The sequence below is a fragment of the Aythya ferina genome (assembly GCF_964211825.1).
Source record: "Aythya ferina genome assembly, chromosome: 1".
NCBI classification, from domain to species: domain Eukaryota; kingdom Metazoa; phylum Chordata; class Aves; order Anseriformes; family Anatidae; genus Aythya; species Aythya ferina.
In genome coordinates, this window is record NC_140296.1 from 184,312,907 (window position 1) to 184,457,085 (window position 144,179).

Sequence of the window (144,179 nt, forward strand, 5' to 3'; positions counted from 1 at the left end):
CTCACCAGCTTCGTCGCCCTTCTCTGCACCCGCTCAAGCACCTCCATGTCCTTCTTGTAGCGAGGGGCCCAAAACTGAACACAGTACTCGAGGTGCGGCCTCACCAGAGCTGAGTACAGGGGGACGATCACCTCCCTAGCCCTGCTGGTCACACTGTTTCTGATACAAGCCAGGATGCCGTTGGCCTTCTTGGCCACCTGAGCACACTGCTAGCTCATATTCAGCCGACTATCCACCATCACTCCCAGGTCCTTCTCTGCCTGGCAGCTTTCCAACCACTCATCTCCCAGCCTGTAGCTCTGCTTGGGGTTATTGCGCCCCAGGTGCAGGACCCGGCACTTGGCCTTGTTGAACTTCATGCAGTTGACCTCAGCCCATCGGTGCAGCCTATCCAGATCCTCCTGCAGAGCTTTCCTACCCTCAAGCAGATCGACACACGCACCTAACTTGGTGTCATCTGCGAACTTACTGAGGGTGCACTCAATGCCCTCATCCAGATCATCGATGAAGATATTAAAGAGGACCGGCCCCAGCACCGAGCCCTTACATTTTCTTATTAGATAATAGGCTAAGGTCTCAGACTAATGTATTCATATGATCATGTCAATGTAAAAGGTGATCACAGATAGCAGCTACACCAATACACTATTCATGATAGTTTGAGTCAGTGTGCTGAATTTGTATGTACCAAAAGCAGGGACTAACTTGTTGGGAAAGGGTTTGATAATGAAATTGGGCATTCAAATAGTAAATTGTTAGGCTGGAATAACAGTATTATTAATGGGGTACCCTCAGACCCTAAGAGCAAAGATATATTTGCCTTTGAGTGGAAAGACCCTGAAATGGGGCAGAAGCAGCAATACAGATGGACAATTTTACCTCAGTGGTTTACAGGGCCACCAATTTATTTGAGCAAGTTCTAGAACAAATTTTAGAGTAATTCCAACCTCCAAAGGGGGTGTTACTATTACAATATGTGGATGATCTTTTATTGTTAGGACAGGATAAAACAACTGTGAAGGAAGCCACTAACAAGCTATTTGAATTTCTGGGAAAACAGGGCTTGAAATTATTGGAAAATAAATTAAAATTCGTAGACAGAGAAGTCAAATATTTAGGGCATCTAATGTCTGAGGGGGGAATTAAGAATAAATCCAGAGAGGATTCAGGGAACTCTTGAGCTACCCCTACCCAAAGCTAAAAAGAACTTAAAAGTTTTAAGAGAAATTGGTTTTTAAGGAATTAGGAGTCATGTAGTCCACAGGAAAATAGATACTCCCTGATGGGAGAGAAATGCTGAATAAAGTACTAATGAGGCAAATATTAACTGTTTTACATCAAGAGGGTCACTGGGGAATTCAAGCAACGTGTGATGCTGTGCTATGGAAATATGTATGTGTAGGAATATATATACTCATATATATACTCTAGCTGAACAAGTACGCAGGAGTTGTGTAGTATGTCAAAAGGTAAATAGTAAAATTATCATCAGTCAGCCCAAAGGGGCAAAAAAACAGAAATTCAACACTTCCAAAATGTACAGGTAGATTTTTCAGAACTCCTTAGGGTAGGTAGATTTAAATACTTATTAGTCTTAGTCAATCTTTTGTCAGGGTGAGTGGAGTCTTTCCCTTCAGTATCTGCTACTGCAAACATAGTAACTAAAGTAATTCTAGAACAAATAACTCTCAGGAATGGAATTGTTGAAAATATTGACTCTGATCAAAGAAATCACTTTATGCCAGAAATATTGCAAGGGCTAATGTGGACTCTAGAAAGTAAGTGGAAATTTCACACTCCTTGGCATCCTTCCTCTTCTAGAAGGGTGGAGAGGATCAGACAATAAGCAACAATTGACTAAAGTTCTGGAAACTCATCTTCCCCAAACAAAGTGCTTACATTTGGCACTTCTCCAAATTCAAACTGCACCAAGAAAAGATGTGGGAGTTTCACCATATGAAATATTATTTGGATTGCTGTACATGGACAAAGGGAATGAATTACCTCAGTTTGAGACAAAAGATGCTTTTCTTAAGAACTATATACTGAGGCTGTCATCCTCTTTGTCATCTCTCAGGACCCATAGACTGTTAGCTCAAACCCCACCCTTGGAAGTGTTGATCCATCCATTCCGAGAAGGAGATTGGGATCTGATGCAAACATGGAGAGAACTGAAACTACAACCTTAGTAGGACAGACTGTTCCATGTGCTCCTGACTACTGAGACAACAGTAAAAGCATCTGAAAAAAGGTGGACTCATACGTGGGTAAAACCTTCAGTTAACCCTGATACCAGAGAGACTGCATTAACATAGACTTTTAAGGTTAAAACTGTTAAAATTATCTATTGTAAACCTTTAACTTCTCCTTAGAAGAATTCTTAACAAATTAATGAGTAAAAGGGGATTGAATTACACAGAATTGGAGTGTTTCCAGGGAATGCTCTCTGGAAGTGGAAAAAAAAGAAAGGAGGGTATTCAATCCCCACTAGAAGAATCCTTATTTGTTTGTGATTTTTATTGTTTATCTTAATCATTATTTCTTAATTATTAGAGGTGTGTGTATATATACATAGAAATTATGTATTTTAAGTTTATTTTAGTAATACCTATTCTCAATGGATTAGTGATAGGATGGAGGGAAAATCAGCATTTCCAATTAATCCAGAACATCTCTTGAGTTCTATCTCGAAATAATTGTTGGATTTGCACCCAGATGCCTAGAAAGACTGAAGAGGCCTGGTCCCCGATTGCTATTTCCAGCAGCATCTGTGTCTGGATTCTCTAGATTTCTAAAAATGGTGGATCACACACAGTCCCAGGAAGGAATAGATTTTGAAGTTGAGTTCCCTACACATAATCCTGGCTACAACTTACTGTGTTATCAAAGGTGTCTTTTAAACAACATTGATAGAAAACTCAGGGGGCAATAGTACTGACCCTGGGTGTGGAAATATCCATGAAATAGGGAATAATCTATACTGTACTGAATATGGTAGCCACGGGAATGCTAATATACATAATGCACACCAGATACAACATGAGAATCCTGTAACCAGATGGCCTGTCCTGAATGGCAAGGAGTGGTACTGGCTATGTGGCAATAAATCCAGGAAGGTGTTGCCCCTAGGATGGAAGGGAGCTTGCACCCTGGAGGCAATAATTCCAAATGTAACTATTACTGAAGACCCACAAATCCAAAGCCCCCTTGAGACCACACGCAGAATTAAGTGGACTCCACGTAATCCTTTAGTAAAATTCTCTTGCTTTTTAAGAGTTTTACAAGGTGATTTTTACCTTGGTTAAGAGTGAGTGAATTAGAAAAAGTTCTTGTAAATATATTGAAGAACTAGAAAATAAGTTTGGTAAGTTTGCAAAAATAGAACCCTAGAATCAAATAGTGTTAGATTTATTAACAACCTTATAAGGAGGAGTGTGCACTGTAATTAATACTAGTTGCTGTACATATGTAGATCAAATGGGATGAATTTGACTGATCTAAAAAAAAATATTCTGGAAAAACAAAAAAACAAAACACAAGATCCTACATAGAGTAGCTCAAGATGACACTTCCTGGGGATTTAGAAACATTTGTAAGAAACTAATTTTGTGATAACTTGAATAGAATTGGCTCAAACAACTATTTGTTGGTATTGTAATAATAATGATATTGAATATCTGTCATCCCCCATGACATCCAAAGACAAATATTGCCCTTTAACGTTGGAAAAAATCAAAAATGCGGTATGTGAAGAGCTGCAAAAACAACAATAGGAGTAAGAAAAGAAGAGGAGGCAATTGTGAGAAACAAAGTTGTGTTTTTGCAGTAGAGAACTAATTTTCTGTATTCAAAGGTAGTTGTGTAGTCATAACAAGGAGAAATGTTAAGTAGATAAGTGGACAGTAGAAGGTCTCACTGTTCCAAAATAAGGTAGAAGCTTGAGAAAAACAGGATGAGCAGTGTGAGAACAGTAAAACAAAGATCACAAGATCTCAAAACATAAGAAAGGATAAATTAAAGTGCTGAAAAAAAATGAAAAAACTTACATATATTGTATAGAGCAGTGTCGAGTAGCTTGTGAACCTGTAGTACTCAGCCAATGAGGAAACAGAGGAGGTGATCAGGCATTGGGTAATAGGGAATAAAAGGTTATGATTTGTTTACTAAAATGCACTCCTGATTGACAGGATGCCCGCCATTGCAATCACGAATAAAATAGGTTCACAGAAGATCCTGTCTAAAGAAAATTATTTGAGATGTTTCTCACAGCCGCTACCTCCAGTACACTATTCATGATAGTTTGAGTCAGTGTGCTGAATTTGTTGAACAGTAATATTTTTCCTGAATTTGAACAAATTCTGACAGAAGCACAATGTATCATATTCAGAAATCTGGATCCTTATAGGTATTAAGTGCATATGTATAGTTAATTGAACCCATGAATTGCAGTAACACCGAAGACTCAAGTACATATTCACACACATTTAAACAAACAAGCAGGAAGAAAAAAATAAAAAAAAGCCAGGAGAAAGACCTGCAGTGATTTATCTTCAGAAGCGTAAGTGCTGAGGTTAAACAGATTGTTAACATTTGTATACCACCTGCCATCTTAATAGACTTAGCCCAATAATAGGATGCAAGACTTAGTATAAATTGCTGTTGTATCTGATCCCTTAAAACTCAAATTTTTGTGGCACTCGGACATAAGCAATAAAAGCTTGATTCTTCAAGGTAAACAAAATCAATTTGACTCAGAAAAGAAAGAATATGCTTAACGTCTTTCTTGAACTAGGTCCGATGTCTGACTTTGTTAAATCTGAAGGCAACCACCTTTTGATGGAGTTATATGGAGTTATAAGGAGTTTTAAATCAACACATATTTTTTATTATGTATTTTAACACTGCATTTTTTACATTGCATTTTTGCATAAGTATTACAGGGTAATTCTCATGCAAAAAGCTACCTAGTGCAAACTTAAAGCAGTATCTAGTAGCTTAACACAATTTGGAAATGTTTTGAAATTAAAAAGTATGTACATATAGTGTTTTTAAAATTATATTTAACATATGTCATAGCCATGAGTTTTTTCTATTTCTCTCAGAAGTGTAAAGTAATGAACATAAATTAGACTTGTTTTTCTCCACACACATGAGCTTTCCTGTTATAGTTTTAACACAACGGAAAGATCTATTTCATATGGTGTGTATGATGTCCCATTGCTTTGAGCCTGTTTTCTTAGGAAAAGGAATAACACAGTAATGCTTTGGAGTGCTGAATGAAAGCTTCAAAAAATTAATGACGCAACACCCTAGCCAGCTTTCCAGAAGACAAGCTGAGCAGCTCTCCAAAAAGTGCTTCAAGAATATAGTTCTTAAGTGGCAGATGAGCAATATTTGAAATCTTGACTATCTACCTTTAGCAAAACTAAGAACAGAAAACAGATCTCTTGCAGTCAGTGGACTTGGAATGCTGCCCCTTCAGGGAAAACGAGCACAGTGAGCTGGCCTGTAGCAATGCAAGTTTGTTAATTACACTGTTATCCTGACATCCTTTCTTTCACATCCCTCCCTTTCATCTGTTTCATTTATGTGTTGCATCTGATCATAAACACGCACAATCTATGACAAGGATTGTCTCCATATGGCTGTCTGTGAAGGGCATAACACAAAGGATTCACAACTGTGGCTGTGGTCCCTGGCTTGACTGCCTTAAAAAATAATGTGTATTAGATGTTTTCTGTCCATGGTGATCAAATAGCAAATATTTCAGATGCACTTCTAACAAGATAAAATGATTGTTTAGGCTGACGTCTTACTCTTTTAAGTAAATTACAATGAAATATGTACTTATTGTTTAAAGGGGATTTTTATGACCAAGCCTTGATCCCTTACAGCTCGTTGAGTCAGAATTTATTTTTTTATTATTATTCTGTGTGTGATCTTCTCAGCTAAGTCTGAAGTATGAACCTGGTGAATTAAAGTGCTCTTCTATCACTGTGATGCTAGTAAAAACAAAACAAAAACAAACAAACAGCTGTGAATGCCTATTTCAGATATTAGCAATTTCTGCAGATACTGAAAAACAGTATCTGAAACCTGACCACTCATTTCTTTCATCTGTTCTAAACAAATATCTGAATTTACTGATACATCTTGAAGCTAAGCTCACTGGTTCACAAAGCTCTATCTCAAGTGGCTGCAAAAGATAATAACTAAATAAAAAGGACTGGACTGTCCAGGTGTTAGACACTGCCTCAAGAAATATAGGTTTTGACTTTGGATTTTACCTCGGTGGACAGATGGTTAACCAAATGAATGAGCCTATGGCAACACTTAAAATATATGCTGTAGTCTTGTTGGATGATTACGCAGAAGAATTCCATGAAGTCTTACTGGTATCTATGTCTCTTCTTTTCACTTGAACTAATTTTCAGTCATCACCCTTCACTGGTGTATCTATTTTTAAAGTATGTTTCCCTTTGAAAACATCTTTATACTACCTGAACAACAAAGGTAAACAAGAAAAGCTTAAATATCCTGCAGATATTTGACAGAGAGATCCCCAATGCAGAATAAAGGGAAGAGTCGAAGGCTCATGCTAGAGGGTTTGTCATGAAGATCTTACAAGAAAAGCACTTATTACATAATATCTGCAAATAATGATAAAATCCAGGTTAAGATAAAGCTGTGGAGACATTTCTAATGAATTCTTTAGTACATTTATAAATGAAATATTTTATTTCAGTGAATATGTATACCTTTGGGGCTGTGATAGTTTCAGTACCACTAAAAGAAGAAATGTGATAATCATTTGCTCAATTATTTGAAGCCCTTTCCTTCCACTAGCACGTTGCCTAGTAGTAGATGAGTTAGCAGATAATAGTGCCACTGTGCAAAGTACAGCTGGGTAGAAGTGGCAACAGATTGTCTAATTTCTAAGGGCTTGATTTAGCCTTAAAAATATCACTCTGATTCTGCAGTGTACAAGACAGATGGGTTATTTGCACAATTAGGCCTTAAGTGTTAAGTTCTTCTCTTGATTAAAATGTCCAAGTCCTTCATTGCCAACTACCATTTAAGTTGTATGCATCTATTACAGGGAAGAATAAACTTTTAAGTATATAATAATGTGTTTTTCAGCTGATAAAAAAGAACAGGGTAGAAAATTGCACATTTCTGTCCCACGTTATTTCTGCTCTTAATTTGAGAAATCAAGCCCTTTATGGATCATGACCAAATATATTTCTGTTTACTGAAACCTCACTTCTCGTTAAGAGTCTGGCTCTGCTCCATCAGTGAACAGACTAGAATTTTTGAATTAACAGCTTTCTAACATTATTTATTACACTGTCAGTTTTCATGCAGTCCTCTTTAACTAAAATCAGAACATCTGAGCCAGCAATAGCAAGATGTCAGTATCTTATCAGCTTGGGAGCCTGGGCTCTGCCTGTATCAAACCCTTTCTACACTGCCAGAGGTACAGAAGGGAACATATGGATGAAAAAGAAAATTACATCCATCAGCCTTTAATACCCTTGGTCACCTGCATCCCTAAGGATGAGTAAATAGGCTTCACAGTCTGCCTGTGAGCTTGCTCCTATGGCTACAGAGTTTAGACAGCATGCTGTGCTGTGTGCGTGTGCCCAGGTGCTGGCAGTGGGCTGCCAGGCTCCTCGGTGAGGATATACCTCCTCTCCTGCATATACCCTGTCCCCCAACTCTAGTCTGCAATGAAATAAAATGGGATACTGAGTATGCTTCTTGAAAGCAATTCTACTATCTTTGATCCCATCCATTACAGCACCTCGTTCTCTACTGTTGTCTAAAAAAATTAGCTTATTTACACTCAAACAGTGCCAGGTGGCAATTGTTTTCCTCTACTCCCTATGCAAAGATCAGAAATATAATTTTTAAATCAAGATTTTTTTTTTGTTTTTATTTAACTCAGAATAAATTTATTTTACAATCGAATTAATTCCTGGAGCTAAGCACAAATCATAAAGGAAGAGCTTAGGGGGCTATATTGCCACATTACCACCAGGCATTGTGCATATTTGCCAATGCATGTTTTGGAACTGTGCAGAGACTGCTATTGTACACCAAGATTCAATATGCTGCCTTTATTTTGAACTTTTCAAGTGCTCTTCTTTAGATCCTGACCAACAGTTGCATTTTTTTTTTTTCTAATATTTCACCTTGATGAATGGATTTAAGGAAAAACAGAGAAGTACTGGTATGTTCTAAGAGCAATGGTGTTTTGCACCAAGGAAGTGCCACTGCTTTCAGGATCTCAGTAAGAAAGGCACCAACACTCAAAGCTGGATAGATGGTTTATTGATATAAGAACGGAAATTACAGAAATGATTACAGCAATCTGAAGTCCCTCCTGAAACTGGCAAGCCCAGAACTACAGAATCAGACAAGCCCCTCCTTGTGGACCATGGCATGCTGCAGAGATCGTGTCCTTGGCGAGGTTCATCAACTGTTCTTCAGTCTTGCTCACAAGATGCAGCTTGCTCTGTTCTTTTCCATAACGAATAGAATGAAATTACCTAAAAACAGTGTTAAAAATAAACCCAGGGCACAGGATGGGAAGTGCAAAGCAGTCCCTGTGGCTGAGGGGCAGCATTTCTCTCTGGCAAGACAAATGACCCAGGGGAGCCAGACCCAGAAAAGGGGCCCTCAGCCCTCCAACCCTCCTCCTTGTCCACATGAGGGCATCTTCCAGGCTGCTCCCAACACAGCCACCTTTGGCCATCTGTGTGCCACCCTATCAGAGGCTTGCTGAGGTCACAGTGGCCACCATGGCCCCAGGATAAAACAGGCCCCCTGCAGCTGGCCCACCATTCGCTGAGCATCTAGGCCCTGTGACTGCCAGCTTGTGTGGCAGGAAGAAGACTGGGAGAGCAAGGGGAGAGGCAGGCCTCCTTGGTGTGTGAGGACAGTGATGCAGTCCAGTGAAGTATCAAGAAGGAATGCACATGACCAGGAGATGTTGTGGGTGGAGGGATAGCGCCGGTGGCACAAGAGACACCAATGCCTGAGGGACCTCTGCCGCCCAGCCCACAGACAGATACAGGCAGCACCACTGGCACTGCAATGACGTGGGGAACAGGCTGGCCCCTCAAACACCTAGTAATAGGGGGTCTGGGCCTTACCATAGGAGCAACGGTGATGTGGGGCAAAGGCGGGAGCATCAGGCAGAAAGCTGCAGGGAGCAGAGGTGTGCCTATAGCCTGGGACACAGTGCAGGACCCAGTTATGGCCATGAACCAGATGTCAGTGTCGGACCCATGCATGAAAATCAAACCGACAGTGGCATGGGACCAAGGCATGGAACTGGATGACCCCCTGGTTCAGTACCCTGGCCTGAAAATATTCCTTATGGAAGCCATCCCATTTGGGCAGTCCTGGGCAAAGACCAGTAAAGGCATAGTTCCCAAACAGGTGCATATAGTATTTGAAGTACACAAGGCAATGCACGATACGTACATTTATTGGATACCTACTGAGTACATGCAACCTGGTTACTTATGCATTGATTAAGCATACCCTGATTAATACTGTTGTATAGAGCAAGTTGCATGGCATCCATGGTACAGAGGCATACACCAGAGTAATCATGGATCACACTGCTGATAAGCACTCACAGGCTATTCAGGGTGCACCTACATACATGGGAAGGGAGCAAGCATGCATACATGTATCATTAACTCCTTGTACAACAGTCTTCCAACTGCATCACCACAGAGAGGAAAAACTGCATGGAGTAGTTGTTAATGAACATTGGTGGCTTTTCTTATCATCTGATGTGGTCAGAATCCCAAAGCGATCACAGTGTCCAGTTCCTTGCTGATACAGATAGCTAGACTTCAGTTCCTATAAAATAATCAGCTGTCAGCCTTGCTGGATAGACTAAGCTGGAAAATCCGAAGGTTGGTTTGACTGGATTGGGAACCTAAATAAACTGACTGCCAGAAGAAATGCCTAAAGAATGAAACACTCAGGGAAGACAAGTCAATTTTCAATAAGAAAACAGCAATTTCCAGTGCAGTCTCTCTTGTGGGCTCTCTAATCTAAGTAGTTTCATTATGCTTTGTCATGGTGAATTTTTATTTATTATTTGGTTTAAGTTTCAGACCAGAATTCTCTACCAAAGCCGAATTACTGAAAGCAGAATATATCACTGTCACATTTCCCTCTGCTTTAGTTTTCCTTGTGTCAGTTTCAATTGGAATTGATTTCCAATTCTGATTTGCTCTGCTGCATTTGCTCTTGACAGGAGTATTAGGTACAGCTCTATGCTTTCCTGACACATATTAGCCAATGACCTCTATTTAAAATGAGGTTATGAGTAGTTTTGCTGTAGCCACTAAGAAATGAGTTAAGAATTCCCTGCCCTATCACATCAGATCAGCCACCTCTTTACACAGATTGAAAAGTAGGCCAAAGACATTCCCGTTTTTCCAGGTCTTAAAGAACAGATAAATGAGCTTTGAAAACTATTGCTATTTTTACAATGCTTTGGTAAGCTTGCTGTGACAAGGTACACTTTGTGAGGTATCATTGTGTAATTGCCAGAAAAAATAATCTGATTTGAGCGGGCCCCTGCACTTGGAGAAGTACAAGAATGTATCTAGTTAATAAGGGATATGGTATTTTTGCAAGATTTTTTCTCCCATTCATTTTTTAAAAGAAAAACACACTGATCTCTCCTGGGTCAAATAAAAACAATTTCCAGGAACTGGATCCAGAGGCATTGAACAAGTTTGCAAATAAGACAGTGAAATAGTAGTCTAGTTAATCACTTGCATGCAGATTGGAATAATAATCCAAAAATTAATCATTACCAAAATCATAAAGCTCATGGCAGGCAACAGCTCTGCATCAAGGTTTTCAAGTTGCAGTATATATATATATATTTTTAAGTGCATTATTAGATAATTAATGGACACTCCTTGATCTTAACTGTCCTTCAAGGTTTCACACACAACAGCTGACTTTTCCCACACCTTCAAACAAAACTTTTCAAGATTCCTTATTTATTTTTTTCCCAAGCAAGGGCCCAAGCAGCAGCACAATGCTAATAAATGAATGATCCTAGTGGAAAATCATGCTGCAGCCTTCTCCTTTACTTGTTTATCACTAGTTGGTGGGCAACCTTCTGTTGCCCACCTTTGTAAAACACAGCACACAGTGGAAGAGTAATTGAAGCCAAACGCCTTACCTTTAAGACAACTGTAGCTTTATGAGCAGTATGACCTTAAGCACATCACTACACGTATGTGCTAGGGCGCCTGAGCACAGTGAGACCACAGGCAGCATGTCAAGATGATCTTTGACATCTCTTTAAGTTGTGCACTTATGTCAAACTCAATCACTGCAACTCCTCCAACTTTTTATGGGGTTTTGCACCTTTAGCACAGTAAATGTTGACAGAAGTTTCCTTCAAGATGGGGTATCATATTAACGTACAGCTATGCCAGGGTAATAGCACTAGATGCTGCTCCCTGGTGCGCACCCTTTATCCCTCCCTATTAAAAGCAATAACCCCCCCCAACTAACACACATCCTGCCTGCGACTAATCAAGTTTGTCATTTGAAACTTTGATTCAGAGGGGCTCTGAGTTGCTTAAGGGGCCATTTGCAGAGAGAAGGAAGAAATAAAGACTGTACGTATGTCTGTTTAATCAGCAGATTTTATTGTTCATTTCTGCTGCTCTTCTAGCCACAAAACTCAAGCAACATTTCTAACCTGCTGTCGTTCAGAGAATTCATTTCAGTGAAGTAACACCATAATTCAGATTCATAACTCCATAATTCAAGTCTACCTGATAGTCTTCAAGCCAGTCTTCAGAAATGTAGACTGCATTGTGAAGATGTAGCTGGCGCCTCACAAAACTGTATTTTAATCAGTGGTAGTTCAGGTGCTATACACACACAGAAGGTATGGAACAGATTTCTGCTCAAAACTTTGCATTATCTACTATAACAGTTATGAGATAAAATATTCTCCCCCCCCCCCCCCCAAGTGTCTATTTCCATATTAGCCATATATCCCCCTAGTTTACTACGAAAAATGCAAATTAAAGCAACTACCTACTAAATAGAGATTTATTTCTAGACTTTCACTTTGCTGGGTTTATGCAGACAACTGCAGACAGAGCAGTAGTGTTATGGAATTACTATATATTGAAGTTGTATCAGAAAAAAAGGAAAAATACATTATGTCTTTCTGGGATGCAGGAAGTTCTGTATTCCAATCATGTCTTTGCTGTAGATAGGCTCGTTAATTATAACATAATTCTGCCCTACTTTTATAAAGCACTTAAGACCTGGTAATCCTTCATCAGGTGGATGTTTCCACAAACTGCATTTCTTTCTGGAGATTCCATATGTAAGAAATGATGTGAACAGGGTCTGTAGCAATCAGTCTCATAAAGCCTCCTTACCATTGCTTCTTGCCTTTGCTGCTGTCCTGTGAAACTATTTCCTTTTCTTCCCCATTGCTGCTGAATGTTTCCAATCCTTATATTTCCAATTTACTGTTCAGTACACTAGCAACAATGCTTATTTGAAGAAGATTTCAAGCAAGCATTAATTTCAATGCTCCTCCCATTCTACCTTGACCTAAACTTAAACATATTTTAAAAAATACACTTTTATTTAACTACTCTATGCTCCTTGTTGAAATATCACAGTTCATGCTGGCCTCACATATTTTAACATGATAAATCTACTGTAATGTAGATTTATCTACATTACACACTGTGGTTCACTGAAGAGCTAAGCACTCATCTCTACTAAAACAAACTCTCTTCCTTCTGTTGCAAACCTAAGGCTCTTAGCTTCGGCTCCACTGCCTTTGTTTTTTTGTTTTTTTTTTTTTTTTTCAATCCCACTTCCTGCTGCTCTGTAGCCAAAGGATTAGCATTAAGCAAGGCATTTCAAAGTCTTGTCTGTGAATCTCTGTATCCCATAGCAGCAGAAGCTGAGGAGAAAGTTCAATCACCACTGAGCAGCAGGATCAGTTTACCAGAAATGCCTTCTTCTTTCTGTAACGTATGTTGCTATTGTACATCCTTTTTAGTTGGAGTTTCAAAATTAACTAAATTAATTAAATTGAACTGACTGGAAAGACTTCCAACCATAAGCGTTTAAACCACCTTAAAACAAGGACTTCAGAAGTCAAGCATATGGGAATCCCTGAAAAAACTGTTCCACGTGCTTTCTTGCTTTTTTTTTTTTTCTCCTGAAATCTCTCTTTAATTGCAATTTTATCATTTCTACACACTTACCTGTGCAATTGGTGGTGGTGAGGGGTGATGAGTTTATGTTTCCTTAGTGTTTTTTTTTTTTTTTTTTTTTTTAAATTTGCTTCATACTTCCTCCAAAGACATTCTTTGCACTTCCCAGTGGTGATGTATCACATAGTTAAGAAATCGACCATGTGACTTTTACTTCTATTATAAAAGGTTGCTAATAACGGCTAACAGTAGCTGCTCTCTGAAATGCACAGTTTCCAGAAACCTCCCTCTGTTGAGGTCCAGGATACAGCAATCTCAAGATTTTCAACCATCATTCAGCCATTCACAGGTGATGAGAACAAGTAAATCAAAGGTCAGTGTCCCATCTCAATGACTTCCATTGCTCCATATAAAGGCTACCAATGAAACAAAGTATTTTCAACTCCGTGCACGAATTCCTTTTTCTATACAGTATTCCTTTTTCTATACAATGATCTCTAGTATTGTAAAACACAATGTTTCACTACTAATTAAAATTATTTCTACAAATTATATTTGGAAAGAGAATTAAATGTGCATGTTTCCATCAACAAACTATATAAACACTCATTTGATGAATTTTGTTGGAGGAAGGCTATTCATGATTTAAGTTTTCACTGTCTTATGAACTAGGAACGAGAATTTGAATACAAAAGACACAGTATTTGGAAAAATCTTTAATAAACGTTTTAATACAATATTCAACAGCAGAAAAGTGCCACTTTTCTGACAGGCATCTCAGACAACAGGATGTGATGAAAAGACTTATTTACAATAAAATGTACAATATCAATATCTGTTATCAGTTGTTAAGAAAAACCTAAAAATCAAAATATCTTCAAAAGTTTTCATGCACTATATACAAGTAAAAAATATTGTCTTCAATTTAAATCGTAACTTCTGAAATCACTGGGACCCTGCCAGTGTCTAAAGTTTTATAATATCCTTTATAATTATTTTTTCTTCTTATGTGTCTGTTCACAGACTCGGGCAATGTTTGATAAGTCAGTACTGCTCTTTAGTAAACTGCTAGCCCCATTCCAAACTTGAGTTTCTCCCTAGCTTTTAAAGTAAATATGTAATAACCACCCTTTAATATTCGTTCTCCCCATACACTGATCAATAAAGAACACGTTCTCCAGTTTTATGGTACATAAACTCACTATAAACTTTTAGAGTATCAGAAGTATCAGAAAATATGTAGATTAAATTTTAAATTGACAAATTGTATAGTCTAGTAAGCATCCCATAAAAATTAAAAAAGTGTCATCTACTATCAAAATAATAATCTACCTACAAGTATTGCATCTTGCTTCTTAACTCCCTTAAAAAACAACTGTTGTAAATATTAAGTGATTTTTCTCTGATGGGAAGCATTTGATTTGACAGGGATTTCTACATTAATTATCACTGGACAAATATGTCCTGAATTTGTCTTATATACTTCTGAATGCAACATAATACCATCAAGTAATTTTCCTACTGGAGCAGTATTTTCAAGCCATGACATCACTACATTGGTTTGGCTTCTCTAAATTTAGTCATACTATCTGATTATGAAAGACAGAAGCAGATACGGGCAGTGTAATCTGACAGAAAGTTTACCCCACTATGTGAGAGCCTTTGAAAACACAGTCAGGTAATAAACATGATAACATATAAACAATATACACGATACAACAATACAATAAACATGATAACAACTTTGGTCTCCAACAGGGCCAAATAGTAATAATCATTACATGATCATATTTTTACACCATCAAAACGCTTGCAGAAAATAGTTTTGAAGTTTACTGAACAGCTCCTTTTCCATATCTCTGACAATGCTTATTTTAATATATAAATGCAGCATCATTCTGACTGCATTTTCTAAGTAAAATTCACCAGTTTAAAGTAACCTCATCACTGCCTTTTTGAAGGATAGCAGGATACTAGATTGCTTCCATCAGACACTCAATTGCTTACCACCTCCAACTGCACTCAGATCACAAGGCTGTGTGCCAGGAATGTAGTAAATACATCAAATCAAAATTCCCATTATCTTTAACTCAATACAGAAACTAAAACTTAATGCACACAGACTGAATTCCTAAGAAAGGAACATAGGTTTTATTATATAGTCTCCTTTCCCACCCCCCACCCAAAAAAAGAAAAAGATTCTTACTGAATTACTTTCTACTAGTAACGCATTACTATACAACATCTTCAGCAACTGTAGTGTCAAAAATTTGGTAATAAACTTGCTGTTTATTCCCATCTGTGATGTTATAGGACTTGATGAAGCATTCCAGCCATGGCAAGTCATCTACAAATCAAAACCAAATTATGATTTAATATTCATTTCTAACTTTTATAGAAGTAGAACTTGAGCAGGATCTTAACTAGGATCTAAATATGTAAAATATTTAAAAAGAATAAAAATGAATTACTAATTTGAAATTAAAATTCGTAACTAGTATTCCGGTTTGTATGTTAAAATTTCCTGCACCATCTGACATGGTATTCATTGACAATCAGCCTCCCAGACCAGTCCCACCCCCACACCACTTGGTTGTAGTTGTACAACAGTGTAGCATGAAGACCTCCCAATAATAAAAACTCATCTCAGTGATACTAAGACTAATGAAATTGGTCTCAAATGGAATCTTTTACACCAGGGTTAATTTTTAAAAGTAAAGACTCTGGTATGGTTGTCATCGATATCCATGTACTTTGTGGAATATGCTCCTGTGGTTGGAGCTGTGGCTACCTTGGATGTGTGTGGTTTGGGCATAGATAATTTCTGCCATAGCAGAAATACTGTATGTAACTCTCTTTGAATGAATCTGGACTGAAGCTTTTTTGCTTTATTTCCACGGATGTTTCCTGTAGCATGGGATGCTCTAAATCAGTATGTGCATTCAGAAGAAGAATCTCACCTGCAGCATGAGCTACACACTGAATTCCCTTTCAGTTTACCCTAATGTGCTGTGACATTCAGTACAGTTCTGGCATACTTCTGTATGAATACAATCAATATGTTAGTGCCTACCTAAACATAGCTGTATTCACACACCCCTGCATGCCACGTGAAGATTTACTGAACCATTACTTTTCTTTCTCAAAAGGGTCTTCTGGACCCTTTTATATAGAGTTATATAGAAGAAATACATCAAAGCATATTAATTGGAACTCTCCTTACAGACTCCCTGAATTTATTAGTTCTGTGTTTTGCCCATGCATAAGTTCAATTTTAAGACTTTGCATATGTAACAACAGACAAAAAGACCCTTTCCCTTCTCACCCCCCTTTAAAATAACATCAATCTAACCTAGTTTTCTTCCTGGAGGACAAAGTGTATTCATGGTCATCTGCATCTTTTGCTGAAGAAAATTATTACTTAAGATTTCAGAGGCGGGAATTTGGAAGAACTTCTCCTGAAAGAGAACAGAAAGCATAAAGTGTTGGAAGAAGGGTAAGAAACCATTAGCCTGTCCTTTTAAAGAACTTAAATTATCCAGAGAGTTAACAGAAGAAAAATATGATTTTTAACAGGAAGACAACAAACTGTCAGAAAGAACAGTAGCCTGTATTTCAGTATTCCTTAGTATTTAGGGACTACAGCCACCCAACTCTCTCTATATTACTAACTCACCTGCATACATAAGTGTGTACATGCAATTGGCAAGTATTTCTCAAAAATCTCCATTACGAGACAATGTTAAGGTGAGAGAGGACAGTCAGCCCTTTGAAAACAAGGGGGCACTGCAATTTGGTTTCATACTTTCACACTTTAAAGGGAGTTCAAGTGGAATTCTCTTTGAGTTCCACTTTTTGAAAGCTTAAAAACAATGGAGACGGGCTCATGATGCAGGATGCATTTCTGCATGGAAGAATAAAACACAAATGGAGCAAGGAAATGTTAGATAAACCTCTTCTTTTTTTTTTTTTTTTTTTTTTTTTTAAACTATATACAGTAACATCACTGACAAAACTCCCATTTATTCTTTCCAAGCTTGTTACCTAATCTTGTATCTCTCAGGGCTATTCACCTTATAGCTTCCAAAGTGAGTTCAAATTTTTGATGGCAATTGCTCCTTTTAAAAAAAATAAACACAGAATAATCTACCTTTTGTGTATAAGACATTTAACAGAACTGATTGGTAGTTAGCAGGTAATCCTATAGCAAAACTGACACACACAACTACTTTTTCCTCTCACTCCAAGTTCTTCTGACTATTCACCTTTTCAATATTTTCCTTCAATGATTACATAAAGAAAGAAAAGAACTGAGAGCATTCCTATAAAAGTGTGACTGGAAGCTGGTGTAAAGTTGTACTTCAAAGTAGCTCAGTTCCATCTCAGGTGATGCTAAAGGACCAGAGTTTGGGCTTGGTTGCCTTTGAAGTTACCACTAGCAGGAATGGCAGCTGGCACTTCAGAAAGAACTGTTGTTTCTTTTTCCTGCAGCTGAGCTGCAGTACTGAGCAATATCTGATAAGAATCCAGGCTACTCTGAATTAAAGATTTCTGGAATTCTGAATCAAGAGGTGGTTTAAAATCTTTTTCCCCATCTCCCTTTTGCAGTTTAATTTCTTTACACAAAAAGACAACAGGCAGTAGAAGAAGACGACTAGTTCAAATAAGGTTTGCAGTCTCTGACATCCTTTGCTGCTAATACACTGTGGTATTTAAGAAAACACATTTTTCCCCATTATTATTTTTACTTAGTCTTGAAATTAGACAAGGAAAATCATTCTTTTCAAAGTCACATTCAACATTGTTTAGTAAAAAAATATATATAAATATAGTACAATTGATATTTAATAGCATTAATAGTACTATGTATTAAAGTGTATTACTGCAGGGAAAAAAATCCCACAAAATTAAGTCCTAAGTGCCACTATGCTGACTCATTTCCACTTGGGTAGATGTATTACTACAGTAGTTTATTCTGAGATCCTAATATTCCCAGCTATGAATTACTGGATTAAGAAAACACACAGACGAACTTATATAAAGACAAAGTTACAATTTAATACCAAGTTCTCACTTTTTTGATTGCTTTCCCCTTTCAAAATGGTCAATCTACCATCTCAAAATCTATGCCAATACCTAAAATGTGTGTGCATGCATATGTTTTAAAAAAAAGTATAGAATGACACACATTTTTGTTGCACAGAACAATATATTTGAAGGAGCAAACTCACTAAGGCAGATAGCTAGACTAATATCATCTTCTGCCCTGGACTGGAGATGTAAGAAGCAATGACAATCTCTTTTCAGTCAGAAATCATTCACCTTCAGTTCTACAGAAAATTCTTCCTCAAACCATCTTTGTGCATCAAACTGGTAATCTAATAATAAAGCTTATGAATTAGAGTAAAAAGGAGAGCAACAACAAAAAAAAATCCTGAAGAGTAGTTATTGGCAGTTTACTGTCAAAATGTGAGATCATCCGAGGTGGATTATGCAGTAGGCTGTCCTAAATCTGGTGCTTTTGAGGATTTTTCATGTGACATGCTTTATGGAATAACAAATACGTACACTATGTTTACAAGCAAAACAAAGCTGAGGGAACTGCAAGTATACAGGAGGGAAGAATAAAATTATTTTTTCATGAACTGGAAGGGCATTAAGACAGAAACAAACAAAACAACAACAAAAAAACTTTCCACTAGATACTTATATAAAATAATGGATTTCAACAAGTCAAATCAACTTTGCACAAAGTCACTTTGCATCACTTTTTGCACAAAGAATGTAAAATAATTTCTTAAAGCTGAGGTTCTGCTCAGAAATGACGGGATTATACCAAGCATGAATCAGGAAGCAAGAAATTCCATGATCACCATTATAGTTACGGACAGAAGCATTATCTGGCAATGACTTATGCTAGGGTACTGGGTTAGCACTTCAAGGAAAATGTGGGCCAGTTGAAAAGAACCCAGAACAACACTGAGAATGATCAGAGTTTACAAAGAACTCTGATACGGAAAAAAAAGATAAAAACTTTTATACGGTTGTGTTTTATATGTACATAATACTATCATATACGTTTTTTCAGTCTTCAGAAGGAAAACTCATTCAGTGTGTAGTGACAGGAAAAGTATGTGTTCTTCAGTGCCTTTGGTTGCTTCAGAGAAGACGGAAAGATTAATTAGGTTAGCAAAGGTTACCTAAGGTTAGCAGAGCAGTGGAATAAACTGCTTCAGGAATCAAAGACTAATCTGTCTGGCTATAGCTACAGCCTGGGATCAAGGGAAGCAAGGCCTCTTCTACTTCATATGGAAAAACCAACAAACCAGGAATTACTAAATGGACAACTAATATTAGATTCTGCTAGGAGTTAAAAAAAAAAAAAAAAAAAAAAAAAAAAAAAAGCAGTCATGAGATTTTGAACTAACTGACAAGCTACCTGTGTAAATCTTTAAACTCATTCACACAGCTTTCAGGCTCCAGAATATAACACTGCCAAAAAAAGTGAAATTACTCCATGTATAAAAGTCTATGGAAAGATAAAATTACCTACTAGCTTCAGCTTTGACATTATGCTTTGATATTCCATACTCTGATATTTTATTGAAAAATTACTAAAAGTCACATTCTGTGCATCTTCACTGATGCACAGTACCAATTACATTATAACACTTGTAGTGGTCACCATAAAACAATGCAGGTAACTTAGAACAAATACTTCTACATATACGCATTTGCTATTCTAGTAACAAATAAAACTCCAAATGCACAGAATCCATATAGTCTGCCTTTACCAAAGTTTACTTACATAATCAAAAAGGTATGCATTTAGTGCTCCCGTTCCATCAACCAGTGTAAACTTCATAATAAAAACATACTGAAGTGGTTCAATACCTAAAACTGAAGAAAAAAATGGACTTGTTTTATGTAGTGAATACACAAGACCATAACAACTGAAACTGACACTATCCCTCCTTTACTGGTAACTTACTTTGAATACTGTAATTAAAAGCATAAATCAGGCTCTCTGTTCATACTTTGAGAGCACATTGCAGTTTGCCTGGAAACACTTTAACAAGTGAGGCTCTACAAATACAGAGACATTTTAGAATATTCTTACCCCAGTAAAAGAAAAGATAATATTTGCTTAGATCAGGGATCCTATCTTTTGGTAGGGTTCTCCTACTCTTATTCTCTTATGGAAGTTAAAGAGACTTGCTCTTAATTCAGTGGTAAAACAGTATTCCACCTGAAAACATATCTTCTGAAGAAAACACTTTTTTTTTTTTTTTTATATGACATAGTAAAAGCTACCAGGTAAACCCTTACTCAGAAGAATTTTACTGGCAGTTCTGAAAATAATCCATTATAAGTGACTATATTCATTATCTCGCTGGTAACAGCAACCATTATCCTGCAAACATCTTAAACTTACAAAGTTACTGCAAGTCAGCATCAATCTCTTCTGGGTACATAATTGGCTAGCCATTTTATCTGATATACTTGTTGGTTATCATTTAGTCTGAAAATACAGATGATGAAAGAATAATATATATAAAATAATGTAAATGCTGAAAAGCATTTAATTAACAATGCTTTCATTTTGAGGATTACGTGTCAGTCATAGCTGCTGCAACACAGTTAGATATGTATTTACATTTACTTAACAGAATGGTAATTTCATATAACCACTGTATTGCTCAAATACTTTTTTCTTTTATGAAATCTTTATCAAGCTTAGATATTGCTAGACATTCCAACTTAATATATAAGAACATGAATTAATAAGCATGAAAACATGCTTTTATTTTTCCTTCACGTGTTATGAAGTTTTAAGCTCCGTTTTCCCTCCACCATTTTTGGTGTGTTGACTACTTGAAGTAACAGAGGGAAAACACACAGCAAAAACACACAGATTGTGTATTTCCTCTTATCTAGTACTTCTTTCAGACTCTGCAATATGCTTAGCATGATATGGCTTGCTGATGAAAAGATTAACTTCATTAATCATTAAATAAGACTTGCTTTAGTCAGGTCATAAAAACTGCATGTTCAAAAGGAAAAGCATTACTAATTTCTAATACTGCAAGCATGTACACAGCTCAAAAAAGACATCTGAACTGATGCAAACAAAGATTAATTACATCTGTACTATGACAAACTTTACTAGTGACACCTATGGTAGAATAAACTATTCAACGTATAGGATATTTAATTCATACTATGAAAAAAAAAAAAGTAAATATTTAATTTCAGTTTGTAAAAGGTGAATAAATTTTACAGGTTTGTACTCAAAGGTAGCCACGATTTACATGCCATCTGTACAAAACTGCAACCTGCAAACCAAGCTGTTTTGTATACACACTTAAAAATCAGAACACAAAACACTTTTAGGGCAGTATCACATCAGCTGACCTTGTGCTATTTCAGTTGGTTCCCATGATGGTCGTGGTTCTGCTGCCAAGGAACTTAGATTCTTAATAGGCTTTGGAGTTGAACACTGCTTGCACCTAGCATTTAAAACAAGACCAACCAAACACAGAAAGGTTAATACTAGAGGCTTTCTGCACAGAAAATAAATCATTCAAATTTCCTTACTCAATGGGAGCATAAAAGTATTTCTATTGCTGCTTTAAACAACTATTTCACTGGACACGCAGGCTTTAGACTATAGCAAAATCCTTACTGCTGGTTTTGAGTCATCTCTGAGAAGAAATATCACCACTGAGTTATTCAGCAATACAAACAACATCTTATTTTGCAATAGCGAGAATTAATCAGAACTTACAGCATCTTCTAAAAACACAACAGGGTTAGAAGAGAAATTTGGCTTTACCCATGTTTAAATATTAATTGAGCTATTAAAGCTATTAATTCTTTTACTGCTGACATATTTACATATAATTATGAATTTGACTCAGTGTGACATAGTACATAAATGCTGCAAGTGGATGAAAATATTGAAAAATTTCTGAAGTTGTTCTCATTTTCCTCAAGAAGCAAAAGAACAGAACAGCTATTTTTTCCAAATTAAGCTTCTGTGCTAGCATATTACAGTTAGTACATGTTTAATTTGGTTTCTATCTATTTGAGCTATGTGTCAAAAGTCAACAGGCCTAATTCCATCCAAGGGATATGAAGCCAAGCTCAATGAAGTTAATTTTATTTATTTCAGAAAGTTGTGAACAGCCACAATTGGAAAGGTCAAAACAATATACAGTAAATGGCATCTGTATTCATTTTATCAGGCTCTTACAGGAGGGCACTAGGGTTCACATAAAATACGCAGTATTTCTGCATAGATTTTATTTATTTATTACTGCCTACAGGCCTGAAGTAGCGCAACACACTAGAGAGCTCTGCTTGAAGTTATTAGGACTGCCAAGAAGGAGGACTTAGTAGCTTGCATGAGGTAAACTGTATGCTGCTGTGCAGTACTGGGAAAACATACTGCTGCTAGCACTCATTGAACAGGAAAAAAGTATTCCAAGTCACAGCACTGACAGCAGACCTAGATGAGCGTACCACATTCCACAGCTCTGGGAACTGTGGAATTCAGACACCTGTTGAAGATGTTCCTACAGCTACTGGCATCCACAAACAGGCAAGGTATTTTGCAGTGTTGTGGATCTCAATACACAGCAAATGGTGAGAAAAGGTCGCCCAAAATCAAGCTTTCCCAACACTAGGAATTAGAGAGAGAACAAGACTTGGATCGACAGCCTGAATTCATTTTCTGGGGTCTGCGTTATCTATGTGGAAAAAAAAAAAACAGCTTACAATTTTAAAGCAACATATGTTTTGATCTTAGTCTACTGAGTAAGACCAGAAAATGGTATTTGACTGTCCAGAAAATAGGAGATTTGGACTCAAAAGGAAGATTTAGGCATTCTGCAGCCTGAAGAGGCTCATATGCACATTTGTCTATGTAGTTAATGCTATAAACACAGACCAAAGGCAAGACTTAAGCTGGTTTGCCGTGTAATTAAAGGTGTATATTTTATACTGCAAGTAAGCAAGATACCCAACTACAGTTCAGTCAAAAGGATGCTTTTATACATCCTTTGTATCAAAGATTCTTTGGACACATTATTCCTTGATCGCTGTCGTTTGAGTTAATGAAGGAAATGATCTCCGTTTAATATTGAAACTCTTTAAATATTAATAAATACCTTTAACCTACCCATAATATTTTACTTTTCCTTGTAGAAGAAAAGGAGCTGAAAGATCTAATAATTCAAGATCATTCTTTGTAGATCTCACAGGAATAACACATTTAAATCTTCTTGTAAGTTTCCAGATTTCTTTTGATGTTCCACCTATTAAAAACAGAAAAATGTTTTCTTAAACTGTAATCAAGCATAAATTGAACAAGTTGTGTTGCTTAGCTGACTGGATGTTCATTTCAGGACTTCCACTAAAAACTGAAATCCATTATGGGAAAAAAAGGAAAAAAGGTCCATTACCTTCTCACTACCTCAACATCAAACTCAATTAAAGAAAAATCAAAATGGAAATTTATTAAAGCAGATGTCTTAATATCTTCCTTAGAGTTATCATGCTAACCATGAAGCTCTATTTAGTTAAAATCACTTCCCTATAATTTCTACTATGATTTTACTAGCAATTGTCTTAAAAAAAAAAAAAAAAAAGAATAAAGAAAGCGTGAAACTTCATCTTAGTAACTGTTTTTCCAGCTTCTAAGTCGCAAAAATCTATTAATTTTCAATCATCAGTTTATGAAAAAGTACCAATTTAAACACATCACATTTGACAGGAGGCCTGACCAGCACAGAACAGTGACAAACCCTTCCTCTGGCTAGCAATGCCATGCCTGATGCACCCCAGGGTATGGTTGGCCCTTTTGGCTGCCAGGGCATGCTGCTAGCTTACTTGTTGTCAACCAAAAACCCTAGATCAGTATCCGTGGAATCTAAGAAAAGGATCTCTCCAGCCTCTTGTGCCCCAGTCTGTGTCAAGACATTGTCAAGACTCCTCCACCCCAGGTGCAGAATCTAACACTCACTCTTTTTAAACTTCATTTGGTTGGTGACTGCCCAGCCCTCTAGTCTGTCAAGATCTCTCTACAAGGCCTCTCTACACTTGAGGCAGTCAGCAGTTCCTCCTTATTTATCTGGAAATAGTAGTTCAACAAAAATATATTATTTATTTAACTAGTGAACAACACATAATAAAAAGTAAACAATCAAAATAAATATTTTCTACAACTATTGTTTATCACTAGTTATAAGTAAGACCTTTCAAAGATTTCATGACATGCAATTATGGCACTGGGATGTAAAATATTTAATGTATATATTTGTAACTTGTATTGCAGATGTAACTAGAGAAGAAATCAATAAAGGTGTGTATCAATAAAGGTTCACTGGTGATACAAAAACGCACAATAACATGAAACATACTCAGTGAACATCTGATCAAAAAAGTTTAAGGAAAACACACAGATATATTTGAAATAGCTTCTCCAAAGGTCCTCCAAGTCCAGTGATGTAGTTAAAGACGCTCATATGCTGCCTAACTTTCATCAAAGGAATAAATATACTGAAAAAGGAATAAATATACTGAATTCAGGGTAGTTTTAACTATGGCTAAAAGGCCTCTAGACTTTCAATTTTGCTCTAATATGAAGTTGCATCAAGTGAACGTGTTCTGGCTCCTAAGAGACTAGCATAAAACATACAGAATTACCAGGGGTTATGTGAAATCACTGTGATTCATATCATTAGAAATAATGAGAATATGCAAGCAGCAATAATCTATGTGTTAACTAACATTTTACTCTTCAGTTCAACTGATCTGCACCAATGGTTATAGATTTCCCTCACTCCCTATGAAGGCTCACCTAAAAGTTCTGTCCATTATCCAACTATTTCCTCAATTCCAGTGCAATAGGTGCCAAACACAAGGCAAGAAGTTCTTGCTTCAGTATAATGATTGTATGGAAGAATAGAGTCTCATGTTAGACAAGAGAAATTTGTTTGTGTTTAACAAGCAAACAGAAACTTGACCGTGCCTGTCTATTAATTGTCACAATGCATTTGGCCTTGGAGTTTGGTTTATATTTGGAAAAGTATTAGGAAGATTTCTAGGGAGACTTCAAAACCTTAAGCTCCAAAAACTTGTAAGATGAAAGTGAAACTAGCATGTGGCTCGGAAAGGGTTCATGATCAATGTTCTGGGAAAAAAAGGAGCTAAAACACTATGCTCCAACATGAAGCACATATTTCCATATGCACAGATACTTAGTTGCTGGTATTTTAGTATCTGAAAAAGAAGAAGTTATGTTTTAATTATTTTAAAAGAACACATTAGAAATACTTTATTATTTCTTTTTTTCCCCCGCAAAGATACGGTTGGATTACACACACACACAAACCCAGTTTGGAACATGTCAGAGGCATAAGCCTGCTATCAGAACTAGTCAAACATAAAACATAACAGGAAACAGAAGTGGTTTACTATTGACCCCGATGCAAAGGACCACCTGACTCATGTTTACTTATTCACACCAATACTTTGACACAATTAAGGACTTTGTTTTGTACTGAGAATTTATTATTCTTATTCTATCAAAAAATATTCCTTATTTAGATTCTTGCTAAATTACTTTATTTTAACTTTAGTGGATATTTCTCTCCCCGAAGCAAATATGATTTAAAAAAAAGAAACATGCTGCGAGCAGCTCTATTTGTCTGAAACAACACTGACATCCAGAGGCTGACAAAGTTAAATGTAAGCTTGACTCATATGACTTCCAAACCTTTACAATATCAAGACTAAAAATTATTTTTAGAAGGCTCAACCAGACTTCAAATGTGAACCAAAAAACAGTAAGCACAGCTGGAAAAAAGCATAGCCAGATGTTAATTTCAGGAGAACCACCAATAAACTTACTAGTATAGCTTAAGATAGGTAGAAGAAGAACCTGACCAATCTTATGAGCCTTCAAAGATTACATTTTCCTCCATGTCTACAACATTAACAAAGTTCCAGCTGAGTTTTCCTTTTTTAAGGAAATGCCTTTACGATTATTACTATTTACACTGAATGTAAATTGAACATATCTTAACTTTGTTTAATTATTTATATATATATACACCCAGAGTGGACACTGTGCCATAAGAAGTGATATATTTGTATTTTATTTATCTTACCTTCTATCATAAGCAAGGTATCTTCAGGGTATAGAAGCATTTCATCGTGCTTTACAAAATGAATAGTTATTTTCCTTTGTTCCTGGTCTTGTGTAGTCCACGTTACAGATTCATACCAGGACGTACTGTGTAATTCTGGGTTTGAAGGAGTAACTGCACAGTCTTGCAAAATTAAGTCAAAGGCATCTCCATTAGGAACTTCTTGCCTAAAACCATTTCCAAAATTAATATGTGAATGCTAAATCTAGCAGCAAGGAAGACAGAACTCTGAATAAATATTAAGTCATAAGACATAAAGTTTATAAAGGAAAAAAATATATTTTTACATCAGTTTAGACATTAGGAGCTATATAGCAAATTATATTAAGAAAAAACAATTCTATTTTAACAAATGTATGGAGTAATGTAAGTTTACCTATGAGCAAAGCCTAGGCAGCCTAGTGGCTTTGTTCACACATGTAAATCCATGGAAAAACAAATAAGAGATTTTAAGAGATTTCAGTTAGGCCTTAAAAAAGCCACACAATTGCATACTGCTTTAAAGGAATTAAAAGACTTTACAAGCTCATACAAATTCCAGTTTTATGCTCCAGCCTATTTTACTTTATGTATTTTGGAGAAAGAAGAAAAAAAAGTGCAAAAGAAGAATTGCTTCACATATGCATTGTAAAAGCAAAATCTGCAACTCTGCATCACAGATTTTTTTTTTTTTTTTTTTTTTTTTGTATTAGAGCACTGTTCATACATTTCCAGTTGTCACCCACATGGAAATAATGCAAGGAATTCAAATTTTAACAGCATTGCCAACAGGAAAATAGCCAACAGGTGGTACAGAAAGAAAAAAAAAAAAACATTAGGATGTTTTTTCCTAAGCAAGACAGACCTGCCTGGGCAGGGCTTGGGCTATTTCATAAAATATTGGAAGAAAGTTGATAGCAATCTTCAGAGTAGAGTTAAAGAGAATATACCAACAACTCCTGCAGTTTACTTTGATGATTTATCTTTCAAACCCAAGAGCAGCTAGCTTTAACCAGTGAATAGAACTATTCCTGCCTATAAAGCCCAAACTTTGATATCCTTCTGCTATAAAATTGATACACAAAAGTCTTGTTGAACCTGAACTTTCATTTCATGAGCACACTGCTGCTGTTCATGTGAACTCTTTCCATTTGTGTTCCTGGATAACTATTTTAAATGGAAAAGTTAAACTTCTGGCCTCTACAGCCTGTAGATTTCCTGCACAGGCAGGAATGGAACAAATTGGTTTTCAGCAAAATAAAACCTGAGGGTTGTAATCTCTTTAGTGTGGATATACAAATAAAACTATTTCCATTTATATCAATAACAGAGAAAAGCAAATATTACTCCCATCTACAAAAAAGGGCAAGGAGGACATGGGGAACTAAAGGCTGTGCAGCCTCATCTCTGTCCCTGGGAAGAAGATGGAGCAGATAATCCCAGAAACCATTTCCAGGTACATGAAGGGCAAGAAAATCATCATTGGTAGTCAGCAGGGATTCACCAATGGGAAACCATGCTTGACCAACTTTGTAAGTTTCTATGATGAAATGAGCAGTCTGGTAGATGAGGGGAGAGACGCAGACATTGTCCACCTGAACTTTAGTAAGGCTTTTGACAATAGGTCCCATAATATCTTCATAGACAAGCTGTTGATGAGTAGGCTGAATGGGCAGACAGTGAAGTGACTTGGAAACAGCTGGGCCCAGAGGATGGTGATTGTGGTGCAAACAGTGCAAAGTGTAACTGGAGGCCAGTAACTAGCCGAGTACCCCAGGGGTCAATACGGGATCCAGTCCTGTTTAACACCTCCATTAATTATCTGAATGATAAGTGCAGCCCCAGCAAGTTTGCTGATGACTGGAGGGGGTGGAAGATACACCAAAGGGTCATACTGCCGTCCAAGAGAACCTCAACAGGCTAGAGAAATGGTCTGACAGGGAAGTTCACAGGGACCTTGGGGAAGTATAAAGTCTTGCACAGGGGGAAGAATAAACCCATGCACCAGTACATGCTGGGGACTACCCAGCTCAAAAGCAACTCTGCAGAAAAGCATCTGGGGGTCCCGGTGGTCACTAAGCTGAAAATGAGTCAGCAGTGCACCCTCATCACAAAGAGGGCTAATAGCAGCCTAGGCTGCATTAGGCAAAGTATCGCCAGCAGGTCAAGGGAAGTGATCCTTACCGTCTACTCTGTAGTGGTGAGGCCAGAGCTGGAATACCTTGTCCAGTTCTGGGCTCCCCAGTAAATGAGAAAGACTTGTACATAACATAGTCCAACAAAGGACCACAAAAATGATTAAGGGACTGGAGTATCTCTCTTATAAGGAAAGGCTGAGAGAGGCTTTTTTGTTTGTTGTTTATCCTGGAGAAGAGAATGCTCAGGGGAGATCTAATCAATGCATATAAGGGGCAGAGGGGACAAAGCCAGACTCTCTTCAGTGGTGTCCAGCAGCAGGACAAGAAGTAAAGCACTCAAACTGAAACACAATAGGTTCTGTCTGAACATCACAAAACACTTTGGTGGCTGAGTGATGGAACAGGTTGCCCAGAAAGGCTGCAGAGTCTCCCTCCCTTCCCTACAGAGTCTCCTTGGAAATATTGACGAGCCACATGGACATAGTCTAGGTGGTCATGCCTGAGCAGGGAGGTTGGACCAGATGACCTCCAGAAGATCCTTCCAATCTCAATCATTCTGAGAATATTTTGCTATTTAGAGGCAATCTTTCGAAGTCTGAAAAAACAAAAACACACCTCTCACAAGGGCTTTATGTGTGAAGAATTATAAGCATCTTACTGCAGAAAGTTAAAGGTTCAAACTCACATTGAACTTTGTTCAGTCAAGCTCTCTAGTATATGCCAAAAACAGGAAACAGGAAACAACTTCTTTGCCACAACAGAATATATAAGAATCACATTTCCTTCTCTGGCCTTTTAACTTATTAACTCAAGCTGCAGTATTACATTTCACTGATTCCTTTCACCTGACACACAATGTTGAGAACAGAGAAGCTAAATTTCTGGAAAATCACTGCAAGCAGTCTCATCACTGCTGCAGGATGGTAGCAGTAGCAGCAGTAAGAAATACTCTAACTGAAGCCTTGCAAATCTTTCTGGTTGAAAGTCTGCCCTAATTATAAGGCAAAAAGATGGCAGCAATACGTGAAACAGCAGGAGACTCGAACAGGAATGGAGAATCTAACAAGTCAAGAATTTATATAAAAGTCGAGAAAAATTGTGGGATAAGGATAAAGCTCAAAAGGAACAAACAAAATCCTACCAATTCTACAGGCTTATACAGAGTTGGCAAGTATATATAAAAAAGTGGCAGAGAGAGTTGGTAATTATTTCCTTTTTATACTTGGTAATAAAGATCAAGTGCTTCTATGTTTTGAAGATGATGAAGCACTACTTCTTACATTAGCAACCAAGATAATGTTATAACAACATCTGACAATAAATATTGTTAAAGGAGCAAGCATATTACTTTGTACCCAAAAGCACCAGGAAAAGCTAGTATGGGCATTTTCTTGTCTCAGTGACTTTCATTTGTAATAAATTTTGATTATACAAAAAAATCCAAAAGTATAGGAGAATGCTAACAGGCCATCACTTAAAGAAGGCAATAGTTTACACCAGTTTAATATAAAGCTGTTTGCTCAGGACTGATGTGAGGCTAACCTACACACACAAAAAAAAAGCGATACAGGATTCGGATGATCATGAATAGCACTAAAATGCGTGTCACTTTATATTTTAATTGAAAATAGACTGTGTCAAACAAACTTTCCCCCATTTTGGAGAGATTACAGTAGAAATGTCTGTTTTTAGGTGAGATCATTTAATCAAACATTATTGATACAATGAGAAACCACATTACAAGGGAAATAACAACCATAAAATTGGTGAGCAAAGTGACTCGAGTCAGAAAAAAGACAAAAATAGTGAGATGAATGTTATTTCCCTGGTATTTTTGGATCAAGAAAAGATGCCTCCTCTGGAAGATTCACTTCTTATCCAAAGACATAATAATGCTGACCATAATTTAGAGACTATGATTCTATGACTATCACACCCTTTTGCACATCCTATTTTAAATCTGCAAGACAGAACCAAGTACTTAAATACAGTGTCAGTGTAAGAAATGCTCACTGTCAAACGAACATAAAGAAAAATTGTTTTGAAAGTGCAAAAAGGATCCTGTAACTGCAATCCATCTGATGATTTCAAATTTTCTTATTACCAGTAAGCTTCAAATCTTTGCTCAAAATGAAATACATTTAAATTCAGCTCATTTTACACAAAAAGAAGATAAAAATACACTGAAAATTTAGACATCCTAAAACACATGGAACAATTTCTAAATTACTTTTACTGCGTAAAGCACTTACAAAGAATTGCATTTGGAACAATGAAGTTTAACAGATTGATAGAGCTTCTGGGGTTTAAAAGTTCTCAGCTTTGCTCTAATGCGATATTGTTGAGGAGCTCTGCTGTTCCGAATAGTTTTCAGTTCTGTGTTACTCAAATCCTGATGATCTGTCAATACTGCAAAACAACAAAAAAAGGCCACACGTACCTATTAAACAACATATTTGGAATATGCAGAACAGCCACTGCAAGTGTGCATTTTCTCTTAATTCTCTCCTTCTCTTGCCCCTCAAAGTTGCAGCCTCAGTTTTATTAATACAACATGCTACTGCAGCCTTTAAGGTAAGGCTGTGGGACCACGGTGTAGAAACGTAACATTTGGAAATAAGATACCTACATGTTGTATTCCTTTATAAATAAGAACAATTCATAAACTTAGAATCTTATAATAATTCTTACTGTAATATGTAATGGACATTACTTCAACATTTGAGCTGATGTCTCAAAAACAGTTCTTGTTCTTTAGTAGAAATGAATTTTATTTTATCATCAAAATATTCCTTACCTGTAACAGATAATTGCTGACATCTCTGTGATTCAAGATCTGAAATCAGGAAAAATTTCCTAATTATTTTCCTTCCTTTTCTTTTTTACCATGTGGACATACAAAACCAGATAGACAGACAAACACACAACAAAAAGTTGAACACAGGAAAATGGAAATCCTAATAACCTATGAAAACAATATAACAAAAACAAAGAAAAGCAAATGGGAGACAAATATTAGATGTCAAAACCTAGCATATTTGAGCAGAAATTAGTGTATATATTAAATAGCAATGCTCATTAAAATGAACTTTCTGATTTTTCACAGTGTATAACATGAATGATAACTGCTCATACTTTCTGATTTTTCACAGTGTATAACATGAATGATAACTGCTCATATAAACTGTATTTATCCCTCTGCAATCTTTCTGGACAAGAATCCAGACATTATTCTAAAAAAAATGTATGGACTGCCTGGTCCCTCCTCTGAACAGCCTCTACTACACATACACAGTGCAGTAAATCTGTTCAAAATTCTTTCTAAGTATTGTACTGATGGCTAAGTAATGGAGGATTTTAAAAGCCAGAAGCAAAGATGCAGACTGTGTCCAACCAGCTTTAGAGATTAATTTAGTTATTTTTATTCTAAGATAAAAAAAACATTAAAAGAATTAACATAGGATCTGGAGAACATAAGATACTACTTTTCCATGGCACCATACTTTACAACTCTCCCACTAACACAACTTTTCCACACAATGGATTTGGAAAGTCTCCTCAGCAAGCAGCTGTGTAGTGGCATTTCCAGTGTCTGTCTTTAACAAACCTTCCATTAGAGAGAGGGATTTATTATGACACTCAACTTTATGACCTAACATAGTATGAGTATGACCTAACACAATCTGCATTTAATAATTTATTCACTACCTTCTATGAAAATATTTTTCAATGTATGTGAAAAGCTTCTACTATGAGATAGGACAGAGTAAGGTCAATTTTCAGTCTAATAAATCAAAAGAATTCTCTAACACTTTGTATGTGAAAGTAATATCACACATTTAGAGAAGCAATAACTGTAACCTTATCTTGATTACATATATATATTAGAAGAAGGAAATCAGTTTTCAATTATTCTTACCTGCAATACTGTTATAAGTGCTATCTAATTCCAGCGAAGACATGCTATCCATACTCTGACTGTCTGCCAGTTCCACAGATTCTAAGAATCTAAAAATAGATGGCTACATATATTATAATCTAATAGTCTTTCATGTGTATATATATATTGATATAGATAGAGATATATGAATGAGAGACTATATATATGAAATTTACTGTTTATCAATACACAGGTATAATGTTCAGACATAAGTTCTCCAGCAGAGATATAAAACGCAATTGAATCATAAATTGCAGGACTGCATATTAATGACGCAAGTGATACTCTTTTCCAAAGCACTTCTGGAACTTTAAACACAACATAGTGCCAAAAGAAATTCTATATTCCTGATAAAGCAACAGAGACTTAGCTTTTCCTTGTGTATAAACTTGGTTCAGAAAAGTTTTATATTACATGCTTCATTTTAAACATATTTTAAGACTCACTATTTGCAACTAACATATATGTATATGCTTAGCGTACTAAAGCCAGTTGCTTAACCGTGGCTTTTATCTCTAAAAAAATGTCACTATAAAACAGAGTAAGTATGTTAGAGTTACTGATTCATTACAGGACTATAAAATAGAAATCTTAATATTCCAGTTGAAAAAAAAATTACCTTTCATTTACTTATCCTCCCAAATACCTATTCTTCAGGTATATGTGGATTATATTCACATATACCTGAATATAATATTATATATTCAGGAATAATATAATATAATAATATATTAATATTATATATTCAGGAATAGTGCTAAAGGCATATTCTGTTCCCGAGTTTCTGGTTCTTACATCCATTTACAATTCTAAACTGGTACAGTTGGAATGCCGTTTTCCAGAATCATCTAGGAAAAAAAAAGTAGAACTTACGTTTTTAGTTCTTTAACATCTGGGTGACTTTCTGGTAACACTCCTATTCCTCGACCGTAACAGGTGCCACCATGAAGATGGAATTCTACATGTGAAACATCTTCATTTTTATCACTTGCTTGTTTTGTATGAATACTGTAAATTCTCAGAAAACTTCCAATCTTTAAGAAAAGAAAAAAAAAAAAGATTTTGTAACACAAAGTTAGCTATTTACTTGGAAAAATTTAGGCCTCATAAAGCTCGCTTCCTGTTTTTAGAGAATCACAGAATAGCTATAAGCTCGGCAGGGACCTCTGGACATCGTCTCACCAGCCACCCTGCTCAAAGCAAAGCAGATTGCTCAGGGTCTTGTCCAGCTGAGTTTTGAATATTTTCAAAGATGGATACTTCAAAACCTCTTGAAGTGACCGGTGTGTTTTCCTTTAACAGCAAAGGCTACATTCAGAACAAGCATAAGTCTTCTTACAAAATCTGATTCTCAAGCAGTCTTAAGAATACAGATCAAGGGAGCCAATGTATTCCTTTCCCGAGGGCACAGTTTGTCTTCTATATTCTCTATGCAACCCTCAAGAGACTAACGTGCTGCAACTTTGCCATGTATGATCATCCTCAGCAATTCACATCATGTCCAGCATGACATGTTATCTCTTTATGTATACAAATACATCTGCTTACACAGACTTCTCTGTATCTGTAACTGTATCTCACTTATACATTAGGTAACATTTTTTCTATACCAGAACAAAAGGAAATGCATTAGAAATTCAAAGATTTTGAGACATGGATTCCAAAGTCTCACAGATTTCCAGGGAGTACATGGAGTGTGTACTTCCTGTTTTGCTTATTTTGTGTTCTCTGAAGGTTTGGTCAAGTTACACAAACGGACTTACACAAGTCCCTATTCAGAAAGAAGTTAAAGAGTGGTGACCACTGAACATATATTTACAACCTTGTTTTTATTTCTGAATTTCACTCCCTTTATCCCTCTCTATCACCAACTCTGTCCAGAAAACCCCAAACCAGTGTTCTAGAGGTAGATAATCTGGAGACTTCATTATATTGTTAATTTCCCTATGATGTGTCTTAAAAGCCTTTGAATCAAATTTACTAGCACCTAAATAATTTTTTTAAAGTCTAACCTAAGATTCAGTTGATAGATGGTATGCTACATATATTCAATAACCTGGATTTATATTCACCGTAAGTATCTTTTAAATAGCACTATATAAATGATAAATTATTTTAAATGGAATTCCATTAACATTAATATTACAGCAGCCAGTCTGTTAAGACTTATTTCAGCTTTAGCTCTAATTTTAGATATACTAATAGCCAGTGACAGAATAACTTTAAACTGTAGAAACCCAAAAAATCTCTTTCTGTTCCACTTCTGTTGGAAGGGACCTTTTATGGCAGGGGGATTAGATCTAGATCTAATCCCCCTGCCATAAAAGCAAGGACACCTCCCAGTGTACCAGGTTGCTCAAAGCCCCATCTAACCTGGCCTTGAACACCTCCAGGGATGGGGCATCCACAGCTTCTCTGGGCAACCTGTGCCAGTGCCTCACCACCCTCTGAGTGAAGAATTTTCTCCTAATATCTAATCTACATCTCCTATCTTTTAGTTTAAAACCTTTCTCCTTTGTCCTTATTTCTATCTGCCCGTGTAAAGAAAGTGTACGTATTAGACTGGATTGGCCAGGTCTTAAGACTATATGTAGATAAACACCTGGATGCACAAAAGGACACAGAGCAGCATGGAATCCTTCTGGAATCTGTATCAAGGAACAGCCTATGACTATATAATGCTGGTATCAAACTGCTTCTTTAAAAAATAATAATGTATGAAAAAGGCAGCATATTTTCAAATTCAGGCACTTGGGACATAAAGTTGCACTTCAGCCAGCACCTATTTTGCTTCTGCCATAGAGCTCCTACCAGAGTTTTAATTATCTGTATGTTAGGGGGCTGCTCATTTTGTCCATTGAAAGCATCTCACTCATTTTACACAACTTACCATACGTGGTTACTGGCAGTATCTTGTATCATCACTCTATATTTGCACAACCACTGAAATTACTTCTGATGGACTGTCAGTCACTAGCAGGCTAGAAATGAGGTGCTTCTGAAGGCCTCATGTTATCTCCCACTCGACAGACAAAAACAGCTAACATTCAGATTATAAAGCACGCAGCACAACATCAGTTTGCTGCACTTTTTTCATATGTTTCCTCTAAATGCTTCAAAAACATTACACCTGGGTTACATCGGTCTTCCCATCTTTACCTTCTATAAGAGATCATTCACTTTTTAGATCTGGAAGGAGATAACCCCCCTTAAGGAGATCCACTCATCTGCTCTAAATCCATTTAAGAACCTTAAGTCCATAAGCATTCTGCAGCAAATAAAGTACTGGACATAACGTATATATGATACTGGATAATATGTATATATCATAGTATCACCACTTGCATTAACTGAATCCATATCTAACCATAAATTCACAGCAACAAAGTGCTTTCTGGAATATGATTCAGTTATGATAATGAACATCCTTTGCAGCTTTTTTTCCCCCCACCCCCAGAAGAGAAGCATTCCTTACAGCTTTATCAATACAATAACGTACAGTATCTCTGTCTATATTCCAAAATGGAACTTTAGGAAAAATTCCTTGAATTTTTTGGGTCCTCCTTTCCTTTCTATTGCCCATCTCCAACAAAGCATGCAAGAAGGCCCACTGATATCAACAGGCCAACTTGCACATTTAGATGGTGGTTAAGAGGCTAAACTGTAGCATTTTTATTTATGTATTTATTTATTCTCTTTTCAGATGCTAAATTTCAATTAAGTATGTTGAATAAACAAAAATGCAAGGGACAGACATTATAAAACTAAATATAACTATGACAAATGCTTTTGGACAAACAGCCTTTTAAGTTCTTAACTATGTTCTGCCTATCAAATAACCTTATGTCAACCTACTTTTTTTTTTTTCTCAAGAGCAATGAGCAGGAAAAATTCTATTAGAATTTAAGTGTTTTTTTTTTCTTTCAAAAACACTGTGTGAAAAAAATAAGTATTTAATGTTGCTAACATGTGGTAGAGAAGAGCCAAGAAGGCAAGAATGTAAAATGTTGATTTTGCCTTCTAAAATTGTGTGCTGAAATTCATGCAAAAAGTCCAATGCATTACATGTTTTAGTGCAACGCTCAACTTCCCCAAATTTATGATCACTACGAAAACATTGCTTTCTCCATGTGCATTTTCTTAGATCACTTCTGAAAATGTCATTATTTTTATGTATTTTAATATCACTCATAACTGTAATACAGAGATGCATTATAATCAGCATTGCCATATACTGAAAACGTCAGGAAGGTATACATGTCAACATAACAGATCTGACTGTGCAAGACAGACTTGCAATTTCCATAAATTCCTTTGGGAGGCAGCATTGCTTACTCTTTACAATGCTGAACAACTGCTGTGGGTGTTAAGGCTAAATATGCTACTGTATTTCTGTTGTTTACTGAATGCCTGCAGATCAAGTATATACATTATATACTTGACTGAGACAAAATTATAATCTACATTAAAGCAAAAAAAAAACAACATGATTTACAGAGCCATTATTCAAATTTAGTACAAAAGCAACTCTTGACAGAATTTTATTTATGAACTACCTACCTGCCTCATTCAAAGCAAATTTATTTAAAATGAAATTAAAACAATAACAACACATTTCTGGCAACACCTTAAAATACACTAACATCCTAATTGCAGTACAATTCAAATACGCCTATTTTAAAAACAGATAACAAAAACAAAGAAAATTTTAAGATGTCACAGTTTCCTGTAATTAGACAACTTCAAAATAAAACAACAACACTTTTTAGTATAGCAAATTCTTATAATTACTTCAAAACATAGAGGGTTGCATTCATATTTAATACACTGTCAAGGTAGTTAAATATTTATGTTTGGACACAAAGACAAGAGCTTGCCTTTATCTACAGGAATCACTTAACCAAACCAATCTATGCTGACTTTTATGCCTATTTTATGTCTGATGTTCAAAGTGATTTATTTGTGGTTATTTTCATATCAGCATTCAAATTTTACTAAGTAAATTCTGCACAACTTTTTGCAAATGACAAAAAGCATTTACACAGTATTTAGGTATGGTCCCAAGGACCTCGGGCTGCACAAGGAATAAAAAAAAGTGCAACGTAAATCCATTTAACAGGTTGGGGGATTTTTGGAGAGTTTGTTTTTTGTTCTTTTTAATTAATACAAGTGAAGAAAATATACACAGGTCAAAGGAATCCTGCATCTCAGCCTGAAAAGTATGAAACTAGATAATACAGCCAAGCAACTTGAAGTTACAGGTTAGAAACATGACTCAGACAGACACTAGTGCTATCAAAAAAAGACTTGAGATTGTGTACAGCTGAAGAACAGGAAATATTCAAATTTTGCACCTGAAGAAATATAACTATAGTAAACGTTGAGACACTAAAGACTAGGACCTTGAGCATGCTCAGGGTTAACTATTTTGATTATACTAACTAGAAAATACACAGTAAAAAAAACACATTATATTAACCCATGAGGGGAACGCACAGTACCACATACCCACTGAATAACTGTACATGAAGGAAATCTCTGACCAGATGTGGACAGCTGGACTCCTACTGTACACTGATGGACCTGTGATGCTCATTGTGGCATTCAGCATCTAGCAAAATACCCCAGATGAATAAATCCATGTCACAAACCTTTTTATTTATTATGTATTTATTTTTTTGAGTTGTATGGCAAGGTTTGAATGAATCCTGAGAACCTCTGGGAAATCTAGAAGAAAGTCTGAATAACAACAAACTGCAACCTACAGGGAGCAACTGTACTCTGGAGAGCTAGCTGCAGGCTGGGGTTCCTACAAAAACAGGAAAGCCTCATGCACCAAGGGTAGTGACAGAAAGAGGGAAATTCTTCAAAAATGAAGTGAACACCATTGTCTGCTTAGTTGTACTTCTGTTTATGTTTTTATGCCTCAGGAAATAATCTATTTCAGAGATGAGATTTCTGAAAATTCTGTTTTCTGCTAAGGCAGCAAATGCTGAAAAGCCACAGTTTTTACCAGGGGAAGAAGGCCAGCAAATATAGGTTGCAAAAGGTCTACTTACAGTTATCAGCTGCAGCATACCTTTGAAATTACTAAGTTCTCTTCATAGAGATTTGTAAATATTATTTGACTGGTGAAAAGGGATAAAATGCTCGCATCTTCAATATTCTCTGGACAGACAACACAAACAAGGAGCTTTTAACAAATGCCTGCAGCACAGGCTAGGATTTGCTATCAATTGACTGTAATAAGTCACCCAGTTTCTCTACACTGTGTAGTGGTTACTCAGAGCTTCCCTGTGTGACCATTTACCTATGGATAAATAAATAAAAAAAAAAACACAAAAAACACATTTTTAAAATAAGATTTAAGTCTGCCTTTCTTGGTATCAAGGCTGCATAAAGCAGATTGTTCCTACATAAAATATCATTTCAGAGTTGCAACTGTCACTGCAGATAATACATGGCAACGTGGGAGTGTAACCTAACAGCTCCTCAACAATTTACAATAAAAAGGCAATTCCAAGCTCCTTTCAAATGTAGAAGAGATGGCTCAAAACCAGCGTGCTTTTATTGTTTCTGAAACCATAAACTGGCAGATCATTTAGTACACAGTTTGTCCACATTCTCCTGGTGTTTACGCTCAGGAAGGTGCACATGCATACACACTCAATTCCCTCCAGTTTAATACTTCCACATAAATGATTTTTTTTTTTTTAATATTTGCATAACAAGACCCTGTATGAAATAATAAAAATATGCAGATTAATAAGCAGTATTTTAATTAATTCTTAGTGTGATGTGACCTCCACTAGTATTTAAAAATAAACCTTTTATTAAAGCTTCAATTTTATAAGGAGTCCTAAAAATCTAATTATCTTTAGATTTTTCTGTGAAACAAAATTAATTGCACAAAATGCAATGTAAACTCAATAAATCTTTCTGAAGTCTAATTGGTTGGGTATCAGTATTTTTTCTTCAATAACTCTAAGACAATTCACTAAAAAAAGAGAGAGAAAAAAATAAAACTTCTACTGTTTACATGGCTGAAAGTATCACAACTTTGAACATAGCCAGAAGGAGAAAAACACAGCCTGTGATGCTTGGTAGGTCAAGACAGGTTTCTAAACAGTTTCCTTTGACATTAGAACCTCTGCTATGCAACACAGTATCCAACAAATGCACATATGCTTTACAGTAAGTAAGAAAGGGCATACAGGAAGGAAAGAAATGGAAAGAACTGATGAAGACATCCCATGTAGCACATATTCAACAGGAATTCCTGAATATATATGGGATTCATGATTTTTTAAATTAATTTCATCAATTTTAATGAATATTCATCATTTCCCTCCCTTAATTTTCAAAACATTAATGCTTCATTGGAACATCAGCATTTATGCTTATTGATAGATGAGACCAATTAGCAAAAGAAAAATTCTGGAAGATAACCTGTAAGTAATGAAATAATCCTGTAAGTTTTGTTATGAATTCTTACTTGAAGGAAAGTTACTTTGCTTTCTGTCATTTACTTATGACTGGGCACTATGCATTAAATTGATGTCATATCTGCTGATAGCTCCAGACAACAAATGTCTACCATTTGCATTTATTTTCTGGTAAGCACTACCTTAAAAACAATGCTTGGATACAGAAGTAAAGACATAAGATGAAAGATGTAATTTTTGCTAATTTACTGTATTTAGAAGCAAGATGGCAGTATTGCTAAAGATCAAATGTTTAATTACGTTGTTTTCTCTACGCATAATCAACATTACTGACCCACTAAATGAAGATAGCATTGCAAATTGCAGAAGTTTATAGAACAGATAAAATCCTTTATTGACTTCAGAATTACAGGCCTTTAATGGGACTACAAGTTTAACCCCACTTTATATCATTTAAAAAATACTTCTGAAGCACAGAATACATTTTCTGAATGCATTATGTCCACAGGATAATATATGATACTACAATGTCCGTAAAGAACTGCTTAATTGGGAGATTTTTTTTCATGGAAATTTTAGGGTAATGAGGCTATTTTACACACGAAGGAATTTTGCATTCAAATCAAAGGTATGGGAAATACACTGAAAGATAAAGAATAATATTTGAAACTAATTTAGAGCAGAACAGAATTGATACATCCTCTGAAGTGAGTTTAAGCAGAAAATAGGCCACAAAATGACAGCTAGAAACACCAAACTACATTACCTTGAGTGATTTTGCCAGTTGTACGTGGTTGTCATAAGCTAGAATATCCACTGTTAGATTTCGCAGCCGATGAAGAAGAATTTTTTCTCCTTCCAGGTCTCTTGCTTCTACAGGTATCCTCCATGTTGGGTATGGACATTTTGTGCCATCCCATACCTGCAATGAAAGTCAACCATTTCAATATGCTCAAAAGACTTCAGATTGAGCATTTAAAATAATGTTTTACTTTTTTTTTTCCTCTGTTGTCTGAATAAAAAGAGTCTAACAATATGAAATCTTAACTCGCGTGTATGTTCTAAAGTTCTTAAATGACTGAAATTAAATTTATAGGGACTTATTTTTTCCTTTACGAAGTATAAAATAACCTCCACACAGAACACAAATGTTAAAAACCTGGTTTTCGTAAAATTAAAAAAAAAAAGTGTTAGCAAAACCTCAACTGTTTATCCAGCAGATACAACCATTAGAATTTCCTGCATGCATAACTGCCTATATTTAATATTTTAATCATTGCTGGTTTTTTTGAACACTCCAGCTCCAGAATGTGAAACCTCAGTACACAGCACATGCTCCATTAATTACTAATGATTTCCTACATCAGTCTACACTGCTAGTTATGCAGAACAGATCAAAAAAGCATCAGTATTTAACATATACTTAATAACTAGGATTCTAAAAATTGGTGCCCTAAAGCTATGTTTATGACAAACACTTAAGTAGTGAAGTATCAATACAATTATATTTGATCTACCAAAATTATGAAAAAGAAAGATTACCAACAAACAGGTAATGACAGACTTAGCACCTCGCAACCATTATCTTACTACCTAACATTAAACTTTGGGTGCTGGCTCCTTACAATATATTCTGTAAACTATAGTTTACCAAGTTGGGAATTCCTAAAGATACACTCTTTAAGAATACAAAGATACAAAGGCAACAACAGAAATAATGTTCTGAAATATTAGTACAGAAAAAAAAATCTAGAAGCATTTGAGATTGATAGACCAAAATGCATTTTGTAGGAACTCATGCATATTGGTCCAACAGAAGCTAATTTTAAGATAGTTCATGATACCACCTCTTTGGTATCATGAAAAAAGCACTGTGGGGGAGGAGGGGTAAAGTGAATACACCAAAGGTTAATTTTTAAAGGGTTTCTACCCCTTTCTGAATGCTTAACTTCTGTGGATCAAAGGACCCAAAGGAAAAGATCTAAGCAGCAGCAAAGCCATATGTAAACGCACCGAGAATAACTCATGGCTGAAACACTCATCCCAAATCAAGAGATAAAAGGAAAAACTGTTTACAGCAAAAATGACCCAGAACATCAAATTAACATTCTGAAATAAGAGTGTATTCTGAAGGACCCTGATAATGAGGTGGTACATGCTGCTGCAGATTTAAAAGGGAGAAAAAAAAAAAAGCCTATTATTTTCTGATCCTGTACCATGAAATATTTAAAACCACCTTTGAATGAGATGCTACCCGTTGCTTGAATTAGGCAAGCTTTCCTAGAGCTGAGCTATAGAAATACAGATTTAGTGTTTATGAAATTTGGTATTTATATTTTGTATTTATGAAAATAATCACTTTGACAGAATGAAGAACTTTAAGTTTGTCAAATTTCCTATTATTTTTCAACTGGCTTTGACTTATTTGTCCTTCTACACTTAACAGATGGGATCTTACAAAATGATTGAAATAACTTCAATGCGCCTTGTCAAGTCCAAGGTCAACTTATTTAGTTTTAGTCCTTTGCAAGAGGAACTAATGCGGCTGGTGTCAGGGCATTTTTTGGAAGAATTTCTAAGCCTGTAGACTCTCTTGACAAAAAAAGTCCTTAGATAGGTATGTGGTTTTGTCTTTTTAATTACACAAATAAGAACACAGATACATCAGGAGCTTACCAGCTTCACTCTACTTAAATTGTGGATGAAAATATAGTAGCTATGACTTCCTGTTAATTTCTCTGTATCTGCTAATGCCACAGTTATGAACAGCTATCCCTGTGCCTTCATTCTTTCCAACAATAATCAAATGAACTCTGGATAAGAAACAGCACATAGTTCCATTACTAGCCATTAACAGACTAGTATTACAGAATAGTTAGTGATGACCTCTGATCACCATACAAGATGCTGAAATAGGAGACACATAATGAAGCCTGCTGTCCTGATTCATTAAGTTTCTTCAGCAGAATATGCTAATTGTGTGACTTAGCTTAACACAGACAACTGGTAGACAGAAGGAAAGAATAATAGTAAAGCTCTTAAAAAAAATGTATAAATGACAGCAGCATTTCCAGAACGAGGTCTCCATTGGTTTGAAAACAAAATTCTCAGAAAGAGGTAAGCAACTCCTTCCTACCTTTGTAAATTAAGTTATTCAGTCTTCATGCTACGTAAGACTGAGGTGATGTACTATGTCACTTACCAAGTGGAATATTAAAGGTTATGCTATGGGCGATGCACAAAATCACAGGAAGTCATTTTAGTTACGTTTGAAACAATACAACACTACTTACTACTTCGATGATTAAAATCCTCATTACGCTTCACTGTATTACCAACCACTAAAATAAGTGATAGACTTGGAATGATGTTGCAAATTTAAATCAGTTATAAAATCTAAGAACAGAAATTTAATAGTAAATAATATTTAATGATCAATCCACTTGAGCCAGTGGTGTTTTGTTTCTTTGTTTAGTGAATCAACAAAATAACCAGACTTCTGTCTACAAGTTTTATAAAAGGCTTCTCTTACATCATGACCAACATTTGATATATAAGGAAAGGACTCTGTCCTGCTTGAAGGGAAGGGAGCAATAGCATATCAATGTTCATCTACTTCCGTTTTTGTAAGGCATTTTAATGCAGATTTAAGTATTTAACATTTTCATGTGCTAAATAAAAACACACTGACAAGGAATCAGTATGAGAGAAATTGAACTAGTGCTATTGGATTTCATTAAGCTTTTACTGTCCTGTCTAGACAATCCCCAGCTCCCAAGTTATTCTCATTACTATACAAAATTGACAAAATAGACTTTAGAGCTTACAACACACAAAAGAGGGTAAATAAATATTAATAAGTTAAGAAAGCACTTGCCTCTATCCTTGCAAAGGGTCCTTCATTGCTGAATATATACTTATTAATGAATGACAATGAGTTCACAAAGTTCTGAAATTTTACTGAGTGTCATGACAACCATTTCACAAGAGACAGTTAAATGGAAATACTTTTAACAGCTGCAAAACATGTTTTAGGATGACACTTAAGATTTCTTTCTGTGTAGTGATTTCATTGCTCTGCATGAGAAAAAACTTTCCTGCTTTGGTAAAAGAAAAATGCAATGCGCTGTTTCTAAAAATATTGTAGCAACATTTAATGCAGCAGTACCAAGAAATAATGTTATTTTCCATTTTATGACTTTATAACAGGCTGTTCATCACTCACATTTTAACAATCAACTTAAAATACTGAGAAGAAATACAGAGGTGTTTCAGAATAACATCAGGCTGATGCATAGGGAGCTAAACCAGGAAAAATACGGAGATCTAGTTTATATTTAGCTGATGTTAAGGATCACTCCATGGAAGGTACTTTCTGGTTGTGTGGCATTTCAACATTTTGTACTTTCATTAGGCTCTGATCCCCAAAGCGCTTATACATAACTAAAAGAAGTTACCTAGAGCTCTAGAGAATGCTACATACTACATTAATTATATCCTGTAGACCTAGAAAAACAAACAATAATTGCTACTGAATAGAAACAGATTAAAAACTAACAATATTATTAAACTTTAAGAAATCCTGCAATATTTACCTACATGTTTGTGGAAACTACCATACATATTAATGCATCTTAAAACACTCTCTAAAGAAATAAATTTTATGAGCAACTTTAAAAAGAACTGGGATTTCTGTTTTGTTTTTATAGAAATAGAAAAGTAAAGGATCATACATTTTGTTAGCCTCTACATATTTATCCACATAACATTATAACAAATTCAGGAAAATAAATTTACCTTTAGAAGAAAAGAAGATCCATCCACTTTTGCCTTCCCCACCAGCTGGCAAGTGAGATCAAAGAACAGCATTGGTCGAACACCAGACAGTTTTGCTGCTGGTCCAGAGATGGAAAGATTACTGGCTGCCCAAATACGTAATTCTTCTACTGTTTTTTCTTCTTCATCCATGAAAGTGTATGCTTTACTAGAGGTTCGAGGAACTACTGGTGTTCCTACAGTTCCATCAAATGTCAAGGATGCAAATCCTGAACTGGTAATTCCCTGCATCTGTCCATTGTATTCTCTGATCTAGAACAAAACAAAGAAAAAAATGGTCATAATTCACTGCAATATTCTTATGTAATATTCTTATTCACATTTTATCATGTGTATAAAGATTAGTGATCATTTTTGTTCCTGATGCCAGTAAGAAGTTAAAATAAAAACAAAAAAGCAAATGAACACTAACAAGAAAACAGCGTATAAACCAAAAATAAAATCTAACAGTAATAATTCTTTAAGAGACAGACTAATACCTCTACCTGTAAATATAAAGCATTGGTGCAAAGTGTTTTACTCATAAATCTCAAAATCTGTGTGTAAGGAAAACATTAGTATTGCTTTTACAGTCAGGGAAACTGAAGCATGAGAAAAAATAATTTTTAAAGGCCTCATAGCAGAGCAATGGCAGAGCAAAGGTGTTACAGATTCCTGTTTTCTGCCTCTCACAATAGATCCAGTTTCCTGATACTAAAAAATAGGTATATTTTTCCCAGTTCCAGAAGCTTTTTTTTTTTTTTTTTAAACGAAGTAAGCAGAGACCAGTTTTCATCCCTTTAATTACGGGTATAGCTTTCACAATTGCTCTGATGTATACTGCTTTGCACATGGCAGGTCTCTTGTATCCTGTTGATTTAGCTGTGTATCTGCTGCCATATAAAACACAGCATTCAAAGTCTGAAGCATTTCTTTAAGGATCTAGTCCAGTATTATTGTTCCCTGCACTTAAAAAAATATAAATATCTATTAAAAAATCTACGTATCACAGCACTGCATGATTTAGTATCAAGAAATCTCAAACCTTGATTTTCAACCACCTGTTTTAACCCACCCTTTTTTAATTAAAATTAGCTGACCAAAAAAAAAAAGAATAAAAAACAGCAAGTTTTTTTTTTTAAATGTAGCTTTTATGAGACAAACTACTTTGTCTCTACCACGCAATTTTCAAATGTTTGAAAAATCCTACAGATTTAAAAATGCAGAATGTGAAAGGTAACGAAAGTTCTAAATGCTGCCAATGATTTAAGACTAAATTTTATAACACACTGAGATTTAAAAAACATGCAAAGAAAACAAACATTGGGAATCCATAAGGAAAGAAGTTCAAGGTTGATAACAGGAACTCTAATCTCTGCTGCTTTGACCTAAACTCTGTCTAGAGGCATAAATGCATTAAGAATCTCAGGCCTGACCAATGGAGCACATCAATTCATAGCTTCTCCTTAACTGTAACTTTGTAAAGATTAGTCTTTTAACCTTTAGGCTTAAATACTGAAAATACAAGAAAGATCAGGAATTAGGACAGAAGTCAGGACAAATTAGGAAAGCACACGGTTTCATAACCAGTTCCTTTCAAGGAATTACCCAAGATCTGGAAAAAAAAAAAAAGTTCCACTATAACACAAAGACATTATCTGTGGCAAATTCATAGATCTACTTTAGTTGCAGCCACTGGCATTATATTCCATAGCTTCTCAAAATAGGTAATATCCAGAGGGGAAGAAAACTCTCTTTCATCAATTTTACTCATTCATCCGTTATCAAACAATACTTCAAGCATATCATTAAGTATCTTGTCTGACATGTCAAATGTTTCTCAAAGTGTTTTTATTTCCTATTTACCTACTTCATTAATTTATTTAATTTCATCATTAATTCATTTCAGTCATCATAAAAATATCTTGACTTTTTTTCTTTGAAAAATTTCTGCCCTGGACCACTAGCCTATACATTTATGAAGGTTCTCAACCTTCCAGGAAAACAGCTCAAGAAACTACTTTGTCTCCCTTGGCTTCCATACTACTTTACATACACTGTTTTCCCCATTTTCCAAATCTTTTAGCTCATATTTTAAGCATTGCTGGGGCTGTGTTTGCACATATCGTACTTCTGGTATCTCCCAGTGCCTTCATTTAATGGCTTTGATATCAGCTGTAATGTTAAGGAAGTTATAAAACAAGAAAGGAAATAAAATATTTAAGAAGGCAAACGTGAAGTGCCACAATGAGAAAATTACCAATGATTTAAAGCAAAACCAAATGTACTTAGGTATGTGTACATGGCGAAGCCACTGAGTGGCCTCAAAGATAAAGAGCATTCAACAACATTACTTAGTGAACAACAGAAAAAACAAAAAAGTAAATGTCAAATGTGTTAGAAAGTACTTCAAAGCTAGCACATTGTCAGACCCATAGAACAGTTGATTGTCAACAGAAATTCTCTGAACTTGTCCTTTAAAAATTAATCATTGTGAAAGTGAGGAGAAATCACTGGAGTGCAGATGAACAAAATTCATAGACAAAGATTGATTCATTATGGCACCCCAAGTAAATTTCAGATTAAGTTAAGCAGTGATACTGTTAATAAGTTATATTTTCCACACACAATTTTCAAACAAATTTAACTTAGGGAACAGAAATAATCTGAGACTTTTGTATAAAATGACAACCTCCCCCTCACCCCCAGTAGGTACTGTGTCATTTCTAGAGGCCTTTAGAATTTGTTTTATTTTTTCAAAGATGGGATGGAGCAGAAAGATATCACTCAAAAAATTCCATGAGATTGATGGCAGCAATAAATAAAGTTTGCTAAACAAAAGTGTCTTCTGAGACAGTAACAGAGCTGATACAGGTTATAAACATCCCTGTCAAATACATATCTCCTCTCAGCTGCACAATCAGTTTATATGAGATCCTAGTGAAAGTGAGCAACGTCACCTATGCATAATATACCTGCAAGAATTACATTGCTGTGGTGAGCAACTTATTGCCCTCAGTTAAACACATGTTTATACGCACATGCCATTCTGTGATGCAAGCAGGAGCCTGCTGACGTATAAGGAAGATAACTTACACAAGTAAGTGCTGACAAAAGAAAATATGACACCTTCTCAGAGTCAAATCACAAATCTTCAGCAGCAAAAGCTTTATGAAGGTCTAGACAGGACTACAGGTGGCTGTACTAAAAAGACCACAGATACTGTGCAAGTACACTCCAGTCACAGAAACAGAAATTTTGGTTAGAAAGGACCTCAGGAGGTCAAGTCCCACCTTTTTCCCAGGTCAAGACCATTGTCAGCACTGTGTTGAGTCAGGATTTGGCTAATTGAGTCTTGAAAAATTTCAGGTATGGAGATTCCACAGCCTCCCTAGGACACCTAGACCTCCCTAGATCACTCTTTTAGTCAGCAATCATCTGTCAAAACACTCCTTTTGCCATCCTAGGACTTGACAACTCAAGATCTGTAAAGTTTCCTAGCATGGATTATGATATATTTTGACTGTATTGAATGTTAAAAAAAGATCTGTAGGAATTTGGGAAAAAACACCTGCACATGAATTACATTTCAAGTGAAACTCCATACAAAAAAAAAGAAAGACAGGACCTTGGCATATGTACACAAGGAGAACCACAAAGTTACGATTTGTTCTTAATAAATGATGGCTATGAAAAAGGATTTGTTGCTAGACATGGATACAAATTTTACCTTATGCCAGGTACTGAAGGTGCCAAGCCCCAAATGGATGACACACTTCAATTCCCCCCATCCACTCAACACTTTATGTAAAGTTTGAGATCACTGCACTTAAACTCGAAAAATGGTTTAGAATAGCTGGAGCAGAGACTTGATGGAAAAGCAAACAAGAAAAATATATAGCTTCCATTGTGTCACAACAAAAAAGTTATTCCACTTATGTATTTAGCCTATTTATAGAATTATAGAATAACGCAGGTTGGAAAAGACCTCTAAGATCATCTAACACAGCTTTTAACCCAGTACTGAAGTGTACCACTAAACCATGCTACTAACTTTCAAATTTACACCTTTCTTGAAGGCCTCCAGGGATGGTGACTCAACCACTTCCCTGGGAAGCCTACTCCAATGCTGCATAACCCTTTCAGTGAAGAAATTTCTCCCAATTCCCAACCTAAACCTCTCCTGATGTAACTTGAGGCCATTTGCCCTCATCTTATCACTTGGTGCTTGGGAGAAAAGCCCAAGACCTGTTTGAATTCAACTACAGAGTTCACCCAATGAGTACTGCTTCCTGGGTGACCAGTGATGGGTTATAAACAAAGGTTGCTTTCTCCTGTTAAATGTTATTATCTTACCTGTAGTACTAAATCCCAAAAGAATTTTCTTAAAATCTTTTAGGGTATGAAAAGCCTCAACAATTTAATTCCAAAATTGGCTTTCTATTAAATCTATTAAAACTGGGAGTTACTCCCTTGTACTATAGACTTCTTAGACAAAAATCAAAGTCTTATATCTATGATGATCTGTCAGTGTCAGGACTGTTACCACAGAGTACAGGACATCATATGTCCAGCATCACCTACAAGGATATTGATAACTAATCCCATCACTTTGTTCCTGTTCTAAAACTTATGAAATTTTTGAGCTTTATTAGGAATTGCAAAGGGCAAGAAGAGTCTAAAAATTTATCATATGACCTTTGGACATGTTTCTCACTAGCCTACTTCAGACTTGGGAACATCAGAATGACTTCAGTCCTACAATTTTTAAAACTAATCTGTAAACTTAAGCTTAAAGCATGGAAGCATGAAATATTTGCTTTCCATTCTGAGACTCATACAGCGCATAACAATGGGATGGGATGGAGTAGGAAGAACAAGATCACACCCATGGAAGACACACTTCCAAGCTCCAATAAAGTTGCTGATCGAGCATTTGAATGATATATAAATCCCACACTGGAACATGCAAATAGGCATGTACTACAAAACCGAAAAAATAACAATTCCTTAAACTTGTTACTAATTTAATAAACTTATTACTCAAGACTATACTAGACAACTGAACCTGCATCTTAACACCAAATCAGATCCAGACATTAATTTCTTCATAAAAATTTTCAAGTTGTTACTGATTCCATTTATACGAAAAACCGTGTCCTGTCAGAGAGGCACCCAAGTGAATTTTGAGTATTTCCTTAAAGTTTGTAATGGTTTTTTCACATTAAGCGTAGTCATCACAGTCTATAAACAAGTTTGGATAATATGGTGTGTTGATTACATTTTCTCAGATTTTAATAACGTAACTCTAGTACACATGTACCTCCAGTTGTATTGAGAGAGAGGTAGCAATAGAACAGAAACAATTTGAAATAACTCAATAAATAATCTGTATGCTCATTTAAATTAAATCAGCTTGAACATGTTTAAATATAACAACAAGAAAATGAGTTACAAAAACTGCAGGCACCATTCTATGAGAAGTAAGGGAAGTCCTAAGGAAGCAAAATAAATTTTAATGAAGATACATAATTATAATCCTAATATCCTAATTATATAAATATAATTATCTTCTCCTGTTCCAGAGAACTCATGTGCTCAAAATATGATTATCAGAAATTTCTGCAGTAACGAAACACAAATTAAAGAAAACAATTAACAATACTTTGTGTGTTTCATTTACCGTTTCACACGTACACATAATAATTTTTGTGAACAAAAACTGTATACACAAATAATAAATTAAATATTTAAACTAGCTGAAATATTTTCTGTTTTGATAATCACTTTAAAAAACAGCAGGCATTGTGATACTGCTTTAGAAATATTCCTCAGAGAAGGTGGCACAGCATATTTGAGAAAACTCTGGTAAAGCAATAAATTAATGTATTTTGGAAATTTTCCAACATACTTAATATATGATTAGGTAACTTGAAAAAATTTTAGAAAACATGCAAAATTCTAAGACATATAATTGTTGAAGAACTCTATCACTGTCTACAGTTAATACTTCTTGATGTTACTTACTATAGGTAGGACAAATACTTGTTTTTTAATTTAACCTTCAACAAAACTTCAAAGTGAATTGAATGCATTACATAATTTTTGAAAGGAAGCCAAAAGCAAGAATAATACTGATATTTCCGAGAAAATGTTCATTTTTCAGCATTAAAAATAAATTCACAATCGCTTACTAAAAATTTAAATTATTTCCACTCCTCAGAGCAAGAATTTGATACCTGGATGTCAATGTCTCAAGCAATATGTTCTTTAACACATCCATTTTAGCAAAAAGTCTCATTTGTCAAAATTGCTGTATTTGAACAGTATTTCCTCAGAAGGCATTAAGAGTCTGGCAGCAAAATTCTCCCTAAGTTTCACATAGCTTCAGATTTTCCCCTCTATCACTACACTTATCAACCTGGCAGCTATGGCCAGAGCCATCTAGGAACAAGGAGCAAACCGTGCCCCTCTGTCAGTGCTTTCCATATTGTACCAGATAGCAAGAGAAAGAACCAACTTTAATGGGGCAAACGCAATTAAACTAAAGGAAGGAGTGCTTTGAGACATGGAAACCTCTAGCTCAGCGCAGAGGTAAGACTGCTCCTGGAAATAATGGCAGACTGGTTTAAAAAACAGGGCAAATAACAGAGACAGGACAGAACCAGTAGGGGTGATGATACCACATTCTGTTAGCCTATTTTTTTATAGAACATTTTCCTATGCAGTGCATGACTTGATAGGTGCAGTGGTGATGAATTAGTGCTGTGTAATGAAGAAGCTGCCATCCTTAAGAATCCTGCTTCATTTGTTGCAGCAACTGGAGCCTAAGTACAAAACAAGCCAAGGAATTAAAGTAAAGGAAGATAATAGTAGTAATATTATGACAAAAAGTGGAGAATTGAGACTTTGATCCTTGTCATTGCATTATGCTAAGGAAGTCACATAAGCCAAGTTTATAATGAAAGGTCACTTGTTTGGTGTTCATCTTCCAAGCTTTCAACTTGAATCACACAGACTCTGAGTAGTAGAAGCACTGTGCACTGATTGCTGAATTAGATGTCAATGAATACAATATTTCGAAAACGTGAAGTGCTCGACAATGATCTGTATTCTGGAAATAGTCAGCAGAACACATCCCAGACAGCAACTCCATAGGACAACTGAAGCACAGCAAACTGAACAAGATGAACACCTAAACGAGAGTGTGCTTCATTTCAATCTCACTTTTGTCCAATCCACAAACATTAAATTAGAAGTAAAGTATCAATTCACTTCACTCGGAGTGTGGAAATAAATTCTTATTTGAGAATCACTCAGAGGTAATAAGCAATACTAGAGAAAAGTCAAAGAGGAAATGAACACTTCTATCATCATGGCAGGGTTTGTCTAACACAGAGAAGGCAGAACACAAGCCAAAACTGCAAGTCAAGTGAAGATAAATAAAATATTGCAGATTTCGTCAGTTAACAGCTGGATGCCTCTTCCCTCTAACAACTTAAGTATTAGGTATTAAGTCTAAAATATTAAAAGCATCCATAGTGAACCAGAAAAAAAAAAAAAAAAAAGAAAGAAATCCACTTGAGACAATTCCTTCCTTGCCAAAAATTAAAGAGGAACTAGACAATTAGTTCACAGGCTTCAGTTTTATGGAAGATGGCAAAAGAAATCCCCAGACTGTCATCTCTGCAGAGCATTGACTGTGGTTGAAGGCCGGCCCAAATACAGTACTGTAATTCAGTAAGTATTACAATTCACGAGACATCATCGTAAGAGGTCTTAAAAATGCATTTCAAGAAATATTAACAGAAATGTAATTAAAACTGGAGAATTAATCCTGTTACCAAGACACTTTAAAATTTTCATTGTATGGAACAAATACCAAGCAAATAAAATGACTCTAACCACTCTTACCACAATAATCCTAACAGAATATTCTCCTTTAAGTTATTATTAGCTCTGAACCATAGGACCTTGCCAACACCTGCGTTACTATGAAAAGAAGTTATTCATTAGCAGCTGAGAGTGTAGCAGGGAGCAGTCATTTATAAAACGTGTTTGCTATCCATGTCAACTGCTTGGGAGTCTCTCAAAGCATATCTGGGACACGGAAATGAGAATACACACTGTAAGGACTATATATAAATATATATATATATGTATATATTTCTTATATATATGTGTGTGTGTATATATTATATGTATATCTGTCCTCACTGGTAAGCACAGTTCTGACAGGCTATGGCCTCTGGTACCCTCGATTGCTTTTCTTTCAGCAAACTAAGAGAGGGTGATAAGGCTTGAAGACAAATGGAGAAGAGAGTGAATGAGGAATTGCAGACATTGTACTTAGAGGTCTAATTAGAGTTAATTTTTTTTTTTTTTTTTTAATTGAAAACTGTGTTGCACAGTAATCACACATCCAGTTACATTAACCTCTTCCACTTCACTCCCAACACCAGGCACCAAGCTTCTGCACCAGCTTTTTATCTGCTCAGATCAGGTAACAGAACTTGCAAAGTAACTCTTTGTTAGGCTGGTGTAGTCAACCCCCTCCAGAAAAAGACACCTATTTAAACTAAGTGACTGTTGATTAAGATCATTTTAAGTTAGAAAGTAGTCAGACAATCTGTTAGCTTACACATCTGAGGGGATATAGATTGTAGGCAGCTGGAAGTGTTAGGGCTGGAAATCACTTAAACATCTCAGCTACAATGGAAAAGAAATGCAGGGGGAACATTAACTGACCTTGGAACATATCTTTAAATACTAAAACAGTCTTGAACAATGATGAAGTACAAGTTTAGAAGCATTTTAGAATGATCCTCAAAAATTTGCTCCTGAATCAGGTAAACAGTGAAGCTCTCTCTTACATCTGCTTTATCAATAGCTTGTATTAGCAAGTTTACATGAAAGATAAATAGCGGAAGTGAGACACTATTAGCCTTCCATGACAGAGATGCATTCATAACTTCCCTGAAGGTGGAAGTTTTTAACCTATAGTCCCCACATCTCAAAAATAATCCATTATTAACCTACCACACAGGTGCAACTTTTCAATTATTTTAAGCAGCCTCCTTTCTACTTTCTCCTTTTTTCCATATGTATAAATATATATACATATATAAATATATATATATATAAGTGTGTCTTCAGAAGCAAGAAACGTACTGGTGGAGGTAGAAATATGTCTTTGTAATGCTCATCCTATGAGATTCAGAAAGAATTTGAAATTAACTGTAACACTTTTCTGTCTGAAGTCAAAATCAATGAACTTTCAAGACTGGCAACATACCTCAAGTACTGGATAAGCAACACAAGATTCAAAATCTAAATATAGCTTAATTCCACTCTAATTATATACATACATGACTTTAAGGAAGATTAATACTAAGCCAGAAGGGGTTAGCTAGTTTCTCTCTCAATTGTAAGTATTTATAATATACATTAAATAACAAAGTCTCAAAATTGAAGACTGTTTCTGAAACTTAGCAAGGTCTTTCTAATAATCTCAGTGGCACAAATCTCCATCACTGGATAAACCTTGCCACTTTTTAAGTTTATTGCTTTTTTTTTTTTTTCCTTTGGTCTGCTACAGCACATCAAAACTCACATACAGGTACTAGTGATCTTTATCCCTTTCATCACTATTTTGTACAGTCCTAAATTGCCTCTAGAGTGTTTGAATATGTTTTGTTTGTTTGTTGTAAAAAAGATCTTTTTAAGGACATTTACTCCTTTCTGATAGATTTATTTTAAGTACAACAAAAAAGATAATTACGTATGGTTATCTTGTATTTTAGTATGTAACATGATAAAATTTGCTATCTTTGCAAAAAAAACTCTTAATTTTTTTACTACATATGGTCCAGCATTACAAGATTAGCAGTCAGTGTCTCTGTACTGCAGTTCCTCTTTATAGACATAAGAAAAATATCCATCAGAAGCAGTATAAGGGCTATTGACACAGTTTTCTTCAGGGACATTGATACAGTTAAATACTAGGTAAAGCACACAAACAAAGGAGCAGCTGGAAACGGGACACTACATCCCACTCACTTATATTACACTTAACTCCGCAGCTGATCTAAAAACTATTCCATGACAGAAGCTCTGAAGTAATCTCTCAAATAATTCCATAATTTGAAGAGAAGTGAATTGTACATATGTTTATGTCAGTTAAATTCTGTCCATCTCTAAGTACTGGAGCTAAACTAGCTAAACAAATATTCAAACAAAAAGATTATTATTTTGGAGTTGACATAACCACATAGTCACCTCTAGCACATTTATTTTTATTTTTTTAAAGAGGGATACCAGATTAGTGCTTCTTTGTCGCTGCTGTTGTTCTAAAATTTGACAGTTGATTTCCAGTTTTGGTCCCTACCACAACCACAGCTCAGTTTTTACCATTTGACTGTTTCATCCAGTATCTCCATATGTGAATATCAGTATATGAAGAACTAAAATATCCCTGGAGCCCCATAACTACCAAAAAACAAGCACATTAGAAACAAAACAAAACAAAATAGTACCTACCTTTATTCTATGAAATCGAACAATATCTCCGATTTTGTAGATTTTTGGTAGAGAATCCAGATTTCCACTAAAAAGAGTGCACGTTAACTTCACTTGTGATTGGTCCACAAGTGTTACCACTGAGCAATAATCTGTAAAATATAGACGTGTTTGAATGAGTAACAGACATGATGGAAGTTATTAGTACACTCATGTTAAAGTTGGGATGAGCAAACATATGGACAATATTTTTTCTGCTATAATCTGTGTAACTGTTCTGAAGTCAATACAGTTAAAGCCGTGTAACAACTGAAGTGTGGCCCATCTTGCAAATAATTAGCTCAAATATCTGAAAATAAAATGGGTGATTAAGGACAGGAGCCAGGAAGACATAAAGCTTTTTCTCTGTCTTCAAAAAACATGCTATTTTTTCAGATTTCAATTTCTTTATAAAAAGGAGGACGTGTTATGCCTACTTGTCCAATCCTTTCTAAAGATTTTTATACACGTTGTCTTCTGAAGAGGCAATGAGTTCTACAAGTTCTAAGAGCAAATTAAAGTGTAAGTTACTCATCTTTCACTTCATCCAAAATACACAAGCAAGGTATATTCTCCAAGGATACAGTCACACAGTGATTGTTAGGAAGTATAGTAAGAAACTGAAATGTGTCCTTTTAAATGTAAACTTTTGTAACAGAATTTAACTTTTATTAAAGATCTAAAAAATCAAATTCAAAACAAGGTATGACAAAATATATCAGAGCAAAACTGCCCAGAATAGGTCAGAATTTGCAGGTGTCATAAAACAAAACTCCATTTCAGGTTACAGAAGCATGTGTGTTTTGACATTTCACAAATGTAAAATGAAGTGAGAGTGCAATTGATTTTTTCATGGTACAGTAGCTGGTTAATCTTTCTGAGAACTTTTTGAACAACCAATATCAACTCAGGTGTATGTTCAGAACCCCAAACATCTATAAATCTGGTCATAGTTAATCAAGACAACAAAGTGGTTTTTTTTTTGGATACTTATTATACTAGCATTTACTGAAAGTTAACAGTTCAGGGCTAAAACACAACTTTTTAAGCAGATAAATAGAGTAATGACATCATAGCCTATTATTTTTTAACTTGATATCAACTATTTACAACTACACATTTAGGTACACATAATTTTGGCTTGAAGAAAGTTAGCACAGATACTCAAGTAAAAATCACAATTTTTAGGCATTAAATTAACACTACTCAGTCATTTACAAAAACTTCTACATTTTGAACTCTAAATTTTGAGATGAAAGGGGAGTGGAGAAAAGGAAGGGAAAAGGAGATGTGTCTGGAGTGGAATTGAGCCTGGGAAAGGTGTTTATGGAAAGATGTTTTCCATAAACGTTTAAACGCTTGTCTTCTTTCTTCTTCAACACCTGAATTAGTAATTAAATGTTTATGTTCATTGCTAATGAATTAAATTCCCCAAGTGAAGTTTGTTTTGCCCACAACTCTAAAACAGGGGGAAAAAAAGGCAAACAAACAAACTCCCCTTAGCTATAATACTACAAGGCAGTTAGCAATTATGACACCAGAAGTTGCTTGTTCAGGAACTGAACAAAGATGTTGTAACACTAAAAGAAAGTTGATAAAATCTCAATTTTTCATTTTATACAAACACAGAAACATAAATAATTGCTACTAGACAGCTTTGAGAAAGAGAATACTATCACTCTACCAAAACTGACAGATTTGTATCATCTAAAAAGTATAGCAAGGCAAAGTTGTCATACGTAAACTCACAGTGAAAGATTCCCCAAAGCTGAAGATGATGGATGTGTTAGACTAGATTAGAATACATGCTTGTATGTACACTGACTACACCTTTAAAAGAAATACTGCTGTTTCCAGCAAATATATCACTAAATCTTACTACCATTTAAAATTAAAAGCTTAAATTCTCTAATGATTTGAATGGCAGAAGTGTTCAAAAAAAAAAAAAAAAAAGAAACACAGCGAAGGGTTACTAAGAAAATACAAAATATTTTTCCTACAGAAATAGAAAGTGCAATATTTCCAAAAAAAATGTTTCTTCCTCTGAAATATTTTTACACACTTGATAAATTCTAATCTCTTGCATTTCAAAGATGCTAAACATCATTCTTTTTCACACTACCACAGAAGACACAAGGTCAGTTTCATGTATCACCTAATCTGACATTCTGTGCTAGGATAAGCAGATATGAATAAAGTATAGTCAACAGCTGACATGAAACTGCAAGCATATACTACTGCAATCCAAAGAGGGATTGTTTTATTTCTCTGGGTAATAACTGTTCAGATACACAGTGATAGGGGCAAAATAAAGAAGAAAAACACATCATTCACAGATTTACAACTCCGCCAAGACATGGGATAACACATTACAGTGCATTGATATAATCCAACATAGAAATTTGGAGTAACCTAAAACCACATTAAAATCGTTGTTGCTCTTTGCTGCTGTGATTATATAACCTAGTCAGCTTCATACATGTGCAGCTGCCAATTTAAGGGGGAAAAAAATCAACACACTTGTATTTTCTGTGCAATTCGCATACTCAAACACCAATATTCCTCCTACCCAAAGTATTATAAACTATTATACTTCACACCTTCTACAAAGTACAGGCTCTCTACTTCTGCGATTACACAATTCCATTCTTAACTATGACCTCAAAACATCACTTCTACAATAAACCTTATTAAAATAAAGGTCTTCAAAAACAAAGCATAGGACAGATTTTCTTTTAAGGAAATCCTCATCCAGCAAGTCCTTTTTGAAGGTGAAAAAATAAAAAGTCACCTGTCTTTCCTTTTCCAGCAGGAAGGTGAAAATTACTTTCTGCTTTCCAAAGCAGAATTATAGTTCAGTGATTGAATTCACTTTTCTGCACAAATGGTAAGTCAAACTCGAAACAGAACTGCTGAATTTAAATCACGTCCCAGTGTCAGAGGAAACAATATAAGAAATGTCATTCTTTAAACTTTTTTTTTTTCTCTTTACAATATACCTTCTAACGAAGAAAAATCCCTCAGTTACCAAACTACAAAAAAATGTTAATGGAAGTTTACATAGTGGGGACAATTTTCTTTTATTAGACAAATGTACTCTACTGATAATTTCTCTTAACAGGGAAATTATCCATCAGAATCTTTTATTCATAATAATTTGGTTTAAAAGCATGACACTTAAGGAAGATGAAAAGCAAAGAGCATGGCAACATCCTCCAGCCACTCAGGCTGGATCATCCTGTCCAAATGCTGGGGCCCAGCCCAGCCACAGCGACTACTTTCCTCTTTGAGGGTCTGGCCTGTAGCAAAACTGAGCATCTATCCCAGAGGCACACAGACACAGGACACTGACATGACCATCCACGCTTCAACACCACCTCCACACAGGACTCACGTAAAACAGACGTAGACAGCAGAGACCCCTTCCTTCCCTCCAGCTGGTAAAGACAGAAGCTCACTAGTGAAGGTTCACACACAGCACTCTGCAGGTTCACAACCACACGCACATTTGCAGATCCCTGAGTACTGGTACAGACCCTTTTATACCAGCCCTTTTCTACCTACCCACACACCTCTTTATTCCTTCTGCCCTCCTTTTCCTTTTTTTCCCCCATGGCTTTGCAGAGCTCTGAAGTTTCTGCACCCTCCCAGTCCAGGGCTCCTTGGTTCACAATCTTACCAGCTAGAAGGTTCATCCTTCCTGGAAGGATGTAGTTTGTAAGCCCGCCATTTCTGTGACTGGGATGTTTGTTTCCTGTGGTTTTGTCCAAGCTTAGAAATCCTCAATCAGAATATAGTATAAATATAAATAAATATTCCTGTATTCTCACATACTTTCATAAATTAATGTGACTGACCAAACTTCACTACCTCCTTTCCTTATTATCCCTTCCTGCTTTGCAAAAAGGCCCTAGACATGATATCCTTAAAGAAGCAGACACTCCTTATATATACCCTTACAGACACAATAGATGTAAAGTTCAGCACATTTATCTACTATAAAGGGAAGTTTTTACACTTTAAAATGCTTTATCTTGCTTGATTAAACACTTCCCTATCTGGAGATATTTAAAAGCCATCCGGAGATGGTCCTGGGCCATCAGCTTTAGGTAGTCCTGCTTGAGCACAAGTGTTGGACAAGATAAACTCCAGACGTCCCTTTCCACCCCTGCCGTTCTGGGGTTCTCTTAAGCATGAAAAGGAATATTGAACAATTCAGTTAATTTATTTAGTATGATTAAGTGCTAACTGGCTTGGAGTTTCATGATAAAAGCAAAACATTACGGTATTTCTGACTGAAGTCGTTAATGAAAAAAAGCCACAGATACCTAAGATCAGATACATTAACTTTAGATAGGATTAAACATAAATGCTTTCTCTCTACAATTATAAGAATCATTGAAAAGCCAAAATCTCCTCAACTGTAATGACAACTCAGGGTCGCTCTTCAGATTCTAGTTTTCTTTTTAGAAAATGCCTTAGCATTTGCACTCTCCTCTGGACTGCTACATTAGTCGTGAGAATGCTCAGAAAGTCAGCACCTCTGGACAGAGTATACATATCAGAAAAAAATGAAGTTTCACTTGCAGTTTTTTCAATCATCATAAGAAAACCAGAATTGCTGCAAAAGCTTTGCAGATTAATAGCTACTTACATGATAGGAAGGCATTCAGTACTTATTGATTAAATACTCTTATTTTGGTTTTATTTAGGACATCAGCAGTTCACAACAAATATGCTTGTAGAAACAATTTTTAACATAGAAAGCACTGACTAAATTATAAATCCCATATTGGGCAACTGCATGTGCATTCACTATCTTTTAAGTTAAAAAAAGCCACTATCCTGGATCAATAACTTCCTCCCACAAAGAGATAAAAAAAAAAAAAAAAAAAACTGTTGGCAAGGAAGGACTTCAGAGATTGCCTTCTGCTTCTGACATTGCAATACTTAAAGATTTTAGTAGCAAACTACTCTCTTCAAAAGTACACCAATCATTAATACTGTTTTCAAGTATTACTGAGGCCAATCAATACACAAAAGTCTTTTTACTAAAACTAAGTAGCTGAACCAGCTAATTTACCAAATATGTTCAACAAAACACAAGGAGGAAAGTAACACACACCTGGGTTCGTGTAGGTGTGTACAATGTGTACATACACATACAGATATTACAGAAGTCCAAACAAACTCTAAATAATCAAATTGAAGATATTCTAATGCAGCTTGTTATTTCTAACATGGCAATGCACTTAAGAGCTATTCACAAACATTTAGCAACTATGAGATACATCTGGCTAAGCAGATGCTTTAATGACAGCATTTGCAAATTGTAGATCAAAGTAACTACCTTGAGATTTCTTTCTATTAACTATTTTTCAACTGTTTAGTTTTTCACTTCATTTTTACCACTATTTTTTTTTTAACTTTTAATTTCAGATGATGAGAAATAGTGATTATTAAAAAAGAAATGCTTACAAAATGATGTGAACAGAAAGGAAAAGGCTATTACTCTCAACTTGGACTCCAAAAGTGAAATTAATTTATCTTTACAACAGTTTTCATTCTGTTCTGAAAAAAATGTACACATCCTGAAAATATTGATTTGGAAAATAAACAAAACAAACAAAAACAAACACCACAATACTTTAAATAACAAAATTATTGCAGATTTAACTCTGAATCTCCTTCCCCACAAATTGACCATCAGATACCACAACAGTCTCTAATTTGTTTGCAATAACAGCAATCAATATGACGAACATTTAATTACAGTCATATAAAATGACAAGAACAAAAAGCAAAGCTTCAGCCTTAGGCTTTAATACATGTAAAAAGAAATATCTCATATCTAGGGGAATATCTATGTAGTGAATAAAGATCCATATGAATAAAGCACAGTGGCTCCACTACCCATACTTGCAGCCAGGACCAGCTTAAAGCTATATAATTCCATTAACATTGTGTCAAAAATAGAAGGTATTAGTGCAGGACTGTGCCAGATCTAATGCAACTAGAGAATTTTCTGATGAGAGCCATTTCATGCCCTGGCAACTCAGAGTAATCATCAAGCATTCTGCACCCTCTCAAGTAGGCACAACCCTGGACTGTGTAAAAAAGAAAAAAAAAGAAAAAGAAAAAAAAAGAAAAAGAAAAAAAAAGAAAAAGAAAAAAAAAGAAAAAGAAAAAAAAAGAAAAAGAAAAAAAAAGAAAAAGAAAAAAGGAAAAAAAAAGAAATACTTAGCTGAGTAGTGAATATTTTTACACTTAAACTGTTTTAGAGATTTTCATGATAAAGTAGCATATGAATCACAACTACAAAGACAGTAAGAAAAGAAGCTGTTTACAAAAAAAAAAAAAAAAAAAAAAAAGCTGTTCCCTAGTGTAAAAGCTGTTTACACTAGGGAAGAACGTTGAAGACAGAAGTTCATTAAAAATTTGTGTTGATGAATGAAAAAAATTCACCAGCACTCTAAGCTACCTGGCAATGCATATAAAATATCTGCTATTATAACTCACTGAGAACCAAAGTCAATGCCAAGCAGAAGCCCTGAGTTGTTCCTCCTGTTCATGGCACACTGGTAGCTACTGCTATTATTAGACCTACTCCACTCAGTGGTAGTTGTAACTATTGGTGAGATGTGTGCAATGCCATTCCCCTCTCCTCCTAGCTTTTACTGCCCAGTAACACCCATTCCCAGATGGTATGGAATTTAAGTTTCTACACTTTATGAGGATGTGAAAGTATTCCAGAAAGATTATGAAAAATTCATAATTTTATATAGCAGCCTCTCTATATATCAGCTATTTTTTTTCATGGTAGTTCTCTATCTTGGTTTCTGGAAGTTTAGCAACAGCAAAGTATGTTTTATCCCTTGAATCTAACCTATCACTAAATCATATTTAAAAACCCTGTATCAGCGCTTCAAAAACACCCACACCTTCCAGGTGGTCTGATGGAACAATTCCTCAGAGGAATCTTTCTATTGTCAAACAAATCACTAAGCATAGTTAAAGGTTCACTGGAAAAAGACAGTCATGTACTTTCCAGTGATAACTGAACTAAGTTTTCCTCTTGACAAAACAGGCAATGTAATTGCTCTCTGTTCCATAAAGGAAGACTGACGGTCTTGTTTTAATTCTCCCAACTACCAGTAGCTGATGGGATCTCTCTGACAGCAGGGTGGAACGCTTCAACTGTTTTTTACCTTGAATATGGAGTAACTTAAAAGGTGAAGATTTCTCATGGACTACAAGAGGAACCAGCACCTCACGGGCAAGCTGGAACACACTGCTCCTAGACAAAGGACTTCCCCCAACAGCACACATGCTTTTCCCCTTTTGGTTCACGTATACTTGGAAAATCAGTTTGGGTTTTAATGCTTCAAGTATGTTCCTCCTGCCCTGATAATTTGTCTCAAATTGAAGTATACATATAAAACAAATTCAGTAATGTGAGATCCTTTGTGTGGGAAGATAGCAGCCTGAATTCATTATTTGAAGTTATTTTATTTCATTCGCCTTAGAGAGCTATGCTTTCAAAGAACAGCATAATGTCCTACAAAGTCCCTGTAAAACAATATTTCAGCTCTTTTTTTAAGTAAATCTACTGTGCTCATTTTCCAGAGGCACTGCTTTACAATAATTTTGTTCAGCAACCATTAAGAGATACTACAAAAAAAAAAAAAAAAAGCTGGCCTTTCAGTTGGTTTGCTGAGCTGAACAATTACTTTGATGTAGACATTAGAAAAGAAAAATTAGAAGGTTTAAGAGAAGAGGGGAGGGAACCTGCCACAGATGATACCATAAATAAAACATAATTATGAAAAAAATCCAAAATGTACATAACACTTTCTCAAACAGTGCTCATAGCTCACAGCTCAAACAGCTGAATTTAATCAGACTGGGGGGCAAGGAGGAAAGTCTATTTTGTAAGGTTAGGCTGCACCCATCTACCACTCAGCAAATGAGAACTACCCACATATGGGTCATAAATGTGAAAAAGTAACCATTGAATTAAAATGAACATTAAGATGTTTAAACGTAGTTTAGATTGAACAGAGATTCCTGTTTTCTAGATATATAATATAAAAAAATTATACAGATCTGCACTAATACTCCTTAATGTTGTGCAAACCACAATTGAGAGATTAGTCTCCAAATGCTTTCCTCCCCTGCTACTTACCACTCTCTCCCTCCTCCCCCCCCCCCCACTATATTCTTGAAATAGAAAGAGTCATCGGAAGACATGGTAGAATTTTTTTTCTCATAGGCACTACAAGGGATGATTTTAAAATTGATAAAATAGCAAAACATGAAAGCATTTGCTTCTTCCTGTACAAATCAAAATTCAACTTTCATCTGAAAGATTTGCAATGCATTGCTTAATATACTAACTTTAGTGTATCAATGACTATGTATAATATGATAATATTCATTTTTATTCAGTCTCAAGAGGAAAAAATTACATGCAGTATATTTGCTATAAAACAGATGGACCATTTCTTGTTCAGTTCCCAACTTAATGACTACATCTATTTTTAAATGTTAATGTTTAAATTAGATTGTCCTATGTTCTTTGGATTTATTTTTTGTTTGTTTCACAGTTATTTTGGGAAATACTAGTACCTTCTTAACATTTAGTAAGAATGCCGAGTAGAGCTGTTTTCTAGGAGTAAATCTTGTCATCTGCTGTAACAAGCAATGGGAATACATTTCAAAAAATAAATGTATCCGAAGCAAAGCATTGCCCTTATGCAGATACCAGAGCATTGAGACAAATGCTACAAATGTTATTGCTTCTCCTGACATGGTCAATGGAATGTAAAAATGCAGCTCCATTCCCAAATGCTATTCATTAGCTTGTAAACCATGACAATACAGCATATTCTCAAACAAACAAAAACAAAAAACAAAAAAAAAAAAAACTGTGTTACTCTGCATAACTTAATTATGACTGCTGACTGGTTCAGTGGCTGCCTTTAATACAGCCGACACTCTGTAAGATAGCCCGAAGAGCAGCACACACATCTCCTATCCATTCTATGGGCAAGCATTAGGCTTCAGCTACAAGCACACTGAGCGTGCAAATTTCCTGTCAATAGGGTCATTCATACCACTATATGTTTACTTAGAAGAATACTAAATGCACCACATGGAAATAATTAAGCAAGTCCACAATACAGACTATCAGTGTAGATAAGTTGAACATACTGAGAACAGCAGATACACTGGCACAGATCTCCCAGTTATTACTCCCACTGATAAACTGAAAAACAAACCAAACAAAGGCTGCAAATTATTTAGCTCCAAAAAGTGTGGTTGTTAGTTGAACCTCAGCTGGACTTGGACCTGTTTTTTTGTTGTTTTTTTTTTTTTTTTAGGTGTGTGACCATGCTTGCATAGCCTTCAGTAATTACACCTACGTTTCAAGCGACCTAACTGTAAGCAAACCTCATTCTGGAAGCCATGGTACTGCTGGTATAGCATTGTAATCCCAAAAAGGGATTTAGTGCCTTAGCTTGAGTGCTGCTGGCAGTTATTGAGCAAGGAAGATCACACTCTTTGCAAAAGGTTTTGCAGACAGGCCACCAACTCTTGTTTACAATTTTCTGCTTACTTCTTAGATTTCTGTATTTAGGAGCCAAATTCAAGGCTATTGACATGATTCAAGAAATTTTGCATGCAAAATTAAGACAATGAAAATCAACAGTCATGATCATAAACAGCTCTTTTTTGTTCAATTAGAAATATTTAGAAGAAAAAGAATCTTTAAAGTGCATAGTAAAATTTTAATAAGCAGAAAACAATTGGATCCATTCTGAATCAATTAACAAATTCCATTGCTTAATCAAATTCAACAACAGTATCACCTAGCTCTGTATTTACTGAGCACCTAGCAAAATGGTACAATCTACTAGCACAATCAGTTAAGTGTTCACCTCACAAAGAGGAATAATGATTCATTTGTTGCACAGCCTCTACAAGTAACAAATATGGTGTCAACATATTTATAGCATATCATAACTATCAAAATCTAGAGGAAAAATTGTACAGTTACACAACAATCCTTTGGCACAAAAAGAGGTACAAGGCTTTTGTATTTTCAGGTCCTTTTCACTGTTTTGTACTGTTACAATGAGCTTGATTAGTATTTTCTTCATTTGCTATCCGCACCAGTCTGCCTAAACTGACCCTTACCTAATCGTTATTCCATTCCCTCAATGTCAGCTGAGAACCCTGATTAAAGGATCACCAGAATTTGTTGTTCCAGTTCAATTTTAACAGAAAAAACTATTGTATGAGAAAACAGTTCTGTTTGAAGGAAGAGATTTTATATCTTTTGAATGTAGTACATACCTGTTCCTTTGCTTACATATGGAGGCTTGAAGAATTTCACAATACCATACAAATTCACTATAGTTCCATCTTTAAGATGATTCAGAGGAGTATACACATATTTTGGTGCAACAGACTAGAAAGGCATGATAAAATTAAGGGACAGAAGAAAAAACATTATTCAAACATTCACCCAGAATTCTGTCTTCTAACACCATCCAGCCTTAGGTATGTTTTTAACTTGTCTTAATAAATAAAGGCTTTTTTCTACCTTACTCACTTTAGACCTTCTAAATTTTATTTATTCATTCCCAGGCAATGAAGCATACAAGACCTATATTTCCATTTCTTTTGCGATTGCATCTTTCTCACAGTAAACTAGCCAGTCAGTCAGTTCAAGTAAGCTCCAACATATGAAATAAGTGAATAGGTAAATGAAAGTCATTACAATAAAGAACTTTGGAAAACAATTTTTATTGATTGATCTTAACGCATCCATCCAAAGGACATTTTAAAGCATGCACATAAATCTCTTTTTAATTTTTAGTAGCAGTGTCTCTGCACAGAATTACTGATTTGGGGATCTCATCTCTCACAGCAATTGCGTAAGTTTCTATTGTAACAGCCCATTTCTTGGAGGATTACAGAAATTAAGGACTACTTTTTAGTATTTAACTCTCCTCTCATTTTAAGATTACAGAATACAATGATTAGCCTCATTTAAAAAACAAATTCTCCCAAACTGACTGAAAACTGTGTTTTTCATTCATTGTATTGTGGAAAAAAATTCTCAGACAATTAAGACAAAGCCAAGCTGTGTTATCTTCAGCACTAAATCTTTAACCTTATGGTAAAGGACAATTGGATTTCACATACCAAAATTCATGCCTTTAATTTACTACTTTTTGAAGAATTTTAATTTAGATAGGCAAAGACTTGTTCCGAATAGTAATAAAAATAAGTGCTAAAAACACAAAGTGTGATTTTAAAGCAAAGGAAGATACTTAAAAAAAAAAAAAAAAAAAAAAAAGGAAAAAAAAAAGCAGCATACAAACTGCTTTGGAAAGGAAGGTACCTTTCTAACTCGTATTTACTAAGCCAACATGCAGCCTATTTTTAGATCTAGATGGAAACTATACCGCAGACTACTTTATCATATTTGATCTCTTTTTCCAGGCATAATATTTGCAAAATTAATGCTAAACAAATGACTGATGGGACAGTAGTATGGATGCCAAATAAACAGGAAAGAAAAATAATTCTACACATTCTTATCCACATGCAGTTTGTCTTACGTGGGTTAAAAAAATCCCAAATATAAACTCACCACAGATGCAGTTTCTGAAGCAGTAGTTGTGCTTGGCTGAGCATAAATCTGAGGAGAAAAAATGGCAAACTCGCTGATTACAGAAGTGAAGAGAGCACAAATATTTTAACAAGATTTGATATTGCTATAGTAAAGACTTAGAAAACAATACTAAAACTGCTTTTCCTATTGGAATCACTTCTGAAACTAGCAAATTTTGATCCTACAAAAAAAAAATAAATCTGTTCTGATTATACTTAGACAACACCTACTTTAAATAATGCACACAGTTTCTCAAGTAGAAACCATTCTTGCACTCTTTAACCTGTGTGCATCATTGAATTGTATGAATGGCAAGAATGGTTTAAACAGCTCTAAGAAGGACAAATTTCTGCACTCAGAAAGTAGTATTTTACCTCAGAGGCCAGAGATAATTTGGGTCTGGCACCACACTGGATCACTTCAGCATCATATTTTGACAGAGTGCACTTCGCAGACATACTCTGTAATCTCAGTGTTATCTACTGCAAAACATTCTTCTCTACTGCAGGCTGTTCTGCAGAGTATTATCAGGAGGGACACTACTCTCATCAAGGCCTTTCAGAATCTTGGGCAGAAAGGAGAACACTCATCCCCACACATCAGTGAGATAAATACAGATGTTTTTTTCAGCTGCACCACTTTCACAAAATGGGTGGAGTCAGGTATTATAAAATTGTGCACACATGAATGTGTCCTGACTGGTGCCTGATGGACATACTACAATAACCTGCAGTACTTCAAATTCTAATAGTACCTCAAATTCTCTATTGTAAACCAAAATTTTAATGAAGCTATTTATTAAAAAATAAAAAAAAAATGGGCATCCACGTACATAAATGGCTGAACCAGCTTCTTCTGACACCTCCAGGTGGCAACCATGTCTACCATCTTCTCTTGCTGTAGGTGATTTTGCCAACTTAAATCCAGCAACTATACAGGTGTCCTATGGAGACAAGGTGATTAACAGATGTTAAGTGCTGTACATCCTCTTTTAAACGAGGATGTGATATCTAATTTTACTCTAAAGTCTCAAGACTTACAATAATAAGCTTTAAACAAATTCCAAACACTGCCTTTACGTTTCTCTATTAAGTTCTTCTGTTCTTCTACCCATGAAATTCGTATTTCTAACCAACCTCAGCCAGCTGTTTTTTTTGTTTGTTTGTTTGTTTGTTTTTTAATTCTGCTAAAATGTTTGAATTGTTCATGCTACTATTACTGGCAAAAGCTAGAGGGGAAGTCACATTGAGTAAAGCAAGAAAATGGGTACCCTTTAAATATACTGAAGTCTGACTCCTTGTACAAAATTAACTAAACTAAAAAAGTAGTCACATTTCTGACTAATACTGGTAAGGCATTCCTTTCTTGGTTGTTGTTACTGCATTACAGCTACACTTTGAAGAGATTATCCTTAAAAATAATTTCAATTTGGTTGAATTGACAGCTTCCAATTTACTTCTTAAGGGTCAACTAAGCAAGTAAATCACTAGATTTCTGGTAGGAAAAGAGACGCAAACCGCTCTGGTGTCACTCTTGAGTTTCTAGCACAAGCAGTAGTTCCATTTGTTGCTGCTTGGGTATAAAATAACTTAGATACCACTAAGCGAAGAAGAACAAGGAGGATTTAAGCACCTGTAGCAGACCATCTTTAGTAGTAATTACACTCCAAAAAATAAAAGGGAGAAGGAGGATGAAGGAAAACACATTTAGGAAGTAGACGTGCTAAGAAAGGTATTTAAGCAAGCAAAAATACAGTGCTGGGAACTCTTACACAATGTAAAGCTCTTTTAAAGTCAGTTGCTTATGTACCAAAACAGGATGGAAGGGTTGCTGTTATGTGATCCATTCCCATAAATCCTTCCATGCTCGTGCAAACACACCTGAGAACAATCATATTAGACCTGAAACCCTTTTCCTATTTGACCTTCTACCAAAAGCACTTTCAGCAGTTTTTTAATGATTGACTTTTGCGTGTTTATTTGATTATAACAAATAAAAGAGTTTTCTGATTAAAGCTGACAGTTTTTGCCAAATACTGCACTACGATGTCTCTTTTTGCTATTTCAGCAATCTGATAATGCTACTCTGAACAATTTAAGATCCAAAGCATTAATATTTTGTGCAAGAAAAATAAAAGCTGCTGGTTTAAGTGATACTAATATATTTAGTTATTAAAGGATTTGGAAAAAAATGTAAGAAAAATAAGCTTGAACAGAGCTAATTTGCTAATATATAGCAAAACTACATAGGGCATGGTGATTTTTTGGTAGTGTCATAAATGGGAACAGAATGTATATTTTGACTACAAGATAATACACAAGTCACCTAACGGTAAGGTGTACTCATAGCTTAGAATCATAGAATCATTAAGTTTGGAAGAGACTTTCAAGATCACCTGGTCCAACCATCACCCTATTACCAATGTCACCCACTAAACCATGTCCCTAAGCACCAGGTCCAACTAAATGGGTCAAAACAATTAGATGACTTAATATTCTCTGCACCTGAGACATACCACCCTGCAAACATACATTAAAGTTGTTTCATTGTTTTCAGATACAGATAAAAACATAGAATCACAACCTTCAACTCAGCTACTTTGCAGAAAACAGGTGCAGTACATGTCTTTCCCCTCTTTACTGCTGATGCTATTCATGGTGTTCCTTTAACAGTAGAATCAACCTTCAAATAAAAAGCTATGCATTATTCCTGCTTCAGCATTTTATTAGATTACAGGCTGCATCAGATTTGGGAACTTAGGTGCTGAGTCAGGACTGGAGAGCTGACTTTACTTGTCTTGTACTTCTCAGAAGGAACTTTAGAATTACACAGACTCAAGTGTTTACACAGGTTGATAATAGATTATTTTTTTTGTGAATAACAAATTACTGGTGATGGCAACTCTTACATAACATGCAATGCAAAACATGACATTCAATAAATACCTATGAAAGGTCTGTAATTTCAAAGAAGTAGTAAAACAGCACTATCCTCAAAATCTGGTTTTAAAGATAAAAAGAACAGATGTATTCTCAGATTTATCATTAATTCTTGGTCAGCTTTGACAGGTTGTGAGCTGCAGTTTCTAAACATGAACAAAATTTACATAAGCTTTGAAAGTGTTTTGAAATTTAGGACTGTATGCAGTGCGAAGGTTCAGGTTATTGGGGAAGAACACCGATTTTAGTGCTGGCTTTCTAAGGGTTGCTGCCTGTAGGTTGTGGTTTCCTATTCAGCTCTCTAGGACTGATCTAATCGTTGCTCAAGGCTTTGCTCATGATTTGTATGCTAATCAGGACAATAAAAATCATTAGTTCTTTATATTTAAAATCATTCTGCAGATTGTATATTTAACAAATTAATTCAAGAACTTCTCATCTATGAATCACAGCCAAAATTCTGTGGAATCCAGAAACTAGTATAAAGACTGATGCTTCTTATTTCATACATATCCGAGATTTGTAAAAGGACTTTCTGTCTCAAACCAACTGAACTGATTGTGCTGATATTCAAGGCACATTTCTCTCTTCTGCATGGCATATGACAAACAGTAAAACAAGGCTTTGATTCACAGCAGAATCTGATTTAGAATTGAACGCTCTCTGACCTGCACACATTACCCAAGCCCCTCGGTGTTGTTTCCTCAAACTCACACAAGTCTGAAATTGGCCATGCATCAATCTCAAGGTCAAATTAATAGCACAATATCTGTACAGGTTCCACTAAAAGAATCTAGGTAATTTTTATTCCTTACTGTTAAATTCATTTGAAAGAATTCTATTTGTGAAATCTCTCATTCATGACCATGACCACTGTGTTCCTGACTTTTCCTTCATATAACCTAACTGGAGATATACTAGCTGCAAACAGAGAAAGATGTCCTGCAGATGTATTTATTTTTTGCTTTTCTCCAGACTTTCTATTTAATAGATTACAAAGTACAGATGACATGTACTTCCCAAGACCTACCACTATGCTATCTGTCAGAACAAACACCTTTTGGTGGAAAACTTTTCTTAGACTCAGCAATTTCTTAAAAACAAAGTTTTATCCCATTCAGTTCATGACAAGATCAATTACCTGCTGATGGAAACCACATGGTAAATTATGCCAGAAAAAAATCCTTGAAGTGCAAGGAATTGCATTGTTGATTAAAACTTCTGAAGAATTTTACAGATTCATTAAAAATACAATAAGCATTTTTGAATATTTTAACTCACACATTATGTGACTGAAAACATGACAAGGTCAGAATGACAGAGAAAAAGAAGGATCGACAAATATGTATGCCAGCATCTTTAATTTCCATGGGAACATTTCACCTATATTTCACAACTACTTACTAAACATTCATAATACCAGTATTTTTTGGGGCCAGCCAGAGAGACTGTCAGTCTCTCTTATACTTAGTGACTTCAGCTCATTTATCACAAGTTTAAAAAGTCTCAAAAAGACTCTTTTGAAAAAAAGAGCGATATTAAATCTTTTCTTGGGTAAGGTACTTTTGTGTTTGTTTGTTGTTTTTTTTAATATTTGAAAAAGTAGTCAATGTATAACCGCCTATATTTGAGGGTCATCTAAGCGAAAACTAAATGCTTAGTTCCTTCTCTCTGAACTATATGTATTTATAGGAAAACAACTAAAAAAATCCTTATTATTATTAAGCTATATTAATTTAGTAAGATTAACACAGCTGAAAAAACAAGGATTCTGAAGTTTTCACTGTCTGAAAGTATGTAAGCATCTAATCATAGAAATAAAAACATACTATAGATCACTACATAGTATATAAACGCATCAGCTCTAATTATAGGTGTAGTTCGTGAAATTTGCACCATCAGTCCCATATGTCTCCAGAGCTGACACATGCATCTTTGAAGCCAATACAATTCAGAATGCAAGCTACTACCCAGAAACAGCAATATCACTCCCAAGGAATACAAATCGATCTTCCCTTCTCAAAAAAAGAAAAGAAAAAAGAAAAGAGCTGAGAAACAAGCAAAAATCATTATTTATCTTTGGGTAGAATTATATGAAAAAAGCAGGCTTTCCTCTGAACTGAAATTAAAATATCCAATAAATTCAAAGCAATTTGGACTTTCAATAATATTTTGATGTATGTACCTAACATCTGAATGTTTTATGTTTCGGCATACAGATCGACAGAGTTCAGGTATACTTGACTGGGTGTTAGGAAAAAAGCTCTGCACAGAGAGGGTGGTCAGGCACTAGAACAGGCTGCCCAGGGAAGTGGTCTTGACACCAGGTATGCCATTTGAGCAGCATCTGGACAACACTCTCAGACATACAGTCTGATTTTTGAGTGATTCTGCATGAAGTCAGGAGTTGGACTCGATGGTCCTTGTGGGTCCCTTCCAACTCAGGATATCATCATTCTATGATCCGAAAAGCCTAAACAGATATTGTAACTAAGCCATTTCTATTTCCACGTTTGAGAAGGTCTTTAAATTTTGCTCATAAAAAATATTTCTAAAAATCTGAAAAGAAAGCTCAATTTTCTTCACTAAATAATTCTCAATTTTCAGTGTGAATTTGTATCACAAACAATAAAGCACTAACATGAGTTTATAATGTACTGTATACTTTAAGTCGATATCTGGCTAATATTGAAATGTCAGCAAACTGACAGGCAATCTAATCAAAATTATTAACTTGAGGTAATTGTTTTCAGCTTGTTTTCCCTCTTTAGTTGCAGCACTCTCTCACTGAAACTCAGAGGCTGACTTGCCAATGTCCTTTACCCTGGAGCTATCAAACCAAGATGCATCTCTAATGAAGCAAGATGCCAGCACACAGACAATAAAGACTATGCTGTTTTGAGTTACTGAAAAAAAAACAAACATAATTACACTAAAAGTTATGTGTTAAATCAATATAATTTTAAGGTCTACCTTATCAAATTGCCATAGACTTTTAACTTATGAACATAAAAAGATAGCTTCTCTATCATCAACATTCATGATCCTTTACTTGTTAAGTAAAGGAAACAACACTGAAAAAACAAAAAGAACTGCTTTATTTCAATGTTATTGTCCAAAGGAATTTACAGAAGCAAATACTTTTTTCTAGTTTGTATTTATAGATTTGAACTGACTAAACAAACTATTTCTAATTTTGGTGATAGCTATACAAATAGAAAATAAGAAAGCAACATAGATCTGTGGAAAACAACCCTTAAAATAAGAAAAAATAAATACATTTTACCCCATTACGTATAACTTTTGCACAATCATCTGCCATTTTTCCATATATTAGAATATTGATACTGTCGATCCTTGCACATGAGTTATCTATAGGGAAACAAAAAAGAAAAAAATCCAATTACCATAAATTCTTCAAAGCAAAACTGTAACAGGAAGATGTTTCCAAAATAAATTCATCTTCAGAGCCTAACACTCCATTCCAATTTATTTACAAGCAGAAAATCATTTAAAATAGCTGTTAAACTGTTTTTGTGTGCTAACTATAGGTAAATTAGTAAAATATTCTTTATTAGATGACTGTTTTATATGGGTACATATTCTGCATCAGTGTACATTAAGCAGAAATGACACAAATTTCCACTTGAACAATTCAGTGCATAATATTAGAAAGGAAATATTAACTAGTCACATTTGATTTTTTTGCATTAACACAGAACTATAGAACTAGATTAAATAGAGATGATTCTGCAGGACATATGCATATCAAGTAAGTAGTCTTCCAGGAGGACCAAAGCAGAAATCAAGTTGTTATTTTAGAAGATTTTCCTAGCTGTTATTGTTACAGAATTGACACTAATGATTTAGATGTGCAAATTTATCTTTTTGATGCTCTGGAGAACATGCAGAAGCTCTCAGCCTTCTTGAACAGTCATTTGAAATTAACAAGACTCATAAAATTTTCCTTCTATCCTTGGGAACTCTGAAGCAGGGAAAATGCTTCCAGTCCCATCAACTTCATTCACCTCTGGTGACACTAATCACAAGCAGCACCACCAGGTAGGATCTGCGCCCCGTAACCTACACTTTGGTCATAATCACAGAATTTGTAGAATCAGGAAGGTTCAAAAGCAACAAGTGATAATTCCCTAACAAGTGTAAGGAAGGAGCTGAAAAGGAAGTTAAAAGAAATGTGAAGTCCAGCATTAATTTGGACTCCTGACTAATGACATCCTTCTGTTTCCTGATAGGAAGGAAAGATAAGCTTTGGACTTAAGGAGAGCTTTTTTTTAAACTACTATTTATTATATGATGAACAACTTAAGTCCTCCAACACTTGGAGGACTGAATGTGTCTACTGATATTTGAGTAATGAGCAGAAAATCTTTCTTTGAACCGCTTAGTTTAAAACAATACAATACATATATCTTACTGCTAACCGACATACAGATCTATATTAAGTGTACGCTGACATTGTATATGTTTCCTAGTCCTTCTTTATGATAAGCAGCTTAAAAATACTCTATTAAAGCTGTACACATAGTTAATGAATTTCCAAAACAGTATTTTAAAAGATTCTGCAACAAGAAGTCTACTGAAAAATACAGAGACCATATTGCTCACAGATAAGGTATTATTTTAAAATAATCCACTTGTGAGGGGAATTAACATTTCTAGACATTATTTCAAGTCTAAACATTTTCTGAACACAAAGCAGGTACTAGTGGTGTGATAGCATGATGTCAAAAAAAGTGTCGAGAAGGTCAGGAAAAAAAAAAGGCAAACAAGTACCTTGAAGAACAATCTTGAGAAAGTCTGTCCCATCTCCAAGTTTTGTTTGTGGGTAGGAAAGAATAACAACTCCCTAAAAAATAAAAATAAATGTATATACACAGATATATATGAACTAGGACTATATACCTATATGTTACTGAAACACTGATAACAGCTGAAATCTCTATGAGCTAAAAGAAGAAAAGGTAGAAATAAAATAAGAGCAAAATGGTAGCTAAAAGAAGAAAAGGTAGAAATAAAATAAGAGCATCTGAATTCTTTCAAAAATAAATAAAACTTGGGGTATAAAGGAAATTCCATGCATTACATAGTATACGTCAAAACTACTTGCTACAAACTAGGTGGTAAGCTTAGACTGCACAATGAAATAATAGATATGGAGGTACCTTTTACTACTTACACTAACACAACAAAGGCTAAAATGGGTAGGGCAATCAAAATCTTAAAAGATAAAGCAATTCCTCAAAAATTACTGGCCAAAACTTACAACATAAATATAAAAACATAGTCGAGAGATAAAAGACACATATGAAGATAAATAATCTGTGGAAATAAAAAATGTACAGCTGGGATTATAAAACAGCATTACAAAGCCTGGAAACTGCAGCAATATAAAAATTCATCAATAGCATGCTCTAAAAGAGTCTAAGTTTCTATTAAACACATAAAATATCTTTTATTATACGTATGATACATATTAGTGTATTATTATAATAAAGTTCCAAGTTACACTGAAAGAAAATCACTGCAATTTTACGTAGGTTGACATCTCCTTGGAACAATTTTTGTTTATTTGCTTGTTTTCAGAAATGTGGCATCTCATCAGTAAAGCTTCTTCAATGTTAACAAAAATGTTAGTCTAATGTATTCCTACCTAGTAAGGCAGGTAAAAAACTGTCATTTTCATGGATAAAAACATAGAAGTTGGTTCAATAAACACGGGAATTTGAAAACTGAGTCTATGAGCCACTTAAGAGGAGAACTATAAAACAGTGCAGTAAAAATAAATAAATAAATAAATGGGCTCTTCTAAAGACACAGCAGGGGCAATCATCTATAAATGCACAAAAGCAACATTAAGAGGACAGTCGGGTAAATCACCGTGATGTTATAACACACACGTTCTTTAGGAAACTTGATTTAAATGTTAGTAAACACCTTTTAAACCAAATTAGGATAAAATATACAGCACTGAACTGCTATAGTAGATGTTTTTCAGAGCAAAATTAGTCCTACAACAACATATTAACAGAGAAGGAATACAAATAAAATTGAACAATTTATTTTATTTTTTTTATAAAGAATTACTTAACATCCATAAATTCTCCTTTTCCAACCTGAAGCATAATTTAATTTTATTACACCAAAAAACTTTTGTTTGTTTTTTTTACTTCCAAGAAAACAGCAAAACTTCATTTAGACTAAAACAAAGGTCAAAAATCTATGACTACACGAATACAGTCCAAAGCATAACGAAATAACAGGAGGTGGCATCAGGTTCTGTCATGGCACAGCCTGACTGAGGATGTATGGACTTTTGTTGTGCTGTGTTCGCACAATTAATGGGGAACATAAATTTAAATTAAACTTTATATTCTTCAGAGGGATGCTAGAAACAAAAGAGCTTTCAGAAGAACGAAAGGAAAACACTTCATAAAATCATCCTCTGCCCTGTCTTCTTTCTCAACGCATGGCCTGACTTTTGGCAGCTCTGGAGTAACAGCATGCCACTACTAAGATAACCTAACATCAGTGCAGTCTAACATTTCCTTCAAGCTCGGCTTGTGGAACTGGATTCTCCAACATATTTAATGGTGCATTAGCCTAAGCTTTATCAGCTCTCCAGTTGTACTGGTTTTATGCCAAGCTGGTTTAGTCACCTACTAATCCATGTTGGCGGGAGCATGAAGTTTTCTTAATATAAGGCAAAATTCTGAGAAAGATTCTGTACACTTTATTTTTCAGCAATTAGCTATAAAATCACATGTATGCCATGTATGCTTTAAATCATAGTATGTTAATAATCATCCTGCTTTCCTACTGGAAACATTTGCTCTGGCAGAAACCTTTTCTAATTCAGAATCTGCTTCCGTTTGCTTCAGCATTTCCTTTGTGAACAAGAATCCCTGTTCTTCAGTGTCAGAGGGTACTTGCAGAAATAGCTCTTTAAAAGCAGAAAAGCCTATATGCCCTGCAGGTGCACGGGGACAGAAAGCTACACCCTGAGGAATAAAAACCCTGCTTATAAGCACCACTGGATTTTGATAATTCCATTTGTTCATTTACAAGACCTAAGGGGTCATTCTCCCTCATTTATGTCATCAAATCACCTCCTATCACACTCTAGCAGTCTACTTCCAAAAAGGGCAGATTTGCTCCTTTCTGCTTTACTTCTGGCATCTCCTTGACACCAGAACGAACCAGTCCAGAGAAGAAGAGCAGCTGAAAACTACCCTGGTAATACGGATAGTTCCCTGCCAGTTTATTTCTCTCAACTGAGTCATCACAGAGTTAGATAAGCACTAACACTGGAACTGGGAATATACAGGTGGGGAAGCAAAATGTTCTTTTTGGATGCAGAAATCACTTCTGTTCATACTTTTAAAACATTTGCATCATTTTTTAAGGATGCAAACCACCTAAGGTTTTCTCCAGAATTTCTTTTATTTTTAATAGTCAGAAAACAAGCCTGGGATGATGCCGATTTCTAGCCTCTTAAATGTGAGGGATGGTAAACAGGATTTTCAGCACCACGCATACAAAAAATTAAACAGGTTAAAAAAGAAAACCCTCAAGAATTGGCACTGTATTTTACAGAGCATATGTGGTTTAGGAATGAAAAAATATATTGCTGCATTACACTAGTACACTAGGACTGTACTTTGAATATATACCGAAATATATTTGGAAGTCCTGGAGAATATATAATGTGCAGTTGATAATGATTTAAAAAAATGAACATATCTTGATGCATGTAGTTGCCAGAGATCTCTTTTCATAAAACTGGCTACTGAATTGCTTCATGCAAGAAAAAAAAAAAAAACTGTTTCAAAATACATCACTGAGAAATCTGATCTTTAACAGGATGGTGATGCTTGTTACTATTTAAAAAATAAACAACCTTCCTCAAACCTTTAATTTTCAGCACAGTCTTCTGCATAAAGTATTTTTATATGGGTACATAAAAAATGAAAAATATATTTTTATATATATATTTCTTTGATATATGAAAACCTCTTATAAAATTTAAACCTGCCCGTGCAAGAGGAAGGGGCAGAACTGCAGACCAATGGACTCAATAGCAACAATGCAACTAACTCCAATAGTGTCATAATTCCACGTTACTTAAAGCTATGCAACAAATGTACATAAACATATCGCACCAGTAAGTCACAAACTGAGTCAAAATACTTTGACCCCTTGTCAATAAAGCAGGAATTATTTCAAAGCAAAATTTGTTTGTCAGTAAGTTACCTGGAAGTATTTGTTGGTATAATCCAAGCCTGCGTGCAAATGTTTTAAATCTTCCCTCTGCAAGTGGCTTGGTAATGGAGGCTCAGATTTTCCTTTAATGATCTTCAGCAGCTGAACAGGCATGGTTGCTTTATCTAAACAAAAATGAGAAACAGACTCCTGAAGCTACTCAGCTTGTTCAAACTACGAATTACTAGAAGATGCAATTTATTCTGAATTGGAAAATCTATTTCATAACACAAGAGTTTTATTGTACAAGACTAAAAATCTTCAGAGGGATTGGCCCCATCTCTCAGTACAATGAACATCAGGAAGAAAGAACATAACATTTGCTTGGTGATAGACCTCCACTGTAACTTTTTTATTTGGAAAACATTTCATTGTGCTGGAAATGGCAACAAAATAATACTTTATACGTGATTAAAAACTGGTGAATGTAAAAGATAAACAGAATGAATGCTTTATGCACAGAAATACACATTAGAAAACAAAGATGGAGTTTGAATGGCAATGCCAAAGCAGAATCTTGTTGCCAAGTGAAAAGCAGAAGTGCAACTACAGCTGGATCAGCAACAGTACATCAGCAATTTGGAGAAGAAGATGCACAGGAGACGCATTATGTTTGCATGACTGATTTTCAAAGCAGTTTGTGCAACTGGCAAGATTTCCTTGTCCCTCAACCCCCTCCCAAAATTAAAACAAACAAATGAACAAACACCCCAGAAGATTTAAGATCAGAAAATAGCTAAGTCATCACACGTTAACTGACTATGCTTACCAAGCTCTTTATTGTAAGCACAGAAGACCACCAAAAGAAATAAAAGGTCCTTATAAAAATGGGGAGCTGTTCATGACAGCCACACACACAGCAGATCCCTCAGCTGATGGCTCCTATCTATGTTGCTGCCTAAATCACAGATAGGCTGCCTCGACAGCTATTACCTATGCTGACTCCAACACGTGGAGCAATGATCAGTGGCATTAATTGTATCAGCCTCCTCAGGTCTCCAAAATCACACCTGGTGCTCTTGGAAGGCACCAGCAACACGTGGGATAACACTTCCTAAGGGAAGAATATAGTCAAAGCAGTCATGTAAGCCAACTTCCATACCTTCTGAAATAAGACTTACATTAAAAACTTCTACCTTGTATGTGGCTTATCATATATTAATCTTCATTATAAAGAGACCCTTTCCACAGCACAGGTTGTAGCTAAACAGTCACTGCATTCTGTATAATACACGTTGACTGCTTCAAAATGAGGTATCTGTTCAACCTAAGGTAAATGTAATATGCTTATGTAGACTTTACTTGATACATTGAACAACATTTTCTAAAGAAAAAAATAGTAAGAAAATAAGATCAGCCTCTACAAATGCTAAACACTGCACCGTTAAAAATAAAGCTGGGAAATGTATGACTTCAGCTTCTATTGTTTGTCCTCACTGTGCCTTAAGTCGATGAAACAAATTATTGGTTATGTTATTGTTATGATAATAAGAACGGGAGAGAGGGAGAAGAGTCTATTGTAGCAAAGTTACACATAAAAAAAAATACAAACATGATATAGCAGTAAGTAGTTTTTGCTACTTTTTATTGCTCATTATTTGGTCATCTCATTCTTTTTGACTTAGTGTATTTGTTGGTTTTGTTGTTGTTGTTTTTTTCCTGTTGTAAATTTTCTGTTTAAAGTGTTATCTGTAGAAAAGTCACAGCACTTTCAATCTTCAATTTTCAGTAAGTTTTAATAAGCTATGTAACAATACTTTCTATTTCTAAAAAACCCATTTGGCAAGATTATAGTCATAGTCCTTATTTCAGACAGTTTTAGCAATCTCTATATGACAGTGAAAAACATACAAAAAAATATTAAGTATTTCCTACTCTGGAAGGAACACAAAACCTGGTGTGCTACTAAATAAAAGCTTAAAATACGTTCTCATTTCAGTTCAGAAGTGCTTATTCAATGCTAAGCAGACTGAATTCTTACAGAGTGATCCCTTACAATGAAATGGAAATGGAAAGCCATTGCCCAAACCATTCCTAACATTTCCTGAGGGGAAAGACCAGTAGGTGGTAAATTATAAACATAAGCCCATGAAAATAGGAGCAGACACTCAGAAATACTACAGATATTTTTTAAAACAAACAAACAAACAAAAAACAGGTTCTTCACCTTACTGCCACGCCAGTACCCAAAGCCATCCTATTCCATGTACTATTTCTCTATTACTGAACAGCTCCTTCTTCTTCCTGCTGAAACTCTCTAGCAGCCTTATTCTTGTCTAACAGACAATTTGTAAAACAGCAGTTAACCCTCCACTAGCAACATTAGCTTTTCTGCTAACATTTAAGAAAGCAATAATAACAAAACAGCCTCTGGTTTCTTCTGCTTTCCTATTGCATCTAGGAAACTAAGTATGCATTTAAACACAAAACACATCGTAGAGAGTCTGGTAACTATGGTATCTCATGGGAAAAACACTAGTGCCTGACTTCAGTGTCTAATCTAAATTTGTAGCTTAGACTTTGAAAACCAGTCCCACATCTACTTCAGATAACTAAGCATCCACTTGAAATCCCGAGACTCAGTAACAGGAGAGTAACAAGGCCACAGTGCCATGCATCTCCCTGGCACACAATATATAATCCCCTACTTTGCAACAAATGTCAGCCAGCAACTTCTTCCTCTGTAGCTTCCTCCCCAGTGCCCACGAAACAAGAAGGCTTTGTATCACTCAGAAGATGACAACAGGAGCTCATTCCAAGGCTGCCAGGTACAGCACCAGATGCAGGTTTCAGTTCCTACTTGAGCTAAAGGAGGGGCAAAGCCCAGGTGCAAAGATGCATATGCTCTGCCCTCTCTGTTGACTGCTTTAACTACAGAGCTACGAGGGTTTATGTGTCCTGTGCAACATCTCTGATGCCTTTGTCTTGGTTCATGTTTGAAAACACAGATAATGTCATCATTACCTGGCTAGGATTTCAAGCCTCTAGTGAAAACAGCAACTAAAACTCTTAAAAAGCTTTCCAGTCAAAAGTATCTACTTCACACTACGTTCTGGCAGCCTGAGAGGCCAATCCATTTCACCTGAAAACAGTCAACTTCAAAGTTAATCAGCGATGTTGCTCTTCATCAAGCAACATCAGAATGAGCTAGGGAGACATACAACATAACAAATTAGCACTTCTTAAATTTCTCTCTGTTACAGTACTTGAACAATTACATAGATGTTTCTGTGTTGTTGCTGTTGTTGTTTTCCCAGAGACATATAAAAGCAAGATGTATTTTGTTATAATTCAAAGACCACTGTTAAATCAAAATAAATAAAGGTATTCAGGTTTAAAAACTCGACTCTTTCTGATGGCTACCCTTAAATTCTACGGCCCCCTTACTTTCCTTTAAAAAAAAAATCCTTTACCATTTATTTCAATTGAATGAATATTCTGCACGTGTCTTCAAAATTACAAAGGAAAATTTCTGAAAAGGAGACGTATGCAAGTTGATGCAGTGGTACATGCCCGTATTATTTACACTACTTAACAAATTACCTAATTGTGGGAGTATATATGTAAATAACATCCAAGTAGAAAACAAGTTGTGTGGATTTTTTTTTTTTTCTTTTTCCAGATCTTGAATTTCTATACATATAAAAATAAGGTCATGTATTTTAACAGCTAAACACCGAAGTTCCCAGATTTTTGTTCTCTGCAATTAAAACACGAAGGCGTGGGTGTGTATGTACACACACACTGCAGCTCCAAGAGCTACAAAAGCAAGTTTTCAAAACAGAAGTGATGCAAGCCCTGGCTTCCAAAATCTAGGTGCAAATATCTTTAGTGCTGTCCTTGGCACTCAGAGCTGTTGTGAATAGCAGCTAAGTGAAGATAAGTCTGTCGAGTATCTCTGTTGCTCTGAAAAGGCTGTCTGCGTAACACTGACAGGAATCACTCCAATTTGAATCTGCTGCTCAAGAATCCTGTAAGTGGCATAAACAGAGCTTCTCATAAGGAAGGGGGCGAGGAGGCTGTAAGAAAGGTAGACAGCATCACAGGACACTCTGAACAGCAGAAAAACGGGATGGCTGCAAAACATACTCACACAGGAAAGTAGGCAGTGAACTTGTGAGAAACACTCCGTAGCCAATAACTTAGGCTCAGGCAAGGCTCTCAGTGAAGTAGTAATTTGTGATTGCAGTGGTGGGCGCCCCGCAAGCAAGAGAGCGCACCCACTAATTCCAAAACATAGTTTATATACTTTTTGATGACAGGACCCTCCCCCGTTTCCCCATTGAGTGGGTAATCCAGGTTCACAATCTACCTGATGCTTCACAGACAATGCATGGCCTGCCTGTAAAATTTCAAATTTCGTTTGACATTTTTACTGTTTAAAGTGGTAATGTTTATTCACTTATCTGACTTGACACCGTGATTTTCACCTAATTGCTTTAAGTCGTCTGGTTGTCTGCATTTTACAAGGTCACCTGCTAAACTTTCTTATCACTGTAAGCATATCTCAATACCACATTCCTTTCCTCTAAACAAGGTAACTCTGCAAAAACATTTCTGTTCCCACAAACTGAAAACACCTATTGCCTTCCGATAGCTAAAAATGACAAAAATACAGAGATAGAGCGACCAAAAAGCTTAATAATTTTAATAATCAGAGAGCTATACAAAAGCTTACACCTTGTAAACAAACCCAGAAAAAGTTTTATCTATCATTTTTTAAGCAAGTGGAAAGTAACTGAAGATAGCTATGGGTTCAACATTCACGTGCTGCTCTGCTCTATAATTGATTTTCTACCTACTAATTTTCTAGACTTTATATTTCTGACAGGGGAGCAGTCTACTCTGCTACTACAGCCCACTAGTTCCATCTTAATCATCTAGGGAACATTAACATGCATTCCAAAAGCATAGAAAAAATAACATGGTACACCAGAAAACAATTGCCTGATAGAAGCAGCTTTGAACAAAGGTTAGCCTTCAACAAAAATAAACAGTTACTCTAGAAATTTGTTCTTCTGGAATGAGGGCATATTCCACCAAAATACTGCAAGCACAGCACGCCTTTATGTTGAGGTCCAGAAAGAAGGGAAAGAGATTCTTATATTTTAATGTGATTAATAATAATGTCAAGAAGGACTTTAACTCATTCTTCTCACTTGCAACCTAAGACTGTAAAGATCTAAAACCTGAATTATGGAGCTAAGAAATTGGTGTACAACAAAAGCTGTCAGGTTCAGTAAGAAATCAGTAAGAAATTAATTAGTTTTTCCTTTTAGTTGCAGCACACCCCAAAAACAAGCTTAAAATTAAAAAAATATATATAAAAATTACTGGATCTTCATTGAATCCTAGGGACTCTCCTTGCTCAAAAAGAATTGTACAAAAGAATTCAGCAACAGAACTGAAAACTCTCAAATTATCTGTATCACTGCTTAATGCGCGTTGAAAATCATTAAAACACCACAAGCTGCAGCTACAATTGTAGTTAATACCATACAAACACCAACAATACGAAACTGCTGACCTGAACGCCAGCACAACATGAGTGAGACACAGAAACAACAGAAAATTAAGAATTTTTTTTTTTCTAAGAAAGGCACATAAGAACTGCAAATTGTTCTTACAATCAAGTTAATTCATCACTGTTTCTCCCCTTCTTTCACACCTCTTTAAGCAACATGAAATAGCAAATTTTAGACCGTAATTAGGATAATAAAGGGGTAGAAAGTTGCTACAAGTTTTCAGCACAAAAAGGTCACAAGCTTAGTACACAAAAATGTTGTCATCCCCTGTCAATGTTAAATTAAAGGTACCAACATGCCTTAATAGTTGAAAGCCCCAGGGAACATTCTACCGCTGCAAAATATCTTATTAGCAGTGACGGACAGGTCAAGTCAACCTGTTACAAGCAGGAATCACTCCACGTACATTCTGGATATACAAGCTGCTTAATTCTTTTGTACAATTCTTTTTGAGCAAGGAGAATCCTTGGGATTCAATGAAGATCAACTAAATTTTCACAGATGATAGCAAGTCAGAAATAACAGTTCACTAGTAATGGAATGATGACCCACTGACCTCATATCTCTAAGTAAATACAAGGAACACATAATGTAACAAGTAACATAAAGAAAATAGCACAAAGACAGTCACATTTAATGTCCTGTTTTCTTCACCCCAGATCAAGAGAAACAAGCATTTCCTGGAAGAGAAGACAAAGTGATCACAAAACAAGACTTCTTCCCATTGCATTTATTTGCTCAATTGGTCCAACATACTTGTCTTTCATATCTAGTTCTCTGAAATATCACAATTCTGTTATTCCCTCCAAAAAGGGAATCAGAACACATACTTAAACAAACAGAGAAACTAAGCCCCTAATAGGATCCTATATTGTAAATAATATGATTTTTAGCCAATCTTTATCACTTTTTCTTCATACTGACAAGTCATAAACCATAGAATATGTTGAGCTGGAAGGGACCTCCAAGGATCATTGAGTCCAACTCCTGACTCCACACAGGACCACCCAAAAGTCAGGTCTGAGAGCACTGTCTGAACGCTCCTTGAACTCCAGCAGCTCAGTGCCGTGCCCACTGCCCTGGGGAGCCTGTCCCAGTGCCCGACCACCCTCTGGGTGCAGAACCTTTCCCTAATCCCCAGCCTGACCCTCCCCTTTCCCAGCTCCATGCCGTTCCCTCAGGTCCTGTCGCTGTCCCCAGAGAGCAGAGCTCAGCGCCTGCCCCTCCGCTCCCCTCGTGAGGGAGCTGCAGGCCGCCATGAGGCCTCCCCTCAGCCTGCTCTGCTCTGGGCTGAACAAACCAAGGGACCTCAGCTGCTCCTCATACATCTTACCCTCTAGGCCTTTCACCATCTTCATAGCCCTCCTTTGGAGGCTATCCAATAGTTTTATGTCCTTCTTATACTGTGGCACCCAAACCATATACATAGTGCTGGAGGTGAGGCCACACTGTGCAGAGCAGAGCAGGACAATCCCTTCCCTCGCCCGGCTGGCAGTGCTGGGCCTGATGTGCCCCAGGGTATGTCTGTTCCTCCTCGCTGCCAGGGCACACTCATGGATCAATTTCAACTTTGGAGTCAACAGCTCCTCCCAATTTAGTATCACCTGCAAACTTACTTAGTGTACTTTCAAGTACCTCCAGTACAAAATTCAGAATATAAATGCCATACTAGAGACAATACAACTACACCCTGAACACTACAAGTCTGAAGAATTAAATTGCCATTAATCCTGAAAAGAACAAGATTGAAAATTAAATACATTAATATTCTCCATCTTGACTCCAGAATTAACTTCCTGAAGGAGGAAATTGAAGTTGGATCTGTTTTACTATACCTAATAGTATATCAATCCAGTGCAGCGGATAGAAGACAATTACTATTTTTCCTGGATTACACAGATACACCCAATATTTAACCGTTGTTCAAGCCAAACATATGCACTACTGGCTCCTAACTTCGGCTATCGCTACAGCTTAGGGATTGTTACTGTGTACCCTCCTCAAGTACACAATTTTTCTTTCAGAACTAGTAAGAGATCAGTTCTGGAGCAGAAAAAAAGAAATCCCAAGAAGCAAGAGGTGACTTAGAAAGATTATTTCTTTCTCTATAACCAAGAAATATTTCACTGACATATGAAAATGCCATAAAGAGAATTAATGTTTTGGGATAAGGAAGCTGCAGCAAATGCATGATGAGATTTGTTATTTATTAAAGCAGATGCTACTTGCAGTGAGCTACTGGAAGTCATTCCCCAAATCAGAGAATAAACACATGGTTGTGCAGATCTGTGGAGGAAATCTCACCAAAAAGTCATAAAGAATGAAGGAACAACCATGAACACCAGGATCTAATTGATGTGGTCAGTTAAAATGCCGCTGTAAGCACTCAAGAAAACAAAAATATGTAGCTTGGACATTTTTTTAACACAGTCTAGTAACTTGTAATGTCATTGAGCATTCCTTGAGGGAAAAAATACAACAGCTAACTAAAACAAAAGGAAAAACAAGTCAGAAGTGTGACACACTTTATCCCCTTGACCATCAGACTTCAGCTTGATGCTGGTACAGGTTTTCAGGTGCAAGTCTCTGGAAATAAGTCCTAGGCCATTTTTACTCAAACAGAGCTGGTATTTGCCATCACTAGCACACAACTAGAGTTCTTAAAAATAAATAAACACCAACTCCTTTACTTTATTCACTTCAGATTACAAAGTACCAACCAGATTGTTTAAAAATAGTAATGAACAAATTCAACCTGAGGAAAATGGATTGTTATGCTGCCTTTTACCTAAAAACACTGCAGCTCTAGAAAGCAGCCACCAGCTGCAATATGAACAGAGCTTAAGACAACAGGGCAGCAGATCTATTCCTTATGTGACCTGTAACTATTTCAGAGGCCATCCAGCAAGTGCAAGAAGCCAGGATGTTTAAAAGCAAGAACTTAGTGTTAGATTAGATGTGTTATGAAGTGAAACTTTGTTTTCTATGTACTTTGTGTGTAAGAAGTTTAAGTAGAACTAGGAGAAGATAAAACAGAATATATTTACTGTATATAGGGCATATATATAACAGTGTATATATATATATGTATACACAGTACACGTGTGTGTATATGTATATATATATAAATATATATATATACACACACACACTGTGAAGCCCTAAAGCATTAGGTTTGCCAAAGCGGGGGCTGAATTCCCGCAGGAGAGACAGGGAGCGGGTATGTAGGGAGGGAAGCTGCGCACGGTGCCGGCCGGTGCCGCACCGGGCAGCGGAGCCCCCGCGGAGCCCTCCTGGCGCCGCCCGCCGCCCTCCCCTTGCTCCCGCGGAGCCCCACTCCGCGCCCCTCCCGTACCTCCTCGCCGGCGCGGCGCGCCACCGTCCGCCGCTAACACTTCCGCCCGGCTTTCTCGACTGCTGGCACTGAGCGCATGCCTAGAGCATCGCGCATGCGCGCTGGTAGCGCTGAGTGGAAGTGCGAGCATGCGCTGTGTGCAGGAGTGAAGGCGTTGCCCTCAGCTGGTGCCCGCGAGGGGGCGGGTAGGGCGGGAAGGTTGGCGGGGGGTTTGATCTTTCTCCATGGTAAGGGAGCTGAGTTGGCTCCTCCCTTCTGCCTCCTCACCAGGCGGGCCTGCGCGTCCACCCATTGTCCTTCGGTTGTTTCTCCTCACGCAGTGACTCAGGAAGCCTCACAATAAACCATTTTATCCTCTCCATACGTTTGAATCTTTTCCTCCACAACATCCTCACCTTTTGGATCTGCTTTAGTCAACTCACCTGAAGCATTACAGTTACACTTTAAAAGATGATTCAAAAATTGGAGCTTAAGTCCATCCATATTCAATAATTCTGCAGGGGGATTCACTAATGTTTATGTTTCATACTAATTTGTATTGCTGACAACCTTTCCTGAAACATTTTTCCTTTAGGTCATCACTGTTCTCCATAAATTTTAATCCTATACCTTCCACTGGACATTAATATAACGTGCTTGGTTATATGCAAAAATACTATTTGGACCTTGCCATTACAGGATTGATTATTTTCATTGATTATTTTTGCTATGTGGAAAAAAATAGTGAATAGTGTGCTTAATGGTGCTAAGTCTTTCCTGGCTACTTATAGTCCTCTGATTTTATCCAGTTACTTCTAAAATGAAAACACTTCCAATATGGCGTATTGGAGCTGACCGAATGAAGAATTTCCTTAATAAGTTTTGATGTGCCAATTCACTTATGGACAGCCAAAAACTCCCAACTTTCTTATATGTGTTTTGGTGCAAAGCAAACAAAATAGGTTTTCCATCTCTTTGTCTGGTGAACTAAACTGGTACCTTGCAAACAGTGGGGAAAGCAATCAGAGCTAAGGTGGATCCAGAAATTTAAGCATGACTGATTGCCTGGAGGATAAATGATCTGGCTATCTGAAAAGCCAGTCGCAGCAGAGTTGATAGGCTGAAATGAGTGTTACTTGCTCAAGTCTTGTTTCTATCAAAAGTTTTGGAGAAATCAACTCTGTTCTTTAGCCTATTAAGTTCTGTCAAGCAAGCATTTCTGGTGGAATACTTTATGTTTTATAATGTTTATTTTGAAATCTACATATTCAAAACAACACTTTTGATCATAATTAAGAATGCATTAACAACAACAACAAAAAAAAACACACAACAACTTGCCAAAGCACTGAAGGATACAATCAAGAATAGAACATTTTTAAAGCTCCTTATTGGTAAGACAGAAAACATCTAGAAACAGAAAATGCAAAGTGAGGGAATTCTGTTTTAACCTGCTGTTGTGCTTCTCATTGCTGTTGTGTTTCTGTTTTCATGTCTGTTAAAGATCTGCTTAGCAATTACAATCATTGTGAAGTGAAAGAGTGGAAAGTGTATATATTATAGATAAACTAAAATAATTTGAAAGCATTGAGTTGTATTCCTGAGTCATTTAAATCATTATTTATCTTCCTATTTTAATTCTTTCATCTTTTACTGCTTCTGTTCCTAGCTACCTTTTCTTCATTTGCTATTACTTTTTTAATTATGTCACCTCAAACCTGAAGAATCTGAGTTTTGTGTGTGCTGTCCTGCACACAATCAAAGGAGAAAAATGAAGGAGAAGCTGTACATAACCAGAATTTTGATGAAATAAGTTAGATCCCAACAGTATGTGTCAACAAAATAGTTTCTGGGTCTGTCATAGGGTTATCCTCAAATGTGATTTCTGATACTGTTTTGTCAGTGATAAGCATCTTACTCTTCAGTTACTCATTTGTCTTCAAGAAATTATCCAGTTTCTGCAGTAGAATATTACAGTCAATTGAGAAGCTAGATGAACACTATATTTAATTACATTAAATCGGAATGTGATTTTAATGTTCTAGTAAGTATATACAGTATGTTCTTGTGTTACTTGAGGTAATCATGAAATGTGCTGCAATTTATGTGTATCATAGTAGCAAATAATACCTCTGCAGAGGAAAAAGTAAAGAAAGAATTCTGCTCATGGTATGACTTTCAGTAAATCATGTTCAGAGCTTTCACTATTAAATGAAAATTCATAAATAACAGCATGGCAGCTTTATCATTCTTGATCTCGTGTATTGAAAGGTAGGATTGCTAAGAGTCTACAGATAACTGGTGCCCATGCTCATAACAAGTTCAGGAATTCTTGAAAGCCCCCAAAACAACTGAAATGCTAATCCAACCACAAATAATGAAAACTTTCCATTCAATTCAGAAAGATCAGAACTTCACCTTTCCTTTAGGAAACTGGCCTCAAGCTTTTTTATTATTTTATTTTTTATTTTTTTCTTCCAAATTTTTGGAGCCAGTTGAAAATGACGGGCAATGTTTTCAAATGTGTTTTTAAACATGTGTGTTGCAATGACAGTTAAGTCTACAGGCAATATTGAAAATGCTACCTGTCCAACTTTACTTTGTTGCGATGTCTTGTAATACAATAGAGGGAAGATTGTGCTACAATCAGGCTCTTGCAATTATAGAAGTGTTTTCTATATGTTTGTGAAGTTAAGCATGAGACATTTCAGAGGCTGCTGATACAATGTTAAATGTGAAGTATATACTCAGATTATAAATAATACAGCTCTCAAAAAGGGTTAGCTTTCATTTTGTTTGAGATCTACTGTAAAAGAGCAGAATAATCAAAACTGTTTCTATATGCTTCCACAGCTAAATAGAGCCCATTTTTGCTCCTTTTACTCTTGCTTTTGACAGCAGCACTTGATTTTGCAGTAGATTTTTATGGACATAAGCCAAATTCTGACAGTTATGGGCCACAGATCATTTGTAGTACATCTGAAATTATATGTTAAAAGTTAGAGTTAATAGGCTAATAGAGGTTAAAAATTCGGATTTATTAAAATGACTAAGCTGATGACTGTATAAGTATTTAATAATTTCTAGTGATTTCCAAGAAAGCATTTTGACTAATCGTGTCTTTATATACATTGTTCATGTGCAATGAATCAATAAGGAATCATGATTCTCATTACAAAGTGCTGTGTTTTAATGATTTTCCTTGTCTAAAGGCCAGTCAGATCCATGAGTTTTTATTATCACTGCTGGCAAGCCTGAAATGCAAAGGCCAGAATTAGAGAGTGTGTTGAAATAAGTATATGAGAAGTATTAAAATAAGTAATTCTTCATTCTTTGTATTATATTACTGTTCTGTATAATTTAAGCTCACATTGTAGTTTATGTGGAAATAATAATAATAATAATAAACATATGTTTAACGGGTATTTAATGGTTATGTTATGGTAATCTAAGAAATAAGATTTGAAGAGAAAGGATAGTTGCTTTTATTAAACCAAATGCTATAGGGTAGGGATTGATATGTCATTAGATAGCAATGAAACACTTTCAGATATTACAGCTGGTATTTCAGCAGCTGTCTCACAGTGCAGAATCACGACTGACTCGAAGAAGCCAGCTTCAAATATCTCATTGATGAAGTAGTGGGTGAAGAAACTCATTCTGGGCAGGAGATAGTTTTCTCCTATATTGAAAGGGTAGGAGAAAGAAATGGGAGATGATCCAGAAAACAGCAAGAGACTGAATGTGAGCAGGGGTGTGAGGAAGACTTCCGTTATTGTGATTCTGGAGACATCTCTGCTTGTGGCAATTCCATGGTTCAGCAATTCTAAAAAACTCTGAAAATCTCCAAATTTTCCTGTAAAGAAGGTTGATATGATATATAATATATGGACTCTCTCAGAAAGGAATGGTTCTTGTGCCTCCTGGCTACTTCAAAACTTAAGGAGGTTTTGAGCATTAAGAAGACAGACGGTAATAGCATATGAAGAGTTATTGTAGTTGGTGTAAATTTTGGAACCTGACCCAAAGCTGTTTGAAGTTAATGTTAGTCTTTCTATTGATTTCAAAGTTTTTCTATCCATTGAATCATTAGAGATACTGCAAATTAGACTTTTGTTTGCCAGTATTAAATCTGCTTCTTGACTTGAAATTACGCATTTTTCTTTTCTAAATTTAATACACTCATTAAGTATGTTTGCACTGTGGCTGTGTTCTTAGCTAATTTGCTTAGCAATAGGATTTTATTTTCTAATGAGGCAACTTTCTGTAGAAATGAACAGTAATGGATATTTGTTATCTCTTTGCATAGTAGTTCTATATTTTAAATTAAATGTTCCCTAGCCCAAAGAATGTTGGAATTTTGTTGGTTTTTTATTTTTTTTTTTTTATTTTAACATCTCACCTGTCTGACTAGCTCTAGAGGTTTGTGCGTTCTTCACTGATGCTTGAAGGTTTATGCTGGCTAAGAAGGCTACTGCAAAAGTAATTTAACTTATATATTTTCCTACTGAGTTGATGTATTAGTGTAACACATATCCTTGGACTGAGATAACGAAAGGAAACCCCAACATTTTAGAAGCATGGGATCTTTTTTATTACAAACGCAGGAATAAAGATAGGAATATCTGTATAACAGAATAAAACCAAAAAATGCAATGTTCGTACATACAAGGTAATGAGAATGAAGATGGCATAACTGAAGTGTTAAAAATTTTTACATGCTTGTGCTTGTAAATTGCACAGCATTTTTTCTATGTACGTTTATTGTGTGTGAATTTTGTTAAGTGTGCTTCAGATATAGACAACAGCAGATGGGAACCTAGGCATATATTTTCAAGAAAGTCATTAAAAGAGCTTATTAAAAGGTGCAGTTGTGTGAGCACAGATAAATAGAATTATTTCTACAAGAGCTATTTAAGTATTGCCTGTAAAATAGTAAAGTGTTTCTTGCTCTGTTATTTTCATTAACTGATGCAATTGCTTTCCTATGATATACACTAAACACTGAGAATTATTTTTTGAAGTAGAAGTCTTTATGAACTATTTTTTTTTTTAAATCCAAGTTCTTCAGTTTCAGGAATGAATGTCTAACTATGGTTATTATGCAGGCATCATTGTCTTCACTGTGAAAATCTGTGAAGTAGAATACTTTCGTGTTCAGCAATGCAACAGAGAACAAAAAAGCCAGTCTCCACCTCAATACGTTTACCGTCAAAATAAAATGAGACCATTAGAACTGGAGTTAATTTATAATGTATTGAGATACTTATTTTAAAATGAAATTATACAACAGGAAGGAAGAGGAGACAGCAAGAGATGTTGCTGGCAAGCCTATTCCTATTAAGTAGATTAGCTTTCACAGGTGTGATGCTGGTGCTGATTTTCTAGACATAACTGCATTCTCCAGCCTAGAAAAAAAATATAAATATATATATATATATATAAAATCTTGAATATAAATGAATTGTCATTTAAGAAAACCCATATATATCAAATAACCCAAAATTCCAAAAAGATACCTTTTCTTCAAAAATCTTTAGCTCTGGGGGCTCAATTCTGATTCTTCTAACTTCATGGATTATACTGGGATTATTCAAAATATATATCCCATTTTTTTCCTACTTTTTTCATGTTTAATTCTTACTTTGACTTTGCATACATGTTTTTAAAAAAAATGGTTTTTTTGGCTTTAAGTAAGAAAAATAATAAAAGTAAAAGTAAAATCAAAATGAAGTAAATAAAGGAGAACAAAGATTTGTAGTTTAAACAGAATGAATATCTGTTTAATCTGTTTAATAATTTAGAATATCACTAGTCACGTTTACTTCCTTTGCTTAGGTATACTTTCTAAGATATCCTTAATTAAGTGGACAACGTAACTCAAACAGCCTTAAGTGGTTATGGGTAGCCTTAAACTAGAGCATCCAGTGTTCGTAACCTTTTTATTTTCAGTGTTCTGTGAAAAACTGAAGTTGTTCTATGATGAATGACGGCCCTTATTTTAATTTTTTTGTAACTTTAAAGATGTTGTCTTATCTCTCAAACTATATTATTTTCTTAGGCTAATTTTTGAAGCTTCTGTGTTACTGAAAAACAGAAACAGCATTTTCCAAAACATGGTAAAGACATTTTTTATTTATTTTTTTTTTTAATATATTATGAAATAGCCAAAGTATTCAAACTGAGGCCTTTTGGTCTTTGTGGTCTTTGACTTTCATTGAAATGAAAAAAATGCTCCTCAACAATGGAATAAAGAAGTACAGGAAGGACTTCTGACCTCTATGATAACATAGACATAATATAGCAGTTTAGGGATAATCTTGCACTCATCTGTACTTCCAGAGTTTGCTTAATTTAGGAGTGTTTGTGATTTCATCCATTACAGGCCACATTTTTTTTAAGTAAGCCTGTGTGGTCCTCAGTGTTTACTATGCACTTAGTAAGATTTAAATCTACCTGGAATTTTGTGGAAATAAGTATTCTTCAGTTGTTAAGATCTTATTTACCAGACTACTGAAGGTTGAGAGGTACTGCGTCAGCTCAATTTCCATAACAGTGTCAGACAGATATTCAGGATGTCTAGAATTATGAGAACACACTGGTATGTTCTGACAGGATTGGCAATAGAGTTGTTGCTGTGGTCTCCAAAATACAACACACCTGAGAATCATGGTAAGCTGAAGAAAGACTCACAAATAATATCATATCTTGAGGGTGTTGATTCCTTGTTGTAATACAAAAGCATTTTGTCAAATTGAAGAAAATGATTTGAAAAAATAAGATGCAGTCAACAGAGGCAAATGAAAGATAGTGCACTTAAGCAAAAATAGTCAACTGCATAAATACATGTGGGTAAACAGCCAGCTAAGTGGCAGCTCTTTAGAGGAAAAAAAAAAAAGAATGAATCAGAAGCTGAGAGTGAGTCAGCCATGTCATTCTGTTCTGAAAAATAACAAATGACATAAACAACCTGTAAGAGACATAAAGTAACCTTTCTGTTCCAGACCTCTGATAAGCTGAAGTAATGTGTTCAATTTCTGTCATAAAACTTCAAGAAAAACATAGGTCAGTTGGAGAAAGTTTAGAGGACCCCAGCGAGAATGATGAAAGGCTTAGAAAACATGACCTCCAAAGATGGATGGAAAGACCTGGGGTTATTTAGCTTAGTCAAGGGAACGTTTTTTTCTCATGTGCAGTTATGTGGTATATAAAAAATAGAAACAGAAGAAATAGTTGTTTCTGTGTGTCCATGGTACATAGGAGAGGAAGTAATTAGCTTAGATTCCAAAAAGAATGATCTATATTAAATAGTCAGGTAGACTTTCTGACCAAAAAAAAAAAAAAAAAGTGTTGAGGCATGGAATAATTTTCCCAAAATCTGCATTAATGATGGATTTTTTTGGACCAGATTAATAAAATATTTAGTTTAAATAGCTGATCTGTCTCAGAGTAGATGTGTGGATAAGATATTTTCTTAAGGTCACTTCAACTCTACTTTTTTATGGTTCTCTAAGATGTGACATGAAACTTTTGAAATTTATTCACTTTTTAAATCCGTATTTTTCTCAGATAGCTTTGTTCTAAGATGTTTGCGTGAACCCAAAGAAGAAAAGGTCAGAACTCTTTCCAATGCAGACTGTGAAATAAATATTTAGAATTAGCTGCCTGTTGAGGCTTAGTATGTGTTCATTGCATTTGTTTGGATGTGGTTAATAAATGTTTAAAAGCTGTCATTTAGCTTTATTTAACACAATCTTGCATGATTGTTCATTGCCACATTTTCATGCCACATTGGTTCTTCGTTCTTTTTTGTATATTGACAGTGTCATTCAGTTTCACGGCTTGTGTGTTTTAATGTTATTGGTTTAATTGTTGTCTTTTTGTATTCCATAAAAATCTAGGAAGAAATGCTAAGTGGTTTCAAAAATAAATTTTCAAATTTATTTGATAATTGAATTTGTAGCAAAAAGAAATAGCTATTGTAAACATTGTTTTCTGATATATCATAATTACACCTGTGTTCATCTGAATTGACTAAAACTAGTTTCTCAACCAAGCATCTAATTATTTTGAAAAATTACAGTTGGATGTTGCATTTGCACTGAATATGGACAAGTGTTCGTGATACTGATTTCTACATCTTTAAGGAAGCAGTCAAGCCTGAAGGAGCATAATAGTACACTAAATTTGGGGCTTGCAACCCTTGCCAACATAAATACTTTTTTCCTAGAGGAAAAGGTTGATTTATTTGCATATTATTATTAATGTTGATATAATTTATAGCTCTAGAGATTATGTTCAGGGTGATCTAGACATATTTTAAGAGATATTTCTTCAGGAACACCCATTAGGAAGAGTCATGTAGGTCACATTTGTCTCAACTGTGGTGAATATGAGGTTTTATTTGCTTTTTCCATGTGAATATTTTCTGTGATTCTGTTCACAGGACAACATTACAATTGATCAAACACTACATGTCTAAATATGTCTTATCAAATGCTAAGCTATTTCTAAAATACCTAGAACAGTGAGTATTGTGGGAGTTTCGGCTACTCAGAGACTTTAGTGGATTCTTCAAAACAAAGTTAATTTCTTCTTAAGAGCAGGTACTGCTGAAGATGTCAGCAACATTACCAAAAAAGATAATTACCAAAAAAGACTGTGGTGAGTTCGTACAGCTGGCAGCCAAGCAACCGCCCATCCATTCACTCACTCTCCCCACCCTCAGCCTGAAAGGTGGAGAAAATGGAAAGAACAGGAGCAAGACAGCTCGTGGGTCAAGATAAAGATAGGGAGATAGATCATGTACCGATTACTGTGCTGGGCAACACAGGTTTGACTTGCAGAAATTAATTTATTGCCAGTTAATATAAATATTTAGTTACTGTTTCAGGTATTGTGAAACAAAGTCAAACCAAGAAGCATGCATTTAAACACTTAGGGAGAACACACCTTAGGGGTGTGTTCTTAGGGGTTTGACTTCACAGCGGAGACCTCTCTTTCCCCCTGGTTGTTGCTGCAGGTTATGCACAGTATATCCACTGAGGCAATGAAAGGTACAGGAAGGATTGCAGTCAATGTATAGTGGTTTGTGTTGTTCCTTCCTTCTTGCTCTTCTCCTGTGCTCTAGTATGGGTCACCATCCCTTCAGAAATATATTTTCTCTAGGGAACCTGATTTGGCAGGGGGGTTGGACTCGATGATCTCTCGAGGTCTCTTCCAACCCCTCCAATTCTGTTTCTAATATCTGCATCACCAGGATCACCTCCTGCTCCTCTGACCTTGGCATTCTAGTCCTGCTCCCCTTTGATTCCTCCTCCTCTCTCTCCTCCCTCATTCTCTCCTCATCTCTCTCTCATGTTCTGCACTTTCTTAAATATCTTTTCACAGAGGTACCACCAACTTCACTGATGGGCTCAGCTTTGACCTCTGTGGCTTTTAATTTAAATAAATATTATATTAAATGTTTATTATATTAGTCTGATTTACCTGATATTCAACAGACCTTGCTATGCATTAACAAAAAGATAATTTATCATTTGTATTGACAACCAGCTCTAAATCTCTCTCTGTGTGGGCAAATTTTATTATTATTTATTATGTTTATTACTGTAGCAAATAAGAACTAAAATCACATTGTGCTGAAGAGAACAACAGCTAGTGACAGTGAGTGCTTTCAAACTGTAGAAGACAAGAAAAGAACGTGGGCAGAAGAAGGTTAGTGATGTAAAATGATCAACCTGATGAGATGTGATTTTAAAACAGCAGCAAATAAAGCATTGCCAAGGTAGCTGGTCCAATTTCTTTGTGAGTTATCTGTCCATTTTCCTGTTGGTCTGACAAAAGCCAGTCTCCACACCTGAGAAAAATTCAGGAGGTGAAAAAAAAAAAAAAACAAAAAACAAAAAACGGAAGGTATGAACTGTGGTAGACAAGACTGAAAAAGAGAAAAAAAAAAAGGTGTAGGTCATTAACTTCATTGGAGAAATTTCCAGTAACCATTCTAGAGGATTTAAATTCCCTGCAGATAGTGTATTTGGCTAAATGATATTGGAAATCACAAAATGAGATTGTTTCAGGGGAAAAAAAAAAAAAAAAAAAAAAAAAAAAAGAATGCAGTAGTGATTAAAGATAATTACTCTGTAAATGTCTTCAGGCTCTGAAAATGCCAACCCTGCCTATTAACTCTTCCTTTTAACTCACCTAGCTCTCTTTATAGTAGTTTCAAGAAATTCTTGGGATCAGAAGAAAAATATTCTGAGACAAGGGATTCTGTATGCTGTGGGTCAGTGCCATGGCCACAATGGAGAGGGCTTTCTGCATTTTGTCACATCTCAGGAGGGGAAGACACAGAGATGAGAATCATGAAGATCATGGGCATGATGATAGTCAGACATTGATGAATTTGTAGTCTGTTTTCTACCACAATTGTACTCTAAACATAATAATCACTGGAATATAGAGTGATTTTACACATGATGTGCTTGCAAAACAAAGTATCACTCACTGTTCAGAATATTAAAATTCTTCCTTTCATATAGATGTCAGAAATCATATTGTTTTGGAAATGTTTATTTTATCAGTACCACCTAAGATGATGACCTATGGCAGAGCACAGCTTCCACTGATGCTGCAGTGTTGAGCATAAGCATCTGAGAACAGGTTTAGGCCCTCTATACAAAGTGACATTTCAGAAATGAATGGATATTTATGGAAAGTCATGAACAGTCCTTATATGAATTACTTAACTGTCATATGCAAGTCTACATAGAAATCCAGGCAAAGGTAATATGAAGAAATTAAATGGAAAATGATATGAACAATGAATGGGGGAAAAAAAAGGCTATGAGAAACAGTAAAGAGACATTTAACATTTTACTCTCCCTAAGGGCATAAACTAAGATGATTAAGAACATGAAGAAAGGGGAGACTAACAATTAGGTCTTAAGTTTATTGATTACTTAAGCAGAAGTGTCCCCCAGTAGATGTTAATATTTTATAAGGCTCACATAAAAGCCAAAGTATGTCATCTATTGGTGGGTCTTGTGAGACATCAGAGTTCGTGTAGTGAGGCTATGAATCTAACATAATGTTTTTCCTTTAAATCAATGGAAAAATAATGATATTCTTTTTAATGCTGCTGAAAACTGTTCATGATTTTCCTTCAGGATTTTAAAGTGCATAGATGTAACATGTGGGAAAGCTTACCAAGTCTGCATATGCTGGTCTGAACCTAACATTTTTTTTTTTTTTCCCCAAGCAGACATGGAAAGGAAAGAAAGGTGAAATTTGTCTCAGCGGTTTTAAACTGTGTGTGCTTAAGGAGATTTATAATTATGCTGAGCAATACTTAACTGTTCTTATTTGTTTCCAGGAAGACTTGGAGGCTGTAAGTACTTTTAGGTTTGAACTTGAATTATATAGACTTGAGTTATGAATTTAGATGTTGACCTCAGTTCTTTTACTCCTGCCATGCTGAAATATCAGCTGAGTTGGTTTATTGGCTGAGCTAGTAAGTTGGCTGAAGTATTTCCTGGGAAATTTCCTGGAAAATGAAGCCCTGGTGACATATATCTGGTGTAGATTGAGTGTAGATTGAGTGATCAATCCCTCTGAATAAAAATGGCCACTGAAAGAGAGGCCCAACTGGGAAAGCTAAAGCCCACTTGCAGTTGAACCTGGCAAGATTCTTGTGGGGCAACAAGAAAGATTTCTATGGATATGTGAGCAGCAAAAGTAAGACTAAGGAAAATGCAGGCCTGTTGCTGAATGGGACAGGGGTGACAAAAGACACAGAAATTGCTAAGGTACACAGTGTCTCCTTTACCTGTCTTTATTGTTGAGAACTACCTTTAGGAATTCCAGGTCCTTAGACCAGTGAGATCAGAAAGTCTGGAGCAAGGAAGACTTGCCCTTAGGGGAAGAGGACTGCTGGCCATGTGCTCCATGAGTCTGGTGGGATGCACCTATGAGTGCTGAGGTAGGATGGAGATCCTACCAAATCCTGCTGGAAAACATTTCCATACAGGTAAAGGACAAAAGGGTCATTGAGAATAGTCAGCATGGATTTCCAAAGGGGGAAATTGCACTTAACCAGCCTGATAACTTGCTGTGGATGACCTGCTTGCTTGCTGAATGAGTGGAGAGAAGTTTATCTTGACTTTAGTAGAGCTATCACCTCTATTTCTCATAACATTTTCCGAGACAATAGATTGAGTACAGGCTAGGTAAGTGGACTAAAGAACAGCTGAGTACCTGAGTACAATAAAAAGATTGGTATCTTACAAAGTCCTGCTGGAGTACAGTTGTTAGCAGTGTACCCCAGGAACTGATAGTGGGTGCAGTACAGTGTAACACCTTCATTAATAGCTTGGACAACAACACAGAGTGCACCCTCAGTAAGTTTGAATATCCTACAAAAACTGGGAGGAGTGGCTGTGTGTTGCCTATCCTTCTCAGAGACCTTCACAGGTTAGAGAAATGGGCCAACAAGAACCCAAGAGACAAGCAAGTGAACTCATGAAAAGAGCTTCACCTGTGATCTCTGAACTAGTCCATGAGAGAGCCTGTCCCTTACCACTGGATGTGAAAGAAGCCTACATAGTTCAGGCTCTTATGCCTGAAGTACAACTTCAGGCATAAGAATGTGCATCTTTTAAGTGGTCAGCTTGTAGAGTCCTAGCACATAAAATCAATCTGTCAGGAAGGATGATTTCTTGAGTTGATCCTATGACAACTGGTTCTCAAGAAATGGAAAACAACTGAAATGACATGTTTCCTCACCATTGTCGCTGTTTCTTTTCTGTGTAGCACTACCCAGTGCTTGTCCAACCAATGTCCTGACAGCTTGTCAAATGTCTCCTTGGAAATAGCTTTCACATGATTTACTTCATCAAACAATCTGTCTTTATGTTCCAGTTCAAGCTTGACAAATCTGTCAGTTTCTCCCATCTTTTCACAGTTCATAAAGTCAACATTTCTGTGAAGCAACCAATTCTGAGAGACCTTCAAGGAAACCCCTGGTGATTGCTTCAAGTGTGACTAATTTAGAAATAGTGCAAGTTATTTTTAAGCCTTAACAAAAGAAAGGAGCTTGGAAGGTAGCAGGAGGGCTTCATTAATAATTATCTAACAACAGTTACCATGCAGCAAAGATTTATTTCAGAAAATCTCACTGGTCTAGGAAAAGTGAGTCAGGAAGCTTTCCTTGAGGACGTGTTTGGTCCATGTTTGTAAGCTCTTAGCATGTGTGTTAGAAAAATTAAGAGAATACAATCTTTAACTTTAAACACTTGGACATGCAAGAACAAAACAAAACAAACAACAACAAAATACACACCAACACTTGTTTTGCTGACTAGATAAACAATTTGAGTCCTGCATTACACAAGTATTGTTATCCTTTTGCAGATGTGTGTGAAAAGAAATTTTCAACTTCATAGCTTTCATTATATTTTTTCCCTACAGCAGAAAACAGGATATTAAACTGTTGCAATACACACAGCAGTGAGACAAGAAAAGGTAGGTTAGATCTTAAAAGTTCTCTCTCCAGCTTTATATTCATATGTGATTTCCGTTATTTTAGTCAAATTTATTTTTGCAATGTTTTAACTGTTGCCAAATTATAAGAAGAAAACTACCTAAATTACTAGGCAAAAAGAAGAGGAAAAATAAAAACGGAAACACATAAAACAATTCTGATTGTATTTTGGAGTACCAAAGTGGAATTAAATTTCATTGACATCATTAAGTTTTATCAAATGATATAGCCTATTAACAGTAGCACTGCATGATGAGATGTAGAAATTTAGAGGGATTCCTTTTTCTTTTTTTTTTTTTTTCTTTCTGTTTTCTGTATGAATTTAATCTCTTGCATGAAGTGGAGAGATTAGTTTAGCTTTTTGAAAATTGCATTGGCTTTTTTTTTTTTTTTTTTTTGAATAACAATAACAGACTGAACAAAAACAAAGCAGATTTGTTGCTTAGCAGAGCAACATATATGGTATCCCTTCAGAGAACAAGAAGTGGTCTTTCAGTGCTGGCCAAAGCAGCAGGACTCTTTCAGTTGTTGGCAGAAGTATGAGCTTTAGATTACTTGGACATGTGGGCAGGAATGTGTAATTGATATTCACAAAGTCACAAAAGTCCTTGAAGGATTTATGGAACAAACAGGACTAGAAATGTGACTTTCAATCTTTTATAGAATTGCTTCTGCATCACAGCCTAGGCTCTAACCAGCATGCTTGGCTCTGTTGTGGCAGTTATATGTCAGAGAGCCCAGGGTAATAACAAAATCCTTTTGTTCTTGCTACATGCATGCAAACATTACTGCAGGTAGTTTGATTTGTGCTACCACACCTGACATTTTCTCTGTCAGCAGAGAGAGCTACCAAATTTGACAAATCGAACCACTCTTGATCAAAACACTTTTCTGGAAATCATTTTGACTGTTTCACCTGGCAGGCTTGTAAATTCCCAAAGCCTGATGTTCTTTGAGATGAAAAATGCTGCAAAATATGAGGATGATTTTTGACTTTCTTTGGGTCCTAGATACTTGTTCCAGCTTGCAATTTGTGAAGCAGTTTGTTCACAAAGCTGTCAATGATTTCTTGTACCTTGAGACAAAGTTCACTCTGTTAATCACCTGAAAAATACTACAGGAAATAATCATTGCCAGTTTTAGCCAACAAGAGTCATGCCATTCTCCTTCTCTATTTTCTGTTACCAAGAAAGATCCAATTTACTTTTTCTTTTTCTGTTTTAGTACCACCGGGTTGTAAGAGATCAGAGGGAGTTTTACTGAGATCAAGTAAAAACTAAGGGAAAAGGAAGATGAGATACCTGACAATTATGCTAGTAAATTGCATTTGCTGAGAATATTCCTGGTTCCTGAGTCCAGCTGGCACAGAAAAGCCTGCTCCTAACCAGTGGTATCCTGGGAAATAGGCTAGCTGCATGCAAACTACCTATTGGCAGCCCTCACTGGAACTTCCTAATTCCAGAAACATACCCAGAAAGTCTTCAGTAAGTTACAGATGGCACATGACAAAATCATGTGAAAAACACCCTAAAAGCTTGCTAGCATAGGTAGTTGTGTTCCACCACTGAGAAAAAGCACTACATGTTGCATGAAGAGTTAGCAGGGTCTGTAATATCAGGATTGCATGAAATATACATTTATAAATATAGAAATATATTTTAAAATGTATATAATACTATATATAAATAAAACATATAAAATAAATAAACATATGAAAAAGAAATACTGTAATGGCCATATAAGACGGCAACAGCTCTTGTGGCTTCCTGTGTACAAAACGCAATTTATGGACTTCCATGCTGTAAAATTGTGATTTTCCTCAAGGAAAAACATCACAATTTTATTAAGGAGCTGCAGTAAATTATTATAAGCCCTTCTGGCTAGCTTTTTTTTTTTGTTTTTTTTTTTTTTTTTTCCTAAACCAGATCTCCTGCCCAAAAAAGTAATTGGCAGGTGTTCATCATAAAGATGGATCCAGCTCAAAACATCCAGAGTGACAACTAGCTATTGAAATGGAAGAAGCTATTATTTTTCATCGGGATTTTACTGTTTTTTTTTTTGTTTGTTTGTTTGTTTGTTTTTTGTTTTTTTTTTTTTTTAAAAAAACTCCATATAGCTATATTAAAAAATAGACACTACACTAAGATCAATGAGTAGCTATATGAACCCAAACAGCTTCCCTTTAGTTCTGGCAAACGATGCTCAAAGACAAATTTATGTTTCTATGACCCTCAAAAGCCAGGAGCCAGTTCAGCTTCTCTTATGAGTAAGAGTAGCTTGAGGTTATCCAAATTTACACAGCAAATCCATTACTCCAGCACTCAACCTGTTTTGCCAATAATATGATTGCTCTTGGGACCTTGCTTCACTGTTGGTGGTACCATTGTAGCTGTGGTATTGTAAAGGTAAATGACATATAATACAAATTCAGAGTAGCAATGGTTGTCTGATTGAAATAACTGGTAGAGTTGGAGGAAAGAGGATTATTTTACATGTTAATCTGTTATTGGGCAGCTCAGGAAACTAGAATTTCTTTAGGCTATGGCCTTTGAGCTTTTCCAAATTCTCCCATCAAATTCCTTTCACAAAGCCTAATAAAATAGGGCTAATAGGGCTGCTACTAAGATGGTGAAGGGCCTGGAGGGGAAGATGTATGAGGAGCGGCTGAGGTCACTTGGTCTGTTCCTCCTGGAAAAGAGGAGGCTGAGGGGAGACCTCATCACAGTCTACAGCTTCCTCATGAGGGGGAGTGGAGGGGCAGGCGCTGATCTATTCTCTTTAGTCACCATTGATAGGACCCAAGGGAATGGTGTCAAGCTATGACATGGGAGGTTCAGGCTGGTATCAGGAAGAGGCTTTTCACTGAGAGGGTTGTCGCACACTGGAACGGCCTCCCCAGGGATGTAGTCATGGCACCAAGCCTGTCGGAGTTTAAGAAGTGTTTGGACTGTGCTTGGTCATATGGTGTGAATTTTTGGGCAGACCTGTGTGGTGCCAGGATTTGGACTCGATGATCCTTATGGCTCCCTTCCAACTCAGGATATTCTATGATTCTATGATTAGCATATTTCTGCCACAGACTGGAGAAAAGTTGGAGGAAGGCAGAGAGAAGGAAGCAGAACAGATAAACAGAAAAATCTCACTACGTAGCTTGCACTGTCATGAATTTTTGTCAGCTGAGCTCTACTACAGCTATTTGCAACACTTCAGTGCTATATGGATATCAAGTGAAGCTGTTAATCCTGATCAGGCCATTTATTTAGCTTGTTTAACACCATTCAGAGTGGCTCAATGATGTTTCTGAGAACACTGCAATGATCCATCTCAGCCCCATGGGATGTGACACTGTTTACTTACAGTGACAGAACATTACAGTTGTGTAATGTTCTTTCATTCTCCATTCATGGATTCAGTGAAGAATAAGTATCTATCATTTATTTATTTATTTATATTGCATAACTTGTTACTGCCAGCAATAAAATTAATCATTTTCTTTTAAAATCCAGCAGGTACATTTGATTCTAAGACCTGACAATTGCACATCCCGAACACAGGGTATGCAAAAAATAGCCTGGAGTTGTCTTCAAAACAGACAAGGAAACATACAGACAAAAAAAGGACACGGTGATAACAAAACCACCAATTACTTCAAATGCCAAGCTTCATCATTTATGGATTGGATTATAGAACAGAAAGCAAGGGGCTAGAATCAGTAAGCAAAAAGATCTCTTTTAGCTACACTTCTAGGTTTTTATGCTTTCTAAATTTAACTAACACTAATCATGAGTGAAACAGGCAGGTTCGGCAGTGGTGGTGTATCAGAAGGGAAACACTAAATGTATGGTTTGTGTACTTCATATCTTCCAGGAACTGGTTGGCATTGTAATCCAAGTACTATATTTTACAATACCAGGATCAATACTGAAAATGGGAGAAGTAATAAGCAGCTTCCCATAAAGTCAGAACACCATCTACCAAATAATAAATAGGCTCAACCAGTGCTGTGTTTTCTGGAATGCTACTAATCCACAAGGACCTATTTAATTATTTCTTTGGTTTTATGGGTCTATCTACAGTCATTTACTTTTCCTTCACAGTCAGTTACCCAAAGTAATTCTAACTCTAATGAGACTGAGATGTTTTGCTAAAGAAGTAGGAGGACAACTTAGAGGCCCTGCTGAGAGTGTTTTCCTCTTGCTAGCAGTGAAAATCTTTTCTGCTGAGGCTCCTGAACTCCTTTGTGAAATGGCTGCCAGGGCCCAGAGGGCACTTTTGAGGCCTTATTGCCCTGACAGTCCTCACCTGGGTCTCCCACCCACCCATCCTGTCCATGGCCCCACTTCACCTCAGGCCCAGGCCCTAGTTCTCACCCCTGCTGGACTATTCATTCCTGTTCACTGCTGTTCCTGAGCTGTTGATTAGATTTCCTGGACTGATGTTATGCCTTTGTCTGGTCCAATGGACTGTGGGTGGGACTTCTTTCAATGTGCCTGTCTGCTCTGCTCACCATGCTCAGACACTGTGGGTCTGTGCCCTGATGGTGGGGACACTGTGATGCCTCACTGTGGTTAACCTCAGCTGTGGATTGCCCTCCCTATGCACCAGCCTGCCACTTGCTGCTACCCGGCAGCAGTTTTGGCAACGAATTAGTTAGTCTTAGTCTTGGAGACCTTTGATAATCCAGTGGCTGTTCCAGTCACGTAAATCTAAACTTAATAGGTTGCATGGCCTGGAAGCATCCTGGAAGGTCTGCTCATATCCCCAGAGCACCTGGGCTCCCAGTGCACAGTTCAGCCGTGTCATCAGGGTTTAGGGATCTGGACTGGAACAGTTCTCAAATCCCACTTCTGTCATTTCATTTTAAGATGAAAACCCTGCTGAATTCTAAGATGAAAACCCTGGTGAATTCTATTCCATTGGCCTATTAATCCCATGATTTACCATTCCAAAATGATTTATCCTAATTATCAAATACCTCAAAAAAGCATCTAGAGGAAGTTAGCACCCACTAATATCAGTGACAAATCCCTGTGGTTTCAACAGGAACATAGGCTGATTTTTAATGCTTTTGGAGCAGTCATGTAATCTGTTAGTTTAAATGATTAACCAAATGGCAGCGGAAGCAGAGAGCTTTCTGAATAATCTGCCCTGGTTCTGCAGGAGAACCTTAATTTGGTAGGAATTAGTGTGAGGGTGAATGTGCACACGTATTCTTTAACCATACTCTCTATGTGCAACAATATATATAGCATGAAGGAAAAAAAAAAAAAAAAAAAGAGTTCAGCATGAAAGCTAAGCATGGAGTCGTCCTTCAACAAAGCTATTTTTTAAAGATAAAATCAAACAGGCAAAGCTAATGAAAGGAGTAAACAGACTTTAAGACAGGTGTTTTATTGCATTTCTTTGTTGAAAGGCAAGAACAAATATGTAAATTTTGCATGTTGTCCTTTTGCTTTGGTTCTATTTTTGTATTTCTGCCCTTTCTGTTTAAGTACTTAAGCATCACTTCCCTCACAGCATCAGTCTCATTTGCTATTAGTTTAAACATTGTCCTTTGAGACAATAAGCTGAAAAGTTCTATAGAAAATCAGTGATCCTATCCAGATTGTATAGGATAATGATTAATCATAAATAATAATTTAATTTTGAGAGTAGTTCTCCTCAGACTAGGGGCTGGAATTGTTACTTGATGCTAATGTTCTTCAATTGTTTTTTTTTCTTAATTACCTCTGAAAAAATAGGCAAATCTTTCTTGCTGTCAGGAAACTCTGTTGTCATAAGTATATTGCACATAGGGGCCCACTTCACACAAAGCATGAGAATGCAAAATTAGCATTTTAAAATCCCTGCTTTAACCATTTTATTATAGACTCTATCTATTATACCTTAAAATATTGCAGCTTTTCTTTGGAAATATAGCACATAGAAAGAAAATATGTAAAAGCTTCCATCACCTGGCTTATGAGGGCTAGCTAAAGTTATAAATGTTATTTAAACATAGATTTTTATTACTTCATTTGATTTTTATTGTTATATTTTAGATCATTACCAATAATGCTATCATTCATTTTAATAGAATTAAATGCATAGGCGTTCTTGTTTGTTTGTTTGTTTGTTTGCCTTTGGCTTTGGCTTTATTTTGCTTTATTTTGTTCCTGATTCATTTATATTAGTTTGAACAATCAGCCTAAAATTTTCAGTCCAATTTTTCATGTGGATCATGTTAAAAGAAGGTTCTGTTATATTTTTATTAATTAATTAATTAATTTATTTATTTTGGGAAGCAATAAAAGCTCTGACTCAGAACTTTATAGCATTGACTGAAAGCATCCTGAAAAATCAAATCACTGAAGTCCATTTCTTTATTTTTGGTTGTTGCAAACAAAAGAATAAACAAAACAGATGCACAAGAATTTCAGTCTGAGGAGACAAAGCAAATATTTAAACAAGGAGAGCAGAGGGAACATCTCACCTTTGCCTTAACCCTATTAACAAACCTCGGTTTCCTTGTTTCTGTTGTTCTTTAAATGTACTTCCCTTTCCGCCCCATCTTGGCTCTATAGAATTGAGGAAAGCCAGCGAGAAGTAATAAATTGTTTAAATTCTTATCGTTGTATGTCAGCATAGGCTTTATTTTATTTCCCACCCCTTAGCCTACTCCTGCAGTCCAGTGATCACCAGAGAACTCCATAGTTACAAGACATGCTTGAGGTCAAGACAGAAGCCCAAGTCAACAAGGCCAGGATCAACGAGGTACAAGGCCATCCAAAGCATACCTGTGTTATAGTTCAGTCAAGGATGAAAAGCAATGGCCTGTGGGTAAGTAAATGTAGCTTGTGAGCCAATGTGCATAGGGTGTTAGAAAAGCCAGGTCAAGCTTCTTACTGCTCTTTCTCATTACAATCTTTCTCACAAGATTCTGTGTTGTCTTCACAGAACTCTGAACCAGGGTCTCAAAGCTATGCCATATGATAGCCAACTTTGAAAAAGGCAGCAGATCCTTTGCAAAGAAGTTACAGAGAATAACGGAGTGGTCAGGGAAATTAAAGCCAACTAGTGCATTTAATTGCCACTAGGAGGAGGTGGTTGGACTAGAAGACTTCCAAAAATCCTTTCAAACATGAATTATGATTTCATGATTTGTGAGTCAAGTCATCTTTCTTCTTCAAATAGATATAATGTTTGTTCGAGTAAGTACATTCACAGCCTGTCTTTGCTGAGGACAGTTTAATTGCTGGGAAATTAGAAGATGCTGTGGCTTAACCTGGCAGACAGCTAAGCACCACGCAGATGTTCATTCACCCCACATATACCCAGTGGGATGGGGGAGAAAATCGGGTAAAAAAAAAAAGTGAAAGCTCATGGGTTGAGATAGAAACAGTTTAATAGGACAGAAAAGGAGGGGAAATAATGATGATGATGATAGAATGTATAAAGCAAGTGATGCACAATGCAGTTGCTCACCACCCACAGACCAATACCTAATTCGTCCTTGAGCAGCAGTCCTCTCCACCCTGGACAGCACCTGATATTAACTGTTGAGCATGACACCTTCTGATATGGAATATCTCTTTGGCTGGTCTGGGCCAGCTGTCCTGGCTGTGTCCCCTTCCAGCTCCTTGTGCACTCCCAGCCTCCTTGCTGGCAGGACAGCATGAGAAGCTTGGTTCTGTGTAAGAAATGCTCTGCAAGAACTGAAATACTGAGTTATCAGTATTCTCATCCTAAATCCCAAACACAGCAACATACCAGCTACTAGGAAGAAAATTAATTCTGTCACAGCCAAAGCCAAGGCACACTTTAATATTTTTCATATATCCAAAAAGACATAGATCAAATTTTCTTTACATTCATATATTTCACAACATTATTCAGTCCTAATACTTCTCTACAGAATGTAAATAGGCTGTCCTTGGAAGATGAAACAGCGTTTCACTTTAAATCCCTTTGCCCTGCTGTTAGAAACATCTAGATAATTAGTGAAACCCATCTCTTTATTGAACAAAGAGGCATGTTTTGAAATGATAGACAGGTTTTCTGTTCACACTTCTACTGCCGTCATTGCAGTTCCAAAATGAAGTAGTTTTTAATCAATAGCTTGCAGAATAGTTGCTGGTGGTTTGCCAGCTTGCTGCCCTTCTCACTGGTTTTGTCAATACCTTTCCTACCAAGTCTGTTAACAACCAACGGTCTCTAAACAGCACAAAGTCAGAGGGGTTGATGTTCTCTCTTGCATTTAGTAACAACATGCACCTTATCATCTAATACAAGTGAAAGGCATACAAACGTAACTATAACACATGGGCTATCAATAAAATACTATCATCTTATACTAGCTACTGTTTGTAAGATCCCAAGTTCTTGAAAACTCACTCTGCATAGAGATTTTTTTTTCAAATATAATATCATTTCTATTTTTTTAATTTAGTCCTCTTCAGTAACTACTGTATTTCATCACTTAACTCAGAAATTGGATGCCTTAGGGCTCGACTTTATCATGCACTAATAAAATGAAGAGAAACAGACCTTTAAAAATAATTGCCAAAATAGAGTCTGTCAGCAAGCATTAGATTCAGCTGTGGCACTGGCTTGAAAAGGTTATTTTGCTTTAGAATACATTAAGCATTTATTAGATTCACCTCAGGTAAACATTCAGTTGTTTACATATCTGCAAATTTGTATAGACACACTTGTAAATGAATTTAGAAATGAACATCACATTCAAAAATGCATACCTTCCTTATCTCTGGTTTGGAAAATAAATAATCAAAGAATTGCATTAGCAATTGGCCAGGGGTAAAAAGCTAAGGTATTTGGAGAACAGGACCCATTTTCTTAATCTGTCTTTGACTTTTATAATAAAATGTGCTACTACTCATTTGATTTGTTTTGTCTTCTTTCTGCCTGAAACACTTTTCCTCCACAAGCAGTGCAGATTGGCTTAGGGGAACATTTTATGAAAGTAAAATAAATCCTTCCTTCGTACTTACCAGTAAGAGAAGATGACCTAAACCCATAAGAAATGTTGGTGTTATCACCAAAAGAGATTAGTGGAAGTGAAGGTCCTGAAAAATTATATTTTTTAAAAATCTTGCTGAGGCTTAGTAAGATTCAGATTATTTTTTTTGGCAACCAAAAACCTTGTTTTCTGATGGAATGTAGATATGTCTCTGGAACATGTGACATAAAACTTATCCCCTAGGACTAGTCACTTAACTTGGTGTCGTTGTTTTGAGCTCAGTCTCCCGTTTATGCATAACAGCACTCCAGCCTGGGAAAAAAAGTGTCTAGCTCATAGCTGGAGCCCCTGGATTAACCAGTGAACAGAAAGGCTCAGAGCACAGCAAATCCACAGAAAAAGTGAGTAAGACAGAAATGAACACTCAAATGCTGTATAAGAAGCCCAGATTCCAGCCTGAGTTCTCAGGACTATTTCAATCTTCTGCATAATGAAAATAAATAGTCATAGGATTTGAGACAGTCTCCATATTTAAAGCAGATTCTAGACCTTGATACAAATTCCTCAATGCTGTTTTCCAGTGCTTGACTCAGACAGTTTTATCTGCTCTATCACTTCTCCCTGTAGCATTATTTACTTAGTGTTTCCTCAGCACTTTTATTTCTAGCTATCTTTAATAATAGATATCTTTCAGAAACTGTTTTATTATTCTTTTCTGTCCACCACATATAAAATATATAGCTTTTATGTCCTATGGCAGTAATTCAGATTCTCCTGTTTTGTTCCTTGGAACAGTGCACAAGCTTTCTGAGCTTTTTACTGCCCACACCAAATTTTCTGAATAGATTAGGTTTCCTTCTATCAATGATTGTGTTCCTACATGGTGCCTTTTTTCCTATAAATCTTACAATTTTCCTCCTCTTGTGGTCCTTCTCTTCATCATGTCTTCGATTGCCTGTTTTTCCTTTTCCTTTGTACTGAAATGAGAAAGGGACCCTACATGATTTTTTACTAATTTCTTCAGTAATTCAGTAATTGAAAGCTTGCCTTACCCTTGTATTTTCCCAGCTACTTGCATAGAATTCATCAGCTGAGAGGATTAATCTTAAAAAAAAAATCTCCCAATGCTAATCCATCCCCAGCCTTTCACATGATTGAACCGTCTTTTCATTTGTGTTATCCTGTCCTTACTTCTCTAGTAAAAAAAAAAAAACAAAAAACTCCTTGGCCTGCACATCCATAACCATCTTCTGCAGATTTCTGTAATCCTCCATGCACTCTTCCAGTGGGATACTAGCAATCATTCACGGTAGTGTAAAGGGAAGTCAGGATAGCTTCTGTGGTTACCTTCCCAGCCACTCATCTACATCTCATTTCCTCAGTCATGGCAGGCAAGAAAGAATTTTAGAAACATTGCAAGGACAAGCTGATCAGTTATTTCTGAGTATGAAATTTCACTCACAGAGATATGCTTCTGTGATGTGTCAGTGTTCCTCCTGATCTTCTGTCCAGATTTCTTTCTGGCTACCTTTCTTTCTGACCACCCAGCTGTAAATACTTTCAGTTTGTGTATCTTATTGGGTGATTTCTTTTAACCTGTTTTTTTATTTTACCTTTTCAATAGATTACTAACATCATCATTTAGGATTGTGCTCATAGAAATTTCTTGAAACGAAATAAAAATCTATTTTAATATATTTTTTAACACATAACAGTTTTAACATTAAAGGACAGAATGAAAATGTCTCAGTCTTCCCCAGAGGCAGTAGCTTTATCCTTTGTTTAGGTTCCATTATAATGATCAGCTTCTTTTTTAGACGCAGAAGACTGGAGTGTACATCACGTTATAAATATATGTGATCTAATACAGTGATAAAAATCTTTTATATTCAGATGCTCATGTCTAGAAGACTAAAGCTTATTCATGCAAACACTGTGAAAAAGTAAGCTTCTGTCCTTTAAATTATAATCTGTATGATATGAAACTCCCTGGTGCCTGCATCAAATTGTTGCAAATAAACAATGCAATAATGTAAAAAATAGTAGTGCCAGAACATTTTAATAAGTAGAGTCCTCTCTGATAAAGCAGTTAGAAATGGTGTCTTTCTTCTAAATGGAAGACCTTTTAGCCATTACAAAGAATCATTAACTCTGTTCATCCTCTTCTGACTGTTATAGAGGACTGCCATTGGGGTGTCTTTCTATTTGTTTGTAGATGGGTATGTGATATCAGTAGGAACAATATTAAGACCTCTCATTACTCAGCAGGTATAACCTGAAGTTGTCATCTCTTTGCTTGTGTTAACAGTATTCCTTTTAAAACTGTTGTGAATCTGACCTATGATCAGATTTTAAGTCAAACTCTTTGGGATTTCAGTTCGTTAAAATGATTTACTCTTTGCACAGATAATTTTGGTAAATTAATATTTTTGGATATATTTTTAAACCAAAATCTATTAGTATAAGCATTTGTACATTCTTTGTTGTGGTATGTGTGCTCCTTGCATAAAGAGCAGGAAATAAAAGGAAAAGGAAATGACTGATCAAAGAAGCTGCTTTCAGCTTAGTGTGTAGGCTGTTTGTCTTTAAGCTGTCTAGTTTGCTCACACTATCCCAAGTCAACACAGAAGCATTTACTTTTTTTTTTTTCTTTTTTTTTTTTTTCCATGAAATGGAAGAATAAATGAAAAATGGTACAAGCCAGTTTCACTGTATATAGTATTATACTGCTTTGACTCACCTCAGGTGAACTGAACAGAAATTGCACTACTGTAGCTTAGGGCAGATTTCAGAAGATAGGAAGCACCTCTTGACAGCACTGGACTTGAAATATGCATGACCACTTTTTTGAGAGTCTTCAGGCTTCTCAAATGAACATCATGAGTATTTTTGCAGGTACATCAGGTTCAAAGAGTAAGAAAAGGTTTTCAGCCCTTGTTGTAGCCTATTACAGTAGCAGGTCTCTTACATGTAGTGTGCATGTAGGCACAGAAGGGGCAATAACACTTTAACCAGTGCTTTTTGCAGTTTCAAAACATTTCCTTTTTAAAACAAAACAAAAAATAAAACAAACAAACAAACAAAAACCACCACCCTATTTTTGTAAAATATCATCCTAGGCTTTTCAAAGCCCCAGTTGTTGGTCTTCTCCCTCAGTGTTGTCAGAGCCAGGCTGTGATGCAGTAAAAGCTAAACTGGATTTCCAGACTCATGATCATGAATCAGTACAATTTCATCCTAACTTCTGCTGTAACAAGTCTAAATACTATGTAGATCAGGCACAGAAAGCAATATCCAGCATACATTGCCCATGGGGTAACAAGAAAACATAACAGAAAAAGAAATTATTCATAAAACATAACAGAAAAAGAAATTATTCATAGCCCATGTCATCATCATTGCTGAGTTGTGTTCACTGGTGCATTCATGTCAATAACATAACAAACATTTCACATTTCATAGGTAAAGGGCTAGGTTTGTGATGTGGTTGGCACATTTAAAAAAAAAAAAAAAGAAAAAAAAAGTACTGTATTCTGCTGCCTTCCCTTTTGGCAGCAAATCTTAGTGACAACACAAATGATTTGACAGAGGAACTGGCATAAAAATAGCATCATGATGTCTCTGGGATGGTTTTGGAAAACACTGAGATAATTTCAAAAAATCTTTTGGCTTATAAACTCCATCTTTAAGCTCACAGGATAAATGTAGTTAGTCCCATTTAAGAGGATATTCTGTATAAAACCAGGTTAGAGAAAATGTAAGAAGCTTGTTCTGTATTTGGCAGTGAGAACAAAGTACCTTTAACTACCGCTCCACACTGCTTGCATACAGAAATACGTGACACTTGAAAAAGATGTCTCTCAATTTTCTTACCAGCTAGAAATTACTGCATGTTACTTTGAGGATTTAGTGGCAGAATAAAGTAGATTAATGTGCAGCCAACAGATTGGTGTTCCACTTTGAACTTCTGCAAATATTAAGGTGAACTAAAGGCAGAATTAAAAGTTTAATTTGCCTGGATTACATTTCTAAAAGCAAGTATTTTAGTCTTTGTTGATAATACCTGCACAAAAGGACAGACAATAAGGTAATTAAGGTCTACTTTAAACAACAAAATATGTCACCTACTCTCCTTCAAGGATCCAGATGTTGTTCAGTAGCATTCCTTACTACATGTTACATTTGATATAAACACGAAACAATGGATGGTGTTCATGGAGGGCCCTGCAATTTCAAAAATGGATGGGTTGATATTTCCTTGACAAGTATTGAAAAAATAAATTGAAAACATGTTATTTTTTCTATCACAGATTTGTGCATTTGAATTTTGTGGATAAGTATTTGCTGTTAGAATGGAAAATGGTATGAAGCAAACTTCATTGATACTTTAATAGGATATGTCTCATCTATCTTTACTTATCTGAAAATTATATGTCTAGCCTAAGGTGTTTGTCTAGATGGCTTTCCAGTCAGTGGACATATTTTCAGAGTGTGGGACACTGCAGCCAGAAATAGACTTTTAATACAGAATGAGATTAATTTATCTCTAGCTGTGCTCATTTCTCTCGACAGGTTAGAGAACAATGACAAGCCCAGACTAGGCACATAGTTAAGTGAAATAAATCCTGCTATCAAATGAGTGAAACTCACATTTGGTCAAACTAAAGGTAAAGATGAAATTTTTGCTTAATTAACTGACCTACCAAAATGACTTTGAATATATATATATATTGTCCTGAGATACTTGTTCACCACAACCACTTATCGAAATTATTTCATGAATATGTGCTTAATGACCATTGAAAATGAAATTCAGTTTTTCTGTTGAATAGAAAGCAGGATCCATAAGACTGAAAATGCTTAACAATGAAGGGCTGCAAAACTTCTGCACTAGCACATGTTGAGTAGCATGCTTCCACTTACAACAACCACATGATGAGATCCAGTCCCATTAACTTCAAAGCAGATAACATTTTAACCATGGAGACCATGCCATTATCCCCACTTTCCACCACTGAAGAAAAAAGCCTGTCAAAATGTCCCTGAATGATGTCAAATTATACTCAGTCCTTTCTCAGTGAGAAGCAACATATGAAAGAGCATCAGTCCTTTGAAATAGATGAGAACTGAGAAGAAATCATGAATCCTTGGTTTCAGGTCTCTTGAACCTTTTATCCAGAAGGAGATAAAGATGGACGACTGAAGGATCTTTTTTCCTCTCCTCTAAACAGCATTGTTTAATCATGGGACTGAAGTAACCTGTTCTAGTTGGTAATAGACAGTTAACTAGACAGGAATTGTGTTATTGTTGTAGCTTTCCAACATCTTTACACATAAAGCAGGTAGCCTGCAAAGTAAGTAGGAAATGGCTTTATATTTGTGTATCTGCATGATACTGAGAAAAAAGAATGAAGAATATGGCCTTTTGTATCCACATTTTTTACATCTTCCTATAAACTGAAATACTTTAAATGCATTTACAATACACATTTGCTCTGTAAGTTTTTGTTTTTGTTTTTTATTTTTTCAAAATAACAACATGGAGTAGGATTGGCTAATCCCACTTGATATACCACAGAATATTAAGAGTTACTGAGGTAATAAGGGATGGTCTTTTTTAGTCTTTTTATCCTGTTACAAATGTTTTTTATCCTATTACAAATGTCATATTCAGTCGGGCAGTTTCCTTTTCCTGTAACTAAAAACAGATAGACCTCACCAGGTGGAGGAAAGGATAAAACAAAAGAGGCTGCAAGAAGTTGTTTAATCCCTATTAGCACCTCAAATCCAAAGGAAAAGTGCTTGGTGGATGTGCCCTTGGTTGCACAAGGAAACGGTGCAGATATTTTTTCTGTTGTACTCTAAATCTTTGTTTTAGCATTATGACAAAAATGAAGTAACTTTGCATGTAGAAAAACTCTTTCTGAAATTAATAAATCTAGGATATGATACTCAGAGTTTACTGATTGCAATAGAGTTCATGAAGATGAGCCACTTGGAGGCACAGAACTATTTGCATATATAGAATCAGTTCTGCTGCATTGCTCCAATTCTCTTTGTTTGTTTGTTTGTTTTTATTTTATTTTGTTTTGTTTTACTTGCTTATTTGTTTGTTTTCTCTCACTGGACCAGTATTTTGCAGCCTCCTCTGGCTCTGCCTGATGTGTCAAAATGCAGACACTATGTACTAATTGCTCTGATTATGACATAAAAAATCAAACTGCTGACTCCTCAGCTGCAGAGGGGTCAACTCAGCAATCTCTAGTGGGTGAAGGATACAAAAAAGGGATGAATATGGTGTCATATTTATTCCATAAGTGTCACAGTCTTTCCTCATAATTAAATCCATTGGGCATTCCTTTGTAAAAAATTACTTACAGTTAATTTTTATTACACACTTTTGGAACAAAAAGCAACATTGGTTGATTTCCTTTGAGTGACAGAGGAGGAACTTTAAAAATAAAATATGGTGTTAATGCCTCCCCTTCCCTTCCTTCCTAATCTTTTAAGTGTAATAACTTGATATTTGTTACAACACTGTCCCACAGAGATGTTGCTGTTTGCATGTAATAATGAGTGCAAGTTATCTATTTACTGTAGATAAATGTCAGAATGGAAAGAAAATAGGACATAAATGTAAAAGAGCAAACACTAAAAAAATGCAAGATAACATAGCAGGCTGTTTTCGCTGCTGTTTTAAAACAATGCATTGGACTGATCTGAACACTGGACTGTGTCTTTCTTCACCTGACCCACTTTCTTTTATTTGTAACATAACAGAGAAAAGGAAGGGCCCAAGCTGGCTTCTAGTAGGGCTGTTATCATGGACTTCAGTAGGCACTGGGGACAATGTAATGGGATGGAAAACGAGAATGTTTTCTCAAACATTTCCAGACAAACATTAAGCATGTATCTGCCAAAGAGAGATCCTCTGCTCAGTGGTTTCATTTTGTCCAGCAGTATGCTGGAATTTTGTGGCAGCACCTTTATTTTTTGAAGTCAAAGTCAGTGATCATGAGGGTTCCTTTGGGTAGCAGAGCAGCATTTGACTTCTTATTGTGATGCCTCTGGCTATCAGCTCTGGGGTCTGGCTAATAACTGTCCTAGCAAACTAATCTGTGGATGGCTATGTGGAAATCTGTTCTCCTCTACCCTGTTTCATATTCCAGTGTGGGGTTGGAGGGTGGGGTGGAAGGCATGTACTGTTTGTATTGCTGAAATGACAGGCATGGAATGGAATTATGTAAGTAGCTATAATGCAGTCATTTTCTTCTAGTTTTCTTACTATAATTGAAATATATGTCTACATATATACATGTATTTTGTACTGAGGAGAGTCAGAAAGGACATAGAGAAAGGACAGTATAATTCAACTCCAGTAGGCTAATTTTAAGAAGAAAATAGATGTGAGCAAATGTGCACATACACTGCTGAATTTCATCCTCTTCTGAATATGGCTATGTGGTTGCACAGTATAAGCTGACCTCTATATTCCTCCTCCCCACAGCAAATCCACCATTGATAGGGCACCCACACTCAGAAATATACAGAAAGATCATCTTAATCTTCTGTTTCATTTACACAAATCCACAAGTTCTCTGTCAGCTATGTACCCCTTACCAACTGGTTATACGAGGATAAGAAAAAAGGAAAGGTGGTGAGGAGGTGGGAAGGTTCTGGGAATGTGCCACTGGCACTATGTGGCTATATGGGTCTGTGTACACTGCATCACTGCCTTAAAGCCCTGCACCTGACTGCTTATCTAAAGCACTTTTGGAAAATGGCCCTTGGTAGCTAATGAGATTGGTAGGTTTACTAAGGAGATTTTGCCAATGAAAGAAATCCCTTGTCCTCAATCTCTTTATCTAATTGTTTTATCTGATTTATCCAATAAAGTGAGTTCAGTAAATAAATTCTATCAATTGTAGAATAGCATACTGTATGATGTATCGATGACTATATAAATACCGTAATATACGAATACTATATAAATACTGTAGCATGATATATTTCCATGGATATATGTAGCATGGTATATTTCTGTATCAGAGAAAAAAACTGAAGAATGTCTCAGGATTAGAAATGGGAATAGGATTATTAAAGTGAAAGGAATCTCACTTTGGTAAAATAAATGTGATTTAAATCATGATTGTGCTTGCAGCTAGCATCTATTGTGATGCAGAAAGATAGCACAGTGTTTAGAATCATGCTCACTTCTTACTTAACTTTGATATTAATTTTCCAGTGCTTGCTTGCTTCTTCATATGGATACTTTTTTCTCAAATTAGTTTAGATTACTGTAGTGTGCTGTAACTCTAACAACAATGAAGTCAGAAAGACCTAGCCAACTATAATTGTTAAGGGCTTATTTCATAGTTACCCAATACTCCTTGCATCTTTTTTCTACTAGCTCACTATTTTTAAGTGGAACAAATTATTTTTTTTCATTGAAGCTGTTTTTCCATGGAAGAAGATAATTTGATAAAAGAGGAGCTTTTGAAAAAGGCATGCAATTTTTAAAAATGATATGATTTTTAAAAATTATATTAAAATATGATGCGTTTTAATCTGATATTTCATTCCTGCTTGCAACATTCATGTTAATATTTTTGGAAATACTTCTTTTGCTTTGAAAGACTGGGGTTCCCAGATCAGCACAATTCAGTACTTTATTTCTGACCCCACAGCAACCCCCTCCCTTGTTACCAGCAAAATTGAAAGATTATTTATAAAATATCACCAGCTGGGTAAGAAAGCCACTGAGAAAATAAAGCTAATTACAAAATGACCTGACCATATCAATACAGTAAAAGTGGTATGAAATTTAACGTCAAAATTATAAATGAGTTAATTTTAGGGCAAGAAAGTAAGAAGCACACAGCTTTCTGGGCCCAGACCCATCCCCAGAAGGTGGCCGATACCCAGGGCTGGGGCTGTCCCTTGCTGCCCCTCAGCTCCCCTGCTGCTGGCTGGGGGCATGCAGGGCTACAGATAGACCCTGTCCCCTCTGTCCCACTGCCAAATGGGCTCTGGCTGACAGGTCCTGCCCTGCCTGCCCTGGGGACAGCAACTGAGAATACAGTCTAAAATCAGTTAATTAAATAATAACATATGTCATAAATGACATTTTATAGAATATGAAAGAGAAGGAATGAACACAATCTCATTCTGTAAATACCATCAAGGTAACAATAAAAATGAATGAAGGGAATTATACTGTCTCAGAAGATTTCATGACAGTAAGTGATAGCCTGAGGCTAAGAAAGGAAAAGCTAAAGTTAGATGTTAAGGAAAAGTCCTTAAAAGCTGGAACAATAGGACAGTGTGAGAAATAACTGCGGGTGGCAGTCAAGTAACCAACATCATGAGGTGTCATTGAGAAAAAAAGGTTACTTAATACTTCTGATAAAGAAATGCAACAGAAAGTAAAGTGACAGACCAGTTAACCAATTCACTTTTTTTTTTGTAATTGAATTTGTGAGATTATGACTCTGTATAGTTAGAAGAACTAGTTTTGGGCATTGATTTTGAAAAAGCAATATCCTCTTTTCAGCTGCCATTGATTGAAGTCAACTTTCATTTAAGACAAAGGATTTTTTTTTTTTTGTTTGAATATTTCAAGGGAAAATTTTTGGAGGTAAGTAGTCAATTTCTTTAATAACTCATGGACTGTACTGTTAAATACAGGAAAAAAATGACAGATGTGCTAACAAATATCTGCATTCTGTTTTTGCTGATGTGAGACATTAAACTACAGATCATAATTACCTAGAGTAAACCACAGTACAGCAAGTTATGGGAACAAAAGGATTTTTTAATAAAGAAAGGTTGATGACTGTTCATGATTCTGGAGATATATAAAAGACATCCGTTGCTGCTGGAGCTGTAAAGGCAGAAAGTGAAATTGTGTATGCTATACAATTGTGTAAGAAATAGCAGCTCAGGACTTGATGGATTCAGAAAAAAATATTGGAAAACCCTTTTACAGAACAGCTCAAGATTCCCTCAGTGTAAAGTTGTCTGTAGCTGTTACAATGACAATATTGACAAAATTACATCTCAGTGTATTAGCTTCTTCCCATGCAGGGTGTTCCAGAGATATGGAGCGTGATTATTGTTATTAATAATTATTTGATTATAATGTAATCACCAGAAAGTGCAATTTTTCCTTCAGGAAGTGAAAAGGTAACTTTTTAATTTTCTTCCTTCCTTGTGTTTTGAGTTGGCCTGATTTGTGTTGGTATGTTACTATGATAGTTGAATTGACTGATCTAGATGATAAAAAAAATAAATATCTTGCTTTTGCAGCTCTATTCAGAGAAAATGTACCATAGGACTTTTAAATTGATGATACTGCTTTATGATAATTGGGATGGCTGAAGGGCTCCTTTTTCCTAAATCAGTGATCTCAGGGAACTTTTCAAGCAGTAACTAGGTGTCACAAATCCATGGCGATGTAGGTAAATAGGATTCATTCACCCTGCACAGGAATACAACCATATTCAGACTGACATAGAGCAACTAGGAACAGGCAGTAGAGTGACATGTAATTTTGCTCTAAATTAATATCAAGTAGCAGTCACCAGGGGGACTAGACAGTATGAAAACTGAAATCAGACTACTATGAAATGAATAATGGCATCTATGTTTGAAACATTTAGGTAGACAGACCGTAAACAAGAGTAGATTACAGCTAACTACAAATCACTAAAATCCCTTTCCTGTTCCAGTTCAAAACCACTGCCCTTTCCTCTACCAGTTCCACTTTTATCTCAAGGGCTTGGTTGTTACTTTCAGCAATAAATAACTGAATACAAGCAGTATTTCTCCAATGCTCAGCCATTCTGGGATTCTGTCATTTAATGGTGACCCTGTTTAACTTGTGACATTTTAAAGGATCACTGTACAATCTGTACAATGCAGTACCAAACAATACAGTTAGCAGAGGAGTGCAGAACAGAGGCTGCTTAAAAACTACTCCTGAGACCAACAAACGTGATTAGTGTCTTACAAGGGAACTCTAAATGGATGAAAGAAGATCAGTGCAAGATTCAGTGGGCCAATGAATGAAGGCTGGAAGCATTTTATATGAAGAGAAATTTCACCGTGACAGGATGAAAATGTTAAACACGAGTAGGCTGGAATATTGATGGATCATGTGGGAAGGACAAGGGACACCAGAGACACTTAGAAGGGAAGGCTATATTCTGTCTATTTGTCCACCTGCAGATGAGAAGTCTATGTAAAAAAACCATACTTTAGAGCCTTAACTTGGTTCTGTTACATTTTCATCTATTATTAACATAGAAAACTGAAAGCCAGATTCACATACTGATGGGCTGATGACAGTAGAAGACACCCTGTGGGTGCAAGAAGAGGAAGAGGTGCTACAGAGAAGGGCATTGCACATACTGACAAGAAACAACTGACCCAGGGGTTCTGAGGATATTTCACACTATTAGGGAGGCCAGTCTAGCAGAGGATCAAAGATACCCTTGCTTAAGACATCTCTTAAGCACCCATTTCGTCTCAGGGCTAGAACTGAAAGCTAGTGTCTGGCCAGAAGGGTGCTGGAGTTTGCTTCTCTCAAAGTATAAAACTTGCTTTCATAGTTTGTATGGCGAGTAGGCTGTTGTAATGTCTTTAGTGGGGCAGATTGCCACATCTCAAGTTTATTGATAGAGAGACCATGTTTAACCCATATTTTTATCCCTGGTTTTGACTGTGTCTCAAGAATTACCTGATACTTGCAGAGTTAAAGGGGAGGCTCTGGTAATGCTAGAAGGTTCTGAAACAAATACAACACTTAATGCACAAACATCAGTGTAAATATATTTTGCATAATTATTTCCAAGAGTATCTTTATTCAAAATAAAAACCTGAAGCACAGTAACAGATAATAAAGACTTAATAGTAGAGGGGGAGGTCATTAAAGTTGTTTGCTACTTCCAGCCTAGCAAATGACAAATACTTTTATTATACTTACTGTATTTTTCTTTGTCATCCTTGTACTGAAAGGAGTTTATCTGAGAAACAGTTGTTCATCTTGGGTTGATTTATTTATCAGATATTGTTGTAGCCTTCTAAAGGTACTGTAGTAATTTAAAGAGGAAAAAAAAATAAAAGAACTGAACCAAAGTAACCACTATGAAGTCTGCAGATCAAAGCCTACTCTTAACTCACAAGCTAATAAGAACTTTAAATAAAGTTAGCATAGTCTAACATATAGAAGAGAATAGTGGTCCATTCTTTGACTTATAACAACCATGACACATTTTTCTTATCAGGTACTACAGAAGGCCATGTAACTTTAAATTGATTATTCTAGTTAAAAGCTTGGTGATGAAGATAAATTTAAACTGCGTATGACTCCCTAAATTTAAAGTTAGAACAACTTTAAGGTTTTTTATTACTTTGCCTCAGTACTACAAAGAAATATGCAAGCTGCAGTAGTTTCACTGTGCGATTGACAACTTCAGTTATGGATATTTTTCTTTAATAAAATCTTTTTTCCTACAAATTCAATCTCTAACCAGACTTAGCTTGAATATATGTCATACACCATATTATACTTACCATAAATTTACTTTTTCTTGTGTCTGAGGGAGCTGCAAAATGTGTGAGAAAATATATATGTTCAGTTTTGATTTAACCTGTAGACAAATCAACTAGGTGTTCTCTACTGGTACAGTGCTGATAATTGAGCTTCTGATTACTCTTTGTGGTAATTTGCAATGTCCTACTCAGCTAACATAAAACAATACCATGGGGATCAATGCTTCATGTTGGACTCCTTATCTAACTCAAATACTGTAGCTTCCTATTAATCAAAAATAAAGTAGTTTTGCATGGAGACAGAGCAAGCACAAGAATTAAGCCCTCTTTTACTGTCTGCTGCAGTGCTTTGTTAATACAATGGTAACAAATGTAAACTCTTCATTGCTAGACAAAATTCCACAGTATCTTTACCTAAATTATCTCATATTCTAATATGGTACATTACTTATCACACTTAAAAAGAAACCTTTAATTTCTGGTCTTTCATTGGACTGATCTTTAGAAAAATCCAGAGGGATGTGCCAAAAATAGAATAAATCAGTAGGCTGGTCTTGAGTTCCTGCTAGCCAGAGAGCACAAGACGATGCTACAGCTGGCCAGCTTGTTGATGGGGTGTAATTTATCTTCTTTAGTTTAGTTTCTTTATTTTCTGGCATAGAATTCCTCTGTGTGAATATTTTTTTGTCTCCTTGCCAAATCTGTGGCCAATTACAATTACACATTTACTGACAAATTAATATTTTCTCTTGACATCAGCTTTGCATTTATTTTGTTCAGATCTGCAATATTTTATTTGCAGTAGCAAATAGTATTTTTAATCAGTTTATCTTCATTATATAGCTCCTTTTTGGGGGGATAGGAGGAGAACAGAAAGCTAAAATGAATTCAATTATGCATGTATATTATAATAGGGATAATGAATAGTAGGGTTAATCCTTTATATGGCTTTCCTATTTAATAAAAATGATAAGCCTTTCCCCTCATTCCTCGTTTTATGATTGGTCTTTGTTCTTTTTTGTTTTGTTTTGTTTTCCGAATAGTTTCAATCTTTTCAGAATGCAAAGGAAAGAACTTTAGAGCAATGTAGTTTTGGCTGTTCTTTTATAATTATTTTTCTCCTTAATTTTCTTCTTTTTGTTATTATCTAGGTTCTGGTGGTTTCTTTTGCATGTCCTATGTGGGAAGTTACATCAAAGATACTATTATTTCATCACCTTCAATATATAATTGCTTGATACACTGTGAAATAAGTCCCTGGAGCTTTTATGATTAATTTGCCCTTATTATGCTGCTTCAGTAATAGAGATGAAATAAATATTATGGAAAAGAGATGCTGAATCTCAGTAGGTGGCCCTGTTATATTGTTTCTGGAGCATGCAGGAATATGTGTGATGCTAGGCATGGTGTTGATCTTTAAGGCTATGCACGGTAAAGGTTTATTCCTCTTTTTGGCTGGGATGATTTTCCTGGAGCAGGTGTTATACATTGTGTGGTTTCTCTGAGAGGATTCTATTTGTTTATTTGGTGCGAAGATTATTCCCGTTACAGTTTTTACATTCTTTTTACCATCTTTTCATCACATTCTGGCATTGATCCTTAATGTCCAGATCTCTAAACATCTTCTTGGCAGCACCTTGGAAAAGAAGGTAGCCATGACAATAAAAAGTAATGGAAAACACATCCAAAGCAATCCCCTTCTAGGACTTTGTGCCCATTTAAATGAAGATATACAAATTAGAAGAAATCTATCACAGTCTCTAGTAGCAAGCAATAGTACTGCAGCTCAACGGAATATAATGGTTTTCCAGTTTCTTAAACTCCCTGAATCATTCACAACACATCTGCCTGCAGAGAACCATCATATGCTTGTTTTAAGCATGAGTTCCACCTAAGTACCACTGAAGAGTCTGGGAAAGCCTGTTGTGTGTAAATATTAAAAGTGAAACTGTTTTTTTGTTTGTTTTGTTTTGTTTTTTAATTTCACCTATATTTTCTATAGGGAAATTCACTTTACCTTGGGTACAGCAGGCTTATGAAAGCACTTTTAGTGTCACAGGAGGATTCATGTGTATTATTTTCACTTTATGTGTATTATTTTCATTTACTATTCCTTGTTGATCATATCTGAAGAATTCACAATATCCCGGTTGTTTAATACGTGTGTGTGATGTTCCTGTGGTTTGCAGGTTCTGGCTGGGGCACAACACTGTAGTAGATCTTCACCTTCATGAGACTGCTACATCAGCTCTGCCCTGCCACCTTAAGAGTTCAACAAAAAGGAATTAATAGATGAAATTTATTAAGCAAAATATGGGAAAATGAGGAAGGTAAACCTTTCAAAAATAATTTTGAAATTTAGAAACAAAGATGATTAGAACCAATATGATGTATTAGGACACCACACAATTTTTCATGGAGACCATTTGTGTGAAAAAATAATAATAATTGAGAGCTTGCTGTCCCTTCTGCCTCTGAAAATATTTGTATATATAGTTAAAAGCTTAATCAATGAAATGTGATTAATGAAAAGCCTGTATATTTATATTGTGGCAACACCATTTTCCATGAAATTTGGTTCCTAATGCATGTGGCTTTTTTATGTATTCTATAAGATGTCATGTTTCCTGATTTTCAGCCATGTGAATACTAAATTACATACTTTTCCGGCTGTGTAAACAACCATATGATTCATGGTAGAAGTATTTATTATGATCCATTATTCAAATTACAATTAATCTAGAGCACCCCACTCTAGACCCAGGTGGCTCCACAGTAGTAGACATGGCTGAAGTCAAATTGCAAGAGAGAATGCCTATGTCCAGGACAGTGTAAACAGGATAGAAGGCAGTAGACAGAAACACTATTGCAGATCAGCCTCACTTAAGGAATGATAATCAGACTTCAGAGGACCTGTCAAATATTGTAATTATAGACTAAGATTTGGTTCTTACCACTCTGCGATGTGGTTCCTGAAGTCTTGGTTTTCCATTGAAGTACTGATATGTTCTGGTATGTTTTTTAAGCAGAACTTTCTTCAAACAGGGAAGTTACATTATCACCATTTATCAGGGTGAGTAACTAAATTAGGGAAAATGAAATACAGGCATGTGATCACCCAACAGAGACAAGACTGGAATCTAAATTTCCTAAATGTGATCTTTCTTGAATGGTTTATATACTCTGGGGTGAAGGTTTATTAGAACAATATGTCTTTTCTTCATTACACCGATATTGTCCAGATGATTATGTATGTCACTAGTATTCAGTTTTGAGACTTTCATAACTTCATGAAACAAAAACAAATTTCTTTTGGAAATGAACATGGCCAATATGTAACAGAAATACCCCTACATGATATTCTTTTTCTTTAAGCACACTTTTCTGAAAGACTGTAAATACATAGAAGAACACAGGTTTTTTTTTTTTTTTTTTTTTTTTTTTTTTTTTTTTTTTTTTTTCTCCATCAGTGATGTAATTAGAAATAACTAAATCATTTTTCCACAAACTTTTCATGAAACTTATCATTGGGTCAAAAGAGAAGAAATTTTCCAGTACAACTTATAAAACATACAAATAATGAGATACTAGAGAATGCTACAATGAATAATTTGCAGCTTTAATAGTGTTTTCTATTTTTTTCTACTATGCAGTATACACGCAATTTCTGGAAATGGTCTTAAGTGAAGCCTCAAATGAAAATAACTGATCAGAATAAATGGGGACTTCTGAAGGCAGCTGCAATCCAAAAGCAAATTGAGGTCAGAATTTCATTACCTCTGATTTATCAAGTTTTCTAAGTAAAACTTAGGATGGTGAGAGCTTCTTCAGTTTTCAGAGGTTTTTTCATGAATATTATATATTTAGCCAGGAAAGCTCTTTACAGATAATAATAGTGACAAGGATGTATTCTGATTATTGATAATTCAAGAGTATTATTTTAGGTAATCTTCCATGATTGTTCCCTTCAGGCTTGAGTAAAAACATACCAAATTTTGCATTGATGTTTTGGTGTTTTGTGTCAAGCCATGAGCAGACGACATCTGCAGAAGGAACATGGGGTTTCAGATGTTTCTATTCTTTGGATGGACCTTTTACAATCAGTGTAAATTAGACTATTTCTCAGCAGTAGCAATGAGTGCATTTTTTACCAAATCTAATGCAGTTTTGGCAAGACTACTTTAAATAACCCTCATTACCAGCATGTGGGTCTACAAGTGTAATCATGCAGAAGTTAGAAACAGTGAGATACTTTAATCACAGCACTGGCTGAAAGACTTTACTGCTTTGATTTTAAAAACCTTCCTCTGAATTCCAGACTAGTTTTGTTTATGACCAGTTTATCTTTGATAAAGTAATATGTCTAAATATGATTTTAGAGGTGTCACTGAGAAGTGGATGATTTTTATTTATTTATTTATTAATGAATATACCAATTATAGCTTCAGAGAAAAGTTTACATAAAGTTAAGAAAAATAGAATTAAGAAAATATGATGGACATAAGCTACCTTTTGTCCCTTCATTTTTCATACTATTACAGTGTAAATAGTCAATAAATATTTCACTGAAACAGATTTTTTATACTATTTTTTCAGAATGTGCAATTAATTACTAATGATGAAATGGCAATAAAACAAAGGCACATTCCTATTTCATTGTTTGTTTTTGCATTTTCCTGCAAAAAGGAATATCCCAGATATTCCATTTAAAACTTTAACATATTTAGCCTTGTTTTTTCAAGTTCTTGAGTAGTTTCCAAGTGTTTCAAAGGTCTCTGAAGAACTGATTCCACAGTCAGACCTCCCTCCATTTTCAGGTTATCTGTTCTCACATGGGGCTGATTACAAAAATGGAAATTTGGAAATTGGTATTTTAGTGGCTGTTTTTGTTATTCTTCATGTGAAGACATTTCTTTTCAGTGTACCAAATTTCACTTTGTTAATGCAATGAAGTCCTCAATATTCTGTTTAGAAATGTGCTGAAGAGGAGTGATGAATCCCTTAAGTTGCTTTCTCCTCAGATCTTTTATGCTGTAACATCAAGTAGATATGCCATCATTCACAGAACACAGGAGAAAAGCCTGGCATTCAACTTACTTTTTCTCCAACATACCCCCTTAACAAAAGGCAAAACAAGTGAGAATAAGCCCCTTAGTAATAACATCAAGGGTGAGAAGCGTGCTAAAAAATGATATGCAGGATGCCATCTTCCTTCTGTAACATTGACTACCTTCTTTAAATACAGAGTTGGGAAGGCAGGCAGACAAAATATGAATGAATAGTTTCTCTCTGTTTTGTTGTTGTTGTTTGCTTGCTTGCTTGCTTGTTTTGGGGACGTGTGTCTGTTCATTCTGAAAACGCAAACTAATTTTTTTTTTTTTATTATTCTTGTTTTTTTTTTTTTTTTAATGAGGACCAAAACTAGGAGCCAGACCTGACACAAAGGGAGATAGTAAGATGTCTTTCTTTCTGTGATTTTGTTACTGTCAGCTTATGCATTTAGTTCCTTTCTTCAGGATTGTTCTAATATGTTGCCCTTTTATTTTAATTCAATAACCACTAAGATTCCTGACAGAAGGTTAGAAATCAAAGTTAACAAGTAACAAATTACTCTAAAATAAAAATGTCACAAAGTCTCTGTGGAGTGCAACTCCAGACATCAGTTTCTCAGGATCAATTTTTCATTAAATTCTGCAAATGATTTTAGCCTTTCTTCTGCATCTATGAAGGATCCTATGAAGGATCAGTTGCCAGAAGATGGAGCTCTTTTAATAAACCATGATGCTGTCATTATTAAACAAAAAGCATAAGAGATTACATAGAAAAAAAAAAAAATGGAATTATTCCTTCTCTCCTCTCCTCTCCTGTCCTCTCCTGTCCTCTCCTGTCCTGTCCTGTCCTGTCCTGTCCTGTCCTGTCCTGTCCTGTCCTGTCCTGTCCTGTCCTGTCCTCTCCTCTCCTCTCCTCTCCTCTCCTCTCCTCTCCTCTCCTCTCCTCTCCTTTCCTTTTCACTAATACTTAGTGAATATACTTAGAATATATTTTAAAGCAAGTAAAAAACAGCTTACTAAATTAACTATATTTTCATATTTCATTATTTTTAATCTTACATTTTAAGCTACCTTCTTCTTCCATCTTCTATCTTTTTTTTTTCTAACGTCACTGAATAGGACAGAACTTTCCTTTACTATAGAATATACGGAATTGCAAATGTGCAAAGTACGGAGAAAATCCTTTTTCTATGCTCAGGGTTTCAGTAGACTAGCTAGACCCTCTGGAACTACATGGCTATCAGATTAAACTTATTTCTCTGACTCCCCTGATAACTGCAAAATGCGTTGGTTTCAGGTTGCCTGACATAAGCCACCTAAGACAGGTTACAGTAGAAAATGGGATAAACGGGCCTGTAAAGGTATCCCTTTGTTTCTCCTACTGTACTGGCCATGAAGAAAAGACAAATGAGGTGAGACTACGCATCTAACTTTAAGACAAAGTTAGTCACAATGAATCCAGAAATCTTATAAACAGAGTTTGTGAAAAAATAAAAAAAGACTGAATCTCTATTCATAGCATTGATTCATGCTTCCTTCGTATAAGCTTTGAACAGAACAGAATACAAGAATGAAATTCAAATTTTAGGGAAATAGCTATGTAGCCTGGAAAGTGAAAAACAATTTTTTATTATTTTATATCCAATGCTGTATCTCAGTTTCCTACTTAAAATTAAAGTAACCTTTCCATGAGTGTCAAGTCTAGATGGAGGAATCATAAAATACAGATTATGTTATTTTATATCTTTCATCATAGAGTGTTGTTGAGAGTGAATGAATAATACACTGAAGAATTCTCACATTGATATAGTGCTTGCAGAAATTGAGACCTCCACATGTTGCTTGGTGTGACATGACTGTCTTTTTCTTCTATTTTAAGAAAAGATTTGTTTGTGTGAAAAATAATCTGCTTATGTGATCATCCTGTTAATATCTTTCAGAGAGTTTGTAAATCAACCGGGATTGTACTGAGTCACTTTTTGCCTGAATTTCAAAACTGAAAGTCTGTGCATGTGTTTATGTGTGTGTGTATGCATGTGTGTCTTTGCCATTCTTCCTGATGCAGAAAAATATTTATTTTCTAATGGAAAATAATAAAATAATAAATGCTTTTGCATTCTAGCCTGGCAACAGTCACAACACAGCATTTATTTACTCCATATTATTTACTCCATGGATTATTCACTTTGCAAAGCCTTTAGCAGTGGAAGGTGATACCAGTTTTGTCCTCTCCTCTTTGTATTGTGTTCCTGTGGATGTACTTAAAAGCTTTTCACAGCTCTGGCATATGCTCAGGGTAAAGGCTGGTGATTCACATATGCTATTTTGGCACCTTTGCTCCCTCTCAAGTCACTGGAAATAGAAAAATATCTCCTAACATTTAAAGCTGGACATTTTCAGAAAGTTAGAGCACCGAAAGAAGAGCTTAACTACTGCTTGCTCTCTATTGAGTTTAGAGGAGGTTATGCACCTCAGTTTGAGCCAGAAGTTTGGACAACCCTCCTGCACCCACATGTGTTTTCCAGGTGCACCCTCTGCCATACACTGTGAATCTGCACTGTTTTTATGGATTTCACCTCTGCTCTGATTGTCACTGTTTTCCAGTATCATGAAAAGAAAGTCCACATTTGCATTTCAAATTCTGAAATGAATGTAAAGAGAAATTTTTAAAAGACATAATTTTAATTTTCTTTCTTTTTTAGGATTATTTTTGTAGTCAGTTTCTGAAACATCCATTAGCTTTGGATCTTCTCCATAAGTTTCTTTGAGTAGCAGTGAAAGGATCACATCTACCACACAGGAGAATAGTTACTTGACAGTAAATGCGCCTAATGGACATGTGCCAGAGGACTCAGCAGTAAAGCAGGTGCTGTCCATCCGTAAATGATGGTGCATAGTGATGACAGGGAGAGTGCGTACATTATTATTTGAGGCTTTTATTACTTATGGCTTTCATATTTGTGCTGACACATCCTCTTGTAGTGTCTTAAGTAATGTTATATCAATCTTCTTGCAATTGCACAACCATATAATTTATTCTGCTGGATAGTTAAATTTTCCTGTAATTTTCTCAAGAGCCTACTCAGAGGAGGTTAAAGTTACAATTTCTTGAATTTTAAGTCCTATGCTTAAAATTCAAGCACAGTGCAGCATCTTACCATTTTTCCTAGTCATTTTCTTCCCTTCCTCCAATCTAGAGATATCTTGCAGGTTGATTAACAGATAGGATTTTGGCAGGGTTTACCAGTATTAAGCCTTGTAATTAAAAGGTTCATGTTATTCTTCTCATGCATCTCTCCCACTTCATGAATACTGCTGTTATCTCATAAAAATAAATCCACCCTCCCCCATGCACTCATTTTATCTGCTAGATTTCACTAGCTTATTCTTTATTCTCTTTTTTTTTATTTGAAAAGGTATTATAAAATCAATGGCTTGTCAAATCCAGAAAAAAATTAAAAACACTTTTTTGTTATTGGTATTGGTATCAGTGGTAGTTTTAGCTGGAAACTGATGCTTATTCATCAATTTAACCTCATTTTAGAACTAGTTTTTCTTTCTTACTGCCTTTGTGAAAGACCATATGGTAAGAGAAATGACAACATGCTGTGAAATAAACAAATTCAAGCAGCAAAGCTGGGAGGAGAAGAGAAAACACGTTTTCTAATGCCTTCTTTACCTATACCTGAGTTGTACAACAGTGACTATAGTGGCAAAAGTTGTGTAACCCATCTGCTGAGCATGCAGTTAAATCACTATAAAAGGCAGCAAGAGGAGTGCTTTTTAGGGATGTTTTTATTCCAATTTATCTGTTCACAAACAAGAGCTCTGCCATTTTAGTGGATTAGTTATTTCTATTTTTAATCATTTTTTCCCCCAACAAAAATAGTTACAACAGTAGCAAATCTGCTGGTTAATTAGTATTACTATTCTTCTGTTACATCATTGTTCAGTGTCACCACTAAAGTTATCAGTGAAAAATTTCAAGAGGAGATTGTTTAAGTTCGTGGTGATTTTTTCAGGTGCTGTTGAAAATACAAGCTAAAACAAAATTCATAGTATTGTTGCAGAGTAGAGTGGATCCCCTGACAGAGATAAATAGTTATAGAGTAATTATTTCTTCTGACATTAAGCAAGGAAATTTTCTATAAATAGAATACTAATTTCTCTCAAGTGTTTACCTCTGGTATGCTCTGGAAGGTCGCTCTGGTAGACTCTTTGGAAGAAGACTGCAGACCAGGAAAAATCATGAAATAGCTAGTTATTACCACAAAAACTAGTGGCAAAATATGAACTTAGCTAGGTAAGAAGATAGCACACTTTTTGGGAAGGTATAGTACATTAAGTTATTGATCCTTTTACTAAAGTTCAAGACATTTCTAGAGAAGGCATCATCTGTTAACACACAGAAGAGATATGCACTGTGTTGCTTCACATCATGTGGTTGCCTACAAAAGGCAAGAGCTAGACTTCCATAAGACTACAAAGGCAACCTAAAACATAGTCCTAACATTTTGGAAATAGCTTACATATTTGCTACAAGACTGTGAGAACATTCCACGTGCAGACTCTTTAACATGCCATTTAAACATACTTGTAATTTTACGTCCCCTAATTTAGTATCCTAAGCATCTACTTTTTTTTTTTTTTTTTTTTTTTTTTATCCTAAAAAATAACTCTCAAAAGATTTCAGGAGTCAGGACTGTACTGATTTTTAAGGTTCATTTGTCACTATGAACAGAGATTAGAGCTCAGAGAAGAGTGATTCACGATGTCTGTGCTCACTGCAGCATGACTGACAGTTTGCAAGCAAAGAAAGACGTACTTCTCTTTTCCTCTAGGAAGTCAGCAGCAAAAAGGACATTTTATTCAGCCAGACTAGGGCTGTATTTTGAAAAAGGTAGCATCCATTTTGCCAGTATCATGGACACTAACACTGTATAGTCTGTATATCCAAAACAACACTGATTCCAAAGTTAAAACATTTTGTACTGATGGCTATTTGAGTGTATTCTTCTCCCTCAGTTTGGACTTGATATGGAGCCTACTTTGGGCAATGCAAAAACTCTTACTGGCTTTGGTGGAATTTGAATCTGCTAAAAAACTCACTTACTAAGCTTTCTGTGTCCTTAGCAACAGATATATAGATGGATATTGACACTACTCGTTTAACCTCCTTTTTTCAAAGAACTACTCTTTGGCTTTCCCTGTTTACAATACTCCACCTCTAACAGACTTCAGACTTGCATTATATTGTGAGGTGCAGGTTCCTTTAGATTTCGTTGCTTAACTTTGAGCAGAAAAACACAGAAATCTTTTCTAGAATTGCTAAAGACCATTCCACTTGGTCTCAACACAAGACTTAAGTTCAATATCTTCCTGAGGAAGAAGGAAATATATTTCCTTTATCTTGGTCTTCCTCCTTCTTTGCATGATTATAGACAGACATTGTATTTTTCCAACTCTTATGGTTTTATTGATTTCATTAGGCTGTGCACAACTACAGGAAAACATAACTTTTCTACTTCTACAAATATGGGGCTGTTCTATACAATTTCATTAATTGCAATAAACTTACTGTAAATCACTGGATTTACACAAGGACATATGTAATTTATCAGTGACAGCAGTAAAGGCAGGAGAAAGAAATTTACTTCAAAGAAAGGAGGAACACAGGGAAGGAGGTGTTTTAGAAGCAAACCAAGGAGTTCTTTCTGGGAATGATGCCTCACAGGATTCAAAGGCAGAAGAAAGCTAGACTCTGCTATCAATTGTTAACTGATCTGTATTTTTCCTTCTGTCAAAGTTAGCATATGCTCAGCTTTTACTTCTAAGATCCTAACCTAACCTAGGATCCTATCCTAAACCGAGCAAAGGGCTGGATGATTACTCTCAGAGAATTTGCTTTTCAAGAATTCACGTTTTCAATAATAAAAATAAAGACAAAACACTCAAACAGAACAAAACCTTGATGTGTGAATATCTGTTCTTGTCTATAAGGGTGTAGAACAAGTAATTTAACTGCTCAGAATCTCCTTTTATCCACATGGCAGTCACCTGCCTGATCAGAAGTGAGGTCTGAACTGGCTCTAGCATAGCTACCTCATAGCTACTTTGAGCTATGGTTCTAGAGATGCAGAAGGACCTTGAGTGCAAAGGGTTACAGCCATGGGAGGAAGTTTAACAACCTGTCTGTAGTCACAAATGAACAAATCTACATACTGAGCAAAAGCAGAAAACACCACTGTTCTGTCATTCTGCCATCAGGTAGGACTCCTTTTGGCCCAAGGGAATCACAGCCTCTGCCAGGACTTGGTTAAAACCACAGTGATCCCTTTGTGTTGCCCCTCAGTTGGGCAAACATTCAAGAAACACAGTCTTCATATTTATTATATCATATGGTTATTAATAAGACAAAAAAAAAAAAAAAAAAAAAAAAAAGCATTCTACTTCTCTCATAGATGTTAAATTTGATTGCTGTCCTTGCTGGAATGAGCCTAATAATATCAGAAGCCTAATAATATCAGAATATATTGCATATTTATCCTGAACTCATCCATGAGTTAACAATTAAAGCTGGAAGTCTGCACTGAATTCTCTTTTGGTCTTCCTCTTAAAGGATGAGTTTGCTGCACTAGAGCAGGTTTCTAGACTAATCACTGCATGTTTTGGGCAGTCCTTCTCACTTTGAAGGTGGTACTTCCAGAAATAAAGCAATCACCCTACAGACATGATTTCCAAAAAAAAAGTTACCCTCAACTGGATTTTCCTATCTGTTTTAACATATCTCATTTACATGGTACAGAGAATCTGAGTAATGATGTCCTGCTTTGCTAAAATAAGGTCTTTCATGACAGGTGGCAAAATAAGGTAAGGCGATGCTAGGAAACAACTTTTCAGCAAAGGCATATTGTCCAAGTTTACGTTTTTTCCCATTGTTAATTAAATTTAAGTATTTACATTGGAACCTTACTGAACATAATAATAATGAAGTAATTTTTGTCTTGAGAAGGCTGTTGTTTTCAACAGCTGTTTATTCACATTAGCTTTGCCATTGTCTGTTACAAAACTAAACCACCTACAGCAAAATTTCTGACAGTTTAATTTGGGTAATATATACCATTTTGTGGTAAATACTTATATTGTGAAGTGCAGTTATTATGTAGTAGGTGTTAAAGTCGATGTATACTGGGCTATAACTTATAGAAGTATGAGAGAGCAATTATTTTGCCTTCCTAAATATAGGGAATTATTGCCATACCACAGATGTTGACTAATAAAACTTGTGGGTATTAATTGTGTAAGTATAAGCTTCAAAAAGTTATATTGTTGATGGTAAGGACAGTTTCAGAAGAAAAATCTTAAACCCTCCGGGGCTATTCTGTGAAAATCTGAAATGGTTTTACCAGTTTATTACAAACAATTTTGATCATTTGACTATGATCTTTCATAAAATGCAACATGTAATTCCAGGCTATTAAAAGAAATTTTCTGTGGCATTAAGCATGTAGTAATAATAAAAACTTTTATTTTTCTACTGGTTATAATACTGTATTCATCCCAAAAGCTAGGTTGAGTGACTCTTTTTAAAACTATAAAAAAAAATTGCAATTTTTGAATTTTCTCATTTTTCTCATAATCAATCTCCAATTTTTGATCAGTGAAAAATTGGTAATAAGACATTACAACTTACTAATCTATCTAATTATTTTAACTACTAAGGTGTTAATAATAACACTGATTATAATTAATAATATAATATTAATAATATATAACATATAACATATATAATTATAATTAATTATAATTATAACAACACTAATAATAATAATAATAATAATAATAATAATAATAATAATAATATAATGCAAGAAGTATGTGCTGACATAGCATATTTATTTATAAACAAAATAGGCAATATAGTTAAGCTTTACCAAAAGTATGTTGCAACAGTGCTTCTCAGAACAAGGGTGGCATGGTTTAAGAGACTCTAGATGCAGAATTCTTAGTTTCATTATCTCAGTCTCTAGACTCCCGTTACATTCTCTAAATACATACATCATTAGAGACAACTTTTTAATATTTATATTGAATTGATATTTAAATGATTTTTTTTTCAAATGTGATTTTAAAAAAATCAAATCATTTATCCCTCAATTTGTTTTGACTTAAATATTCTGTTGATTTAATATTTTCACAGACATATTAGACTAATTCTGTTAGATAGTATTCTAAAAAAGCAGTGGATATTACACTGTTGTATTTATTTCCATGTACTGAACACAGAGAAATAACTCATTGGAATTATATGTTGACCGAATGCATCAAGTAAGATATGATCCATGCAAGTGACTTGGAAATTACATTTTATTTATATTTATATATGCATATATATATAAATGCTTTTTTTTTCAGTTCATTACCCTTTAGTCTTTTTGTTGCCTCTCCCATTCTCCAAGATTTTATGCGGGGAAGTTATGTCTAGACACTCCCATCTGCTCAGGAAACTGCTGCAGAAGTTTTACATCATCTTCTATATGTCACAATCATAGCAGCTAATGTTGCCAAAGTCTACATCTGGAAGGTAGTGAGAGACATGCAGGATCAGAGACTTATTTAACAAAGATAATGGGCAGGAGTCAGATGTCTGAACACAGTATGTAGTAACATTTTAGACAGCCCAGAGCATCTTGCCTGGATTCCAGATGGCTCACTGGTGGGATGTGAGTCTTGCAGGAATTATATTATATTTACCATCCCTATGGAGATTCTCTTGGGCATTTGAAGTCTCCCTAGACACTGATGTTTAGACAAACGAATCCCAGCCAATTAATACACACTGTTCTGTAATGTTTTGAAGGGGGTGAGTAGAGGAACAGCATATCCATACAACAGGCTATATCAACTCAAAAGGCTTTTAACAGCCATATTGAAGAAAAATTACTGAAAGCACATCTCCCCCCCACCTCTTTTTCCTTTTTTTCTGAGTATTTCATTCAGTATTTCCTTTCCTAAAACCATAAGATGAGCTTTTCAAGGTGACTTTGCAATCCAAGTTAATTCACAACCTGTCAGAAACTGTTGCTTAAAATAACTGACTCTAGAGGTTTTCCACTCTATTCTAGAAATAAGTAAATAAGAAAATAGGTAATGTAAAAATAGCTCTACTTGCATTTTAAACTCACAGTTCAGAAGAATTTTACCTACCAAAAAGTATACATGTCAATTTACAATGGCCTATTTCCTTTGATATTTTATATGCAAATAATGTTACAGTTATTATGAATTAAAATAGGGTAATAAAAACAAGTAATTGAGGCTCCTGATCATTAAAACTATTTGAGCTTTGATGCTTAAAGCATCATTGGACTTAGATTCTATACCTCTAGTGTACACAGAAGACTCATCAAAAAATCTCCTTCTATTGTTTTTTTTTTTTTTTTTTTTTTTTTTTTTTTTTTCTTTTTCTTTTTAATTTACATTTATGCAGTGCCGGTTCCCAAGACATTACCCAAATAGCTCATTCAGAGGTGTTTTTTACCTTTGTTGATTGAAATTCCATGTACAGTGTTATTTTTATTTCTCCTTTCCAGCTTTAAAATGAACTTCTTGGCTCTGTGTTTCTCCAGCCTCAACAGTTACAGAAATCTGACATAGTAATGGAAAGCTATGCTAAGGCACTTGGTAAGCTATGGTTTTGAAAAGTAGATGTTCTACTGCTACAGCATAAAGATGTTCTTTTCTGATGCTCGATGTGCCTGGGCAGTGAACTTTTTCATGGAGTGCTGTAACTTGAACATTCCTGTGAAGTAAGAGGTATAGGAATCTGCAGTTTTGGTTAACATAAATGAAGCAGCAGAGGATTGGAGAGTGTTTATTTGTCATTTTCAGTCCTAAAACTGAAATATGTCAAATAGAAAGAGTTTTAGGTGAAGTGCAAATTCTGTTTTTTTTGATTCTGCTTCAGATGAAATTAGTAGAGTAAATTCTTTTGATTTCAAATGGAAGCAGAACCATCCTCATCTTAATTTTCCTCTGTATTTTGAAACTAATGCAATAGTTAACTCTTTAGGAAAAAAAAAAAAACTGCTTGAAACAACACATTGACTGCATTGCTGAAGTGTACCCTTCTAGTTTTCAGGGCTACCAGTAAATTTCCAGAGTGACTTTGCAGGAAACTACATATTCTGTGTGGAAAAGAGTCAATGCAGTTGGAGAGGGCAGAAGTCAGCATGTGCAAGTAAAAGAGAGGCTTCAGAAAGCACTCTGAAAATTTTGCTTTCTTCTTTTTTTTTCCTCCATGTGGTCTGTAGTTGCTCTTGTCACTGTACTCACTATCACCCTATTGTGTGGCTACACAATCCTTCAGAAAATGATAGGAATCTGCTCTTGGGAAAAAACCTTCCATATCCCCTCCCTTTCACATTGTATGAGACAATTTGTCTCATAAATAGAAATAACTATAAATTGTTTTTTTGGTAAGGAAAAAAAAAAAAAAAAACTTTATTGAGGGATTTTTTTTCTCTAAATTAAGTTAAGCTTTTGTGTCATAAATTTGCAAGGAATAAGAATGTAGTTTGCACAAACCCTTCCAGGATGCTATATTACAAAGCATTTCACTTGTCTTAGTATGTGAATGAGGCCTGCATAAAGTAGGCCTAGAGGACCTCAGAAATTTCCCTCCCATTTCATTTAGTCTGGATAAGGACAAACTAGGGCCTGATATATATACACATACATATGCATATGGAAATATATACACATGCATGTACACATACAGCTGTGAGCATGCATATGCGCATGAGTACCTAGCGTGTACCCTTTCCAAGACTATTAAAAAAACAAAGATTCCTGATTTCCTGTATACCTTCTTGATCTTCAGATATGGAATATCATAGATCTTCTATACATATAGAAGATCTATATACTTAGATAATATACATCATAGAAAAAGATGCATTTTCTATGGCACATTATAGTTTTTTATTTGTTTGTTTTACATTGTAGACTGCTATAATAGCAAGTGTGAATGTCTCAAATTACAGGAAAAACAAAAAATGCAGTCATCAGGTGATCTACAGATAACTTGCTATTTTCTTTATTAAAGGACTAGAGAGAAAAAACGACAGGTTTTAGATGGATGTGGCAATTAGAATTTGCATTTCAGTCTATAAGTAAGCCACTTGGAAGTTAGCTGTAAGTGACAATCATTCTTTTGTTGTTGTTGTTATGAAATGAAAACTAGGAAGACTTTTTTTTTTTTTTTTTTTTTTTCCATTTAATAAATTGCTATGTAACTAATCAAACTAGCCTCCCAACCCACAAACCAATAAAAGCAAGATACACTGGTAGAACTTCCTGCACAGCAGAAGTCTGACAATATCATTCTTGTGCACATAAATGTAAAGGGTTGATGTGCTTTGTTATGAGATGGAAGTTTCTGAAGGAAAGTAAGCATGAGTAATGACATTCCTCCTTCAAGCTACCACATTTATGAGATTAGACAGTTAAAAGTATGTTTGTGTAATTCTTTCTCCTCCTCTCTCTGGAAGGGCTATGCACATAAAATTGTTTGCTTGCATTTTGGTGCATCGTTTTTCTACAGAGAGCTTGAAATTTTCTTTGTTTTGCCCTTAGAGAATATTCATTGCCATTCTCCACAGACAATTCTTGATGTGCAATTTTAAAATATTTTCAGATATTTAATACAGAGGAACAAGAATGATAAAGTTTATATCACTGCTGGTAAGCTTGACCAGCACTGTATGGTGCGTAGATTCCAAGTATTTTCACTTTATTCTGGGTACAGTGAAAACTTGACTATGAGTCTTAATGCTCTAGTAACATAGGCTGTTAATATTTCTGCTTTTTTTTTTTTTTTTTTTTCCCAAGAAGTTTTATAACTATATTGTTTTTGGCAGTAACAATTATATTTGAGCACAGATTGTCAGGAGAGTACTTCTGAAACAAAGCTACTGCAGGAATAGTAACCAAAGACTGTATTACTACTGGATGTGAGGCAGAAAAATAACCTGCAAGATCATTTTCTTAGATAATTGCTCTTTGTTTGCAAGGATTCAGATATTCAGATTCTTTAACATGGATATGAAATGTTTTCTCTGAATAAGATGAAATGTATAATTTCTTCTAAATATTAATTAATATTTTCTAAATATTACAAATGCTGCATATAATAAAAGCAAAGCTTAGTCTTAGGAGTGTGTCCAAACCTATTTCTCCCTGAACTAAGTATTCTCTGTATAAGTCAGCTATGCAGCCTGTTAAAACAAGTTCCATCTCCCTGACATATTAAAAATTGTAATTTGGGCATCATCATGTATGGTTCTTCTCCACTTATCTGCTTCAGAAAAACAATAAAAAATGTCTGAACCATCAGAATTGAATGCTCATTAGAGTCCATTAGCTGACAGTCATGTGACATTCAGCTCCATGCCATCCATTTCATTGATCACATGTAAACAGCCAAATCTAAGTCCATTCTGATCCAACCCAGCCTCTAAAGCTTAATCCATCCCAGTTTTACTATGCTCAGCAGAACTTTATCCATGAAATTCTTGTAGAAATTGTAGAAATGCCTTCTGATTTTCAGCATGAAGAATCCAAGTAAAGGCGTTCATCAGCACCTTTCTCCTTGAAGAGAATCTGCTGGCCAGGACACAGGGCTCTGTTCTCCCTGTATCAAATTCAACACCATTTTTATATCAGAAACTGCTACCTAAAAAGCCAGGATGACTCGTCCCAACTTTCCTTATTCTCTGAGTATCTTACATCATTCAGGCAGACAAGTTCTAACTGCAGAAACACACAACTTGGACAACATTTATAAACAATATTCAAGTTTGTACAAAGAATGGCTATCTGGAACAGGAGGTTCTAGAAAGTAGGTCGATGAATTCAGATTTTTTTGTTTTTGCCAGGTCTCCTTTCCCTGCACATTGCTTACTTTTCCTCATCTTTTAAAAAACTTTTGCAAAGACTGATTCATTTGAATACTTCTGGAAAGTAGACAAAAAAGAGTCATTGACACTTGAATTGAATTTTCAGGAGAGAGAGTATTTTTAAAAATTCTGCAGGTTGTTTAGCAAGTTGCAGTGAAGGGACATTTTGAAATATGATGTTCATGTCAATATACCAAGTGTAGACTGACAGTTCTGACATCACTAAAATTGTACAGCAGGTCCTGGAAACTGTTTTGGCAGAGATCTGCCACTCACATGCTGTAAAACAGGCACGAGGCTGATTTAGCTGGGCACCTGAGGATGCTCTACAAGAGAAGGGAAGCCTGTGGAGATAGCATAGTTGCAATCACTGTTCTGAATGCAGTGTTCAGAATATATTCAGGGAAAAGATAAAATGCTAAGTTGCTCAGCCAGTTCCTGTTGCCATGACAACTCTGGAGAGCGGTAATTTAGATCAGCCTTAAGGCTACTCTACCAGCTCTAGTGGAGGAAAAGACATAAGACCACTTAGAGCTGCTGGAAAAAACAGTGCTAATGATATGATGACTGTATGTATGTATGTATGAAACTACTGTGTCAACTAAATAAAATACTAAAGTTACCCTCATTTGTCTTCAAAAAAATGCCAGCAATCGTCAGTGCAAAAGTAGAGCATGAATTTCTAAGGACAGCGAGAGTTCGGGTAATTCCATTGAGCCAGACTTGCAGCATCCTGTAGCATGTCTGCACACTGTCCACTGTCTTTTCTTCTTCCTCCTCCCTGGACTTGTCAGAAACTGCTGCATGTCATGCTGGTGGTCTTCATAAGTGATTGCAGCAGATTGGTCTCCTGGGATTGAAGGTACCCCGTCCCCATGTTATCCCCTTTCCCTCTTCTATGAGGCACACTTCAGGCAGCTCTTTTGCCTCAGTTTTGCTGTCTGTAGCAACTGCTGGAGATGGATGACTCTGTGCTTTGTAGATGGCTCATAGATTTTTACAAGTGTAGAGAATTCACTTTTTTTTTTTTTTTCTTCTTTTTTTTCTGTTACTGTTTAAGTAATCCTCTTTTGATATGGAACAGCTTGTGCTGTTGAACCAGAATGCTTCTGTATCATGTACCTCTGCCCCCATGTCCTTCTGTTTTCTGGCTTCTTTCTGTTTACAGCAGCCAGGTATAGTTGATTTCCATCTAGTGAACTAAGCCACTTTCACTCCAATCATAGTATGAAATACAAGCAATGATCACTCATACTCTTAGCATACTTTTTTTCTATGACATAAAATACACAAGTAGTAAGACTGGTTCATAGGTCAGGTGTAATGCATTCACAAAGACACCTTTAACACCTCAATGAGGAGAATACAATTGACAAGGCTATGTAAACAAGAAGCATATCCAGGGTGTTAATGTAGGCCATTCTTTTCTTCTCTTTTAGCAAGAAAAGACTTTGGAGAGCTGAAGGCACATTTGTCTCATTATGCCTAGCAAGCTGCTGCTTTGCCTTTTCACAATGGCAAGGTAACCTGCTGACACAGTTTGCCAAACTCCTGCCTCCCTCAGTGGAAATATAAGCCAGGCTGATGCAAATGGCCTATTGAATTGCATTTGCTTGGCAGTCCTCCCACACACAAGATGAAGAGCAGCAACTTTGATTCGCAGGACCTTTTCTCATTTACTTTTGTAGTGCAATATCTTTTCTTTGAGAAATGGATGTAGTCAGAACTGAGAATTTAAACTCTGTCCTGTGGTCCTGTAGAGAAAATCTTTTTCCTGGTGTTAGAGCTAACACTCCTCTAGCAAAACAATATATACAACCACACTCCTGATAGCATTGGGTCTGCTTAAATATTTGACAAAATCAAGTTCCCAGGTTCTTTCTAGTAACTAAATCCTGAAGTAGTAGCTAAATCCTGAAGAACAAAAATTTGATTTGGAAGAAACCAAAGGGTGTTCTCAAAATGTACATATTGCCCTTGAGTGTATGTGTGTATACATTTATATATATTTACCAAAGGGCTGAATTTGGGTAGGATACTTTGATGTCCTTAGGATTATTTTCCTTTTGAAAATATTATTTAGGTTTGTTAAGAGTAAACAAACTAAAGAAAAATGACTTCAATTTGTTTTTAATTGGAGTTCAAGTTTTAATTGTAGCATTTTTTTGATCTTTTTAATTAAAATAATTTGACTTTTCTCCTAGTTAAAACTTGCCTTCAAATTCCTTGCATTTTTACTTTTTTATTTTTTTATTTTTTATTTTTTTTGGTAGTATGGAAGGAGATCTGTAAAAATCAAAAAACTATGATTCGGCTTCTGATTTTGGCCATCACTTTTTGGTCAAGGAGTGGAAAAAGCTATTCTTCTAGAATAATGTAGTTATTTATGATCTGCAAGGGATTGCATGTGAGATGTAGTCTTTCATCTCACAGATAATTTAATCTTCCTTCTTATGTAAATCTAAAAACTTGGTGTAATGAATTCCTGCATAATATAATATGGAAAATAAGTTCTGCATTCCTGTAGCACCTGCTTTGTTTCCAAATCACCCCCAGCACCAGTAGTATCAAAGCTTATGTTAGGACCCACAATGGCTACAGGAGCAGGGGCATTTCAAGAAGACTAAAGCACAGACCTAGCCTAGATTCAGGCACTTTCAGTGAACTCTGCAATGCAATTTTGGAGTATTTTTAGACTGTTTACTGTATTTCTCAGCCCCCTCACCACCCAAATAGGTGCTGCTCCTCACAAGGGTAATTGCTTCCCCTAGGCTGTGTTGATCGGTTCTTGTGCCTACAGTGCTGTAATTAGAGTAACAACATTTTGATCCTGACTCTAAATGCAGTTTTACTGCAGACTGTAATCTTAACGTTTTCCATACCAATTTCAATAAGGAGGTTAGAAAGTCTCTGTACCAAAGAGCCAAAAGCTTTAGTGCTACTTCATTTCTCAGTGTTTCTCAAGAGGGAATTGTCACTACAAACTGCAGAGGGATTTGTCCTTACCCCAAACTCTCCCATTTCTCTTTGAAAAGTAAATATTACTGAGCACTAGCCAGCTTTCATAGGAAGCTATTATCTTTCTGCCCTCTCTGTCCGCTTTGATCTGAGAATTTAGCCACAGAAACTCCAGACAGCAGCTGGCATCCCAGACTCACACAAGCACCATATCTACAACTTGTTTTTTTTAATGAGACAGAGGGAAGGACTCCTGTCCCTCTCCTTTGATACTGATTTTCACTGGTGTACTCGTCTTCGCTAATTCATATCAGCCACCTTCTTCTCACTCAGAGCCTGTCAGGGCCATACATTTTTAGGCTTTTGATTGTCAATTCAATTCTCACAGTTAGGCACAACTCAATTAGTATCTCACCTCCAGTTCTTCAGCTGACTGGCACATGTCATCCCCTGGCTCACCATCACAGCCAAACAGTCTTTTCTTCTGAGCCAACAAACTGCTATTTTTAACCAGGACTCAAATGTCAAATAAGTAACATTGCACCCAGAGGCTGCTGGACATATGCTGAGACATCAGGGCAACGGGGACCTTAAAATACCTATTGCAAAGCTCAGAGACATCATTAAATCTCCACCACATTCCTTTTGAGACTTTAAAAAAAAAAAAAAAAAAAAAAAAGAGTGTGTGCAGAACCAATAGCCTATACTTCTTTCAAATTGAAAAGTCTAAGAACTGCTGCAGCTGCTATTCCTGATCTGACCAAGCTATCCACTGTGAGCTGCTCAGAGTAAAGATTGCTTTGTCTAGCTTGGACTTTATCTTGAAGTGCCAGTATCTTACTTGGCAGGATTTGGACAGGCTGAGCTTCATGTGAGGGAATGTTAAAGATTTCCATGTAATAATTAAAAGAAACATTAAATTAAATGTTCACTTTAGCGCATGAAAAAATCAAGCTGCAACAGAGGTTTTGGTGTAACAGGATTTCCAAACCTGGTCTCTTGGCAATACCATTGGTGCACAATTATATTTGCAGATCTCTGAAGCCTCCTTTCTCCCA

The 144,179-nt window shown here is 35.8% G+C and overlaps 1 protein-coding gene across 1 annotated transcript; it reads right to left on the reverse strand.

Moving 5' to 3' along the window:
• Positions 1-13,950: 13,950 nt before the first annotated feature.
• On the reverse strand, positions 13,951-87,230 carry POT1 (protection of telomeres 1). Its single transcript, XM_084506397.1, has 20 exons — positions 87,121-87,230; positions 78,232-78,365; positions 74,755-74,827; positions 73,247-73,332; positions 67,854-67,964; positions 67,001-67,048; positions 65,695-65,809; positions 55,318-55,448; positions 44,761-45,051; positions 40,730-40,885; positions 33,392-33,552; positions 32,498-32,586; positions 31,376-31,414; positions 30,831-30,987; positions 26,423-26,628; positions 23,431-23,566; positions 21,663-21,757; positions 20,056-20,147; positions 16,600-16,705; positions 13,951-15,594 (listed from the first exon to the last, which is right to left on the reverse strand). Exons 2-20 carry the CDS (start codon positions 78,352-78,354, stop codon positions 15,482-15,484), a joined length of 2,328 nt encoding a protein of 775 aa, XP_084362523.1. The 5' UTR covers positions 78,355-78,365; positions 87,121-87,230; the 3' UTR covers positions 13,951-15,481.
• Positions 87,231-144,179: the final 56,949 nt, after the last annotated feature.

Excerpts from the sequence above, each read along its gene's own strand:
- POT1 (XM_084506397.1), bottom strand. The coding sequence starts at position 78,354 with ATGCCTGTTCAGCTGCTGAAGATCATTAAAGGAAAATCTGAGCCTCCA. Across the intron at positions 73,333-74,754 it reads TCTCAAGATTGTTCTTCAAG|ATAACTCATGTGCAAGGATC; the intron begins GTACTTGTTTGC and ends GTTTCCCTATAG. Across the intron at positions 15,595-16,599 it reads TCCTCCAGGAAGAAAACTAG|ATGACTTGCCATGGCTGGAA; the intron begins GTTAGATTGATG and ends TTTGATTTGTAG.